The sequence below is a fragment of the Nerophis lumbriciformis genome, linkage group LG17, assembly GCF_033978685.3.
Source record: "Nerophis lumbriciformis linkage group LG17, RoL_Nlum_v2.1, whole genome shotgun sequence".
NCBI lineage: Eukaryota > Metazoa > Chordata > Actinopteri > Syngnathiformes > Syngnathidae > Nerophis > Nerophis lumbriciformis.
This window is the reverse complement of record NC_084564.2, coordinates 5,457,501-5,560,000: the sequence shown is the minus strand read 5'-3', so window position 1 is coordinate 5,560,000 and position 102,500 is coordinate 5,457,501. Positions and strand designations below refer to the sequence as shown.

Below are 102,500 nucleotides of genomic sequence, written 5' to 3'. Positions count from 1 at the left end.
TATGTCCAGCTTCCATATTCGTTTTTATACACTTTACAAGAAATACATTGGCGGCAAACTCGGTAGCTTGCTAGCTTGTTTGCGCAGGCTTTCGGAGACTCTTATTTTGAAAGCGCAGGCGCGATGGAGCGGCACTTTTATTGTGAAGACAGGAACTGTGCAGTCAGTCTTTAGGCTTTTGACGGGGTGTACGGTTGAAATAAAAAAATGTCTTTTTTCCTTCACACTTTTGATTGATTGATTGGAACTTGTATTAGTAGATTGCACAGTACAGTACATATTCCGTACAATTGACCACTAAATAGTAACACCCCAATAAGTTGTTCAACTTGTTTAAGTCAGGTCATGTGACCCCTGGCTCTGTTTGATTGGTCCAACGTCACCAGTGACTGCATCTGATTGGTGGAACGGAGTGAACGTCACCAGTGACTGTATTTGTTGAAACGCAGGCACTATGAAGGTCTGTCTGACAGACCAAAACAAACAAAGCGTGCATTAACAGATCGATAAAAGTTAGTAGCGAGTAGCGAGCTGAATGTAGATAAAAGTAGCGGAGTAAAAGTAACGTTTCTTCTCTATAAATATACTCAAGTAAAAGTAAAAGTATGTTGCATTAAAACTACTCTTAGAAGTACAATTTATCCCAAACGTTACTCAAGTAGATGTAACGGAGTAAATGTAGCGCGTTACTACCCACCTCTGAACGTGACTCATTTGTTTGTGCTACAATTTTTGGGAAAATGGTATCACTCTTATTACTAATAAGGAAAGCATCTTTTAATTTAGAGATCATTTTACAGAACCCGTCATCGTTCAACAGTGTGCAATCCAGCCTCCATGTCAGAGTGAAAACGAACAGTGGAGCGACAATGGAGCATGGTCAGATATCACTATAGCTGAATATTCTATGTAATCGACAGCAGGAAGGAAGTCATTATCAATATAGAAATAATCAAGTCTTGAGAATGTTTTATGAGCCTGAGAATAAAAAGACAATTTTTTTTTTTCTGATGGCATACCTGCCAACTACTCCGGTTTTCCCGTAATTAGTACGGTTTTCATCAACCTATTCCGGGTTACGGTTGCAGTGATATAAAATACGTTTTTTCATTAATTAAAAAAAATAATATTTTTTTAAAGTTTTATTCACGAAATCGCGTAACAACAATGACAATCGACACTGCTTCCCGTAACTTCCTATCGAGCCATTCCGAATGCCATGCGCGAGGTTATTTATAGCACCGCTGCCAAGCACGAGGCACCAGTTGCCATTGTTTCCAAACGAGCGAACGATCATGGAATCAGCCGGAGAAAAATCGCAAACGAGTCTTAAACCGAAAAGAGAACTGCAGTCATTCCGTGAAGAATATTCAAAAGCCTATCTGGGAATAATTATCCGTTCCAAAAAGGGTGAAAACTACGCGAATTGCACCTTGTGCAGACAAAATTTTTCGATCGGACACGGAGGAATTAGCGATGTAAAAGATCACGTTGGGACAAAAAAACACAAGTCTAATGCCGTTGCTAGCGATACAAGTGGAAAACTTCCAACGTTTTTCGTCGCCCAAACAGATTCTTTGGATGTGATAAATGCCGAAGTTTTATTTACGGAGGCAATAATTGAGCATGGACTTCCAATCGCACTGGCTGATCACATGGGACCATATCATTTTTGTAGTATGATCAATCTGATAGAAAAAATTTTGATTTTAGCCACAAAAAGGTAATGACACCAACGTTATCTATTGGAATTGTTTAGTACTGTTAAAAGTGTTTATACTATTTATGCTTTCAAGTCCAAGTTGAAGAAATCTTGTTAAATGTTGACAGCATAACTACCAAAATACAGAAGTATGTCCTTAATATTTTTGCAGTGCTATTTCTGTTGAAAAGTTAAAATGATTACATTAGAGATGTGATGTGCCACTTTTCAAGTGTCTGATGGCTTAAATTAATTTGCATGAATTTTTCATATTTTGAATTCTTTTGAAAGGCTTACAAAAAAACTACATTTGAATTGTAATTCCATGCTATTGACAGGACTATTAATTTTAATGAAGTTAGCTTACCATGTTTACAGTATGATAATTGTGATAGAAATGTGAATTTTAGGCACAGAATATTTTTTACAATTGAACAAGGCAGTAGATTATACAAGCTTGGACAGAAACTTAATAATGACACCAATTTTTTTTTTAATGGAATTGTTTAGTACTGTTTTACCATTTGTTTACTGTAAAAAGTGTTTATACTGTTTATACTTTCAATTAACAAATTGAAGTCTTGTGAAAGGTTGACAGGATAACTGGCATTAACTGTCAAAATAATTTCAAACTATTGAACTTAGCTTACAGAATAAACATGTCAATCAACCCATATGATTTTTGCTGTAATATTTTTGTTTTGAAAAGTCACTGTGACTGATAGAAAAGTGATGGTTTTAGCAACATTTTAACCTGTCTGAATGCTAATAATCATTTTGCGTCGGGGGGCGAACCCACCTGAACCCCCCACCAGGACTTTGTCCTGGACCAACCGGGGCCTGCGGCCCCTGGACCCTGGCTACTAGGTTTTTCTGATTTCAAAAGTTGGCAGGTATGTGATGGAGAAAGCGCCATGGGCCCACGCGTCCTATTTGATCCATATATAATGAAATTGATTTAGCCATTTTAGAAGGAGAAGTTTGCCTTGGACAAGATGTATCTAACAAAGGATCTATTGCGCAGTTTAGTGTGTATGTATTGTGCTTTTATTATTTTTCTCTCTCTTCCTTTTCTTTTTCTTTTAAAATTGCAATTTTAATGCCTTTTTTACATCATGGCCAGGGCAATACAGATGATAACGAGCCTTCTGGCTGATTCTGGCTTTTTTAACCATGTGTAGTCATGTGTTTTATGAAATTGCATTGTCCCCTTTGAAAAAAACTAATCTAATCCATACTTGCCAACCCTCCCGAAAATCTCCCGATTTTCAGCCGGAGCTGGAGGCCACGCCCCCTCCAGCTCCATGCGGACCTGAGTGAGGACAGCCTTTTTTCACTACGGGAGGACAACAGGGTGACAAGAACTAAATCATCCAGACTAGAGATAAATTGTATTATTATGTTTATCTTACCTAAAAATATATATATTTATTAATTAAAATTAAAAAAAAAAAATACATTTTTACTATATTTTGCTAAAAACATCAAAATTAATTGTATTTGATTTGTATTTTTTCTGACTCCTTATTACATCCAGCCATAGAATTATACATTAAAATAAACATATTTGAAATAATTAATTTTAAATGATCATAATAATTCATTTAAAATGACCATATTTATTAAAATAATTGCTTGTTTATCAACAACTTTAGCATTTTATTCATTACATTTTGAAGCTCTCAGAAGCCAAGTTATGTTATATTCCTTAAGATTTATTTATGCAAGTTTGAAGTATCAATTATCCAAACACAGTTTTGTTTGCATATTTTCAGGATGTATATATATATATATATATATATATATATGTATATATATATATATATATATATACATACATATATATATACACATATATATATATATATATATATATATATATATATATATATATATATATACATACATATATATATACACACATATATATATATATATATATATATATATATATATATATATATATATATATATATATATATATATATATATATATATACCGTATTTTCCGCACTATAAGGCGCACCTAAAAACCTCTTAATTTTCTCAAAAGATGACAGTGCGCCTTATAATCCGGTGCACCTTATATATGGACCAATATTGAGCCGCAACAGGTCTCGCAACTACGGGATGCATAACGTAACCCCAGCCTCTACTGTAGCTTCTATTCTATGCGCCTTATAATGCGGTGCGCCTTATATATGAACACAGTTTTAAAATAGGCCATTCATTGAAGGTGCGCCTTATAATCCGGTGCGCCTTATAGTGCGGAAAATACGGTATGTATGAAATACTTGACTTGGTGAATTTTAGCTGTCAATATACTCCTCCCCTCTTAACCACGCCCCCAACCTCCCGAAATCGGAGGTCCCAAGGTTGGCAAGTATGATCTAATCTAATTGTCTAATTGGCTTAATGGGTTACAATTATCAACCAAATCTTGGAAAATGATTAAGAGTACAAAAGCCCTAAATTGATATCTTTGTTAAAAACATTCAAAGTCTGCGGGCTATAGAGCGTTTTCTATTCGGGCTCCAGTACTCTGGAATGCCCTCCCGGTAACAGTTAAGTTAAAGTGCCAATGATTGTCACACACACACTAGGTGTGGCGAAATTATTCTCTGCATTTGACCCATCACCCTTGATCACCCCCTGGGAGGTGAGGGGAGCAGTGAGCAGCAGGGGAGGCCGCGCCCAGGAATCATTTTGGTGATTTAACCCCCAATTCCAACCCTTGATGCTGAGTGCCAAGCAGGGAGGTAATTGGTCCCTTTTTTATAGTCTACCTCAGTAGAAGCATTTAAGTCCCATCTTAAAACTCATTTGTATACTCTAGCCTTTAAATAGACCCCCTTTTTAGACCAGTTGATCTGCCGTTTCTTTTCTTTTCTCCTCTGCTCCCTTCTCCCTTGTATAGGGGGGCGGCACAAAACTAACACCCTCCCCCTTCCACATACCACCTCCCCGGATTGTAAATAATCAAATGTAAATAATCAAATGTATATACTTCTTCTTATGCTTTCTGATCTTTCTATGTCCACTACTTGCTGTACATATCCTACCAAGTCAGACCTACACTGTTTCAATGTCCATTTCTCTGATGATGCAATTGTTGATGACCGAAGTGTTGATATCAACCAAACCTAAACCCCCTCCACATCCCACACCCCGAATTGTAAATAATGTAAATAATTCAATGTATTTACTATGATGATTAACAAATTAACAAAAATTGAGTTGTCCCCCACTGGACTTGGAGATGTGTAAAAAAACAACACAAATTGTGTTATTTCCAACACATTCGTTTTTAAGAGTGCAGTTTAAATAATGATTTTTTTTTCTTATTTCAGGCAAATTGATGCATTTAAAATCAGAGGTCTAGATAACACACATACAAAAGGCCACTAGATGACAGTATCACTCTGCAAACACCTTCCTGTGTTCAAAGGACAGCCTGGTGGTTATTTGTGGCCTGTGGCTTGTTTTTTGTTTTGTTTTGTTTTGTTTTTATTGATCCGTGGTACATTGTAGAAATAAAATTAAACAAAATACAGCAACAATTGAAAAAATAGAGCAAAAGGGCACAGTTTAAAGAGAAAAAGCTGCACTATCGATACCAATAACTAACAATAATAATAGCTTTTTTACAACAGTAAAAGCAACAAGAAAGTTCCCAAGGACATTTTGATGGGCCTGCAATAGGTTGGTTGAAGCTAAACAGGTAGCAAAAAAACATTTGCGTGCTAAAGCTAACTTGGTATAATAGGAACATTTAGCAAACTTGCAAGAGGGAGACACGTCTCAAAAATGAATTTTAGGTTTACACGGATAACGAAATGATAACATGCCAATATTGGCAAAATAACTTAGGAGCTGTCAACATACTTCTGAGTAACAAAAGCCATGATTTTTAGGTTTAAACAAATAAAATGAGTTAAAATGCTAGTGTAAAACTTGATCGTGCTAACGTTGACATATACCAGGGGTCGGCAACCCGCGGCTCTAGAGCCGCATGCGGCTCTTTAGCGCCGCCCTAGTGGCTCTCTGGAGCTTTTTCAAAAAATGTATGAAAAATGGAAAAAGATGAGGGGAAAAAAATATATTTTTGTTTTAATATGGTTTCTGTAGGAGGACAAACATGACACAAACCTCCCTAATTGTTACAAAGCACACTGTTTATATTAAACATGCTTCACTGATTCGAGTATTTGGCGAGCGCCGTTTTGTCCTACTAATTTTGCCGGTCCTTGAACTCACCTTAGTTTGTTTACATGTATAACTTTCTCCGACTTTCTAGGACGTGTTTTATGCCACTTCTTTTTCTGTCTCATTTTGTCCACCAAACTTTTAACGTTGTGCATGAAAGGTGAGTTTTGTTGATGTTATTGACTTGTGTGAAAGGCTAATCAGACATATTTGGTCACTGCGTGACTGCAAGCTAATCGATGCTAACAGGCTATTTAGGCTAGCTATATGTACATATTGCATCATTATGCCTCATTTGTAGCTATATTTGAGCTCATTTAGTTTCCTTTAAGTCCTCTTAATTCCATGACACACTATCTGTATGTAATATGGCTTTTAATTTTTTTGCGGCTCCAGACAGATTTGTTTTTGTATTTTTGGTCCAATATGGCTCTTTCAACATTTTGGGTTGCCGACCCCTGACATATACGCATACTTTTAAGAATGTGCTAAAAATCGTAAACCATTATTTTTTTAGCTTTATACAAATAAAATGAGCAAAAAAATGTTAGCATGCTAACATACGTTTTGTAAACCATTTTCCATTGACCTACGGCCAAGGTGTCAAAGTCAAGGCCGGCGGGTCGGATTTGCCCCGCCGGATAATGTCACACCGCGGTGAAGAAAGTCTTGTCTTGGTTTCTTCTGTCTTGTGAATTGCATGTTTTATTTTGAAAAGTAACTCCTCTCGTGTCAGCTCACTTGCCCTTCCTTTTGTGTCATCAGTCTGACGTCATCCGTGACCCCTGATTGTTTCCACCTGTTTCCAATTACCTTTGTGTGTTTTATAAGCCCACGCCTCCCCTTGTTCTGTGCCAGATTGTCTTGAGTATCCGTGCCTCTCTAGCATCCATGTCCATGCCTTGCCCCGTCTCACATTTGTATACCTTGATCCTGAATTCCTTCGTTGCTATTTTGAGTTTTCTTTTTCTCCTCCTCAGCAGAGTGATTTTGTGTTATTTAGTTTTACAGCCGAAGTGGTTAGATTTCAGTTTTTCTTATAGTTCTTTCTTTCCTCAAATTTTTGAGTGACATTTTTTGTTAACATTTATTAGATTAGAGAAAGTGTAGAATTTTCAAAGCCATTGTTTCTTCCTCCTGTTGGAGCGTTTTGTGTTCATATACGTTTTCAATATACGTCGCCAATTGTAGTTCGTCATTGTTTTTGTGTTTTCCTCCTGTCGGAGTGATTTACGGTTGTTCCTTTTTTTTGGAACCTTTTTCGCCGACGAGTTAAGTTATTGTAGATTTTGAATTGCCTGATTCTGGAGGTGAAAGGAAGCTTTCAAAATAAAAGCCTGCCGATACATTCCCGACTCTGCATCTGAGTCCTATCCTTTTGTCATGTCTGTGTAATCATGTTTTGTTTTAGTCATGTTTTGTTTAGTTATTGGACTCTTTAGTTTCTGGCTTTTCACTCCCTTGTCTTGTTTCCATGATTACCCATTAGTTTCACCTGTTCCACGTTTGGACTCATTGTGCACTCTTGTTTGTCACCATAGCAACCCATTAGTTTTCACCTGTCACGTCACGCACCTGTTTCACGTTTTGAGTCACGCACCTGTTTTCGTTAATCATGTCTGTAGTATTTAAGTTAATTGTTTTCAGTTTGTCTTTCTGGTGACATCCCACAATTACTCTACACACTCTTCATCGTCTTAGATCCTGCTTCATGTCCCATGCCAAAGTAAGTTTTTGTTCCATGTTTATAGTCTTTTTGGTTTCATAGTTTGTTCTCCGCCATTTTGCGCACCTTTTGTTTACTTCCTTTTTTTGTAGTTATAGTGTTTAAATAAAAATGTACTTACATTCCCGTCTCGCCCGAGCCAACTTTCCGTTGCATCCCGGAAAAGCAAACACCCAGGACCAAGTCTTGACACCTTTTGACCAAGCCTGACAGATAAATGTATGCATTATCCTGTTATCTCCCATTTTATATTGTGTTTTGGTAAAAGGTCGTCATAAACGTTACTTAATTCATTAAAAAAGAAAAAAAATTATGTAAATGTATTCAGTTATAAACATTCATTCTTTCCTTCATGGATCGAAACTTTACCGCTGCCGGTATTTTTTTCTATATTTTTATTGTTGTAATATTTTCAGAATGTGTTTGTTCTATTTTTGGCCAAAGTAAGACAAAGAAAACAATCTGAAGTTGTCTTCATTTTTTAGTTTTAATGCACAGATTTTCCTCCATGCCAGCTAAAATGAGTTCGACAAAATTAAACAAAAAAAACAGCAAAAGGACACAATGTAAAGAGAAAATTCGTTAAACGTTGTTGATACAAATACATAATAACAATAGTAAAATTCAGTGACGTGCGGTGAGGTTGATGGCTGGTGAGGCACTGACTTCATCACAGTCAGATTTACAAACATATGAACCCTAAAGAGTATCTTATTCACCATTTGATTTGCAGCAGTTAACGGGTTATGTTTAAAAGCTCATACCAGCATTCTTCCCTGCTTGGCACTCAGCATCAAGGGTTGGAATTGGGGGTTAAATCACCAAAAATGATTCCCGGGCGCGGCGCCGGTGCTGCCCACTGCTTCCCTCACCTCCCAGGGGGTGAACAAGGGGATGGGTCAAATGCAGAGGACACATTTCATTACACCTAGTGTGTGTGTGACAATCATTGGTACTTTAACTTAACTTTAACTTTACACATACAAACTGTAGCACACAAAAAAGCACATTTGATTAAAAAAACGTTGTTATGGTCTTACCTTTACTTATAAATGAAGTCCACAACTAAAGCCCTCACTTCAACTTTCCACGTGCAAGATTGAATCTATTTAAAAAAGTGTAACCGAGGGTTTATAAATGTCGCCTATACTGTATGAAACTACAAAATAACAAACACGGAGGCTCCAGTTTACACGAGGACCACTTTATTTACCTTCTTTCAAAAACCTCCGCTCCACTACAACATGTCATCACTTCCGCTCTTGGCGCCTTCAAAATAAGAGCTCAAGGCATATACTGTATAACAGCGCATAACAGGAACTTAACATCACAAATAGGAAAGCCCATGAAAATAGGTTACAAAAGTTATTTAATAAGAAGCCAAAAAGTGCAAAAACAATAATGTTCATGTTGGAGGAGTTGTGAATTAGATACACCTGCAGTCTGCAGGTGTACCTAATGTTGTGGCCCTGCAGTCATTCACAACTCCTCCAACACGAACATTACTGTTTTTGCACTTTTTGGCTTCTTGTTAAATAACTTTTTTAAATAGATTCAATCTTGCACGTGGAAAGTTTATGTGTGGGCTTTAGTTGATATAACAATTCTACGGCGGGGGTGCAGGAGGTGAGGCTACTGGAGCCTCAGCCAGTGCGTCTTTTGCAGCCGTTTTATGATCGCTCAGCACAAGAAATACGTTACACACATACAGTTGTTGACAAAATACACTGTACATTATATACCTCAGCTAACTAAACTATGGAAATGTATAATATAGTTCATATAGCAATACAGTCTCACTGCACAGCAGGCCAGCAGTTAGCCGAGTCCGTCCATGTTGAGGCACTGAGTGACGTGCCTCAACTGGCTGCTGATCACCGCACCGTCTCTTCTCAGTATTTGAACGGCAAATGTGAAAATTCAGCGATTTTGAATAAAAATAATCTAAAACTAGTGAAGTTAAATGGAAAATAACTTTATAGTATAATCACTGCATACATATAACAATTTAATTTTTTTTTCTTTCTTTTCACATTTTTTTTCTTTCCATGATGGCAGGTGAGGCCCTGCCTCACCTGCCTCTAGTGACTGCACGTCACTGATATATATATATATATGAAATACTTGACTTGGTGAATTCTAGCTGTAAATATACTCCTCCCCTCTTAACCACACCCTGCCTCCCGAAATCGGAGATCTCAAAGTTGGCAAGTATGCTTTAACTCATACTTGCCAACCCTCCCGGATTTTCCGGGAGACTCCCGAAATTCAGCGCCTCTCCCGAAAACCTCCTGGGACAAATTTTCTCCCGAAAATCTCCCGAAATTCAGGCGGACTCAGGTCCTCCACAATATAAAAAAGCGTACCTGCCCAATCACGTTATAACTATAGAATGATGGAGGGCGAGTTCTTGGTTTCTTATGTGGGTTTGTTGTTAGGCAGTTTCATTAACGTCCTCCCAGCGTGGCAACAACACACAACAACAGCAGTCACTTTTTTGTATACCGTAAAGCAGTTCGTCTGCCGTAAACAGCAATGTTGTGACACTCTTAAACAGGACAATACTGCCATCTAGTGCATTTGATGAAAGCACTTTTGTGCGTGCCACACAGCAATGCACCATCAGAGAGGGTGTTCAGCATGGTTCGAAAAATAGTGACAGAGAATAGAACAAGGATGGACAATTCAACCCTTAACTCAACAATGAGTAGATGAGTGTTATGTGTGTGTATATGTGTAAATAAATGAATATATATATATATATATATATATTAGAGATGCGCGGATAGGCAATTATTTCATCCGCAACCGCATCAGAAAGTCGTCAACCATCCGCCATCCACCCGATGTAACATTTGATCAGAACCGCACCCGCCCGCCATCCGCCCGCATCCGCCCGTTGTTATATATCTAATATAGACGATGCAAGGCATTAGTGAGGTTATAAAGCTTTTGCCTGTTAAAGAAAGGAGACTGATCCAATGCAGCACAGACATTCGCGTGCCACGCTGTCACGACCCAGACGCACACCAGTGCGCAATCATATGGGAGCCGCGCTGAGCGCACCTCCAAGCGCGTCTCGCTGCCGGCGACGGCCGGGTATGGGCCCAACGCTCCAGCGCCATCCATTTTCAGGGCTAGTTGATTCGGCAGGTGGGTTGTTACACACTCCTTAGCGGGTTCCGACGTCCATGGCCACCGTCCTGCTGTCTATATCAACCAGGGTGAGCCCCACCTCTTTCGTGAGCGCACTGCGCGCGGAGTGACCCCTGTTACGCGCCCCCGGCAATAGGGGTGGCGGGCAGGTAAGCTGCGCGGGCGGAGCGCGCGGAGCGCGCGGAGTGACCCCTGTTACGAGCCCCCGGCCACGGGGGTGGCGGGCAGGTAAGCTGCTTACCTGCTGCGCGTGACGCCGGCCGCGGCGAAGGCGGACGAGGCGGGGTGTCGGTGCGGTGGGCGCGGTGGTGACCCTGGACGTGCGTCGGGCCCTTCTCGCGGATCGCCTCAGCTACGGCTCCCGGTGGGGCCCTCTCGGGGGAAGGGGCCTCGGTCCCGGACCCCGGCGAGGCGTCCCTTCTCCGCTCCGTAAAAGTGTCCATCTGTTTTTTTTTTTTCTTCTGTTGTGGCATATGCTGCAGGTGCCTGCTCGTTTTTCGTATGTGGGTAACAACATTTAACTATGTATATATATTTCCGAATTGGTTTAACTGCCACCCGCCTGAATCTATTTAAAATCAAAATTTTTTTTATTTCAACTGCCCGACCCAACCCGACCCGACCCGCGGATAAAATCTAATTTTTTTTAATTTCATCCGCCCGATCCGCGGATAATCCGCGGACTCCGCGGTTGTGCCCGCAAACCGCGCATCTCTAGCGGTCACCCATTGCAATATGTTGATTACCCAGAATCCCCACGTAACGTCTGCTGTTACCGTAATGACCAGAATTATTGCACCTTTGCTTTTCCTTTTATCTTATAAATTGGCTTTAATGAAGTCAATATGATTTTAATCTAAATTATGCAAATAACAGCCCATGGGCGGCTATTTGGACATAGGCGTTTATTAGGAAGAGGCGTTTATTTCACAAAATGGGGTCAGACCCCGGGCGGCTATTAGGACATGGGCGGTTATTTGCACAAGGGCGTTTATTTGGTAATATACGGTATGTAATTAAAAAAAAAATATATATATATAGCTAGCATTCACTGAAAGTCAAGTATTTCTTATATATATATATATATATATATATATATATATATATATATATATATATATATATATCTTAACCACGCCCCCCGCCCCACCCCCCGACCACGCCCCCACCCCCACCTCCCGAAATCGGAGGTCTCAAGGTTGGCAAGTATGCTTTAACTTCAACTTCAAAGGGCGAGCAATTTTACTTTATGAAGTGGTGAGCTCCCTGGTAAAGTGTGACTCAAAAAGCGTTTTATGACGGCCATTACCGATAATGAAAGTATCTATCCAGTCACGATCACCCTGGTGTCACCTTAAAAACCCCTTCCGGCGCTGACGTCACTCCCCTGGCACGAGCTGCAGCAGCGGCAGGGAGCGCGCATTGAGTGAAGAGCGCGCGCGCGGACACGGCGCAGGTGAAGGCAAGAACCCTCGGCGTCCGCAGGCGGGGAAAAGACGAAGAAGATTGCCTCCATTAGTTGTTCTTTTTTTTTTAATTCTAGCTTGCTCGAGTTTAGCTTACCGTCTCGCCTTCTGTCGCGTTTATCGGCTCTTCTCGCTATCGACCCACGTTGACTCCGCTGAGTCAGGAAAGGGAGAAGACGAGCGGAGAGCCAAAACACCTCAACGGACTGAGCCGAATCGAGAGGTCGATGGAGGGCAAAGAGAAGACACCGGCAGGTGAGCAGGATGCCTTCAAGTTTGTCTCACTGCGGGATGGAGGGTGTGACCGCCATGGAGCGATGCATGTTGGGTAGAAGTCTGCTGCAGTATCCTGAATGCAGCGGCTGTGGAGAGCCGAGGTGTGGTTATTATGGGATGGGGTGCAGTGTGCGTGTGTGCTGGGTCCGTTATGGGCCCAGCAGGGGGAAAAAGCCTGATGCAGCAAAACAGACAGACAGGCAGAATTAGACGAACGACAGACAGGAGGACTGAAGAGACATTGAGGGGACTTATTTTAATTTCTTTAATTCTATAAACCTTTATTTATAATATGCAACATTTATCAAGAAAAAATAATCAACAAAACAAGTACAGAAACAGCACAAAACAGCGCCAGGGGGTTGTAAACTCAATAAAGTACCGTATTTTTCGGAGTATAAGTCGCTCCGGAGTATACGTCGCACCGGCCGAAAATGCACAATAAAGAAGGAAAAAAAACATATATACGTCGCACTGGAGTATAAGTCGCATTTTTGGGGGAAATGTATTTGATAAAATCCAACACCAAGAATAGACATTTGAAAGGCAATTTAAAATAAATAAAGAATAGTGAATAAGTGTACGTTATACAGTGTTTCCCACAGGACAGGCATCTATTTGTGGTGGTGTGGTCGGGGGGCGGGGGGTGGCGGCGGCAGCGGCGATGACCAAGAAGAACGCGGAGTTGGAATATAATTACAACATTTTATGTACATATTTATATACAGATTTGAACAATTAGTGATTCACTGAAATATATTTATTAATTGTGGTTCTTACAAAAAATATATCTTATAAAATATAAAAGCTAAAATGTCTCTTAAAGCTCTGCCCCTTTAATTAGTGAATACTAAATAATTTAACTTTAGCCTAATACTACAACCATATTATTTACCAGCAACATAAAGTGAAACAGAGGCAGAGGTGTCCTGCCACAGTCAGTCAACCTCCTCCTCCTGCTGCTGAACAGGTCGCACCTGTGGTCCGGACTGTAGGCCTACCTCCTCTCCAAGTCGAGCCCTTTTCGGCCGTTGAAAATATTTTTCTATACTCATCTGTGTGAAGGAGTGAACATCCAACATTAGAATTTATTACTAACGAGCAGAACCGCTCTATGTACAGTGCCGTCTAACCTTAAGCGGCAGCAGCTCAACACATGCAGGGTTCAACGTTAAGGTTTTTTTCTACTTGCCCGACTTCTCAAATCTACTTGCCCCAATATTTTTACTTGTCCTGCCTAGGTTTTTTTCTGGCTGTGTAGTGCTCATGGCTTATATCTTACTAAAATTCTTCCCGTTGACTATTTACAACACTACACAGTAGTTATTATTATTATTATTATCTATAATTACATTTAAATGGCATTGCATACATGTAAAATTAAATGCTATTTCACATTATTTGACCAGTAGCAGTTACACTCATCTGAACAGGTCAGCCACCTGTTTAAAGCCCGATCACAGTTGAAATCTTGAAATAAAGGGCTTTTAATGGCCAAAACATTAACCTGGACAACATTTTAACAGCTGGTTGGATCAGATTTTATTCTTTTCATTGCATTCACATGCTGCAGTGGACAGTGGACAATTTAGCTTCAGTCCATGTGTGTTTATTGACAACATGGTTATAACCTGGACACGTTAGCTTGTCGGTAGGGTAACACGTGACTTTTACTACGTTCGTCTGCTCCGGCCCACGAGTCAAACAGCGGCGGATTAACGTTAAATATATGACGAGCCGCGAGCGATGCAGCTATAACATATCTACCTATAACCTATATTACCCTCGTATTTTGATCCCGTTTCGTCCGTCCGTCCGTCCCTCTTTTTCTTCTTCTTCTGGCCCACCAGGTGAATTAAGTGCTATTGGCGGAGTTACCGCCACCTACTGCACCGGAGTTGTAACTACAAGCAACATTCACAGACAGTCCCATTGCTTTTATGAGCGGTCGAGCGAGTCAAAAGCCGAAAAATCCATTTGTGGCGGACGTAATTCTTTCGTGGCGGGCCGCCACAAATAAATGAATGTGTGGGAAACACTGTTATATGAGGCATAAATAACCAACTGAGAACGTGCCTGGTATGTTAACGCTAGGGCTCAATCAATCAATCAATGTTTATTTATATAGCCCTAAATCACAAGTGTCTCAAAGGGCTGCACAAGCCACAACGACATCCTCGGTACAAAGCCCACATAAGGGCAAGAAAAAACCAATGGGTTACAATGAGAAACCTTGGCGGGGACCGCAGATGTGGGGACCCTCCCTCCCGCACCCCGGGCGACCGGTGCAATGGACATGGAGTGGATCTAGTTAATAGTGTGAGAGTCCAGTCCATAGTGGGGCCAGCAGGGCCATATTAAAGAAAGGAATGATGATGTAAGACCATCATCATTCCTTAATTGGGATTATTTGAGACTATCTTTGGCAGAAAAATATCAAACTTAAAAAAAAAAAGAAAAAAGTAATGACCCTGGGAAAAAAATTAGTGAAGGCACGCCCTTTATGATCTACTTAGCGAGCTCGAGGGTGTTTTTCTCAAATTAAGCTAGCGGCTGACATTATAAGCCTCGCCATCAAGAAATGGATTACCGGTATATTTTGTCCAGGGTGTGCTCCGCCTTCCGCCCATGTGCAGCTGGGATAGGCTCCAGCACCACCCGCGACCCCATAAGGGACAAGTGGTAGAAAATGGATGGATGGATGGATGGACTAAAGGTGACAGACATCACCCGACCCGTTTTGGAGCCAATTATTGGGAAAAATGATCTCTTAAAGGGGAACTGCACTTTTGTAGGAATTTCGTTCACAGTCATTATGAAAGACAAGACGACGGATCTATTTTTAGGGACCGAATGTCCCTTTGGGACAGAGGACCTTATTGTAATTGTAAGGTTTTATTATTATTATACCGCCGTCTCTTTGAGCTGTACTTTGACCCCCTTAACATGCTTCTACTACTCAGTGGCCTAGTGGTTAGAGTGTCCGCCCTGAGATCGGTAGGTTGTGGGTTCAAACCCCGGCCGAGTCATACCAAAGACTATAAAAATGGGACCCATTACCTCCCTGCTTGGCACTCAGTATCAAGGGTTGGAATTGGGGGTTAAATCACAAAAAATGATTCCCGGGCGCGGCCACTGCTGCTGCCCACTGCTCCCCTCACCTCCCAGGGGGTGATCAAGGGTGATGGGTCAAATGCAGAGAATAATTTCGCCACACCTAGTGTGTGTGTGACAATCATTGGTACTTTAACTTTAACTTTTAAAACTCACCAAATTTGACACACACATCAGGACTGGTGAAAATTGTGATTTAATCAAAAAACCAAACCCCAAAACTCAAAATTGCGCTCTAGTGTCCCCTAGGAAGAAAACACAGCCAAAACTGCCTGTAACTTCCAGTAGGAATGTCGTAGAAACATGAAACAAAAACCTCTATGTAGGTCTCACTTAGACCTAGATTTCATAAACTGACATCCTTCCGCAAAAATCAACAGGAAGTTTGCAATTCCCCCTTCAAAACAAAAGTTTTGTAAAAACAGTCACCTTTGCCTCTTTGAGCTGTAATTTGACCCCCTTAACATGCTTCAAAACTCACCAAACTGGATACACACATCAGGACTGGCGAAAATTGCGATCTAATCAAAAAACCCAACCCCAAAACTCAAAATTGCGCTCTAGCGCCCCATAGGAAGAAAACACACACACAACTGCTCCTAGGAAGAAAACTCAGACAAAACTGCCCGTAACTTCCAGTAGAAATGTCTTAGAGACATGAAACAAAAACTTCTATGTAGGTCTCACTTAAACCTACATTTCATATATTGACAACCCCCAGCAAAAATCAACATGAAGTTTGCAATCCCCCCTTCAAAACAAAAATGTTGTAAAAACTGGTCACCTTTTTTCAAACATTATCTCCTCTGAGCGCGTTTGTCGTGTCGGCTTCAAACTAGCACAGGAGAGAGATTGAACCCTTCTGATTAAAAGTTGACCAAAGAGTATTAATTACTGCTCCGGTTTGGATTTTATGTGCCGTCAAAGTCGGTCCCGTCCATCGCTGCTTGCAGCTTTAATTTTGAATGCATTCTAAATATTAAATAATTGTGATCAAAAGTCTGCTTACAATGGAGCCTTTGGGGGCCGCGCTATTCCGCCTATAAGGCCCTTAAAAAACATCCAAACACCTCCATTAAGGTTTTATATACATGATGTAAGTATATATGTAATGTAGTAATAGTCACATTTATAATAACATTTTAATATTTACGTATTTTGCTCATTTTAAGCATATCGCTTTGTTTTTCAACATCAATGGTTACTACTCACTGCAGACTTTATAAGAGCCAACAGACATAATAAAACATCACTTACTGTACAAGGTAGTGTTGTCAAGATACCAATATTTTGGTACCGGTACCAAAATGTATTTTGATACTTTTCGATACTTTTCAAAACAAAGGGGACCACAAAAAATTGCATTATTGGCTTTATTTTAACAAAAAATCTTACGGTACATTAAACATATGTTTGTTATTTCAAGTTTGTACTTAAATAAAATAGTGAACATACAAGACAACTTGTCTTTTATTAGTAAGTAAGGAAACAAAGGCTCCTAATTTAGAATTTAGCTGCTGACATATGCAGTAACATATTGTGTCATTTTCCATTCTATTATTTTGTCAAAATTATTAAGGACAAGTGGTGGTGGGGGGGGGGGGGGGGGGGGGGGGGTGACCGGTACTTTTTAGAGGCAGTATAGTACCGAATATGATTCATTAGTATCACGGTGCTATACTTCTACCGGTATACAGTACAACCCTAGTACAAGGTCTGCTGTCATTTGGATGCCAACTGCTAGGATGTTCATATATTCCCATTTAGGTGAAGAATGACTCATAATCCCCACGAAGAAAGGGGGGGTGTAACCAAGCGTTTTTTCTTGTCGTTCTCGCCATTCCCGGGTCTAAATTGGCTGTCAAAATGTACCAACTTGTCCGAATACCTCCTCATACTTCTACTATCCCGGTTAGAGTCATGATTTATGATCTACAATAAAGTTTGACGAGCAAAGAAACGATGAAGCGGCTCACCAGTCGATCGTGTCAACATATCACGCAAGCTTGTGATCACGGCGCCGCTATAAATAGTTTGTCTGCGTTAGCGCTAGGGATGTCCCGATCCAGGTTTTTGCACTTCCGATCCGATACCGATATTGTTTTTGCACTTCCGATCCGATACCGATACTGACCGATACCGATACTGGCCTATCCGAGCATGTATTACAGTTTAAAGTTATTTAGCCTACTTAGTTGTCAGAATCATGTTGAAAAGGGTTTTAGTACTCTTGATAACAACTAGCCAGCTGAATTAGGGGAGTTTGAATAATACACAATGGTTGGTAACAAGAAACTGACCTGTTTATTCAAGGATAAACACAAAATAGACAAAATTATACATGACAAACAGAAATGGCATCATTGAAACTAGTGCTGGGCGATATGGCCTTTTTTTTTTTAAATTGCGATATTTTAAGGCCATATTGCGATACACGATACATATCTCGATATTTTGCCTCAGCCTTGAATGAACACTTGATGCATATAATCACAGCAGTATGATGATTCTATGTGTTTGGATTGATTGATTGAGACTTTTATTAGTAGGTTGCACAGTGAAGTACATATTCCGTACAATTGACCACTAAATGGTAACACCCCAATAAGTTTTTCAACTTGTTTAAGTCGAAGCCACTTAAATTGATTCATGATACAGATATATACTATCAGATATATACTATCATCATAATACAGTCATCACACAAGCTAATCACATTGAATTATTTACATTATTTATAATCCGGGGTGTGGATGGGGGCGCCGGATGTAAGTGTCAAAAAGACAGCCAAAAGAGTTTGATATGAGAATAAATCTAAAGTTAAAATATAGGGTAGAAATGCACCCATTTGCAGGAAATGTAGTCTTGATTTTCAAAATTTTCTTTCAAGGCTTGCATGTCTACATTAAAACATTCTTCTTCATACTGCATTAATATATGCTACTTTTAAACTTTCATGCAGAGAAGGAAATCACAACTAAAAAAATCACCAATTTTTTCATACGGTGTTGATGTGGAAAAGTTTGCCTCGGCATTTTGATGGTGTGGGCGTGTGGCACCGAATGGAGATAAGCGTCTCGACAGACGTTACAATATTTGAACAATGATGACGAAAACTGTTTTCTCTGTCGTGGTTGTCCGTGTGTCGAAAATTGTTATGCGCTTATTTTTTTTATTTGATTTTGTGCGTGGCATATAAGTGCTATGCGCAGAGGACGTTTGAGCAGTGCGCAATTGCACAAGCGCGCACCTTAGAGAGAACGTTGGTCACACGGCTGCGCTAGCATCACAGCTAACGTTAGCCATGCTGCTACCTCTCTGCTCGGGGAGGACGTATACGTATGTGACGTATGACGTGACAGTATGTGACGTGTGTAAGAAGGTGCACTTGCTGTCTGTGAGAGGGAGACACAGGAAAGAGTGAGAAGAGCCTGTCGTGTAATGCCAGCAGCTAAAAGCAGCTAAAAGCGTGAGAATTCACAGACCTGTGGATGTGTTGAAGGTGTGCTGGAAAATGCGGAACGGAAATTAGGGAGCAGGAGAAAAGTGGAATGTATTATTTAAATAGGTGTGTTGGAAAACACAGAGCGGAGTTGTTTTTTTTTAACTGCATCTGGATCGGCATTTTCCCATGCCTTGCCGATACGCATTTTTTGGCAAATATCGGCGGCCAACCCGATCCAAATATCGGATCGGGACATCCCTAATTAGCGCTTATAATAACAATATCACTAATACTTGGTTGATATTCAAGTCACAAAATGTAAAAGGAGTATTTTTGCATGTTTTTTTATTGGGTTTTATGGGGACTTCCCATTGGCTCCTCTGTAAGCAAACTTTTATTTACGGGTTAAAATGCATTTAAAAAAAATACATCCGTTCTCATGTCTTTCATAATGATTGTGAATGATAGGCAAAATATCCCAAAAAGTACCAAAAAGTTCCCCTTTAATACACCTCAGATCATAGAACAATCTTATGAGATATAAAATAATCACACTTTTGCTGTCTTTAGTCAGAGGGTGGAAAATTGGGACAAAAACCGCCTAATTGTCTTTATGTGTGTACTGTGCTTAAAGCTGTTTGGAGACAGCCGAGGACCAGGGACTTTTAAGGGGGTTGCCGTGGAGACAGGAAAGCCTGTGAGACTCAAAAAAGGCAACAATACAGAATCAGAATCAGAATCAGAATCAGCTTTATTGTCATTACGCAAAGTAACGAGATTGAGGCCATTCCATACAGTGCGATGTGTGCATGCTAGAAAAACAATGTGCAAATATATAAAAATATAAAAAATGTAGAAGTGCAATGAATATGGTGTGAAATGAATATAAACATGAAAAAAACAAAAAAAAACAAAAACAGGGTGGTTGGTGGAATTGGTTATTGCACCGAAGAGAAGGCAGTTATGAGGGACAATGGGGCAGTCCGTTCAGGATGGTTATGGCCCTGGGGAAGAAGCTGTTCTTTAGCCTGTTTGTTTTGGTTTTGGTTTTGTTTACAGAGAGGACATACAAATTGGGACAGGCATGTTGTTTGTAGTGAGACGTCAAGGCAGAGAGACAGACAAGAGTTATGTGAGACTGTAACAAGACAGCAATGCGGACATGAGGACTTGGAAACACAGGTGAGTCGACAAGGCAGGCAGACCGACAGGAGGACCTGGGAAAAGGGGACAGCGAGGCAATATGACGTACCGTACTGTTGCAGTGGAATTATTAAGAATTAGTCCAAAGTATATTAAGACATACATCCATATGTTGTACATTTGTCTGGTTATTGTTTGTTATTCCCACTTTGGAATGTACATCAATTTTGATCTCAGCTACTTGATGTCCTCCCATTATGGTCCAGGTGGTCTAAGCAGACAAATATGATAATAATCGATCGTATCCTGAGAGAGATAGAGATCGAATCAACACTCTCAGCACTTATTAAACATGAGATGGTCAAGTCAGGGCTTGGATCGATTTGTCCAAGGAACCTGTGCTTAACTAGTTAAGTCGTTAGCTGGCATACTGAAGTTTGTAACTGGGCAGTGAACTTGCCTTCACGGAAGAGATAATGGACGCCGCTACACTTTATAACTTTACCGGAATTACTTTGCTATGAGAGGGAATAAGAAGCCACTTTGTAGTCTGAATTACATCCTGAAGAGCAGACAGCTGAGTCATTCCTACTACCCAGCTTTACACCTCCTTATCGTAAACAAGTGTTTCGCTGGCATCGACACCGCGTCTACTGCACTTCTTGTCCAGCAGACCTAACATGTCTGTCCATCCTCCACGTGGACATGTATGAAAACAAACTAAACATGTGCGACTACGGAGTGGATGCAAAATGAGCCGTCATCTTCAGTGTCTGTGGGTTTGTTTACAGTATACATCATTGTGTGTGTGTGTGTGTACGTGTATTGATTGTGGTATCAGATCAATAGTATTCTGGAATGTTGTTAGCCACTGCCAGTAACCTGAGGAACTCCATCCCTGAGGACGAATGCGGGCCTCTACTTTGCTGTCTTATCTTTCTGCTGAGACACACCCAAACACTGTTTGTGTTGTGATTGTCACCACTTAAACGTAGTGCTTTGTAGATGTCTGTCAAAGTGCAGTTTTTCCAATATCCGTGACTATTTAAATATTTCAAGTCTATCAGCACTAACAATCTGTCAGAATTAATATGCCTCAGTCTTGGATTCAGCATAGTCAAGAGAGCGGCAAAAGGGCACGTCTTGTCTTGAAGACTTTCTGGTTGAGGTGGGAATCTTTGGTCACCTCACGAGCTATGATTCAATAAAAAATGTTTTATTGATGCATCTTTAAAGGGGAACATTATCACAATTTCAGAATTGTTAAAACAATTAAAAATCAGTTCCCAGTGGCTTATTATATTTTTCGAAGTTTTTTTCAAAATTTTACCCATCACGCAATATCCCTAAAAAAAGCTTCAAAGTGCCTGATTTTAACCACCCGTCCATTTTCCTGTGACGTCACATAGTGAAGCCAACACAAACAAACATGGCGGACAGAACAGCAAGCTATAGCGACATTAGCTCGGATTCAGACTCGGATTTCAGCGGCTTAAGCGATTCAACAGATTACGAATGTATTGAAACGGATGGTTGTAGTGTGGAGGCAGGTAGCGAAAACGAAATTGAAGAAGAAACTGAAGCTATTGAGCCATATCAGTTTGAACCGTATGCAAGCGAAACCGACGAAAACGACACGACAGCCAGCGACACGGGAGAAAGCGAGGACGAATTCGGCGATCGCCTTCTAACCAACGATTGGTATGTGTTTGTTTGGCATTAAAGGAAACTAACAACTATGAACTAGGTTTACAGCATATGAAATACATTTGGCAACAACATGCACTTTGAGAGTGCAGGCAGCCCAGTTTTCATCAATTAATATATTCTGCAGACATACCCTCATGTCAGCAGGCCAGGGAAGCTAGGGTCGATATTCTTCTCTTGGTCATCTTGGGACGGTGTGAGCCAAGACATCCAGGTGGTTTAGCTCGCTCGTCTGCGGGAACAAACTGCTGCCATTGCTTGCCGTGCTACCGAGGTCCTTTGTCCCTGAATTGCTCACACACTCCGGCAGATTCAATGGGGGTCTGGCGGCAGATTTCTTTGACTCTATCGTTGGAAATGCATCTGCTTTGAGTGTCGCAGGATATCCACACATTCTTGCCATCTCTGTCGTAGCATAGCTTTCGTCGGTAAAGTGTGCGGAACAAACGTACAATTTCTTGCCACTTTCGCATCTTTGGGCCACTGGTGCAACTTGAATCCGTCCCTGTTCGTGTTGTTACACCCTCCGACAACACACCGACGAGGCATGATGTCTCCAAGGTACGGAAAACTAATAATAACAGAGCTGTTTTGACCCGGTGTTTGAGAAAATGGCGGATTGCTTCCCGATGCGACGTCACGTTGTGACATCATCGCTCCGAGAGCGAATATTTAATTCGCCAAAATTCACCCATTTAGAGTTCGGAAATCGGTTAAAAAATATATGGTCTTTTTTCTGCAACATCAAGGTATATATTGACGCTTACATAGGTCTGGTGATCATGTTCCCCTTTAATTTATCGATATCAATGCAGTTTTACATTTATTTTCGTTTCACTAAATACGAGTTTATTACTTGCAATTTTTAAAAACAGTGCATTTGTAATACAAAAAATTAAATGTTTCTCATCACATTTATTGAATTCAAGGAAATGTGTGCAAAACTGGAACATAAATGCCCTGTAATAAAGGAGCTGGTGGGATCTCTCGGTGAGGGGGCTCACTGCAGCCAGCCAAACTTTAGAAATGTCTGCATTATTGTATTTTAAATAAATAAATTGATTATTGACATTTACTAATCGATTTTATAATTGACCATGTCTGAATTGCAATGCATCTAAAAATCGCTAATTTCCCCACTAAACTGCATTACTTTAGTGTATTATCTGAAATACACAAGCGCAAAATTGTTATCTTTCTGTCATCTAATGACAATAAACTCAAAGTCTGCATCTTATATCATACCTGCCAACTACTCCGGTTTTCCCGTAATTAGTACGGTTTTCATCAACCTATTCCGGGTTACGGTTGCAGTGATTAAAAAATACGGTTTTTTAAGTTTTATTCACGAAATTGCGTAACAACAATGACAATCGACACTGCTTCCCGTAACTTCCTATCGAGCCATTCCGAATGCCATGCGCGAGGCTATTTATAGCACCGCTGCCAAGCACGAGGCCATTGTTTCCAAACGAGCGAACGATCATGGAATCAGCCGGAGAAAAATCGCATACGAGTCTTAAACCGAAAAGAAAACTGCAGTCATTCCGTGAAGAATATTCAAAAGCTTTAGAAGAATTATCCGTTCCAAAAAGGGTGAAAACTACGCGAATTGCACCTTGTGCAGACAAGATTTTTCGATCGGACACGGAGGAATTAGCGATGTAATAGACCACGTTGGGACAAAAAAACACAAGTCTAATGCCGTTGCTAGCGATACAAGTGGAAAACTTACAACGTTTTTCGTCGCCCAAACAGATTCTTTGGATGTGATAAATGCCGAAGTTTTATTTACGGAGGCAATAATTGAGCAAACAAAAAGGTAATGACACCAATGTTATCTATTGGAATTGTTTAGTACTGTTATACTGTTAAAAGTGTTCATACTATTTATGCTTTCAAGTCCAAGTTGAAGAAATCTTGTTAAATGTTGACAGCATAACTACCAAAATACAGAAGTATGTCCTTAATATTTTTGCAGTGCTATTTCTGTTGAAAAGTTAAAATGATTACATTAGAGATGTGATGTGCCACTTTTCAAGTGTCTGATGGCTTAAATTAATTTTCATTAATTTTTCATATTATGAATTCTTTTGAAAGACTTACAAAAAAACTACATTTGAATTGTAATTCCATGCTATTGACAGGACTATTAATTTTAATGAAGTTAGCTTACCATGTTTACAGTATGATAATTGTGATAGAAATGTGAATTTTAGGCACAGAATATTTTTTACAATTGAACAAGGCAGTAGATTATACAAGCTTGGACAGAAAGTTAATAATGACACCAATTTTTTTTTAAATGGAATTGTTTAGTACTGTTTTACCATTTGTTTACTGTAAAAAGTGTTTATACTGTTTATACTTTCAATTAACAAAATGAAGTCTTGTGAAAGGTTGACAGGATAACTGGCATTAACTGTCAAAATAATTTCAAACTATTGAAGTTAGCTTACAGAATAAACATGTCAATCAACCCATATGATTTTTGCTGTAATATTTTTGTTTTGAAAAGTCACTGTGACTGATAGAAAAATGATGGTTTTAGCAACATTTTAACCTGTCTGAATGCTAATAATCATTTTGCGTCGGGGGGGCGAAGGAACCCCCCACCAGGACTTTGTCCTGGACCTACCGGGGCCTGCGGCCCTTGGACCCTGGCTACTAGGTTTTTCTGATTTCAAAAGTTGGCAGGTATGTTATATCTATAAAAACTGATCAATATATACAATGACAGCATATACATGTGTCAATTAAATTGTAGTCTTAAATCAGTGTATGCCAGTTAGACATAACAGCTAATTCGTACATCAGTCAAAGACTATTGACTAAATGAACACAGCTGTCTCATTTAGACTACGATATCAGAAAATCAATAAAATATCACACAAACTCAGGAGAATCCATTCACACTTTAAATATATCTCCTGAACTTTTGTACCGATATAAACCTACTGATCGTAACTTAAGTAAAAGTGGAGCGGCACTTTTTGGGGAATTATTTTTTATTTTTTATTTTGCAGTCTAACATGTAAAAAAACATCTCTTTCTAGGTGGCTAGCAATGCAGCTAATGGGAGCAATCATTTCTACCTCTGAATCACTTTAAAAATGCATTCAAAAACCGTCAACAATACTTAATTTACGTTCCGTAACCCGTAAGCTGTAGCGACATTGTTATTGTAAGAGCGAACACTGAGGAACTATTTTTTTCTAGTGTACTAACACATCGTCATGCTTCGATATTAGCCGTAAAAGATAACTAGGGCAAGAGATAAGCTAGCTTCTACGTCAGCACAAAACGCGTTTGAGTTTGTAATGCACAACACTGCGATAGGACACCAATCTGTACTGACTGACAAACATGAACAATCATATTACAGTATCTGTAAAGTATTAGCCCACATTTCATGTTTTGTTTGTACACAGCTAGCCAGACAACGTATGTACTGTAGTTGTAATAACACGTATGACGTGCTGCGTGTATCATGGTCGATATATAGTGACTCACTCAATGGACAGTTGTTCGTCTGATCCAGCTGGCCGGGGACGTTTCTTGTTGATTTTGGGTAAGCACTTCATTTATGTCGAACTAGCTTGTCTCCAAGTTCCACATTTGCAGCTTTGAGTCGCTTTTACTTCACTCTCTCGGCTTCCGTATGCTCCAAAGTTTCACCTTCTTCTTTGTGCTCACTTCTAGAAGCAGTAGTTCATTCTCAGTAGATTTAGATTAAAAAATATAAGGTTGTGAATCCTCATGTGTCCAAAAATAGTCATCTTTGTTGTTTGTTACCAAGTCTGCCATCATCAGAAAACACTTGCAGAAGTGAGACGTGCACTGCTATGAAAACAGAAATCAATGCGCAGAAGAAATCTGCGACGGAAACAATTAAAATGACCAAAATACGGTAAATATTGTACATGTTACATATTGTTATAAAGGTGTCTGGAACTACATTATACAGTATATACTGTATATATACTTGCAGTGTGTATACAAAACATATTACAAATTGTTATGAAGGTGTCTGTTACTACATTATATATATACTTGCAGTGTGTATACAAAACATATTACAAATTGTTATGAACGTGTCTGTTACTACATTATATATATACTTGCAGTGTGTATACAACACCTATTACAAATTGTTATGAAGGTGTCTGTTACTACATTATATATATACTTGCAATGTATATATAAAACGTTGATGGAGGGTTTTGAAGGCTACAACAGTGACTCCCATTAGCCGTATCTTTCAAGCATTTTTAAATCATATTTAAAATCTTTAAAAAAAAGACATGTTTGTTCTTGTCTCTCATAAGGATTGTGAAAAATAGGCAAAATTCCCCAAAAAGTGCAGTTCCTTTTTACGTAAAAAAATAGGTTGACCGTGGAAGTTTCAAAGTAAAATGTTTGTATAGGCCTGGGCTGATAACAATTTTTGCTGAACGATAAATTGTCCCACTAAATTATAATAGACAATACTATTGTTGGCATTATTGTGAGATTAAATTACTTAATCTGGTCACAAAATAATGGTGACAATAATATTGTTTATCGGCAATAATTTGTGGGATAATACAGTATATCGCCCAGCAAAATTTTTATTGCCCCAGGCCTACAAGATATATAATAATAATAATAATGCAAGTAACCTTTTCAAATACAATACACTTTTATTTCTCATTACTGCAGACGATTGAGAAAAACCTAGTTGCTATCTGTGTTGGCCCTGCGATGAGGTGGCGACTTGTCCAGGGTGTACCCCGCCTTCCGCCCGATTGTAGCTGAGATAGGCTCCAGCGCCCCCCGCGACCCCAAAGGGAATAAGCGGTAGAAAATGGATGGATGGATAGTTGCGGGTTTTCTCTCCAAAATTTAGATTCGATTTGCGATTATTATATTTTAATACATAAAAATGCATAAAACTATGAAAATAAAGAGTGAAGGAAGAGTTGTTTTAGACTGTCAATTAGGGATGTCCCGATCCGATATTTGGATCGGATCGGCCGCCAATATTTGCCAAAAAATGCGTATCGGCAAGGCATGGGAAAATGCCGATCCAGATCCAGTTTAAAAAAAACCTCCGGTCCTTGTTTTCCAACGCCCCGATTTAAATAATACATTCCACTTTTCTGCTGCTCCCTAATTTCCGTTCCGCATTTTCCAGCACACCTTCAACACATCCACAGGTCTGCAGTTGCTTTTAGCTGCTGGCATTACACGACAGGCTCTTCTCACTCTTTTCTGTGTCTCCCTCTCACAGACAGCAAGCGCACCTTCTTACACACGTCACATACTGTCACGTCATACGTCACATACTGTCACGTCATACGTCACATACGTATACGCCCTTTCCCAGCAGAGAGGTAGCAGCATGGCTAACGTTAGCTGTGATGCTAGCGCAGCCGTGTGACCAACGTTCTCTCTAAGGTGCGCGCCTGTGCAATTGCGCACTGCTCATGGGTCCTCTGCGCATAGCAATTATATGCCACGCACAAAATCAAATAAAAAAATAAGCGCATAACAATTTGACACACGGACACGACAGAGAAAACAGTTTTCGTCATCATTGTTCAAATATTGTAACGTCTGTCGAGATGTTTATCTCCATTCGGTGCCACACGTCCACACCATCAAAATGCCGAGGCAAAAATTTCCACATCAACACCATATGAAAAAATTAGTGATTTTTTTAGTTGTGATTTCCTTCTCTGCATGAAAGTTTAAAAGTAGCATATATTAATGCAGTATGAAGAAGAATGTTTTAATGTAGACATGCAAGCCTTGAAAGAACATTTTGAAAATCAAGACTACATTTCCTGCAAATGTGTGCATTTCTACCCTATAGTTTAACTTTAGATTTATTCTCATATCAAACTCTTTTGGCTGTCTTTTTGGCACTTACATCTGGCGCCCCCCTCCACACCCTGGATTATAAATAATGTAAATAATTCAATGTGATTATCTTGTGTGATGACTGTATTATGATGATAGTATATATCTGATAGTATATATCTGTATCATGAATCAATTTAAGTGGACCCCGACTTAAACAAGTTGAAAAACTTATTGGGGTGTTACCATTTAGTGGTCAATTGTACGGAATATGTACTTCACTGTGCAACCTACTAATAAAAGTCTCAATCAATCAATCAAAACACATAGAATCATCATACTGCTGTGATTATATGCATCAAGTGTTCATTCAAGGCTAAGGCAAAATATCGAGATATATATCGTGTATCGCAATATGGCCTTAAAATATTGCAATATTAAAAAAAGGCCATATCGCCCAGCCCTAGTTCAATGATGCCATTTCTGTTTGTCATGTATAATTTTGTCTATTTTGTGTTTATCCTTGAATAAACAGGTCAGTTTCTTGTTACCAACCATTGTGTATTATTCAAACTCCCCTAATTCAGCTGGCTAGTTGTTATCAAGAGTACTAAAACCCTTTTCAACATGATTCTGACAACTAAGTAGGCTAAATAACTTTAAACTTTAATACTTGCTCGGATAGGCCAGTATCGGTCAGTATCGGTATCGGTCAGTATCGGTATTGGATCGGAAGTGCAAAAACAATATCGGTATCGGATCGGAAGTGCAAAAACCTGGATCGGGACATCCCTACTGTCAATGAACATATTCTTATCTTAAAGTGTCACACATTAGTACAGTATGCAATAATTTACTTTAGAAAATATTTGGCTTTATGCAAGCTTTATCATGCTCTTAATGTAATGTAATCATAATATATAATATTAATGCAAGTAATCATTCCCCTAGAGGGGGGGTTACCCACATATGCGGTCCTCTCCAAGGTTTCTCATAGTCATTCACACTGACGTCCCACTGGGGTGAGTTTTTCCTTGCCCTTATGTGGGCTCTGTACCGAGGATGTCGTTGTGGCTTGTGCAGCCCTTTGAGACACTTGTGATTTAGGGCTATATAAATAAACATTGATTGATTGATTGATTGATTTAAAATGATATAAACTTTTAATTCTCATTACTGGTGAATTGTTTACCATTGTACTGTAATTGAAAGGTTAATAACTTTTAGTTATCCTAAATCAGGGGTGCTCATTACGTCGATCGCGAGCTACCGGTCGATCTCGGAGGGTGTGTCAGTCGATCACCAGCCAGGCATTAAAAAAATAGTCCTAAAAATGAGCGATCATAAATCTTCACTATGACGTCACTTTCGTCACTTGATTGACATTCACGGCACCCGAGGGTCTTCTGAGATAACGCTGGCTGCTGCCAGCTCATTAAAATTACCGACTGGAAGGCGAGAAACACTTTATTTCAACAGACTCTGGCGCCGTACCTGTCGTCAAAACTCCAAAGACCGACTGCACAGTTGCACAATAAAAGCTCTGCTTCATCCTGCCTGCGCTACCAAAATAAGAGTCTCAGAAAGCTGGCGTGCACAAGCTAGCAAGCTACGGAGTTTGCCGACAATGTATTTCTTGTAAAGTGTATACGAAGGAGTACGGAGGCTGGACAAATAAGATGCCAAAAACCAACCACTTTCATGTGGTATTGGACAGAAAGGAGGACTTTTTTTCTCCTCCATTCGAAAATGCAGACCTTATCAGCACCACTGCATAATCAATGCAAGTCATCAGAATCAGGTAATACACCAACTTATATTCTTGTCTTCATGAAAGAAAGGAATCTATATGTGTTAAACATGTTTGTATTATCTTTAACCACCTTTAACTTGTTAACAATATTAACTATATGTGTTAAACATGCTTGTATTATCTTTAACCACCTTTAAGTTGTTAACAATATTAACTATATGTATTAAACATTCTTGTATTATCATTAAACACCTTTAATTTTTTAACAATATTTACTATGTGTTAAACATGCTTGTATTATCATTAAACACCTTTAACTTGTTAACAATATTAACTATATGTATTAAAAATAAGGCTGAAACGACGCGTCGACGTAGTCGACGTCATCGGTTACGTAAATACGTCGACGCCGTTTTTGTGCGTCGGCGCGTCGCATATTTACGTCACACTACTGTCATGGCGGAGCGCAAAGCAGACGATGCGAGCGAGGGGAAAAAAGCACGCCAAAAGTCGTCAAAAGTGTGGGAGTATTTCAATAAACGGCCTAATAATGTTGTTGTATGCACACTGTGTCGAGCGGAAATGGCCTATCATAGCAGCACAACGGCTATGAACGAACATTTGAAAAGAAAACCCCCGACAGCGTTCTTGCCATCACCATCAACAAGTCAATCGTCCGCGTGCGTATACGTTGTCATTATTACACAAAAACATGAATGTGTCATTTGTATCTGCGTTGTAAATTCATAAACTAAAGCACCGTTTCGCTCTGAGAGGCGCGTTTGGCGTGCCTGTTCAGTGTTTACAAAGACGCGCTCCTCTTTAACGCTGTGGAGAGGCGGCGGCGGCGAGCGAGCGGCGAGGCGGGGCGCGCCGGGAGCGACGCCGCAATCGTGCCCAGGTGCGCGATCCGCGCAGTTGGAAGAGAAAAGACTTTGTGTAAAATTAAAAGATTGTAAACCTGGCAAAGCCGTCTGGCGTTCAGTCTGTCGGTCCTGAAAGAACCCCACGGCACAAGACGTGTCACAAACGCTAACGTTAATTAGTTGTGCAAATACCTTTTACAACATTAACAGTTACATATACTATGTACAAACGAACAATTAACTTTCACTTTAATCATACTATCATTGTTGTGTTATTAAGCAAAATAAGCAATACTTTTACTTTTGTTGAAATGTTTACACTGTACACTTTTTTGTATTGGATGTTTAGCTTTATTTTTTGCACATTTTAGCAAATAAGCAATACTTTTACTTTTGTGGAAATGTTTACACTTGTTACAGAATATTTCCGTTTTGCACTTTTTTGTATTGGATGTTTATCTTTATTTTTGCACATTTTAAAGCAAAATAAGCAATACTTTTACTTTTGAAATGCTTATACTATTCCAGAATATTAAGATTTGCACTGGATGTTTACTTTTATATTTGCACATTAAAAAGCAAATAAGCTACTTTTAATTTTGTTAAATGTTAAAAGTTTTAAATGTTTACATTGTTACAGAATATTTTGTCATGTTGTCAATGTTGACTGAGTGGCCATACTTTTTTTTTTGTAAATAAAAGCCATGCCTTTTGAAAAAACTGGCCTACATTTATTTTTTCCTCTTCATTTTAAATAAAAAAAAAATCGGTAAAAGGAAAAATAATCTATAGATTAATCGAAAAAAATAATCTATAGATTAACCGATTAATCGAAAAAAATAATCTATAGATTAATCGATAGAAAAATAATCGTTAGCTGCAGCCCTAATTAAAAATGCTTGTATTATCATTAAACACCTTTAATTTTTTAACAATATTAACTATGTGTTAAACATGCTTGCATTATCTTTAAACACCTTTTACTTGTTAACAATATTAACTACCGTATATGTATTAAACATACTTGTATTATCATTAAACACCTTTAATTTTTTAACAATATTAACTATATGTGTTAAACATGCTTGCATTATCATTAAACACCTTTAACTTGTTAACAAAAACATATATTTCATAAATAAGTAAATGTAAATTATATATATGAATGAGGTAGATCCCCACGACTTGATCAATTGAAAAGTAGCTCGCCTGCAGAAAAAGTGTGAGCACCCCTGTGCTAAATAAATAAGCAAAAAATAAAATTGACTCTCATCTCTGTGAGCAAATATTCAACTTAAATATTGAAATCTTAAAGTGCATTTTTTTCCCATTTGTAAAAACTGCGTCAGGTTGTCTGTTTGTTTTGTTCACGGCACTCTCGCTCATTCGTCCGGGTTGATGGGCTCATATTGCCCATTTGGGTTGAAGCTGAAATAATCCCACGACGGGACATTTGGCTTTGTAATCATATTTTTTTCCTCTAACTTTGGTTACTTTGCGGCACTTCTCACTAGTGAGTCACGAGGAACGAGGCTCTTTGTCCACGGTTCCTGTGTGTGTGTATAAGCGAGCGGTCTTGCTTGCCGCCCACCGAGACAAAGATTGTGGATGACTGAAAAGAGGGCTCACTGCGTCCAGTTAATTCTACTGTTAAAAAAACGCCATCAGGTGCAAAGAGTGGGACCTTTTTTCTCCCTGAAAGAAGCAGGAGGCTAAAAAAACAAAACGCACACGGACAGCAATTTATCAACGTCGGCCAAGTATTTCGACTTCCTTTTCATTCAGTGTCGATTAATTGACTTATTGACTATCGGCCCAGGAGGCAAAGGACGCCAGGCTCAACAGTTCTGATTGCTGTCACTCAAATGTCTGTGACGACAGAGAAAAAAAAAAAACCCTCTGTCGTTTCGATGTTGATTAATCGTGCATTACGTCGATCGCGATCTACCGGTCGATCTCGGAGGGTGTGTCAGTCGATCACCAGCCAGGCATTAAAAAAATAGTCCTAAAAATGAGCGATCATAAATCTTCACGATGACGTCACTTTCGTCACTTGATTGACATTCACGGCACCCGAGGGTCTTCTGAGATAACGCTGGCTGCTGCCAGCTCATTAAAATTACCGACTGGAAGGCGAGAAACACTTTATTTCAACAGACTCTGGCACCGTACCTGTCGTCAAAACTCCAAAGACCGACTGCACAGTTGCACAATAAAAGCTCTGCTTCATCCTGCCTGCGCTACCAAAATAAGAGTCTCAGAAAGCTGGCGTGCACAAGCTAGCAAGCTACGGAGTTTGCCGACAATGTATTTCTTGTAAAGTGTATACAAAGGAGTACGGAAGCTGGACAAATAAGATGCCAAAAACCAACCACTTTCATGTGGTATTGGACAGAAAGGAGGACTTTTTTTCTCCTCCATTCGAAAATGCGGACCTTATCAGCACCACTGCATAATCAATGCAAGTCATCAGAATCAGGTAATACACCAACTTATATTCTTGTCTTCATGAAAGAAAGGAATCTATATGTGTTAAACATGCTTGTATTATCTTTAACCACCTTTAAGTTGTTAACAATATTAACTATATGTGTTAAACATGCTTGTATTATCTTTAACCACCTTTAAGTTGTTAACAATATTAACTATATGTGTTAAACATGCTTGTTTTATCTTTAACCATCTTTAAGTTGTTAACAATATTAACTATTTGTGTTAAACATGCTTGTATTATTTTTAACCACCTTTAACTTGTTAACAATATTAACTATATGTGTTAAACATACTTGCATTATCTTTAAACACCTTTAACTTGTTAACAATATTAACTATATGTGTTAAACATGCTTGCATTATCATTAAACACCTTTAACTTGTTAACAAAAACATATATTTCATAAATAAGTAAATATAAATGATATATATGAATGAGGTAGATCCCCACGACTTGATCAATTGAAAAGTAGCTCGCCTGCAGAAAAAGTGTGAGCACCCCTGCTCTACTATCTCCAATTACTTGCAGGACCTTTCCTTGCAGCGACATAAAATCAATGAAAAGTAGAACTGTCCCACCTCTATGGGTACAGTACAGCGACAGGAGCGATGTACACTTGCAACGCAGTACTTTTAAACATTGTTTGCCACGTGTGGTTGGTCAGATTCTGCACGGTAGGGGTGACATGATGTGTAAAGGAGACTCTCATAGAGCAGATGACTTTGGAAAGTGTCTTCCAGGATCGATTAAAAGTCCCATTCAGTTTGAAATACGCTTCCTAGCTGGCATGAATCGTCAGAACTGACATGGAAGGACGTTTGATGCAGGCGGATATGACCATCATGTACAAATGCTTTTAGTCATATTGGACTTCTAAATGGGCCAATGGGACCATGTAGGTTGATGTGCTCCTTTTTAAAAGGGTCACCATGGAGACGGTGTGATGAGTGAGAGACAGCGAATGAGAGTGACTAAACCTTAAAGTATGTGTCGTCATGTAGCGAGAGTGCATGGACCTTTCAATTATAAATGATGTTTTTTTTTCTGCTGCTCACACACACACGCACGCGACTATACATCTGGCTTGATGGAGGCTTTCATTTCATGTAATGCAGCAGATGGAGACTAGATGTGCATTAACACTCCCATCAGCCAACTGACGCTGCAAAACAGTCGCATCACTTCCAGCACGAGGAAGCATTTGCCATACTGCATTGCCGACACATCAACCAAAGTCAGCTGCGCATTTCGAGTAAAGCCGCAACCATTGTTTGTTACTCGTAGTCATCATCGTGACTCGATGACTCATTGAGACCTCCTCGGCGTGCGGCTGCGAAAGGCAGCCTGCAAGTCAAGCTGCAGGGATGACGGCGTCCTCTGGCAGTGTTTGTTGAACGCTTCTGATAAAAATAGTCTGCTTCACCTTCCAGCCTAAGAATAACTGCTCTCCTCTTACTGCGAGATCGCGTTCTCGAGACAGAACATGGATCAGAACCACAGACGGTTATTATTATTGTTGTTATTACACGAACACTGAAATCTTTGGACCAAACTCGTAATATGCATTCTTTGACAGAAGAAAAATATAATATTGTTTTGGCTTCTTAAAAGCCATGTTATTGCTATTTGAGTGTTTATATTTTTAATTTGGAAAGGTTTAGAACAGGTGTGCCTCCCGAGGGCCAGTGTTGAGAAGTCTGGCCCCGATGGTAGAGCGGCCGTCCAGAAACTTGAGGGTTCCTTGTTCGATTCCAGCCTCTGCCGTTGTGTCCTTGGGCAAGATACTTCACCCACCTTTCTCCCAGTGTCACCCACTTTGGTGTTTGAGGCTCTGCTCTTGTGGCGACCAATCATTCTTACTGTTGGTCCTGGGTGTTTGCTTTTCCGGGATGCAACGGAAAGTTGGCACGGGCGAGACGGGAATGAAGGTACATGATTTATTTATATTTATCAAAAAAAAAGGAATAAACAAAAAGCGCGCACAGAGGCGGAGAATAAACTATGAAACCAAAAAGACTATATATGGAACAAAAACTTACTTGGCTTGGACAGAAATAGTTGCTTGAGGAATTGACATGGAAAGAAGTAACAGGCACGGACAGAGCATAAATGTGGTGAGGTCGTCAGAAAGACAAACTGAAAAACACTGAACTTAAATACTGCAGACATGATTAACGAAAACAGGTGCGTGACTCAAGACGTGAAACAGGTGCGTGACGTGACAGGTGAAAACTAATGGTTGCTATGGTGACAAACAAGAGTGCACAATGAGTCCAAACGTGGAACAGGTGAAACTAATGGGTAATCATGCAAACAAGACAAGGGAGTGAAAAGCCAGAAACTAAACAAAACATGACTTAAAACAAAACATGATTACACAGACATGACAGGGTTGGGCTGAAAAAACAAATTGCCCTCCGGAAATAAATAGTTTCTAAAAAAAAAAAAAAAATTATAAAAATTACTCTGGCCTCCGAAATGTAATAAGAAAACAAGATATAACAACTGGACAGCACAGTTATCATTATCAGCTCATTTTACATCATTTATTATAAATGAGATTTTATCATTAAACAATTAACATTTCCAAACACAAAAAATGTATGGAAATCTTGTACAGTTGACTACGGGTGTCGGATCCTAGGTAGCATATTGATTGAATTTCCTGTTGTAGACATGTTCGCGTATGGATCTTCATATTCCTGTCCTGGGAGAGCACAGCCTGTAGGTTCAATGTGCACAGCTTAGTTGCTCAGAAATGTATGTAGTTATATAAGTTTAGATTGGGGTATGACCAGGGCCGACTTAACCTAAGGGGGAACGCAGTTTGAAAAACAACAACATGATTTTACTCAACAGAACAGCAACAATGCAAAAATATCCCCTTTTTTAAAAAATAATTTTGTTCATAGATACATCACCTTCGCAACGGTGCCCACGATCCGTGAGACTGTCTTTGTTTTAGCTCAATAGTAGTGCGCTGGTCTCTCACACAGGCGATGTCGGTTCGAGCCCCACTCGAAGCAGAAGAAAAAACAATGCAGCCGAGATAGAGAAAGTACACAATTACAAGACAAAGGTAAACTGTTTGTGATTGACAGCTATGAACACCAATCATTGGATTCTGCAATCAAAATTTGGGGGCCCCTAATCTGGTTGGGCCCCTGGGCTTTAGCCTAGGTAAGCCTGTGCATTAATGCGGCCTTGGTTATGATGTTTGTAATAGGAAAATATGTGTTTTGTATTCATGTTAGTATTTGCTAGATGCTAGCTAACAAGTAGCCCAATAGCTGCAAGCTAACAATTAGCACGCTAGCTGCTTCTCCAGTAAATGAGCAGCATCACCATGCTATGAGTTTATCGAGTTTAGGGGCAATAATCACTTATGGTTTTAAGAAATTGATTTTTAACATTTAAGTACGGTTCTACTAACTGTTGGGAAGTTTTACTGCGGATTATCATCAATACCGGTCATTGTTACATCCCTAAAAAATGCCTCATGCTAACAGCCACAAGCTAACACACAAATCTTTACACAATGTCGTCATGTCATCTTCTGAAAAGTCGACGGACATGGTCCTGTTCATTCTCAGAAAGGTTAGTCTGTTGCTTCCCATCAGGCCTCAGTGTGTTTACATTATTGATGTCAGAGTGGCTGAAAGTGTTGGTAGCCTAACAGCTGAGAGGTGTGTCATCACGTGAAATTGTGAGCTCGCCCAGCTTTTACCAGAAGTATCCACTTATTGATTTACTTCCGGATTGGCCAATTGATCGACAAAGAGACTGCAGAGATACTTGGAGCGCCTGCTGTCCGGCGATAAGACCGGCATTGAGGTAGACGAGGGTGAAGGCAGACCTGTCAAAGACAGCTGCCAGCAGGGTGAGTCCTCAGTCTAACCTCGCGACCGTGTCTCTTTGATGGAAACGCCGCTCGGCTCGACCTCAGCACGACTTCAACAGCCACCTCAGCTAGAATAGATAGGCGGCAGTCTAATGGTGCGTCCTATTTACTTCGGAAGTTGGAAGTCGACGCTGGGCATGACGTCACAGCCGAGTTATGAGCGTTCCAGTTACGAGGTTGGAAATCAAGATGGCCACATCCACAAAAGCTATTCTTGCCTTGTCTGAATATAACAACGTATAGGAAAGTATGCACTCTTTCTGCAACCTTCAAACACGGTGGATGAAGAGGAAACAGACGCTAGCGATGTAGAACGTATGTACCACATGAAAAAAGATCATTGACCAGGGTTTCCCCTAGATTGCCAAGATACCTGTGATGGTGGTGGCGTGGTTAATAATGGTAGAAATTGGTAGAAGGTGGGGATCGAACCCGGACGCCACGCCGTCCTTGTTATGGGCGTAGGGTTAGGGTTAGGATTAGGGTTAGGGTTAAGATTAGGGTTAGGGTTAAAGTTAGGGTTAGGGTAAAAAAAATATTTAAAAGTTAAAAAAAAAAGTTAAACATTTTTAAAAATATTTAAAAATATTTTTAAATATTTTAAAATATTTTGAAATATTTTGAAATATTTTTAAATATTTTTAAATATTTTTAAAAAAAATTAAAAAATTAAACAAATGTAAAAAAATTAAAAAAAATTAAAAAAAATTAAAAAAAATTAAAAAAAAATTTTAAAATTAAAAAAAAATTAAAAAAAAAAAAAAAAAAAATTAATTTTTTTTTTTTAATTTTAAAAATTTTAATTTTTTTTACAAAAATTAAATAATAAAAAAAATTAAAAAAAAAAAAAATGTTTTAAGTTAAAACATGATTTTCAAGGTAAAAAATGATTTTCAAGGTAAACATTTTTTTTCAAGGTTAAAAATGATTTTCAAGGTAAACAAATGATTTTCAAGGTTAAAAATGATTTTCAAGGTAAACAAATGATTTTCAAGGTAAAAAAAATGTTCAAGGTAAAAAAATTTTTTCAAGGTAAAACATTTTTTTCAAGGTAAAAAATGATTTTCAAGGTAAAAAAATTTTTTCAAGGTAACTTTTTTTTTTTAAGGTTAAAATGATTTTCAAGGTAAACAAATGATTTTCAAGGTAAAAAAAATTTTCAAGGTAAAATTTTTTTTTCAAGGTAAAAAATTATTTTCAAGGTAAAAAAACATTTTCAAGGTAACATTTTTTTTTCAAGGTTAAAAATGATTTTCAAGGTAAACAAATGATTTTCAAGGTAAAAAAAAATTTTTCAAGGTAAACATTTTTTTTCAAGGTAAAAAATTTTTTTCAAGGTAAAAAATGATTTTCAAATTTTTTTAATTTTTAAAAAATGTTTTTAAATTTTTTATTTTGTTTAAATTTTTTAAAAATGTTTTAATTTGTAAATTTTTTTTAAACATTTTTAAAAAAAAAATTTTTTAAACATTTTTTTTAAACATTTTTTTTAAACATTTTTTTTAAAACATTTTTTTAAAACAATTTAAACATTTTTAAAACAATTTTAATTTTTTTAAAACAATTTTAAATGTTTTAATTTTTTTAAACAATTTTAACAATTAACATTTTTTTTAGGGATAGGGTTAGGGTTAGGGTTAAGATTAGGGTTAGGGTTAGGGTAAAAAAATTTTTTTAAAAAGGTAAAAAAAGTAAAAAAAAAAGTTAAAAAAAAGTTTTAAAAAAGTTAAAGAAAATTAAAAAAAAGTTTTTTTTTTTTTTAAATATTAATTTTTTTTTTTTAAATATTTAAAAAAAAAAAAAAAAAAAAAAAAATTTTTTTTAAAATTAAAAAAATGTAAATGCCGTTGTGTCCTTGGGCAAGACACTTTACCCACCTGCTCCCAGTGCCACCCACACTGCTTTAAATGTAACTTAGATATTGGGTTTCACAATGTAAAGCGCTTTGAGTCACTTGACAAAAAGCGCTATATAAATGTAATTCACTTCACTTCACATCTGGTTTTTAGGTAATCAAAGTATTTTTCCCGGTGGTCGGGTTTTCGGTGAATCACTTGTCAATAGTGCGCAAATAATAATATCAGAATCACAAATACTTTATTATATGTGTGTGTGTGTGTGTTTGTATGTACATGTACATGTAAAAATAGATACTGTAATGACCGGCTGGCGTTAATGTTTTATGTTCGTGTGGTTTGGATTTGATATCAGTTTTTCCCATGTTTGCAAACACACAGTCCGTGCCTCAAAGGTGACGGAGGAGAATGAGGAAGTGTTGTTGCGTGTCTGGGAAGTGCGGACTCACGAAAACAAAAGTGTTGGCACGGGATTTAAAACCTGTTGCAATTGTGCCGTTTATTATCATAGGATTGGTAGTAAAAGTAAAAAATAGCGTCACATTTTGTGTGATTTCTTCTGGGGGCTACAATATCCATCCATTTTCTGTCGCTTATTCCCTTCGGGGTCGCGGGGGGCGCCGGAGCCTATCTCAGCTACAATCGGACGGGAGGCGGGGTACACCCTGGACAAGTCGCCACCTCATCACAGGGCCAACACAGATAGACAGACAACATTCACACACTAGGGCCCATTTAGTGTTGCCAATCAACCTATCCCCAGGTGCATGTCTTTGGAGGTGGGAGGAAGCCGGAGTACCCGGAGGGAACCCACGCAGTCACGGGGAGAACATGCAAACTCCACACAGAAAGATCCCGAGCCCGGGATTGAACCCAGGACTACTCAGGACCTTCGTATTGTGAGGCAGACGCACTAACCCCTCTTCCACCGTGCTGCCCGGGGGTACAATATATTATATTAATTTAATTTGTTTTCAAGTTGAAAAAAAAATCCCTTATTTTCAAGGTGTGGCTGTAATGAAAATGCCGCATCGAATCGTGTTGTGCCCAAAGATTCACAGCCCTAGACAATATAGAAGCTTATATAATTGTTTACATTCAGAGCAGCCATATTTGAAGCCAAATTGGGGGTGGTGAAAATGTGCCGCATTTCCGACGAGGCATTTCGACCTCAAGGGGCGTTACAGTTCAAATTCCTACTAGCAGCTTGGAAATTCCAACTTCCCAGTACAAATGGAACGCACCAAAAAGCTTTAAACGCCTTCACACTAAATTCCAGGTGACAAATCGGAACGCGTCAACACAGAAAATAAAAACAAAGTTGTCAATATGCCATACTTGCCAACCCTCCCGAATTTTCCGGGAGACTCCCGAAATTCATCGCCTCTCCCGAAAACCTCCTGGGACAAATATTCTCCCGAAAATCTCCCGATTTTCAGCCGGAGCTGGAGGCCACGCCCCCTCCAGCTCCATGCGGACCTGAGTGAGGACAGCCTTTTTTCACGACGGGAGGACAACATTCTGTTCATAACTTTTATGGACAGAATTTCTAGGCGCAGTCAAGGCGTTGAGGGGATCTGGTTTGGTGGCTACAGGATTAAGTCTCTGCTTTTTGCAGATGATGTGGTCCTGATGGCTTCATCTGGCCAGGATCTCCAGCTCTCGCTGGATCGGTTCGCAGCCGAGTGTGAAGCGACTGGGATGAGAATCAGCACCTCCAAGTCCGAGTCCATGGTTCTCGCCCGGAAAAGGGTGGAATGCCATCTTCGGGTTGGGGAGGAGACCCTGCCCCAAGTGGAGGAGTTCAAGTACCTCGGAGTCTTGTTCACGAGTGGGGGAAGAGTGGATCGTGAGATCGACAGGCGGATCGGTGCGGCGTCTTCAGTAATGCGGACGCTGTATCGATCCGTTGTGGTGAAGAAGGAGCTGAGCCGGAAGGCAAAGCTCTCAATTTACCGGTCGATCTACGTTCCCATCCTCACCTATGGTCATGAGCTTTGGGTTATGACCGAAAGGACAAGATCACGGGTACAAGCGGCCGAAGTGAGTTTCCTCCGCCGGGTGGCAGGGCTCTCCCTTAGAGATAGGGTGAGAAGCTCTGTCATCCGGGGGGAGCTCAAAGTAAAGCCGCTGCTCCTCCACATCGAGAGGAGCCAGATGAGGTGGTTCGGGCATCTGGTCAGGATGCCACCCGATCGCCTCCCTCGGGAGGTGTTTAGGGCACGTCCGACCGGTAGGAGGCCACGGGGAAGACCCAGGACACGTTGGGAAGACTATGTCTCCCGGCTGGCCTGGGAACGCCTCGGGATCCCCCGGGAGGAGCTGGACGAAGTGGCTGGGGAGAGGGAAGTTTGGGCTTCCCTGCTTAGGCTGCTGCCCCCGCGACCCGACCTCGGATAAGCGGAAGAAGATGGATGGATGGATGGATGGGAGGACAACAGGATGACAAGAACTAAATCATCCAGACTAGAGATAAATTGTATTATTATGTTTATCTTACCTAAAAACACATATATTTATTAATTAAAATGAAAAAAAATAAATACATTTTTACTATATTTTGCTAAAAACATCAAAATTAATTGTATTTGATTTGTATTTTTTCTGACTCCTTATTACATCCAGCCATAGAATTACACATTAAAATAAACATATTTGAAATAATTAATTTTAAATGATCATAATAATTCATTTAAAATGACCATATTTAATTATTAAAATAATTGCTCGTTTATCAACAACTTTAGCATTTTATTTATTACATTTTGAAGCTCTTAGAAGCCAAGTTATGTTATATTCCTTAAGATTTATTTATGCAAGTTTGAAGTATCAATTATCCAAACACAGTTTTGTTTGCATATTTTCAGGATGTAGATATATATATATATATATATATATATATATATATATATATATATATATATATATATATATATATATATATATATATATATAAATCTCCTGATGATTGAGGGAACCCCTCATGAAACAGGCCTGTAGAGATGAAGTAGTGTTGTGATTTTTTTCCCCACACATACATATATATATATATATATATATATATATATATATATATATATATATATATATATATATGTATATACCGTATTTTCCGCACTATAAGGCGCACCTAAAAACCTCTTAATTTTCTCAAAAGCTGACAGTGCGCCTTATAATCCGGTGCACTTTATATATGGACCAATATTGAGCCACAACAGGTCTCGCAACTACCGGATGCATAACGTAACCCCAGCCTCTCCTGTAGCTTCTATTCTATACGCCTTATAATGCGGTGCGCCTTATATATGAACAAAGTTTTAAAATAGGCCATTCATTGAAGGTGCGCCTTATAATCCGGTGCGCCTTATAGTGCGAAAAATACGGTATGTATGAAATACTTGACTTGGTGAATTCTAGCTGTCAATATACTCCTCTCCTGTAAACATGTGAAGTCACCACTACTTTTAAGTCTTCACTCCCAGACCACCTTCTTGACGTGGTCTATGCAAGTCATCCTGCTACACCACTCATGCCGCAGCCACATAGCCACTCCCTCTCAACTGCATAAGAGTCTTTAAAATGCTGTCAAACAGTCAAATCAAACCAGGTTTGTCATCGATGACGTTCACCATGATTTTGTCTGTGTTACGTCTATTGGTCGTTTGTACGCACTCTTGGTGCAGAGAGGCATGGCCTTGAATGCAAAAGCAAAGTCAGCAATGAAACATAACACCACCTTCATATTGGGGAAAAAAAGCTGCCATCAATCAAAGCAATAAAGGTTTGCAAAGAGGAGGGGGGAAATGTAAGCCAACAGCGCTTTCTAGTGGCCAACTGACTCCAAGACGCACATCATGGCTTTAAAACAGGGGTGCTCACACTTTTTCTGCGGGCGAGCTACTTTTCAATTGATCAAGTCGTGGGGATCTACCTCATTCATATATATAATTTATATTTACTTATTTATGAAATATATGTTTTTGTTAACAAGTTAAAGGTGTTTAATGATAATGCAAGCATGTTTAACACATATAGTTAATATTGTTAATACATTAAAGGTGTTTAATGATAATACAAGTATGTTTAATACATATAGTTAATATTGTTAACAAGTTAAAGGTGTTTAATGATAATACAAGCATGTTTAATACATATAGTTAATATTGTTAATAAGTTAAAGGTGTTTAAAGATAATGCAAGCATGTTTAACACATATAGTTAATATTGTTAACAAGTTAAAGGTGTTTAAAGATAATGCAAGCATGTTTAACACATAGTTAATATTGTTAATAAATTAAAGGTGTTTAATGATAATACAAGAATGTGTAATACATATAGTTAATATTGTTAATAAATTAAAGGTGTTTAATGATAATACAAGTATGTTTAACACATATAGTTAATATTGTTAATAAATTAAAGGTGTTTAATGATAATACAAGTATGTTTAACACATAGTTAATATTGTTAACAAGTTAAAGGTGTTTAAAGATAGTGCAAGCATGTTTAACACATATAGTTAATATTGTTAACAAGTTAAAGGTGGTTAAAGATAAAACAAGCATGTTTAACACATATAGTTAATATTGTTAACAACTTAAAGGTGTTTAATGATAATACAAGTATGTTTAACACATATAGTTAATATTGTTAACAAGTTAAAGGTGTTTAATGATAATACAAGCATGTTTAATACATATAGTTAATATTGTTAATAAGTTAAAGGTGTTTAAAGATAATGCAAGCATGTTTAACACATATAGTTAATATTGTTAACAAGTTAAAGGTGTTTAAAGATAATGCAAGCATGTTTAACACATAGTTAATATTGTTAATAAATTAAAGGTGTTTAATGATAATACAAGAATGTGTAATACATATAGTTAATATTGTTAATAAATTAAAGGTGTTTAATGATAATACAAGTATGTTTAACACATATAGTTAATATTGTTAATAAATTAAAGGTGTTTAATGATAATACAAGTATGTTTAACACATAGTTAATATTGTTAACAAGTTAAAGGTGTTTAAAGATAGTGCAAGCATGTTTAACACATATAGTTAATATTGTTAACAAGTTAAAGGTGGTTAAAGATAAAACAAGCATGTTTAACACATATAGTTAATATTGTTAACAACTTAAAGGTGGTTAAAGATAATACAAGCATGTTTAACACATATAGTTAATATTGTTAACAACTTAAAGGTGTTTAATGATAATACAAGTATGTTTAACACATATAGTTAATATTGTTAACAAGTTAAAGGTGTTTAATGATAATACAAGCATGTTTAATACATATAGTTAATATTGTTAATAAGTTAAAGGTGTTTAAAGATAATGCAAGCATGTTTAACACATATAGTTAATATTGTTAACAAGTTAAAGGTGTTTAAAGATAATGCAAGCATGTTTAACACATAGTTAATATTGTTAATAAATTAAAGGTGTTTAATGATAATACAAGAATGTGTAATACATATAGTTAATATTGTTAATAAATTAAAGGTGTTTAATGATAATACAAGTATGTTTAACACATATAGTTAATATTGTTAATAAATTAAAGGTGTTTAATGATAATACAAGTATGTTTAACACATAGTTAATATTGTTAACAAGTTAAAGGTGTTTAAAGATAGTGCAAGCATGTTTAACACATATAGTTAATATTGTTAACAAGTTAAAGGTGGTTAAAGATAAAACAAGCATGTTTAACACATATAGTTAATATTGTTAACAACTTAAAGGTGGTTAAAGATAATACAAGCATGTTTAACACATATAGTTAATATTGTTAACAACTTAAAGGTGTTTAATGATAATACAAGTATGTTTAACACATATAGTTAATATTGTTAACAAGTTAAAGGTGTTTAATGATAATACAAGCATGTTTAATACATATAGTTAATATTGTTAATAAGTTAAAGGTGTTTAAAGATAATGCAAGCATGTTTAACACATATAGTTAATATTGTTAACAAGTTAAAGGTGTTTAAAGATAATGCAAGCATGTTTAACACATAGTTAATATTGTTAATAAATTAAAGGTGTTTAATGATAATACAAGAATGTGTAATACATATAGTTAATATTGTTAATAAATTAAAGGTGTTTAATGATAATACAAGTATGTTTAACACATATAGTTAATATTGTTAATAAATTAAAGGTGTTTAATGATAATACAAGTATGTTTAACACATAGTTAATATTGTTAACAAGTTAAAGGTGTTTAAAGATAGTGCAAGCATGTTTAACACATATAGTTAATATTGTTAACAAGTTAAAGGTGTTTAATGATAATACAAGCATGTTTAATACATATAGTTAATATTGTTAATAAGTTAAAGGTGTTTAAAGATAATGCAAGCATGTTTAACACATATAGTTAATATTGTTAACAAGTTAAAGGTGTTTAAAGATAATGCAAGCATGTTTAACACATATAGTTAATATTGTTAATAAATTAAAGGTGGTTAAAGATAAAACAAGCATGTTTAACACATATAGTTAATATTGTTAACAACTTAAAGGTGGTTAAAGATAATACAAGCATGTTTAACACATATAGTTAATATTGTTAACAACTTAAAGGTGGTTAAAGATAATACAAGCATGTTTAACACATATAGTTAATATTGTTAACAAGTTAAAGGTGGTTAAAGACAATACAAGCATGTTTAACACATATAGATTCCTTTCTTTCATGAAGACAAGAATATAAGTTGGTGTATTACCTGATTCTGATGACTTGCATTGATTGGAATCAGACAGTGGTGATGATAAGGTCCGCATTTTCGAATGGAGGAGAAAAAAAGTCCTCCTTTCTGTCCAATACCACATGAAAGTGGTTGGTTTTTGGCATCTTATTTGTCCAGCTTCCGTACTCCTTTGTATACACTTTACAAGAAATACATTGTCGGCAAACTCCGTAGCTTGCTAGCTTGTGCACGCCAGCTTTCTGAGACTCTTATTTTGGCAGCGCAGGCAGGATGAAGCAGAGCTTTTATTGTGCAACTGTGCAGTCGGTCTTTGGAGTTTTGACGACAGGTACGGCGCCAGAGTCTGTTGAAATAAAGTGTTTCTCGCCTACCAGTCGGTAATTTTAATGAGCTGGCAGCAGCCAGCGTCATCTCAGAAGACCCTCGGGTGCCGTGAATGTCAATCAAGTGACGAAAGTGACGTCATAGTGAAGATTTATGATCGCTCATTTTTAGGACTATTTTTTTAATGCCTGGCTGGTGATCGACTGACACACCCTCCGAGATCGACCGGTAGATCGCGATCGACGTAGTGAGCACCCCTGCTTTAAAATGTCCTGCACCGGCCTGATTTTCCCAGCTTTCCTGGTGTGAACAAAAACATTTTATTCATTACATTGTTAGTAAATACTAACTGCTATAGGCCTCACCTGGCTTTGAGGGTAAATCACTCTTATAAGAATTTTACTCCAGTTATCTATGTTGTTTACTTTTTATACTTGCTCTCTAAGTTACATGCATGTTAGACAGGTTTGTGGTGAAAACAATAACAACAAAATATCCCTATTTCATACATGTTAGGTTGTACTGAGAAAAAAGGAAAACAAGTTTTTATGGTGAATAAAAAAGCTAAACATAAAAGTGCGTAAAACCGGTAAATCATACCCTGGACTTGTTATAAAGCTGCTTTGGATCTTCTTGAAAGTTTGTTTAAATGCATGAATAAAGTTGTAATTCTATCAGATTAATCACATTTTTAAATTTGGATTAGTCATGGTTAAGGACAGGTTGTTATGATTAAAAAATAATTTCAGAAAAGATCCCAATATTTGAACACAAATGCAAAATCTATTGTCAGAATGTCATGCAGGATTTTAAATTTTTTTTAAATTTTCAGATACATACTGTCATGATCCGTTGCCCGGGTCATGTTTTGTTTAGTTTGATATTTCCCTTGTTTGTGTTCTTTGTTGACATAGGTGCTGATTTTTGTCACCTGCCTCTGATTAGTGGTCGGGATGCTCACTTCCCGCATACTAATCAGAGAGCTATTTATTCTTGCCTCGCGCCACACTCTGCTTGGTAGTCTTGTTTGCAACACGCGAGCGACATTTGGTTGGTATTACTTGCTTCTTGCTCCCTTTGTTTGGCTAGTCCAGGGGTCGGCAATCCGCGGCTCCGGAGCCGCATGCGGCTCTTTGATCACTCTAATGCGGCTCAGCAGCTTACTTGCTGACCCCCCCAATTTTCCTGTGAGACTTCCGGATTTCAGTACCTCTCGCAGAAAACTCCCGGGATTATTATTCACCGATTTTCACCCTTACAGCTATAATAAGGGCGTGCCATGATGGTACAACATTTGGTGCCCTCTACAATCTGTATTAACAGCGTGCCAGCCCAACACTTCATTTACGATATACATCATCTGCTTGCACACATACGTGACAGCAAGGCATACTTGGTCAACAGCCACACAGGTTACACTGACGGTGACCATATAAAACAACTTTAACACTCTTACTAATAATGCGCCACACTGTGAACCCACACCAAACAAGAATGACAAACACATTTCGGGAGAACATCTGCACCGTAACACAACATAAACACAACAGAACAAACACCCAGAATCCCATGCAGCCCTGACTCTTCCGGGCTACATTATACACCCCTGCTACCACCAAACCCCTCTCTGTGCGTCGGTTGAGGTGGGCGGGGTTTGGTAGCGGGGGTGTATAATGTAGCCCGGAAGAGTTAGGGCTGCATGGGATTCTGGGTATTTGTCCTGTTGTGTTTATGTTGTGTTACGGTGCAGATGTTCTCCCGAAATGTGTTTGTCATTCTTGTTTGGTGTGGGTTCACAGTGTGGCGCATTATTAGTAAGAGTGTTAAAGTTTTTTTTTATAACGCCACCGTCAGTGTAACCTGTGTGGTTGTTGAGTAAGTATGCCTTGCTGTCACCCATGTGAGCAAGCGGAAGCCCCATTCAACATATGGCTGATCAGGCACGCTGGCTGTAGTGGGCGCTATATTCTGTATCATCACGACACGCATGACGCTGACAAGCGCTATTCATAAAACCCGCGTGCCGCACCAGCTTAAAAATTCCATAAAAGGTGTGGGCTGCGTGTCTGAGACCCCTAGTTTAAACATAGCACAAAGCAATAAAAAAACTTTGTATGCAGTGTTATTTCATTTAAAATTTAAAAATTTTTTGCGGCTCCCATTGTTGTCTATAATTTGTGAAACTGGTCAAAATGGCTCTTTGACTGGTAAAGGTTGCCGACCCCTGCCATAGAGTCTCGTGCCATCCGCACGTTTTCCTTTTTCTCGTATCTTTTGCCTTGTAATTTGAATAAATCATCCTTCTTACCTGCACGCTGCTTACAGACGTTCTTCTGAATCTTGGGGAAACGACTACCGCAAAATCATGCGACCAAGACGTGACAACATGCGATTGACACAAGTTGTTAAACATACATGAGGGACAAGCGGTAGAAAAATGGATGGATGGTTGGATCTTTGTACTGGCGTATAAATTGACCGGATCACTGACTGTATAACAACAGGTAACCATCCACGGTTAAGGTAAAGGAGCATGGGTTTTACAAAAGGTAAACATGGTAGGATATAGGCTACTAGGAGCTAGCAGCTACAAGCTAGACTTGTGTAATAACTGTCCTTAATTGTACAATATTGCAGTCTGAAACACGACATTTGTCAAAACAATCAAGTATCAAATAATTATACTTGTACACACTTACACATACAAAGTCTGAAAAAAGACTGATCACTGAAAACCGCACTGCCGAAACCGGATTCAATAAAACGCACACCATTGTCTGGAGCGTTGTCAGCATGTCTGTGATGTGGACCTGATTTTTATATATATTGCAGATATGCCCGCGGACAGCCTACAAAATGTGCAAATATTAAAAAGACAGTGGCGGCTTTTAAAAAGAGAAAGTTCAACTGGAGCAACAGCTCCAGCAGCTCGCTTCAGCCTCTCTTCACGGACATCGAGGGACAGAAGTAGTCTCTAAACACGAGTACATTTTATAATAACACCAGCAGAAAATGCAAGATTTGTTGCCAGTTGTTTTTGATTTTAAAAAAGTCATTAAAACTGTGTAAACACTTGAAAACATCTCAACAAAGTACCTTGTACAAAAAGCAACAACAATTGAAAATATGGCAAAATGATTAAAAAAAAAATATATATATATATATATATATATGTGTTAATACTAATTAATTAATTAACCGATTGGTTTTGAATGTATGTATACATTTTTCCAGCATTTTTAAAATAAACTCATATTATCATAGCAGATTATGCAAATTACTTGATGATGTCATTGTGCCCACGCCCCAAACGCCACCGGTGTCTTGGCAGTGTAGGGCAGGGTTTTTCAACCTTTTTTGAGGCAAGGCACATTTTTCTCATTTAAAAAAATCCAGAGGCACACCACCAGCAGAAAACGTTAAAAAGAAATGAAACTCCACCAGGTCGTCATGTCTTATTTTGAGTTTGTTAGTGTTTTCCTGTGTGTAGTGCTTACGCTGTTATTTTGGTGGCCCTTCCTGTTTTGTTGGTGTTTTCCTGTAGCAGTTTCATGTCTTCCTTTGAGTGCAAGCAAGGCTATTTACATTGTTGCTATCCTTATTTGTGTGGACATTGTTGATTGTCATGTCAAGAACGGATGTACTTTGTGGACGCAGTAAGTTTTTGCTGTCGTCCAGCGTTCTGTTTCTGTTTACTTTGTAGCCAGTTCAGTTTTACTTTCGTTTTGCATAGCCATTGCCTTTCCCTTTTGTTAATTTTTGGTTTAAGCATTACATACCTTTTTACCTGCACACTGCCTCCCGATGTGGTCTGCATATTGGGATCACAACAAACCATCCTCGTCTCACCCGACACTTTACGACTTTTACAAAGCAATTAACTACACGCTGCCACCTACTGACATGGAGTATTACGTGGTTACCCTGCCGAGTTTTACACAGCACAGACACTAAGCAACGGCAGATTATTTGCAGATTATAATTATTGATTTGCAAAAAATATTTTTTGGACCAATTAGGTGAAGTTGCATAATTTCCCACGGCACACCAGACAATAGCTCACGCGGCACAGTGGTTGAAAAACTCTGGTGCAGGGGAAATCCTGCAAGGGTTCTACCAAGTCAAGGAGTGGAAGTTGCAGCGTCAGCAGCAGTTGTGCTTGTGGCCAGCAGAGGGCAATGTTGCACCACACTTTCATGAGGCTGAGTCAGTCTTCAAGACTGCCTGTGATCAACTTTTTTTCAGACACACACACACACACACACACACACACACACACACACACACACACACACACACACACACACACACACACACACCACCAGGGGAAAACATTTAGGTGACACAGGACTTAACAGCATCACTATCTGATTTATTACTGTCCAAAACAGTATATGTTGTGTTCTTGTTAGGAACATTTGTAAATAAATACAAAAACATTAACATTCTCGAAAAAGTTTTAGTGGCACCGAAACAAGTTTTGGCAGCAAATAAATACAAACTTTGAAAAACTACACAAATATGAACAAAAACATTTATCATGATTCAAAAAAATATCCACCAAATATATTGAACTATTTTATTGTTTTTGTGTGTTTCTAAGGTTTTTATGATCAACTTTTTTTTCCACATTCACTTTGTTTCTTTTTTTCGGTTTCGCTTCTTTTTTTACGGTTGCAAACTAAAGGCAGTGTTTTAGCGTGAGGGGCGGGTGCCTGTGGGCGGGGCTTATAACAACTTTTTCTTTGCGTTGAGCATGTTTTTAGTACAACAGTAACATCTTTGTTCAGCAGGAGTCCTATTGTCGTTTTAAAAAAGTGTCATTAAAATTAGTTGTCCAACTTTTGTTTCAGAAATGCAAATAGAAAAAATGGCCCGAAATTTGTTTTTTTTCATTTGCATTTAAGAATTGGAAATAGAATAAACGGAAGGTACACGGACCGGATGGCTGACTTGGCTGTTAAAGGGGAACATTATCACCAGACCTATGTAAGCGTCAATATATACCTTGATGTTGCAGAAAAAAAGACCATATATTTTTTTAACCGATTTCCGAACTCTAAATGGGTGAATTTTGGCGAATTAAACACCTTTCTAGTATTCGCTCTCGGACGTGACGTCACAAGGGGAAGCAATCCGCCATTTTCTCAAACACTGAGTCAAATCAGCTCTGTTATTTTCCGTTTTTTCGACTGTTTTCCGTACCTTGGAGACATCATGCCTCGTCGGTGTGTTGTCGGAGGGTGTAACAACACCAACAGGGACGGATTCAAGTTGCACCAGTGGCCCAAAGATGCGAAAGTGGCAAGAAATTGGACGTTTGTTCCGCACACTTTACCGACGAAAGCTATGCTACGACAGAGATGGCAAGAATGTGTGGATATCCTGCGACACTCAAAGCAGATGCATTTCCAACGATAAAGTCAAAGAAATCTGCCGCCAGACCCCCATTGAATCTGCCGGAGTGTGTGAGCAATTCAGGGACAAAGGACCTCGGTAGCACGGCAAGCAATGGTGGCAGTTTGTTCCCGCAGACGAGCGAGCTAAACCCCCTGGATGTCTTGGCTCACACCGTCCCTTATGCCACTGAAGATGATCAAGAGAAGAATATCGACCCTAGCTTCCCTGGCCTGCTGACATCAACTCCAAAACTGGACAGATCAGCTTTCAGGAAAAGAGAGCGGATGAGGGTATGTCTACAGAATATATTAATTGATGAAAATTGGGCTGTCTGCACTCTCAAAGTGCATGTTGTTGCCAAATGTATTTCATATGCTGTAAACCTAGTTCATAGTTGTTAGTTTCCTTTAATGCCAAACAAACACATACCAATCGTTGGTTAGAAGGCGATCGCCGAATTCGTCCTCGCTTTCTCCCGTGTCGCTGGCTGTCGTGTCGTTTTCGTCGGTTTCGCTTGCATACGGTTCAAACCGATATGGCTCAATAGCTTCAGTTTCTTCTTCAATTTCGTTTTCGCTACCTGCCTCCACACTACAACCATCCGTTTCAATACATGCGTAATCTGTTGAATCGCTTAAGACGCTGAAATCCGAGTCTGAATCCGAGCTAATGTCGCTATAGCTTGCTGTTCTTTCCTCCATGTTTGTTTGTGTTGGCTTCACTATGTGACGTCACAGGAAAATGGACGGGTGGTTAAAATCAGGCACTTTGAAGCTTTTTTTAGGGATATTGCGTGATGGGTAAAATTTTGAAAAAAACTTTGAAAATATAATAAGCCACTGGGAACTGATTTTTAATGGTTTTAACCATTCTGAAATTGTGATAATGTTCCCCTTTAATCAAACAATAATAAAATCATTTTGGGACATTCCCTTTCCGGTTTATGAAAAAGTATTTTGTTTTTGTGTTTTCTGAAATTGTAAAGTGTTATGTCTTTTATTTTAGTATTTCTTGAAATTGTAAAGTGTTTATTTATTTTTTTTGTTAATTTGTTTTCTGAAATTGTGATCTGTTTTGTATTTTGTTAATTTTTCTGAAATTGTAAGTTGCTTTGGCTTTTTGTTTTTGTTTTCTGTAATTGTAGTTTGTTTCATGAAATGTTAAAAGTGTTTTGTCCATCCAGGCCACCGTAATATATGAAGCAAAACCGTAAAAAAAAGAAGCGAAATTGAGAAAAAGGGAAAAAAAATCGTAAAAAAGAGAAGTGAATGTGAGGGAGAAGTTGATCATAAAAAAACCTTTGAAACACACAAATCCAAAAAAAAGTGGACAACAAATTAATATTGGCATTGAAAACGTGAAAACATCCAAAATAATTTTCACCATAAATATTGTATTTTTTTCAATTTTTGTATTTTTTTCTTGACAAAACTTGTTTCGGTGCCAATTTTCTTTTCGATCTCTCTTGCAATTTTTAGCTTCAAATAGTTAAAGAACGTGTTGTACCACGAGTGTGTGTGTGTGTGTGTGTGTGTGTGTGTGTGTGAGCTGTGCTGAGGGTTTATCTTTACCTGATGACTTTCTTCTGTCCCCTGATGAGGCACTTTGTGTATTGATCAGGAAACGTACCTGCACCACACACACACACACACACACACACACACACACACACACACACACACACACACACACACACACACACACACACACACACACACACACAAGTAGTGTTGATGTGTGAAGGTCAGAAAGTCCATTGTAGTACACTGGAATGTATTGAATTGCACATCTGAAGTAATAAGTTTTAAATTGGCATGAAGAATTAGTGTTTAAATATAAGTGATGAGATAATGCAGGTGTCAAAAGCACAGGTGTGAAATATCTCTCTCGTCCCAGTGCGCAGGTACACAAATACACGACAGTAATTGAAGGTGCTGACCTGTTTCTTCCTCCCCTACTGATGGAGTTCTACTTTATCGCCGCGTTGTCTGCGTGCGGCCGCCTCGGGCCCGCCAGCAAACTGATTCGATGTGGTGGATTAGTTTTTAATAGCATCAAAGTGTTTGCTGCTGAAATATTCAGTGAAACCGTTCAGACGCGCTCGTTGATGCAGCGTGCGCTAGCTTTTGGAGCTTAAAAGCTGCGTTGAGTTGTGTAATGCTGGTGAACACACCCGTGTCCTTGGCTAAGCGTTAGTGTAGTGTGTGTGTGTGTGTTCTTGTGTTTCTACCCTTCTTGAGACATCAACAGGGAAAAGTAGCTTCCATATGAGGAGGTGTGAACAAGTGATGACATAAATCATGGTCCCAATAACATTGCATCTAATAGAGAATGTCTCATTTGCACCCCTGGTGGTGACATCTATCAAAATTCGGTTGGTCCCAAAAAGGAGGGATTTTTCAAATTGACTGTGTGTCGGTTTTAAAAGTGCTCCCCCTCTGGTCAACATATGAAATAACAAGTGTGTGTGTAAACATTTGAAGTGCTCCCCCTATGGCCAACATATGAAATAACAAGTGTGTGTGTAAACATTTGAAGTGCTCCCCCTATGGCCAACATATGAAATAACAAGTGTGTGTAAGAAATTGAAATGTGCCCCCTTTGGCCAAAATTAATTAAAAAAAATTGATATGTATATAGAGACATACTGTAATAACTTGAAGTAAATAAGATTAAAAACCAACTACAAACACAAAAAATTATTAACTAAAAGCTTACCTTTTTTATATTTGCATAGTTTGTAGATATTATTAATGTTGTAAATGCACATCTTTATATATCTAGAAAGGGTAGTCCTAAGGAGGTAGGCATTTTTCAGAGGTCTGAAGAAGGTATCAAATGCAAGTGTGTGTGTGTGTGTGTGTGTGTGTGTGTGTGTGTGTGTGTGTGTGTGTGTGTGTGTGTGTGTGTGTGTGTGTGTGTGTGTGTGTGTGTGTGTGTGTTAGAGATGCGCGGATAGGCAATTATTTCATCCGCAACCGCATCAGAAAGTCGTCAACCATCCGCCATCCACCTGATGTAACATTTGATCAGAACCGCATCCGCCCGCACCCGCCCGTTGTTATATATCTAATATAGACGATGCAAGGCATTAGTGAGGTTATAAAGCTTTTGCCTGTTAAAGAAAGGAGACTGATCCAATGCAGTGCAGACATTCGCGTGCCACGCTGTCACGACCCAGACGCACACCAGTGCGCAATCATATGGGAGCCGCGCTGAGCGCACCTCCAAGCGCGTCTCGCTGCCGGCGACGGCCGCGTATGAGCCCGACGCTCCAGCGCCATCCATTTTCAGGGCTAGTTGATTCGGCAGGTGGGTTGTTACACACTCCTTAGCGGGTTCCGACTTCCATGGCCACCGTCCAGCTGCTGTCTATATCAACCAGGGTGAGCTCCACCCCTTTCGTGAGCGCACTGCGCGCGGAGTGACCCCTGTTACGCGCCCCCGGCAATGGGGATGGCGGGCAGGTAAGCTGCGCGGGCGGAGCGCGCGGAGTGACCCCTGTTACGAGCTCCCGGCCACGGGGGTGGCGGGCAGGTAAGCTGCTTACCTGCTGCGCGTGACGCCGGCCGCGGCGAAGGCGGACGAGGCGGGGTGTCGGTGCGGTGGGCGCGGTGGTGACCCTGGACGTGCGTCGGGCCCTTCTCGCGGATCGCCTCAGCTACGGCTCCCGGTGGGGCCCTCTCGGGGGAAGGGGCCTCGGTCCCGGACCCCGGCGAGGCGTCCCTTCTCCGCTCCGTAAAAGTGTCCATCTCTTTTTTTTTTTTCTTCTGTTGTGGCATATGCTGCAGGTGCCTGCTCGTTTTTCGTATGTGGGTAACAACATTTAACTATGTATATATATTTCCGAATTGGTTTAACTGCCACCCGCCTGAATCTATTTAAAATCTAATTTTTTTTTATTTCAACCACCCGACCCGACCCGAACCGCGGATAAAATCAAATTTTTTTTAATTTCATCCGCCCGATCCGCGGATAATCCGCGGACTCCGCGGTTGTGCCCGCAAACCGCGCATCTCTAGTGTGTGTGCGTGTGCGTGCGTGCGTGTGAGTTTCAGCTGCAGCGCACATGCCTAAATATGTATGCCATTTACCTGTCAACACACAAACACAATCAGTGTGTTTGTGTGTTGACAGGTAAAACATTTTTTTCCCCATTTTGTTTCCTATTTAAAAAAATATATATATATATTTTAGTCATACTTGCCAACCTTGAGACCTCCGATTTCGGGAGGTGGGGGGCGGGGGGCGTGGTTAAGAGGGGAAGAGTATATTTACAGCTAGGATTCACCAAGTCAAGTATTTTTTATATATATATTTATATATATATATAAATAAATAAAATAAATACTTGAATTTCAGTGTTCATTTATTTACACATATACACACACACATAACACTCATCTACTCATTGTTGAGTTAAGGGTTGAATTGTCCATCCTTGTTCTATTTGTCACTATTTTTCTAACCATGCTGAACACCCTCACTGATGATGCATTGCTGTGTGGCACGCACAAAAGTGCTTTCATCAAATGCACTAGATGGCAGTATTGTCCTGTTTAAGAGTGTCACAACATTGCTGTTTACGGCAGACGAACTGCTTTATGGTAGACGAAATGCTGTTGTTGTGTGTTGTTGCCGCGCTGGGAGGACGTTAATGAAACTGCCTAACAATAAACCCACATAAGAAACCAAGAACTCGCCCTCCATCATTCTACAGTTATAACGTCATTGGGCAGGTATGCTTGTTTATATTGTGTGCCTGAATTTCGGCAGATTTTCGGGAGAAAATTTGTCCCGGGAGGTTTTCGGGAGAGGCGCTGAATTTCGGGAGTCTCCCGGAAAATCCGGGAGGGTTGGCAAGTATGATTTTAGCATGTCCTATCCAGCCACTCAGACAAAACATATAGTTGATGTGTATGCTCATATCTGCTGCACTGATTTACTTTACAAAAGAGAAGTGTGGGATACTTCCCTTGTCTTCTTTCTGTTTGACTTTATTAAATGGATTTATTTAATGTTCGGCGCAGGAGGGGATAGAAAGAAGAAAAAAAGGAAGACCGAGGAGGAAATAGCAGGGATAAGACAGAGAGACAACAGAACAACATGAGCAAATGCGACATTTACAAATATGATCCTAAAAATGATAGCAAATTTGTTTCCATATAAGTGCGCGAATTTTAAAAGTATTTCCTCATTCTACATAATACCTCATTATACTGTAGTGTCCAGGGGCCTCATCTATTAAGCATGGGTAGGCACAAAAACTTGCCGTACACACTTTTTCATGGCAAAGATAAGCTGTACCGAACTTTGTGCCTATAACAATCTGGGTGGTTCTTTTCCTCTTTGGTCCGGAGGACACGACGTCCACAGTTTCCAAAAACAATTTGAAATGTGGACTCGTCAGACCACAGAACACTTTTCCACTTTGTATCAGTCCATCTTAGATGAGCTCAGGCCCAGCGAAGCCGACGGCGTTTCTGGGTGTTGTTGATAAACGGTTTTTGCCTTGCATAGGAGAGTTTTAACTTGCACTTACAGATGTAGTGACCAACTGTAGTTACTGACAGTGGGTTTCTGAAGTGTTCCTGAGCCCATGTGGTGATATCCTTTACACACTGATGTCGCTTGTTGATGCAGTACAGCCTGAGGTATCGAAGGTCACGGGCTTAGCTGCTTACGTGCAGTGATTTCTCCAGATTCTCTGAACCCTTTGATGATATTACGGACCGTAGATGGTGAAATCCCTAAATTCCTTGCAATAGCTGGTTGAGAAAGGGTTTTTTTTCTTAAACTGTTCAACAATTTGCTCACGCATTTGTTGACAAAGTGGTGACCCTCGCCCCATCCTTGTTTGTGAATGACTGAGCATTTCATGGAATCTACTTTTATACCCAATCATGGCACCCACCTGTTCCCAATTAGCCTGTTCACCTGTGGGATGTTCCAAATAAGTGTTTGATGAGCATTCCTCAACTTTATCAGAATGATGTCAGCTGCTGGTGTTGGTCCACTGTGTTTCATCAAGTCCAGAGTCAATGCAGCTGTGTACCAAGAGACTTTAGAGCACTACATGCAAAACTTAAACGAGTTAAGCTTTTGCAAAGGCAACAATCGTAAATGAATCTTTCAGCACATACACAATGTTGACATCTTTAGTTCTATTTTGATAAAGACGGGAAAAGCACGCCACTCAACAAACATGGCAGTAGACGCATAGTTAAATCATGAAATGCAACCTTACACGAGCAAAAACGATGCATGATTTATCCGGGAGAGTCTTGATGCCAATTTCCTTGACCCAGACACACACAAATAAGTTGTAGAACTCTATGCTTTTCCAAGTTTTCACCTGTTTTGTCATGTAGAATTATGTCTGGAGCACAACAGTTGGACATAATCCTTGATATCTTAGACTTAGATAAACTTTAATGATCCACAAGGGAAATTGTTCCACACAGTAGCTCAGTTACAATGATGGAAAGTGTAAGGATGGAAAGGACAATGCAGGCATAAATAGACTAAATATAGCGATATAACATATATACGTAAAATTTACATAATATATGTACAGTATATTATATATACTGTTATATTATATTATGTCTATATCATATATACAATATATAACAATTACCATGTACAAACCCCATTTCCATATGAGTTGGGAAATTATGTTAGATGTAAATATAAACGGAATACAATGATTTGCAAATCCTTTTCAACTCATATTCAGTTGAATATGCTACAAAGACAACATATTTGATGTTTAAACTGATAAACTTTTTTTTTTTTTGCAAAGAATCATTAACTTTAGAATTTGATGGCAGCAACACGTGACAAAGAAGTTGGGAAAGGTGGCAATAAATACTGATAAAGTTGAGGAATGCTCATCAAACACTTATTTGGAACATCCCACAGGTGAACAGGCAAATTGGGAACAGGTGGGTGCCATGATTGGGTATAAAAGTAGATTCCATGAAATGCTCAGTCATTCACAAACAAGGACGGGGCGAGGGTCACCACTTTGTCAACCAATGCGTGAGCAAATTGTTGAACAGTTTAAGAAAAACCTTTCTCAACCAGCTATTGCAAGGAATTTAGGGATTTCACCATCTACGGTCCGTAATATCATCAAAGGGTTCAGAGAATCTGGAGAAATCACTGCACGTAAGCAGCTAAGCCCGTGACCTTCCATCCCTCAGGCTGTACTGCATCAACAAGCGACATCAGTGTGTAAAGGATATCACCACATGGGCTCAGGAACACTTCAGAAACCCACTGTCAGTAACTATAGTTGGTCGCTACATCTGTAAGTGCAAGTTAAAACTCTCCTATGCAAGGCGAAAACCGTTTATCAACAACACCCAGAAACGCCGTCGGCTTCGCTGGGCCTGAGCTCATCTAAGATGGACTGATACAAAGTGGAAAAGTGTTCTGTGGTCTGACGAGTCCACATTTCAAATTGTTTTTGGAAACTGTGGACGTCGTGTCCTCCGGACCAACGAGGAAAAGAACCACCCGGATTGTTATAGGCGCAAAGTTGAAAAGCCAGCATGTGTGATGGTATGGGGGTGTATTAGTGCCCAAGACATGGGTAACTTACACATCTGTGAAGGCGCCATTAATACTGAAAGGTACATACAGGTTTTGGAGCAACATATGTTGCCATCCAAGCAACGTTACCATGGACGCCCCTGCTTATTTCAGCAAGACAATGCCAAGCCAAGTGTTACATCAACGTGGCTTCACAGTAAAAGAGTGCGGGTACTAGACTGGCCTGCCTGTAGTCCAGACCTGTCTCCCATTGAAAATGTGTGGCGCATTATGAAGCCTAAAATAGCACAACGGAGACCCCCGGACTGTTGAACAACTTAAGCTGTACATCAAGCAAGAATGGGAAAGAATTCCACCTGAGAAGCTTAAAAAATGTGTCTCCTCAGTTCCCAAACGTTTACTGAGTGTTGTTAAAAGGAAAGGCCATGTAACACAGTGGTGAACATGTCCTTTCCCAACTACTTTGTCACGTGTTGCAGCCATGAAATTCTAAGTTAATTATTATTTGCAACAAAAAAATAATAAGTTTATGAGTTTGAACATCAAATATCTTGTCTTTGAAGTGCATTCAACTGAATATGGGTTGAAAATGATTTGCAAATCATTGTATTCCGTTTATATTTACATCTAACACAATTTCCCAACTCATATGGAAACGGGGTTTGTACAATATTACAGTATATGTGACAGCTGCAGCATAAAATAGAGAGTAAATCCAGCAGAAAATGGAAAATAGGCATTAAAAACAAAGAAGTAGCTAACATGTCACGTGTCAGGTGTCAGGTAATAGACATATATCATCTATTGCTGTATGGCGAGTGATTATACAGCTGGATGGAGCGTGGAATGAAGGAGTTCTTCAATCGACAAATCTTTTTTTGATAAAGTATAAGGATAGATTCTACTGAATAGTTTACATTTTTGCTCATATCTGCTTTTTGCAGCAGGAAGATTTAAGCCTCTTTTGTACTAATTTACGCGCTGCTTGCTGGCTTGGTTGACCACCACTGGTTTTCACTTCCGGGAAAAAGTCACGTGTCGGATTACAAGCCATTTATATTCATATTTGTGAGGACTAAGGCTGCAGCTAACGATTATTTTTCTATCGATTAATCTATAGATTATTTTTTCGATTAATTTGTTAATCTATAGATTATTTTTTTCGATTAATCTACAGATTATTTTTCCTTTTACCGATTATTTTTTTTATTTAAAATTAAGATGAAAAAATAAAATGTAGGCCAGTTTTATCAAAAGGCATGGCTTTTATTTACAAAAAAAAAAAAAGTATGGCCACTCAGTCAACATTGACAACAACATGACAAAATATTCTGTAACAATGTAAACATTTAAACCTTTTAACATTTAACAAAATTAAAAGTAGCTTATTTGCTTTTTAATGTGCAAATATAAAATAAACATACAGTGCAAATGTTAATATTCTGCAATAGTATAAGCATTTCAAAAGTAAAAGTATTGCTTATTTTGCTTTAAAATGTGCAAAAATAAAGATAAATATCCAATACAAAAAAGTGCATATTTCCTTGAATTCGCATGCCTCGAATTACTGCCGGGTCAAACTCATTTCGCAAAATAATTAGCGCATGCTTGGCTTCACCGCCAGCTCAGGATTAACACCATTAACTCGTTTTGCAAAATATTAATTTTATTAGCGCATGTCTGGAATTTTCGCAGGGTCAATTTCGTCACGTCATGAGTGACACTTCACCTGTCATCATTTTCAAAATGAAGGAGGCTGATTTCAATAATTTGAAATCGCATAAAGGGAAGAAGATTAAGAGCTATTCAGTAGGATTTAAGGTCCAAGCTATTGAATATGCTAAAAAGAACAGTAAGCAGCTATGTTTTATTAATATACCGTAGCTGCGTGTGTCAAATATGAGTCATTAAATGACTCCCGCCTCCTGCTGGTAGAGGGCGCTAGTGATCCTTCTTGCAACTACCGGTACTGCAGAAGACCGGTGCTGCAGAAGAAGACAACAAGCCACAAGAGTGAGCAGTGATCGTTTGCTTGCACTTTTAACATGGAGGATTACATATCTAAAATAAAACAGTTTTCTAAACTGGACTTTCAATGGAAGCAGGAGGTAATACTTAAAGGAATATCTCCATCGAGACAGAGAGACTTTTAAAACTGAAGAAAGATAAGGAAGACTTCTATAAACAAGTTATCGATGCTTTTGATCAGAAGGAGCGGTGCATGGACTTCATTTATAAGTAAAGGTAAGACCATAATAACGTTTTTTTTTTAAATTAAATGTGCTTTTCATGATGGTATCCTTACATCACTCAAATTTATAAGCGCAGGCCTAAATTTACCCCACGCCTTTTGGTAAGCGCAGGAGTGAGAAGAGGTTGTAAATTAATTAGCGCCCTGGCGGCTATTCAAGGAAATACGGTATGCGACACGTCGACGCACAAAAACGGCGTCGACGTATTTACGTAATCGATGACGTCGACTACGTCGACGCGTCGTTTCAGCCTTAGTCGACGTCATCGGTTACGTAAATACGTCGACGCCGTTTTTGTGCGTCGGCGCGTCGCATATTTACGTCACACTACTGTCATGGCGGAGCGCAAAGCAGACGATGCGAGCGAGGGGAAAAAAGCACGCCAAAAGTCGTCAAAAGTGTCGGAGTATTTCAATAAACGGCCTAATAATGTTGTTGTATGCACACTGTGTCGAGCGGAAATGGCCTATCATAGCAGCACAACGGCTATGAACGAACATTTGAAAAGAAAACCCCCGACAGCGTTCTTGCCATCACCATCAACAAGTCAATCGTCCGCGTGCGTATACGTTGTCATTATTACACAAAAACATGAATGTGTCATTTGTATCTGCGTTGTAAATTCATAAACTAAAGCACCGTTTGCTCTGAGAGGCGCGTTTGGCGTGCCTGTTCAGTGTTTACAAAGACGCGCTCTTTAACGCTGTGGAGAGGCGGCGGCGGCGAGCGAGCGGCGAGGCGGGGCGCGCCGGGAGCGACGCCGCAAGAGACAGGGGACGACGAGCGAGCGAGGAAGAGGAGCTGAAAAGCGAGGAAAGAAAGAGAAAAGAGTTGGAAAAGAAAAGACTTTGTGTAAAATTAAAAGATTGTAAACCTGGCAAAGCCGTCTGGCGTTCAGTCTGTCGGTCCTGAAAGAACCCCACGGCACAAGACGTGTCACAAACGCTAATGTTAATTAGTTGTGCAAATACCTTTTACAACATTAACAGTTACATATACTATGTACAAACCAAAAAATTAACTTTCACTTTAATCATACTATCATTGTTGTGTTATTAAGCAAAATAAGCAATACTTTTACTTTTGTTGAAATGTGTACACTGTACACTTTTTTGTATTGGATGTTTAGCTTTATTTTTGCACATTTTAGCAAATAAGCAATACTTTTACTTTTGTTGAAATGTTTACACTTGTTACAGTATATTTCCGTTTTGCACTTTTTTGTATTGGATGTTTGTCTTTATTTTTGCACATTTTAAAGCAAAATAAGCAATACTTTTACTTTTTAAATGCTTATACTATTGCAGAATATTAAGATTGGCACTGGATGTTTACTTTTATATTTGCACATTAAAAAGCAAATAAGCTACGTTTAATTTTGTTAAATGTTAAAAGTTTTAAATGTTTACATTGTTACAGAATATTTTGTCATGTTGTTGTCAATGTTGACTGAGTGGCCATACTTTTTTTTTTGTAAATAAAAGCCATGCCTTTTGAAAAAAACTGGCCTACTTTTTTTTTTTCCTCTTCATTTTAAATAAAAAAAATAATCGGTAAAAGGAAAAATAATCTATAGATTAATCGAAAAAAAAATAATCTATAGATTAATCGATTAATCGGAAAAAAATAATCTATAGATTAATCGATAGAAAAATAATCGTTAGCTGCAGCCCTAGTGAGGACGTCTATTAATTTATCCAGGGGAAGTACTTTTTTTTTTCCTCCTTCTTTGGACCCGATGGTTATTCATCCTTGACGAGATGTTCACGAGTCTTCGCTGCAGCGGCCGTGAAGACGTCTTATGTAAGCGTGCAGGCTCTTCAAACATCTCAAAGCTGCAGATGTTCAATGAAGGCGGCAAAGACCGCCTGGAGGTGCGTTCAAGGTGCTCCTCCGACGTCCTTTTTGAGGAGACCGCATTGAATTTGATCCTTTTTTTGATTTCCTCATCCGTCCAACGCACTTATTGGAGTGGAAGGACAATTCTTTTTCAACAAAGTGAAGAAGATGCTTCCCAGGAGGCGGGGAACGATGTGATGTGGGAGCAACATGAAACATCAGGCTGACTATTTTTAGGAGCTTCTTCCACACCTCCACCTCCCGCCCCTCTCTCTCTCTCTCTTTCTCTCTCTTCGTCCCCGTCTCTCGGCACCCCTCCACACTCAGCAGCTCGCAGCCCGCGACGAGGACCACCACCACCACCACCACCACCACCTGAGCAGAGTGGAGCACCGTGGCCGTGTCAAAGCTGCCGCATGGTGGAGCGACGCCATCGTCCGGTCAACTTGGCTGCATCGTGCTCGCTGAAGTTGAAGCGGCGAGGCGTGTAGATTGCTCGCTGCTGTCCTCATGAATATTGATGGTTAAAGCACGGCTTCTTTTTTGTGCCGCATCTTCTTTTGTGCCTACCCAGCATGCACCGGACGGCTTGCTCGCGTCTAACTTCATAAGCGTCTCTTCAACGTCGGCAACCACAGCAAAGGATCGATCAAGGAGCAAGAAACTGTTCTTACGCTTATGACTGATATTTTTATCGCCCTCCAGCGGCGGGACAAAGAAGCGTCAAGATGTCCACTTTTCTCCCAACGAGCTGAATCATGGATTTTGTCACGGAAAGGAAAGGATGAAGCGCACCAAGTAAAGCCACCGCCAAGCAGGAGCGGCGTCCTCCCTCCGAGCGCTCCGCAGACGCCATGCGCGCGCTGCTGTGAGACCGAGCGCCGCCTCGCAGGGAGATGGCGGCGGCCATCGCCAGCTCCCTGATCCGACAGAAGCGGCAAGCCCGCGAGTCCAAAGACGAAAAGGTCGCCACCAACAAGAGGCGCTCCAGTCCCAGCAAGGACCCGAGGTCTTTGTGCGAGCGACACATCTTCAGCGTCTTCAGCAAAGTTCGCTTCTGCAGCGGGAAGAAGAAACCGGTGAGACGGAAACCAGGTGGGTCGTCGGACGTCAGACGTAAACTTCTAAAATACATAGTGGCTTTTCCATCATAGTGTACTTGGTTTTACAGGCCAACTTTAAGATGTGTAATGTCCCTTAGAGGTGTCACGACCCAACATTCATATCGGATATCGGTCCGATACTATCAGTCCTGCAGCCTGTTTACTACACAATGTTCTCATATAAGCCCTTTTTTTCTGTTTTACTCAAGTCATTTACAAACCCCGTTTCCATATGAGTTGGGAAATTGTGTTAGATGTAAATCATACTTGCCAACCTTGAGACCTCCGATTTCGGGGGGTGAGGGGCGTGGTCAGGGGTGGGGCGGGGCGTGGTTAAGAGGGGAGGAGTATATTGACAGCTAGAATTCACCAAGTATTTCATATATATATATATATATATATATATTATATTATATATATATATATTATATATATATATATATATTATATTATATATATATATATATATTATATATATGTATATATACCGGTACATATATATACATATATATAATATATATATGTATATATATCTACATCCTGAAAATATGCAAACAAAACTGTGTTTAGATAATTGATACTTCAAACTTGCATAAATAAATCTTGAGGAATATAACATAACTTGGCTTCTGAGAGCTTCAAAATGTAATGAATAAAATGCTAAAGTTGTTGATAAACAAGCAATTATTTTAATAATTAAATATGGTCATTTTAAATGAATTATGATAATTTAAAATTAATTATTTCAAATATGTTTACTTTAATGTATAATTCTATGGCTGGATGTAGTAAGGAGTCAGAAAAAATACAAATAAAAATACAATTAATTTTGATGTTTTTAGCAAAATATAGTAAAAATGTATTTCGTTTTAGTTTTTTTTAATTAGTAAATATATTTATTTTTAGGTAAGATAAACATAATAATACAATTTATCTCTAGTATGGATGATTTAGTTCTTGTCACCCTGTTGTCTTCCCGTCTGAAAAAAGGCTGTCCTCACTCAGGTTGCATGGAGCTGGAGGGGGCGCGGCTTCCAGCTCCGGCTGAAAATCGGGAGATTTTCGGGAGAATATTTGTTTTCGGGAGAAGCGCTGAATTTCGGGAGTCTCCTGGAAAATTCGGGAGGGTTGGCAAGTATGATGTAAATATAAACGGAATACAATGATTTGCAAATCATTTTCAACCCATATTCAGTTGAATATGCTACAAAGACAACATATTTGATGTTCAAACTGATAAACATTTTTTTTTTTTTTGCAAATAATCATTAACTTTAGAATTTGATGCCAGCAACACGTGACAAAGAAGTTGGGAAAGGTGGCAATAAATACTGATAAAGTTGAGGAATGCTCATCAAAACACTTATTTGGAACATCCCACAGGTGAACAGGCAAATTGGGAACAGGTGGGTGCCATGATTGGGTATAAAAGTAGATTCCATGAAATGCTCAGTCATTCACAAACAAGGATGGGGCGAGGGTCACCACTTTGTCAACAAATGCCTGAGCAAATTGTTGAACAGTTTAAGAAAAAACCTTTCTCAACCAGCTATTGCATACCTGCCAACTACTCCGGTTTTCCCGTAATTAGTACGGTTTTCATCAACCTATTCCGGGTTACGGTTGCAGTGATAAAAAATACGTTTTTTCATTAATTAATTTTTTTTTTTTTTTTTCAAGTTTTATTCACGAAATCGCGTAACAACAATGACAATTGACACTGCTTCCCGTAACTTCCTATCGAGCCATTCCGAATGCCATGCGGGAGGCTATTTATAGCACCGCTGCCAAGCACGAGGCACCTGTTGCCCATTGTTTCCAAACGAGCGAACGATCATGGAATCAGCCGGAGAAAAATCGCAAACGGGTCTTAAACCGAAAAGAAAACTGCAGTCATTCCGTGAAGAATATTCAAAAGCCTATCCGGGAATAATTATCCGTTCCAAAAAGGGTGAAAACTACGCGAATTGCACCTTGTGCAGACAAGATTTTTCGATCGGACACGGAGGAATTAGCGATGTAAAAGACCACGATGGGACAAAAAAACACAAGTCTAATGCCGTTGCTAAATTTGGATTTTAGCCACAAAAAGGTAATGACACCAATGTTATCTATTGGAATTGTTTAGTACTGTTATACTGTTAAAAGTGTTTGTACTATTTATGCTTTCAAGTCCAAGTTGAAGAAATCTTGTTAAATGTTGACAGCATAACTACCAAAATACAGAAGTATGTCCTTAATATTTTTGCAGTGCTATTTCTGTTGAAAAGTTAAAATGATTACATTAGAGATGTGATGTGCCACTTTTCAAGTGTCTGATGGCTTCAATTAATTTTCATTAATTTTTCATATTTTGAATTCTTTTGAAAGGCTTACAAAAAAACTACATTTGAATTGTAATTCCATGCTATTGACAGGACTATTCATTTTAATGAAGTTAGCATACCATGTTTACAGTATGATAATTGTGATAGAAATGTGAATTTTAGGCACAGAATATTTTTTACAATTGAACAAGGCAGTAGATTATACAAGCTTGGACAGAAAGTTAATAATGACACCAATTTTTTTTTTTAATGGAATTGTTTAGTACTGTTTTACCATTTGTTTACTGTAAAAAGTGTTTATACTTTCAATGAACAAATTGAAGTCTTGTGAAAGGTTGACAGGATAACTGGCATTAACTGTCAAAATAATTTCAAACTATTGAAGTTAGCTTACAGAATAAACATGTCAATCAACCCATATGATTTTTGCTGTAATATTTTTGTTTTGAAAAGTCACTGTGACTGATAGTAAAGTGATGGTTTTAGCAACATTTTAACCTGTCTGAATGCAATCAATCATTTTGCGACCCTGGCTACTAGGTTTTTCTGATTTCAAAAGTTGGCAGGTATGAATGTCCCTTAGAGGTGTCACGACCCAACATTCATATCGGATATCGGTCCGATACTATCAGTCCTGCAGCCTGTTTACTACACAATGTTCTCATATAAGCCCTTTTTTTCTGTTTTACTCAAGTCATTTACAAACCCTGTTTCCATATGAGTTGGGAAATTGTGTTAGATGTAAATATAAACGGAATACAATGATTTGCAAATCATTTTCAACCCATATTCAGTTGAATATGCTACAAAGACAACATATTTGATGTTCAAACTGATAAACATTTTTTTTTTTTTTTTTGCAAATAATCATTAACTTTAGAATTTGATGCCAGCAACACGTGACAAAGAAGTTGGGAAAGGTGGCAATAAATACTGATAAAGTTGAGGAATGCTCATCAAACACTTATTTGGAACATCCCACAGGTGAACAGGCAAATTGGGAACAGGTGGGTGCCATGATTGGGTATAAAAGTAGATTCCACGAAATGCTCAGTCATTCACAAACAAGGATGGGGCGAGGGTCACCACTTTGTCAACAAATGCGTGAGCAAATTGTTGAACAGTTTAAGAAAAAACCTTTCTCAACCAGCTATTGCAAGGAATTTAGGGATTTCACCATCTACGGTCCGTAATATCATCAAAGGGTTCAGAGAATCTGGAGAAATCGCTGCACGTAAGCAGCTAAGCCCGTGACCTTCGATCACTCAGGCTGTACTGCATCAACAAGCGACATCAGTGTGTAAAGGATATCACCACATGAGCTCAGGAACACTTCAGAAACCCACTGTCAGTAACTACAGTTGGTCGCTACATCTGTAAGTGCAAGTTAAAACTCTCCTATGCAAGGCGAAAACCGTTTATCAACAACACCCAGAAACGCCGTCGGCTTCACTGGGCCTGAGCTCATCTAAGATGGACTGATACAAAGTGGAAAAGTGTTCTGTGGTCTGACGAGTCCACATTTCAAATTGTTTTTGGAAACTGTGGACGTCGTGTCCTCCGGACCAAAGAGGAAAAGAACCATCCGGATTGTTATAGGCGCAAAGTTGAAAAGCCAGCATGTGTGATGGTATGGGGGTGTATTAGTGCCCAAGACATGGGTAACTTACACATCTGTGAAGGAGCCATTAATGCTGAAAGGTACATACAGGTTTTGGAGCAACATATGCTGCCATCCAAGCAACGTTACCACGGACGCCCCTGCTTATTTCAGCAAGACAATGCCAAGCCACGTGTTACATCAACGTAGCTTCATAGTAAAAGGGTGCGGGTACTAGACTGGCCTGCCTGTAGTCCAGACCTGTCTCCCATTGAAAATGTGTGGCGCATTATGAAGCCTAAAATAGCACAACGGAGACCCCCGGACTGTTGAACAACTTAAGCTGTACATCAAGCAAGAATGGGAAAGAATTCCACCTGAGAAGCTTCAAAAATGTGTCTCCTCAGTTCCCAAATGTTTACTGAGTGTTGTTAAAAGGAAAGGCCATGTAACACAGTGGTGAACATGCCCTTTCCCAACTACTTCGGCACGTGTTGCAGCCATGAAATTCTAAGTTAATTATTATTTGCAAAAAAAAAATAAAGTTTATGAGTTTGAACATCAAATATCTTGTCTTTGTAGCATATTCAACTGAATATGGGTTGAAAAGGATTTGCAAATCATTGTATTCCGTTTATATTTACATCTAACACAATTTCCCAACTCATACGGAAACGGGGTTTGTACAAAAAGCTAAACATGAAAGGCTATAGGCTACTAGGAGCTAGCAGCTACGCCATAGCTAAGCACAAAATAGCACACAAGCTAGACATACGTAATACGTGTCCTTAGTTAAACAATATTGCAGTCTAAAATACCACATTTGTTAATATAAACGAATGTTAAATATTTATAGTTGCATATTACTTACACATCAAAGTCTCCAAGGCAGAAGCTCATTGGAAAGTATACAGTAAGAAACGTGTCTGCATCATGAACTTAACTTAATACATTATTCTGGCCACCAGATGTCACCAAAACACAAATTAAACCTATCATATTGTGGGAAAACTGATATCGTGGAATTTTTAGTCCGAATGGCGGTATACGGTATGTAGCAGTATTTAAAAAAAAAAAAAAAACAACTAGTTCTCAACGTTGTTTTAATGTCTTGTGCCTGCTGGGTTATAAATATCTGCGCCAGGCCTCCGTGGTTTTATTTCACATTTTCAGGGTTCTTTGCAGATCCCAAATACACAAAAACTGTCATGATCCGTGATCCGGATCATGTTTTGTTGTGTTCTGTTAGTTTTGGACTCTCTTAGTTCCTGTTTTTGTGCACCCTTGTTTGTTTTAGTTACCATGGTTACTTATTATTTCCACCTGTCTCTGATTAGTGTTCGCCCGCTCACCTGCTTCCCGAGCACTAATCAGAGGCATTATTTAAGCTTGCCTTTGCCAGTCAGTCGGCCTGGCATCATTCTTTGCTTCATGCAACCTGCTACGTAAGTTTTATTTGTTCATGCCACAGTTAGTGAGCATTCCTTGTCCATAGTCCATGCTAAATAGTAGCATTAGCTTCGAGTGCGACTTGTTTTCCGTTTTTTTGTACTACTTTGATATTGTGAGGAATAAATCATGTTCCTACCTGCACGCTTTGTCCGGAGTGGTCCGTCTGCATCCCGGGAGAACGAACCCCGCAGTAAGCTGCGAAAACCCCGTCGTGACTAAAACCGGTACCAATAGGTAAGAAAAGTTGATTTTGCTTAGTAGGTCACCTTTAACACTTGACTTCAAAAGCGTTACTACGTTATAAGGTTAGGGTTTTCATACCTACCATTGTTCTTTGAGTATTTTTACTTGATCAAACTTTTTCTAACATTCCACACTACAAAATAATACAAGTATGTATCGGATTAATATCGGTACGGGTCAACACTCAGTTACAATATCGGTAAGGTTGTATTAGGACATCGTTAGCCCCTACTAGAGATGCGCGGTTTGCGGACACAACCGCGGAGTCCGCGGATTATCCGCGGGTCGGGCGGTTGAAATAAAAAAAAAAAAGATTTTATCCGCGGGTCGGGTCGGGCGGTTGAAATTTTAAAAAATTTGATTTTAAATAGATTCAGGCGGGTGGCAGTTAAACCAATTCGGAAATATATATACATAGTTAAATGTTGTTACCCACATACGAAAAACGAGCAGGCTCCTGCAGCATGCCACAACAGAAGAAGAAAAAAAAAAGAGATGGCAACGCCGGCAGCAAACGTGGTACGCGACAAACTAAAAAAGGGAATACTAAAGACCAGGGGAAAAAAAGGCCAGAAAAGTTCAGCGTGGACTCGTTTTTATGAGGTTGTAAATCAGGATGATAGTAATGCTGGCTACGTGATTTGCAAGAGCTGCGACGCTGTTTATGTCTACGACAGTCACAAAACCGGGACATCTAACATGGTGCATCACATTTGTGCAAAACCCCGAACCTCCACAAACACCCTGAGCATGAGCAGTTTCGTCCGCCGTGGTCCCAGAAGAGTGCCACAGGATGTTAAAACGAGGCTTACAGATGCATGTGTGAACGCAGCTGTCTGCAGCAGTTTGAGTGGCGCGAGCGCGCTTGGAGGTGCGCTCAGCGCGGCTCCCAGATGATTGCGCACTGGTGTGCGTCTGGGCCGTGACAGCGTGGCACGCATTGAATGTCTCTGCTGCATTGGATCAGTCTCCTTTCTTTAACAGGCAAAAGCTTTATAACCTCACTAATGCCTTGCATCGTCTATATTAGATATATAGCAACGGGCGGGTGGCGGATGGCGGGCGGGTGCGGTTTTGATTATACAGGTAAAAGCCAGTAAATTAGAATATTTTGAAAAACTTGATTTATTTCAGTAATTGCATTCAAAAGGTGTAACTTGTACATTATATTTATTCATTGCACACAGACTGATGCATTCAAATGTTTATTTCATTTAATTTTGATGATTTGAAGTGGCAACAAATGAAAATCCAAAATTCCGTGTGTCACAAAATTAGAATATTACTTAAGGCTAATACAAAAAAGGGATTTTTAGAAATGTTGGCCAACTGAAAAGTATGAAAATGAAAAATATGAGCATGTACAATACTCAATACTTGGTTGGAGCTCCTTTTGCCTCAATTACTGCGTTAATGCGGCGTGGCATGGAGTCGATGAGTTTCTGGCACTGCTCAGGTGTTATGAGAGCCCAGGTTGCTCTGATAGTGGCCTTCAACTCATCTGCGTTTTTGGGTCTGGCATTCTGCATCTTCCTTTTCACAATACCCCACAGATTTTCTATGGGGCTAAGGTCAGGGGAGTTGGCGGGCCAATTTAGAACAGAAATACCATGGTCCGTAAACCAGGCACGGGTAGATTTTGCGCTGTGTGCAGGCGCCAAGTCCTGTTGGAACTTGAAATCTCCATCTCCATAGAGCAGGTCAGCAGCAGGAAGCATGAAGTGCTCTAAAACTTGCTGGTAGACGGCTGCGTTGACCCTGGATCTCAGGAAACAGAGTGGACCGACACCAGCAGATGACATGGCACCCCAAACCATCACTGATGGTGGAAACTTTACACTAGACTTCAGGCAACGTGGATCCTGTGCCTCTCCTGTCTTCCTCCAGACTCTGGGACCTCGATTTCCAAAGGAAATGCAAAATTTGCATGGTTGGGTGATGGTTTGGGGTGCCATGTCATCTGCTGGTGTCGGTCCACTCTGTTTCCTGAGATCCAGGGTCAACGCAGCCGTCTACCAGCAAGTTTTAGAGCACTTCATGCTTCCTGCTGCTGACCTGCTCTATGGAGATGGAGATTTCAAGTTCCAACAGGACTTGGCGCCTGCACACAGCGCAAAATCTATCCGTGCCTGGTTTACGGACCATGGTATTTCTGTTCTAAATTGGCCCGCCAACTCCCCTGACCTTAGCCCCATAGAAAATCTGTGGGGTATTGTGAAAAGGAAGATGCAGAATGCCAGACCCAAAAACGCAGAAGAGTTGAAGGCCACTATCAGAGCAACCTGGGCTCTCATAACACCTGAGCAGTGCCAGAAACTCATCGACTCCATGCCACGCCGCATTAACGCAGTAATTGAGGCAAAAGGAGCTCCAACCAAGTATTGAGTATTGTACATGCTCATATTTTTCATTTTCATACTTTTCAGTTGGCCAACATTTCTAAAAATCCCTTTTTTGTATTAGCCTTAAGTAATATTCTAATTTTGTGACACACGGAATTTTGGATTTTCATTTGTTGCCACTTCAAATCATCAAAATTAAATGAAATAAACATTTGAATGCATCAGTCTGTGTGCAATGAATAAATATAATGTACAAGTTACACCTTTTGAATGCAATTACTGAAATAAATCAAGTTTTTCAAAATATTCTAATTTACTGGCTTTTACCTGTATGTTAGTTCGGGTGGCTGGCGGATGGTTGACGACTTTTGTGATGCGGTTGCAGATGAAATAATTGTCTATCCGCGCATCTCTAGCCCCTACCATAGTTTCATGCTTAATTTTTAAGAATACTTTCTGTTTTGGGTTCACTTGAAAGGAAAAAAAACAGAAGGCTCTCATTGTGAGATCACATGTTTTTTCTCCGGAGGAATAATGTCAGCACATCTGACAGATTTCACGTTACACATTTATGAGCTGCAGCGTTTCCGTGGCGACAGCTTCTTAAAGGGACGTGACACAGTTCGCTTCAAAACGACACAAAGTACAACAACTCCACACTTTGCCCTGGGATTCTCACATTTGTGTTGCACCCTCCTGGAGAAGCAGAAGGCAACTTTAAGAAGAGAAGAGCACGCATGCAAACAAACGTGAGGTGCGGTGGGCCGAGACCTCTGTTAGGGTGCGTTCACACATGGAGGTTGTAGAGACAGTTTGCTCTGCTAGTATTAACTTCCTTTGGTCAGGTGTGAACTCAGTCCAGGACCAACCAGGCAGACCTGAGGATTTTGTGTGTGTGTGTGCTCCACATTGGCCTCAGTGTGTTTTGGTCTATTTCTGCCAGTGTTAAGTACTCCTGGCCCACATTGTCATGTGGAGCATCATCTAATCAGCTGGTTGCTGAGTTCTGAGTTTTTGCTCAATGGCACTGAGGCGGAACGCCACAGAATGTTTCTATGTTGGACGCAAAAAAAAAAACCTGGCTTACGCCCTTTTTCACTTCGAAGATGAGTAGGCCTGGGCCGATATTTGATAAGCCAATGAATAAAGTCTGTATAATTTGAAGCGTCACCGATTCTGTTCATAACTTTTATGGACAGAATTTCTAGGCGCAGTCAAGGCGTTGAGGGGATCCGGTTTGGTGGCTGCAGGATTAGGTCTCTGCTTTTTGCAGATGATGTGGTCCTGATGGCTTCATCTGGCCAGGATCGTCAGCTCTCACTGGATCGGTTCGCAGCCGAGTGTACAGCGACGGGGATGGGAATCAGCACCTCCAAGTCAGAGTCCATGGTTCTCGCCCGGAAAAGGGTGGAATGCCATCTCCAGGCCCTGCCCCAAGTGGAGGAGTTCAAGTACCTCGGAGTCTTGTTCACGAGTGGGGGAAGAGTGGATTGTGAGATCGACAGGCGGATCGGTGCGGCGTCTTCAGTAATGCGGACGCTGTATCGTCCGTTGTAGTGAAGAAGGAGCTGAGCCGGAAGGCAAAGCTCTCAATTTACCGGTCGATCTACGTTCCCATCCTCACCTATGCTCATGAGCTTTGGGTTATAACCGAAATGACAAGATCACGGGTACAAGCGGCCGAAATGGGTTTCCCTCCGCCGGGTGGCGGCGCTCTCCCTTAGAGGAGCCAGATGAGGTGGTTCGGACATCTGGTCAGGATGCCACCCGAACACCTCCCTAGGGAGGTGTTTAGGGCACGTCCGATCGGTAGGAGGCCACAGGGAAGACCCAGGACACGTTGGGAAGACTATGTCTCCCGGCTGGCCTAGGAACGCCTCGGGATCCCCCCTAGAAGAGCAGTAATTATAATCACAAAAGCTTTAGTAAATCTAGATTTAAAACAGTTACAATGGAAAGAAAGTATTTCAATCAAAGGTGTTAGTTTATGGAACAAACTTGAATAAAACAATGTACGGTACATTTTTCTCTGTATTAAATCATGATGATGACTGAGTAAAATTATGTCTTCATTATTGGTTTAAAAGGGAACATTATCACAATTTCAGAATTGTTAAAACCATTAAAAATCAGTTCCCAGTGGCTTATTATATTTTTCGAAGTTTTTTTTCAAAATTTTACCCATCACGCAATAGCCCTAAAAAAAGCTTCAAAGGGCCTGATTTTAACCACCCGTCCATTTTCCTGTGACGTCACATAGTGAAGCCAACACAAACAAACATGGCGGAAAGAACAGCAAGCTATAGCGACATTAGCTCGGATTCAGACTCAAATTTCAGCGGTTTAAGCGATTCAACAGATTACGCATGTATTGAAACGGATGGTTGTAGTGTGGAGGCAGCTAGCGAAAACGAAATTGAAGAAGAAACTGAAGCTATTGAGCCATATCGGTTTGAACCGTATGCAAGCGAAACCGACGAAAACGACACGACAGCCAGCGACACGGGAGAAAGCGAGGACGAATTTGGCGATCGCCATCCAACCAACGATTGGTATGTGTTTGTTTGGCATTAAAGGAAACTAACAACTATGAACTAGGTTTACAGCATATGAAATACATTTGGCAACAACATGCACTTTGAGAGTGCAGACAGCCCAATTTTCATCAATTAATATATTCTGTAGACATACCCTCATCTGCGTTCTTTTCCTGAAAGCTGATCTGTCCAGTTTTGGAGTTGATGTCAGCAGGCCAGGGAAGCTAGGGTCGATATTCTTCTCTTGATCATCTTGGGACGGTGTGAGCCAAGACATCCAGGGGGTTTAGCTCGCTCGTCTGCGGGAACAAACTGCCGCCATTGCTTGCCGTGCTAGCGAGGTCCTTTGTCCCTGAATTGCTCACACACTCCGGCAGATTCAATGGGGGTCTGGCGGCAGATTTCTTTGACTTTATGGTTGGAAATGCATCTGCTTTGAGTGTCGCAGGATATCCACACATTCTTACCATCTCTGTCGTAGCATAGCTTTCGTCGGTAAAGTGTGCGGAACAAACGTCCAATTTCTTGCCACTTTGGCATCTTTGGGCCACTGGTGCAACTTGAATCCGTCCCTGTTCGTGTTGTTACACCCTCCGACAACACACCGACGAGGCAGGATGTCTCCAAGGTACGGAAAACAGTCGAAAAAACGGAAAATAACAGAGCTGATTTGACTCGGTGTTTGAGAAAATGGCGGATTGCTTCCCGATGCGACGTCACATTGTGACGTCATCGCTCTGAGAGCGAATATTAGAAAGGCGTTTATTTCGCCAAAATTCACCCATTTAGAGTTTGGAAATCGGTTAAAAAAAGATATGGTCTTTTTTCTGCAACATCAAGGTATATATTGACGCTTACATAGGTCTGGTGATAATGTTCCCCTTTAATGGTTTTAAAATGAAAATATGGCTTTGTAGTCGCCGACATTGAAAGTCAATTGTTGTATTTGTGAAAACGGGGCAGATATTATATACTTCTTCAGGAAATGAGCAGCTTATCAATTCTAAAAATGTTAAACGGTAATACATACCGTCTGGAATGTTACTGCAGTTTACCGTTAGGGCTGGTACATCTCTAGACGCAACAAACTTAAAGGATGTCAGAGTGAAGCGAGCCTGTGTCAGAACACAGAAAAGCACTGACGTGACGACACATGTAGCTACTGCGCTAACGTCAAATATAATCCTGCGCCTGAATAATAAATGTGCTGAGAGTGTTCAAAGTGGACAAAAAAGGGTGCTGATGCCTTTGGAGCACTCAAACGTTGATCCCAAACTGCATTTTGAGAGTGTGTACGTTGTGTTTCAGAGCCGCAGCTGAAGGGTATCGTGACGCGACTCTTCAGCGAGCAGGGCTTCTTCCTGCAGATGCAGCCTGATGGAACCATCAACGGAAACAAGGACGAGAACAGCGACAACAGTGAGTTTTCTCTTTTACTCCACCCGGCTCGCGTGTTCCCACCTTTTATCCCAAACGCACCAGCTATTTGGAATTATGGAGTGAAATCTGGAGACTTTAGCTGGCTTTCACATACATATACATATATATATATATACAGGTAAAAGCCAGTAAATTAGAATATTTTGAAAAACTTGATTTATTTCAGTAATTGCATTCAAAAGGTGTAACTTGTACATTATATTTATTCATTGCACACAGACTGATGCATTCAAATGTTTATTTCATTTAATTTTGATGATTTGAAGTGGCAACAAATGAAAATCCAAAATTCCGTGTGTCACAAAATTAGAATATTACTTAAGGCTAATACAAAAAAGGGATTTTTAGAAATGTTGGCCAACTGAAAAGTATGAAAATGAAAAATATGAGCATGTACAATACTCAATACTTGGTTGGAGCTCCTTTTGCCTCAATTACTGCGTTAATGCGGCGTGGCATGGAGTCGATGAGTTTCTGGCACTGCTCAGGTGTTATGAGAGCCCAGGTTGCTCTGATAGTGGCCTTCAACTCTTCTGCGTTTTTGGGTCTGGCATTCTGCATCTTCCTTTTCACAATACCCCACAGATTTTCTATGGGGCTAAGGTCAGGGGAGTTGGCGGGCCAATTTAGAACAGAAATACCATGGTCCGTAAACCAGGCACGGGTAGATTTTGCGCTGTGTGCAGGCGCCAAGTCCTGTTGGAACTTGAAATCTCCATCTCCATAGAGCAGGTCAGCAGCAGGAAGCATGAAGTGCTCTAAAACTTGCTGGTAGACGGCTGCGTTGACCCTGGATCTCAGGAAACAGAGTGGACCGACACCAGCAGATGACATGGCACCCCAAACCATCACTGATGGTGGAAACTTTACACTAGACTTCAGGCAACGTGGATCCTGTGCCTCTCCTGTCTTCCTCCAGACTCTGGGACCTCGATTTCCAAAGGAAATGCAAAATTTGCATGGTTGGGTGATGGTTTGGGGTGCCATGTCATCTGCTGGTGTCGGTCCACTCTGTTTCCTGAGATCCAGGGTCAACGCAGCCGTCTACCAGCAAGTTTTAGAGCACTTCATGCTTCCTGCTGCTGACCTGCTCTATGGAGATGGAGATTTCAAGTTCCAACAGGACTTGGCGCCTGCACACAGCGCAAAATCTACCCGTGCCTGGTTTACGGACCATGGTATTTCTGTTCTAAATTGGCCCGCCAACTCCCCTGACCTTAGCCCCATAGAAAATCTGTGGGGTATTGTGAAAAGGAAGATGCAGAATGCCAGACCCAAAAACGCAGAAGAGTTGAAGGCCACTATCAGAGCAACCTGGGCTCTCATAACACCTGAGCAGTGCCAGAAACTCATCGACTCCATGCCACGCCGCATTAACGCAGTAATTGAGGCAAAAGGAGCTCCAACCAAGTATTGAGTATTGTACATGCTCATATTTTTCATTTTCATACTTTTCAGTTGGCCAACATTTTTAAAAATCCCTTTTTTGTATTAGCCTTAAGTAATATTCTAATTTTGTGACACACGGAATTTTGGATTTTCATTTGTTGCCACTTCAAATCATCAAAATTAAATGAAATAAACATTTGAATGCATCAGTCTGTGTGCAATGAATAAATATAATGTACAAGTTACACCTTTTGAATGCAATTACTGAAATAAATCAAGTTTTTCAAAATATTCCAATTTACTGGCTTTTACCTGTATGTGTGTGTGTGTGTGTGTATATATATATATATATATATATATATATATATATATATATATATATATATATATATATATACAAACCCCGTTTCCATATGTGTTGGGAAATTGTGTTAGATGTAAATATAAACGGAATACAATGATTTGCAAATCCTTTTCAACCCATATTCAGTTGAATGCACTACAAAGACAACATATTTGATGTTCAAACTCATAAATTGTATTTATTTTTTGCAAATAATAATTAACTTAGAATTTCATGGCTGCAACACGTGCCAAAGTAGTTGGGAAAGGGCATGTTCACCACTGTGTTACATGGCCTTTCCTTTTAACAACACTCCGTAATCGTTTGGGAACTGAGGAGACACATTTTTGAAGCTTCTCAGGTGGAATTCTTTCCCATTCTTGCTTGATGTACAGCTTAAGTTGTTCAACAGTCCGGGGGTCTCCGTTGTGCTATTTTAGGCTTCATAATGCGCCACACATTTTCAATGGGAGACAGGTCTGGACTACAGGCAGGCCAGTCTAGTACCCGCACTCTTTTACTATGAAGCCACGTTGTTGTAACACATGGCTTGACATTGTCTTGCTGAAATAAGCAGGGGCGTCCATGGTAACGTTGCTTGGATGGCAACATATGTTGCTCCAAAACCTGTATGTACCTTTCAGCATTAATGGCGCCTTCACAGATGTGTAAGTTACCCATGTCTTGGGCACTAATGCACCCCCATACCATCACAGATGCTGGCTTTTCAACTTTGCACCTAGAACAATCCGGATGGTTCTTTTCCTCTTTGGTCCGGAGGACACGACGTCCACAGTTTACAAAAATAATTTGAAATGTGGACTCGTCAGACCACAGAACACTTTTCCACTTTGCATCAGTCCATCTTAGATGAGCTCAGGCCCAGTGAAGCCGACGGCGTTTCTGGGTGTTGTTGATAAACTGTTTTCGCCTTGCATAGGAGAATTTTAACTTGCACTTACAGATGTAGCGACCAACTGTAGTTACTGACAGTGGGTTTCTGAAGTGTTCCTGAGCCCATGTGGTGATATCCTTTACACACTGATGTCACTTGTTGATGCAGTACAGCCTGAGGGATCGAAGGTCACGGGCTTAGCTGCTTACGTGCAGTGATTTCTCCAGATTCTCTGAACCCTTTGATGATATTACGGACCGTAGATGGTGAAATCCCTAAATTCCTTGCAATAGCTGGTTGAGAAAGGTTTTTTCTTAAACTGTTCAACAATTTGCTCACACATTTGTTGACAAAGTGGTGACCCTCGCCCCATCCTTGTTTGTGAATGACTGAGCATTTCATGGAATCTACTTTTATACCCAATCATGGCACCCACCTGTTCCCAATTTTCCTGTTCACCTGTGGGATGTTCCAAATAAGTGTTTGATGAGCATTCCTCAACTTTATCAGTATTTATTGCCACCTTTCCCAACTTCTTTGTCACGTGTTGCTGGCATCAAATTCTAAAGTTAATGATTATTTGCAAAAAAAACATTTTTTTTATCAGTTTGAACATCAAATATGTTGTCTTTGTAGCATATTCAACTGAATATGGGTTGAAAAGGATTTGCAAATCATTGTATTCCGTTTATATTTACATCTAACACAATTTCCCAACTCATATGGAAACGGGGTTTGTACATTCCTCAACCGTTCCAAACCGTTCCAACATGAAAACATTCACCACATTCCCCTTAACACAAATTCCATTTTAAACATGAATATGTTTAATACGGCCACATTTCTCAAACTATTCCAAACATTTAAGCTATCTACAGTCGTCCCTTGCCACATTGCGGCTTCACCGCATTGCGTATTTTTGGGGGGATATTTTTTCAAAGCATACTCCACAATTTTTGGTGTTAAATTTTCAAGCATAGAGATGACTTAATAAACTAAAAATATCAATATTACAGTAGTATTGGCCACTAGAGGAGACCAAACCAACCAGCATGGTGGCCACTGATTGGCTGAGCCTCAGGCATCATTATTATACTGGATTTAAATAGCGTAAAGATGACTACATGGTGTTATTTCATGTCTACAGGCAGAGGTGGGTAGTAACGCGCTACATTTACTCCGTTACATCTACTTGAGTAACTTTTGGGATAAATTGTACTTCTAAGAGTAGTTTTAATGCAACATACTTTTACTTTTACTTGAGTATATTTATAGAGAAGAAACGCTACTTTTACTCCGCTACTTTTATCTACATTCAGCTCGCTACTCGCTACTAATTTTTATCGATCTGTTAATGCACGCTTTGTTTGTTTTGGTCTGTCAGACAGACCTTCATAGTGCCTGCGTTTCAACAAATACAGTCACTGGTGACGTTCACTACGTTCCACCAATCAGATGCAGTCACTGGTGACGTTGGACCAATCAAACAGAGCCAGGGGTCACATGACCTGACTTAAACAAGTTGAAAAACGTATTCGGGTGTTACCATTTAGTGGTCAATCGTACGGAATATGTACTGTACTGTGCAATCTACTAATAAAAGTTCCAATCAATCAATCAAAAGTGTGAAGGAAAAAAGATCCTTTTTTTATTTCAACCGTACATCCCGTCAAAAGCCTAAAGACTGACTGCACAGTTTCTGTCTTCACAATAAAAGTGCCGCTCCATCGCGCCTGCGCTTTCAAAATAAGAGTCTCCGAAAGCCAGTGCAAACAAGCTAGCAAGCTACGGAGTTTGCCGCCAATGTATTTCTTGTAAAGTGTATAAAAACGAATATGGAAGCTGGACAAATAAGATACCAAAAACCAACCACTTGCATGTGGTATTAGACAGAAAGGAGGAACTTTTTTTCTCCTCCATTTGAAAACGAGGACGTTATCAGCACTCCTGTCTGATTACAATCAATGCAAGTCATCAGAATCAGGTAATACACCAACTTATATTCTTGTCTTCATGAAAGAAAGGAATCTATATGTGTTAAACATGCATGTATATTCATTAAAACACCTTTAACATGTAAACAAAAACGGCAAAATAAATAAATATAAATTATATACTGTATATATCAATGTATGTATATATATATATATATATATGTGTGTGTATATATTTATATATATATATATATATATATATATATATATATATATATATATATATATATATATATATATATATATATATATATATGTGTGTGTGTGTGTGTGTGTGTGTGTGTATATATATATATATATATATATATATATATATGATATGTGTGTGTATGTTACTCATCAGTTACTCAGTACTTGAGTAGTTTTTTCACAACATACTTTTTACTTTTACTCAAGTAAATATTTGGGTGACTACTCCTTACTTTTACTTGAGTAATAAATCTCTAAAGTAACAGTACTCTTACTTGAGTACAATTTCTGGCTACTCTACCCACCTCTGTCTACAGGGCTCTTTTAATGTTGGAAAAACATATTTAGAAGGTTTTTAAACGTTTTTATGCTTTGCTATGAAAATATTAGATGGATAATTGATTCCTACTTGTCAAAAGTGTATTTATCGCGGTCATGTTCGTAACCAACTAACAGCAATAAATGAGGAACAACTATGTTTCTGACAGTCCAAAAACTCCCAGCTTCCACCAAAGTCCACAATAGTCATCCCAAAAATGGTATTTGACATAAACCGCTTTTTTTTTTCATACTTCTGGAACAATATAAACCCTTCTGGCATTGAAAGATTCTGGCTGACAATTTTCTACATCCACAAAATTCCTACTTTTCCCGTTATTCCACATTTTATTTCAGATTCAGCTCTGCAGCGATGACACACAATTTCTACGTTCTCTGGTTGTTTGTCGTAAACGATGTAGGTTGTTTCAGGTGTTGAGTAAATGCGACCATGAATCACATGGACTTACATGTCAATAGTAAATAAATCCGATCCGGGCACTGAACGGGGATTGGACTGTAAAACCTGCAGATTAAATTCATGTCGATGCTTCCGAAAAAGAACTGGTCTTTGTCTCCCAGTTCTCCCTGAGAGGATTAACATCAGCCATCGCCACAGGCCGCCTCCTCTTCTTCTTCCTCCTCCTCATCCTCACCCACAATGCTCTTTTATCATTCGGCAGCACAGCAGCTTGTACACCAGCCAGTCCACAATCCACACAGATGTTTATGATCCCACTGCATTCTGCTTGGCTCAAAGGCTGACATCCTGTTTGCAGCGACATCTTAAAGCGGCGTTACGCAACAGCCCTCGCCGACACGGACGCTCCCCAACATGCTCAAATGGCTTCTTGCGTTACAATTGAAAAGTGAGGAACGGCGTTCGTTCTTTGAGTCCAGTGGAACCTCGATTTACGAACCCTTCTATTTGCAAACTTTTCGATGGGGACAAATATGCCTCTGTCTGCAAACCATGTCTTTGTGTATGAACTAGAGATGCGCGGATAGGCAATTATTTCATCCGCAACCGCATCAGAAAGTCGTCAACCATCCGCAATCCACCCGATCTAACATTTGATCAGAACCGCATCCGCCCGCACCCGCCCGTTGTTATATATCTAATATAGACGATGCAAGGCATTAGTGAGGTTATAAAGCTTTTGCCTGTTAAAGAAAGGAGACTGATCCAATGCAGCACAGACATTCGCGTGCCACGCTGTCACGACCCAGACGCACACCAGTGCGCAATCATATGGGAGCCGCGCTGAGCGCACCTCCAAGCGCGTCTCGCTGCCGGCGACGGCCGGGTATATGGGCCCGACGCTCCAGCGCCATCCATTTTCAGGGCTAGTTGATTCGGCAGGTGGGTTGTTACACACTCCTTAGCGGGTTCCAACTTCCATGGCCACCGTCCAGCTGCTGTCTATATCAACCAGGGTGAGCCCCACCCCTTTTGTGAGCGCACTGCGCGCGGAGTGACCCCTGTTACGCGCCCCCGGCAACAGGGGTGGCGGGCAGGTAAGCTGCGCGCGCGGAGTGACCCCTGTTACGAGCCCCCGGCCACGGGGGTGGCGGGCAGGTAAGCTGCTTACCTGCTGCGCGTTACGCCGGCCGCGACGAGGCGGACGAGGCGGGGTGTCGGTGCAGTGGGCGCGGTGGTGACCCTGGACGTGCGTCGGGCCCTTCTCGCGGATCGCCTCACCTACAGCTCCCGGTGGGGCCCTCTCGGGGGAAGGGGCCTTGGTCCCGGACCCCGGCGAGGCGTCCCTTCTCCGCTCCGTAAAAGTGTCCATCTCTTTTTTTTTTTTTTTTCTGTTGTGGCATATGCTGCAGGTGCCTGCTCGTTTTTCGTATGTGGGTAACAACATTTAACTATGTATATATATTTCCCAATTGGTTTAACTGCCACCCGCCTGAATCTATTTAAAATCTTTTTTTTTTTTTATTTCAACCACCCGACCCGACCCGACCCGACCCGCGGATAAAATCAAATTTTTTTTAATTTCATCCGCCCGATCCGCGGATAATCCGCGTACTCCGCGGTTGTGCCCGCAAACCGTGCATGTCTAGTATGAACGCTTCAGTCATGTTGTGTCCCGCTGGCAGACATTTTGTGCTTGCTCCTCATATTGAAGAGATTGAGGAGCAAAAGCAAGTTTTTAATTGCGATGAGAGCAGACTTTTCTGGAAAAAGATGCCAAAGCGGACTTATTTCACAGCAGAGGAGAAACGGCCTCTCGTTCAGCCATACTTGCCAACCCTCCCGAATTTTCCGGGAGACTCCCGAAATTCAGCGCCTCTCCCGAAAACCTCCCGGGACAAATATTCTCCCGAAAATCTCCCGATTTTCAGCCGGAGCTGGAGGCCACGCCCCCGCCAGCTCCATGCGGACCCGAGTGAGGACAGCCTTTTTTTCACGACGGGAGGACAACAGGGTGACAAGAACTAAATCATCCAGACTAGAGATACATTGTATTATTATGTTTATCTTACCTAAAAATAAATAGATATTTATTAATTAAAAAAAAAAAAAAAACTAAATACATTTTTACTATATTTTGCTAAAAACCTCAAAATTAATTATATTTTTATTTTTTCTGACTCCTTATTACATCCAGCCATAGAATTTTACATTAAAATAAACATATTTTAAATGATAAATTATAAATTATCATAATAACTCATTTAAAATGACCATATTTAATTATTAAGATAATTGCTTGTTTATCAACAACTTTAGCATTTTATTCACTACATTTTGAAGCTCTCAGAAGCCAAGTTATGTTATATTCCTTAATATTTATTTATGCAAGTTTGAAGTATCAATTATCCAAACACAGTTTTGTTTGCATATTTTCAGGATGTAGATATATATATATATATATATATATATATATATATATATATATATATATATATATATATATATACATATATATATATATATATATATGTATGTATGTATGTATGTATGTATGTATGTATGTATGTATGTATGTATGTATATATATATATATATATATATATATATATATATATATATATATATATATATATATATATATATATATATATATATATATATATATATATATGTATGAAATACTTGACTTGGTGAAATCTAGCTGTCAATATACTCCTCCCCTCTTAACCACGCCCCGCCCCTTGTTTCATCATTCCATGTATATACTATACTCTGGACCCCCTGTCAAAAGCTTCTTCTAGCTTATTTGGGGGACCCTTTCACGTACCAACATCTTTAAATGATGATATTTCACCACTATTGTATTTGTTATATGGTATTGTGAATAAACTTGAAACTTAGTGTTTTCACTCTTGGAATGTGAAATACAACACCCACTCTTTCCTTATCAGTGTTGCGAGGGGGAGAGATGAGGGTTTTCTTTGTGTGCAAAGGAGTTGGCTTTTCCGTTTGAATGGCAGATCAACTCGAGTAACCGACATTAATGTATTGGTTAAACTGATCTCCTAAAGCTTTAGTAAAACTTAAAACTTGGGAAAAAAAGAGGATTGGACGCTTTTTGAGCATACACACTTTCTCTCTCCGTGGTCTTTGTGTTACTGCAGCGCTCTTCAACCTGATCCCAGTGGGTCTGCGGGTGGTGGCCATGCAGGGCGTGAAGGCTGGACTCTATATGGCCATGAACGCTGAGGGCTTCCTCTACACGTCTGTAAGATTCCCATCCATCCACGCATGTGCTCATTCGTCTGCTGGCAGCTGACTTTTCAATGTTTCCTCTCGTCCTCCTCCATCTTCATACTTGCATCGCCTCCTTGTCACTGATGCCGTTCCATACATTATTCAGCCTAAAGTGTCATTCCTCGTCTGCCCATTGTCTCCGCTCATCTTCTTCATTGAGATTGCGTGCGAAGGGAAATATTAACGGCAGCGTGTGTTCACCAGGACATCTTCACGGCCGAGTGTAAGTTCAAGGAGTCGGTGTTTGAGAACTACTACGTCATCTACTCGTCCACGCTGTACCGGCAGCACGAGTCGGGCCGAGCCTGGTTCCTGGGCCTCAACAAGGACGGCGTCCTCATGAAGGGAAACCGCGTGAAGAAAACCAAACCCTGCTCGCACTTCGTCCCCAGACCCATTGAAGGTAAGACCGTCGTAAAAGGCCCTCATTAACGTCTCTCGTGTTTGTTTCAAAGTACGATTTTTATTTTTACATATAGTTGATCAAATGTTTTATTCTATATATATTAGGGATGTCCCGATCCAGGTTTTTGCACTTCCGATCCGATACCGATATTGTTTTTGCATTTCCGATCCGATACCGATACTGACCGATACTGGCCTATCCCAGCATGTATTAAAGTTTAAAGTTATTTAGCCTACTTAGTTGTCAGAATCATGTTGAAAAGGGTTTTAGTACTCTTGATAACAACTAGCCAGCTGAATTAGGGGAGTTTGAATAATACACAATGGTTGGTAACAAGAAACGGACCTGTTTATTCAAGGATAAACACAAAATAGACAAAATTATACATGACAAACAGAAATGGCATCATTGAAACTAGTGCTGGGCGATATGGCCTTTTTTTAATATTGCGATATTTTAAGGCCATATTGCGATACACGATATATATCTCGATATTTTGCCTTAGCCTTGAATGAACACTTGATGCATATAATCACAGCAGTATGATGATTCTATGTGTTTTGATTGATTGATTGAGACTTTTATTAGTAGGTTGCACAGTGAAGTACATATTCCGTACAATTGACCACTAAATGGTAACACCCCAATAAGTTTTTCAACTTGTTTAAGTCGGGGTCCACTTATTGATTCATGATACAGATATATACTATCAGATATATACTATCATCATAATACAGTCATCACACAAGATAATCACATTGAATTATTTACATTATTTATAATCCAGGGTGTGGAGGGGGGCGCCGGATGTAAGTGTCAAAAAGACAGCCAAAAGAGTTTGATATGAGAATAAATCTAAAGTTAAAATATAGGGTAGAAATGCACCCATTTGCAGGAAATGTAGTCTTGATTTTCAAAATTTTCTTTCAAGGCTTGCATGTCTACATTAAAACATTTTTCTTCATACTGCATTAATATATGCTACTTTTAAACTTTCATGCAGAGAAGGAAATCCCACAACTAAAAAAATCACTAATTTTTTCATACGGTGTTTATGTGGACATTTTTGCCTCTGCATTTTGATGGTGTGGACATGTGGCACCGAATGGAGATAAGCGTCTCGACAGACGTCACAATATTTGAACAATGATGACGAAAACTGTTGTCTCTGTCGTGTCCGTGTGTCGAAAATTGTTATGCGCTTATTTTTTTATTTGATTTTGTGCGTGGCATAGATTTGCCGTGCGCAGAGGACGCTTGAGCAGGCGCGCACCTTGGCGGCTGCGCTAGCATCACAGCTAACGTTAGCCATGCTGCTACCTCTCTGCTGGGAGAGGACGTATACGTATGTGACGTATGACGTGACAGTATGTGACGTGTGTAAGAAGGTGCGCTTGCTGTCTGTGAGAGGGAGACACAGGAAAGAGTGAGAAGAGCCTGTCGTGTAATGCCAGCAGCTAAAAGCAACTGCGTGAGAATCCACAGACCTGTGGACGTGTTGAAGGTGTGCTGGAAAATGCGGAACGGAAATTACGGAGCAGCAGAAAAGTGGAATGTATTATTTAAATCGGTGCGTTGGAAAACACGGACCGGAGATTTTTTTTAAACTGGATCTGGATCGGCATTTTCCCATGCCTTGCCGATACGCAATTTTTGGCAAATATCGGCAGCCGATCCGATCCAAATATCGGATCGGGACATCCCTAATTCCGATATAGTTTTTTTTGCCGATATTGGACCGATATCTGATATCACTATTGGCTAAGGACACACATAGTATCAAACTAGTCTGTTTGCTGATTCTGCGGCATCGTGTGCCCAAACAAATAATCCCACACTGTGGGGACTCGGTCTCTGGTTTTCTATTTTTCTCTTAGAGTTTGACCGCAGAATAATCCACCAAAGAAAGTTGTGAGTGACAGCAATTTGATTAAAAAAAATGTGAGAAAGACTATTGAATTCAATAAAGGTGGTGTACAGGACAGCGAGTGAAATTGAATAACTTCATGACTTGGTTCTGTTGTTAAATAAGATTTCAACCACATGACATTATCTCTGATGGCACAAACCAAAAAGCAAGGAGTTTTTGAGAATCCGGATAAGGTTTTTCATATTTCCTGTTTTGGCGTGCACCTTGATACATTTTGTACATTCATATATGTTAAGCTGTCTGAACAAAACTTCTTAGCTCTGTGTTACAGCTGACAAAGCTAATCAGTGTTATTTTTACAAGACAAAATGACCCCCGGCCAGGACTTTGGATACTTGGAGGTTCCAATGTATCTTCAAAGTCTGCTTGAAATCAGTTGTTGATTTAAACAAAGGCTTAGCGTGACAACGTGCACGTGACCAATGCTCACGGCAGAGGTCATGGACAAAAGGACGAAGTGAAGCTCTCGTGTCGCACTCGGAAGTTTCAGCGGGAACACAAATCTTCCAGCTCTGCTTTCAGCGCTCCGCTCTCCCTCCTCCGTCCTCCCTCGGCGTCATTTAAAAATATCCGTCCACTTTCTTCTCCTCTTCGTCGTCCTCTCCTCACCTTGTGACAGTGTGACACACATCTTTGTGGAGAAGTGCATGTTTGTTCAGCTGTGTTTGAAGGACACGCTAATCAAAAACTTCAACCAGGGAATTATCTGGTGACAATCAAGTATGTCCAAATATTACTGACAATTCATTAGGAGTGCTCCAAAAAAACATTCACATCCAAATCGCGATTCCGATTTCAAATCACTCAAAACTTTTAAGAATCAATGATATATATATATATATATATATATATATATATATATATATATATATATATATATATATATATATATATATATATGTATATATATATATATATATATATATATATGTATATATATGTATATATATATATATATATATATATATATATATATGTATATATATATATATATATATATATATATATATATATATATATATATATATATATATATATATATATGTATGCGTGTATGTGTGTATGCATATATGTATATGCTGTATATATGTGTATATGTATGTAATATATACATATGTATGTATGTATGTATACAGGTAAAAGCCAGTAAATTAGAATATTTTGAAAAACTTGATTTATTTCAGTAATTGCATTCAAAAGGTGTAACTTGTACATTATATTTATTCATTGCACACAGACTGATGCATTCAAATGTTTATTTCATTTAATTTTGATGATTTGAAGTGGCAACAAATGAAAATCCAAAATTCCGTGTGTCACAAAATTAGAATATTACTTAAGGCTAATACAAAAAAGGGATTTTTAGAAATGTTGGCCAACTGAAAAGTATGAAAATGAAAAATATGAGCATGTACAATACTCAATACTTGGCTGGAGCTCCTTTTGCCTCAATTACTGCGTTAATGCGGCGTGGCATGGAGTCGATGAGTTTCTGGCACTGCTCAGGTGTTATGAGAGCCCAGGTTGCTCTGATAGTGGCCTTCAACTCTTCTGCGTTTTTGAGTCTGGCATTCTGCATCTTCCTTTTCACAATACCCCACAGATTTTCTATGGGGCTAAGGTCAGGGGAGTTGGCGGGCCAATTTAGAACAGAAATACCATGGTCCGTAAACCAGGCACGGGTAGATTTTGCACTGTGTGCAGGCGCCAAGTCCTGTTGGAACTTGAAATCTCCATCTCCATAGAGCAGGTCAGCAGCAGGAAGCATGAAGTGCTCTAAAACTTGCTGGTAGACGGCTGCGTTGACCCAGGAGATGACATGGCACCCCAAACCATCACTGATGGTGGAAACTTTACACTAGACTTCAGGCAACGTGGATCCTGTGCCTCTCCTGTCTTCCTCCAGACTCTGGGACCTCGATTTCCAAAGGAAATGCAAAATTTGCATGGTTGGGTGATGGTTTGGGGTGCCATGTCATCTGCTGGTGTCGGTCCACTCTGTTTCCTGAGATCCAGGGTCAACGCAGCCGTCTACCAGCAAGTTTTAGAGCACTTCATGCTTCCTGCTGCTGACCTGCTCTATGGAGATGGAGATTTCAAGTTCCAACAGGACTTGGCGCCTGCACACAGCGCAAAATCTACCCGTGCCTGGTTTACGGACCATGGTATTTCTGTTCTAAATTGGCCCGCCAACTCCCCTGACCTTAGCCCCATAGAAAATCTGTGGGGTATTGTGAAAAGGAAGATGCAGAATGCCAGACCCAAAAACGCAGAAGAGTTGAAGGCCACTATCAGAGCAACCTGGGCTCTCATAACACCTGAGCAGTGCCAGAAACTCATCGACTCCATGCCACGCCGCATTAACGCAGTAATTGAGGCAAAAGGAGCTCCAACCAAGTATTGAGTATTGTACATGCTCATATTTTTCATTTTCATACTTTTCAGTTGGCCAACATTTCTAAAAATCCCTTTTTTGTATTAGCCTTAAGTAATATTCTAATTTTGTGACACACGGAATTTTGGATTTTCATTTGTTGCCACTTCAAATCATCAAAATTAAATGAAATAAACATTTAAATGCATCAGTCTGTGTGCAATGAATAAATATAATGTACAAGTTACACCTTTTGAATGCAATTACTGAAATAAATCAAGTTTTTCAAAATATTCTAATTTACTGGCTTTTACCTGTATATATGTAAACATACATATGTAAATGTATGAGTCATGGTCAAAGGTTGACATACACTTGTAAAGAACATAATGTCATGGCTGTCTTGAGTTTCCAATCATTTCTACAACTCTTATTTTTTTGTGATGTAGTGATTGGAGCACATACTTGTTGGTCACAAAAAACATTCATGAAGTTTGCTTCTTTTATGAATTTATTATGGGTCTACTGAAAATGTGAGCAAATGTGCTGGGTCAAAAGTATACATACAGCAATGTTAATATTTGACATTATCATTAGACATTTATAAAAAAATAAATAAAAAAAGAACAATAGTGTCACAGTGGCTTACACTTGCATCGCATCTCATAAGCTTGACAACACACTGTGTCCAATATTTTCACAAAGATAAAATAAGTCATATTTTTGGTTCATTTAATACTTAAAACAAATTTACATTATTGCAATCAGTTGATAAAACATTGTCCTTTACAATTATAAAAGCTTTTTACTCTGCTTGCATGTCAGCAGACTGGGGTAGATCCTGCTGAAATCCTATGTATTGAATGAATAGACAATCCTTTTGAATCGGGAAAATATCGTTTTTGAATCGAGAATCGCGTTGAATAGAAAAAAAATCGATTTTGAACCGAATCTTGACCCCAAAAATCGATATTGAATCGAATCGTGGGACACCCAAAGATTCACAGCCCTAATAGATACTGTATATGTACATACATTTATATTTGTGTGTCTATATACAGTATATATATATGTCAGGACTTGGTCTTGGGTGTTTGCTTTTCCGGGTTGCAACGGAAAGTTGGCTCGGGCGAGACGGGAATGTAAGTACATTTTTTATTTAAAGACTATAAATACAAAAAAAAAGGATCAAACAAAAAGCGCGCACAGAGGCGGAGAATAAACTATGAAACCAAAAGACTATAGCAAAAAAAGTACAAATGAAAAGCACGCACAGTGGCGGAGAACAAACTATGAAAAACAAAAAGACTATAAACATGGAACAAAAACTTACTATGACAAGGGACATGAAGCAGGATCTTAGAGGATGAAGAGTGTACAGAAGCATAAATGTGGAGAGGTCGTCAGAACGACAAACTGAAAAGAATGAACTTAAATACTATGGACATGATTAGTGAAAGCAGGTGCGTGACTCAAAACGTGAAACAGGTGCGTGACGTGACAGGTGAAAACTAATGGTTGCTATGGTGACAAAACAAAAGTGCACAAAAAGTCCAAAACCCAAAACGAACATGACCAAAACAAAAACATGATCACACAGACATGACAATATATATATATATATATATATATATATATATATATATATATATATATATATATATATATATATATATATATATATATGTCTTAATAAGGTTATCCAAAAAAATAGTGCTCGATACCGTAGTAGAGCGCAATATATGTATGTGTGGGGAAAAAATCACAAGACTATTTCATCTCTACAGGCCTGTTTCATGAGGGGGGGTTCCCTCAATCATCAGGAGATTTTAATGGGAGCATTCACATACCATGGTTTATATAGGGCACAGAGTGGGTGGGTACAGGCTGGCGTAGGGGCGTGGTGATTGGCTCATGTGTTACCTAGGAGGTGTTTCCGTCTGTGGCGGCATGCTGTTACAATTTCGCTGCGCTTGTTGAGGGATGACAGGTCTGGACGGTAAATAATAAACAGTTTCTCTTTCAAGCATAGGTTGCATCTTTTATTACCACTATTGTAAGGTGTGCTGGATGCAAGAATTTGCCATGTTATTGAATATTCAACATTATTGTCTTTGAGGTCCCAAATGTGTTTGCTGAGTTCTGTGGTATTCTGCAGGTTTTGGTTCCTGAAAGAAGCCTTGTGATTGTTCCATCTGGTTTTGAATTCTCCCTCGGTTAATCCTACATATGTGTCGGATGTGTTAATGTCCTTGCGTGTTACCTTAGATTGGTAGACAACTGATGTTTGTAAGCACCCCCCGTTGAGAGGGCAATCAGGTTTCTTTCGACAGTTACAGCCTTTGTTGGTTTTGGAGTCGCTCTGTCCGGGGGCCGACGGCTCATTTGCAATTGTTTTGTTGTGGTTTGAGATGATTTGTCGTATATTGTTCATACAGCTGTAGCTCAATTTAATGTTGTTCTTGTTGAATACTTTTCTTAGGGTGTTGTCTTTGGGAAAGTGTTTGTCAATCAGATTGAGGAATTTGTGTCCAATGTTAGTTGAGACGTTTTTGCTGTATGGGGGGTTGTACCAGATGATGTCGTTTCGTTTTCTGTTCTTTTTTGGCTGGTTTCCTGGCGTGGGTTCATAGGTGATATATATATATATATATATATATATATATATATATATATATATATATATATATATATATATATATAATTTAGCAAATGTTTTGGTTTTATAATAATGAAACAACTATTATTTATACTTTTGCTTTTATTAATTTTCGATTGTCCTTTTTTTTAGTATTTATTTTATTTAATTAGTTTTATTAATTTTTATTTTATTTAATAATTAATAAGTATTGTATTTGCATATCTCCTCAATTTACTTTGTAAATGTCCACTCTAAGTATCATAAAGCTGGGTTGGAGTTAGGGTTGCTTTATTTTCTATTTCTTTGTAAATAAAATTTGGAAAAAATTACGTTTTTCAGTTTACTGCACACATACAGTAAGCCGTACTCAGGAGCCATAAGGCGCTTTTTTTTGTTTGTAACTTGTTTTAAAAAGGTTTTATTTTAATTTATATACCAAAAAAACATATTGCGAGAATCGTGTTAGATTGTGGATCGATTAAATCATCACCTGAAGGATCGGAATCAAATCGAACCGTGAGGTGCCCAAAGATTCCCGCCTCTAGAGGAGAGCATGGTTAAGATGTCAGTCAAGAATTGTCATAAAGCGGATAAAAGTGGTCTCCTACAGAGATCACACATGGGACGGTTTAGTAAGTAAGAATTGTTTTAGTTATATTGAAAAACTTACAAATGAAGAATCCACATGAGTAGAAACGCTATGGACGACAAAAAGACAGGTAGGGCTAAACAGAAGAAAAAACTGTAGCCATTCACCCAGTTTTACCTGCAGTGAGCAAACGTGTCCAAAAGATGGCGCCAGAGCACAAGCAATGACACCATTCCAGTGTCTTTGCTTGTGTTTTATGAAAACTATTTACATTGCGGTTGTCAGCGAAGAAAAATACATACCGTATTTTCCGCACCATAAGGCGCCCTGGGTTATAAGCCGCGCCTTCAATGAACGGCATATTTCAAAACTTTGTCCACCTATAAGCCGCCCCGTGTTGTAAGCCGCATCTAACTGCGCTAAAGGAATGTCAAAAAAACAGTCAAATAGGTCAGTCAAACTTTAATAATATATTAAAACCAGCGTGATGTGGGCGCGCATGGAATCGTATATCAACATGGACGGAGCTGCGTGAAGAAAGCCACCCGGCCTCTTCGCGTAAACTTAAACTTACCTTAACCACTCGCTCATCTTTTCTTCATCCATCCCTTCGAGTTAGCTTTTATGATGACGCCGGTTGGAAAGGTCTCTTTTGGCAAGGTCTTCCTTTTGAATATCACCATGGGTGGAAGTTTCTGGCCATTAGCATGGCAAGCTAGAACCACAGTGAAGGATGACTTCTCATTCCCTGTGGTGCGAATATTCACCGTACGTGCTCCCGTTGTATCCACGGTGCGGTTCACAGGAATATCAGTTGCTGTGAAATAGTAATCCGTGTGCGGATGGAGAGATTGCGTCTTTTCATGAACCGGATCCTTGTCGCTTAGTAGGAGCCATTTTGTGGTCTTTACAGATGTAAACACACAAAGGAAATGAAACGTAACATCCGCGCGCTTTTTCTTCTTCTACGCGGGCGGGTGGTTGCTTACAGTAGAAGAAGAAGCGCTTCCTGTTCTATGGGGGCGGGTGCTTACCTTGGCGGTTGCTTGCGTAGAAGAAGAAGCGCTTCCTGTTCTACCGGGAAAAAAGATGGCGGCTGTTTACCGTAGTTGCGAGATCGAAACTTTATGAAAATGAATCGTAATATTAATCCATATATAAAGCGCACCGGGTTATAAGGCGCACTGTCAGCTTTTGAGAAAATTTGTGGTTTTTAGGTGCGCCTTATAGTGCGGAAAATACGGTAAATTAGTCGCGCCATTTTATTAGCTACAGGGTTCAAAGCGTAAGAAAAAAGTGGTCTCATTACCGACCATATGTTTAAAATCTTCATTTCCACGCCAAAAAAATCTCAATTTGAACACTCTCGCCATGCAACAATCTTTGTCATTGTGTGCCTGTCCTTCCTCTAATGTGCGTTTTTGTGGCGCAGTGTGCATGTACAAGGAGCCGTCACTGCACGAGCTGGAGGAGAAGCTGCTCAAGTCGTCGCGCAGCCCGACCATTAACGGCGAGGAGCGGGCGAGGAGCACCGAGCGAGCGCAGGACCAGCTGGGGCAGGAGGACGAGGAGGAGGAGGAGGAGGACTGCTGCACAGAGCGGGAGGGCTCATAGCCTGCAGCGCCCCCTGCAGGAAGAACTCCCATGCAACACGCCCACTGTTCAGCACCACGCCGATGACAACAAAAACGCCATGACGACGGAAACTCCAAACGAAAACAAAGAAAAAAAAGAAGCAAAAAAAAAAAAAAAAAGGCCAAAATCTTCTTGTGATGAGGTATGAGAAGCAGGGGGGAGGGGCTTATTTAAAAGAGGACTTTGATGATGACGATCTACATTTTATGCAAAAAGCCCTGCTGTGTCGGCGCCAGGGGGTTAGCACATCTCTCCATCGCCACATTGTCATCATCACCGTCACCGTGACGACAAAACGAGCGCTGAGAACTGCCAAGCTTTAAGCCATGTAGGAACATTACGTCCTTTCTAGAACCTACGCACTTTCTTTCAACTCACCACGCTGCTTCTTCTTCTTCTTCTTCTTCCAATCTTCCTCGGGCTTCCATCCAGTCAGATTTTAGAGATTCGTGCCGCCACCTCACACCCTGTTTATTTTATTTGAGTCATTAGCAATGACCAGGCGTGTGCCCCGCTCCGTGATCATTTTGACCACGTCACATCTCTGCTGGTCCTTGCCTGTATTCCGTTCAGAGTCCAGTGTGCGGGGACTAGAGATGCGCGGTTTGCGGACACAACCGCGGAGTCGGGCGGTTGAAATAAAAAAAAAATTAGATTTTATCCGCGGGTCGGGTCGGGCGGTTGAAATAAAAAAAAAATTAGATTTTAAATACCGTATTTTCCGCACCATAAGCCGCCCTGGGTTATAAGCCGCGCCTTCAATGAACGGCATATTTCAAAACTTTGTCCACCTATAAGCCGCCCCGTGTTATAAGCCGCATCTAACTGCGCTAAAGGAATGTCAAAAAAACAGTCAGATAGGTCAGTCAAACTTTAATAATATATTAAAAACCAGCGTGATGTGGGCGCGCATGGAGTCGTATATCAACATGGACGGAGCTGCGTGAAAAAAGCCACCCGGCCTCTTCGCGTAAACTTACCTTAACCACTCGCTCATCTTTTCTTCATCCATCCATCCCTTCGAGTTAGCTTTTATGATGACGCCGGCTGGAAAGGTCTCTTTTGGCAAGGTCTTCCTTTTGAATATCACCATGGGTGGAAGTTTCTGGCCATTAGCATGGCAAGCTAGAACCACAGTGAAGGATGACTTCTCATTCCCTGTGGTGCGAATATTCACCGTACGTGCTCCCGTTGTATCCACAGTGCGGTTCACAGGAATATCAAAAGTCAGTGGAACCTCGTCCATGTTGATAATGTTCTCTGGCCGGATCTTTTTTTCAGCTATCTTGTTTTTACAATATGCACGGAAAGTAGCCAGCTTTTCTTGAAAGTCTTTAGGCAGTTGCTGTGAAATAGTAGTCCGTGTGCGGATGGAGAGATTGCGTCTTTCATGAACCGGAAACCTGTCGCTTAGTAGGAGCCATTTTCTGGTCTTTACAGATGTAAACACACAAAGGAAATGAAACGTAATATCCGCGCGCTTCTTCTTCTTCTACGGGGGCGGGTGGTTGCTTACAGTAGAAGAAGAAGCGCTTCCTGTTCTATGGGGGCGGGTGCTTACCTTGGCGGTTGCTTGCGTAGAAGAAGAAGCGCTTCCTCTTCTACGGGGAAAAAAGATGGCGGCTGTTTACCGTAGTTGCGAGACCGAAACTTTATGAAAATGAATCTTAATATTAATCCATATATAAAGCGCACCGGGTTATAAGCCGCACTGTCAGCTTTTGAGTAAATTTGTGGTTTTTAGGTGCGGCTAATAGTGCGGAAAATACGGTAGATTCAGGCGGGTGGCAGTTAAACCAATTCGGAAATATATATACATAGTTAAATGTTACCCACGTACGAAAAACGAGCAGCACTCTTTGAAACAGGCAATTATTTATCATCGGGCACCTGCAGCACGCCACAATAGAAGAAGAAAAAAAAAAGAGATGGCAACGCCGGCAGCAAACGTGGTACGCGACAAACTAAAAAAGGGAATACTAAAGACCAGGGGGAAAAAAAGGCCAGAAAAGTTCAGCGTGGACTCGTTTTTATGAGGTTGTAAATCAGGATGATAGTATTGCTGGCTACGTGATTTGCAAGAGCTGCGACGTTGTTTATGTCTACGACAGTCACAAAACCGGGACATCTAACATGGTGCATCACATTTGTGCAAAACCCCCGAACCTCCACAAACACCCTGAGCATGAGCAGTTTCGTCCGCCGTGATCCCAGAAGAGTGCCACAGGATGTTAAAACAAGATAGAACGCAGCTGCCTGCAGCAGTTTGAGTGCTCCCAGATGATTGCGCACTGGTGTGCGTCTGGGCCGTGACCGCGTGGCACGCATTGAATGTCTCTGCTGCATTGGATCAGTCTCCTTTCTTTAACAGGCAAAAGCTTTATAACCTCACTAATGCCTTGCATCGTCTATATTAGATATATAACAACGGGCGGGTGGCGGATGGCGGGCGGGTGCGGTTTTGATTAAATGTTAGTTCGGGTGGATGGCGGATGGTTGATGACTTTTGTGATGCGGTTGCGGATGAAATAGTTGCCTATCCGCGCATCTCTAGCGGGGACTGAAAGTTACTCCGAAGTACGTTGTAGAGCTCCCGTCGTCGTCATCTCGCCAATGTTCGCACGCCTTCGTCTTCTCGGGCCTAGCTACCAAGTTACGCCATGTTTCCACGACAACGGCCTTGCTAGAATTGTTTAGATAAAAGAAAAGACCCCCTCGAATTGGCGGATGACATTGCAGTGCGCACGCCAGGCCACTAGTGGGCGCTGTGACCCGTGAAAGCTTGTGAGTGTGCATGTGAAGAAATGCTTAATATTATTAACGTTAGGTTTGGGTATCGGGTATAACTTTTTCCCACCAAATACCACCTCAGAAAACACTTGGCTCTCCAAGTACCACCACAATATGAAGACAGTAGCGTAATAGGCCTATGTAGTCATTAAAAAAAGGCTTTTTTTTTTTTTTTAAACAAGTATATTAAATATTTGTGGCCACTGTAACATCACACACAGTTTGAACAGTAACACTGTTTGAATATAGGAAAATAAAACACTGTACTTATTATTTGGCGTACCACTTGTCTTAAAACAGGAAAATATTCTTGATATAAACTATAACTCGGTAATTAATTCACCAAAGTAAAACACTCGCGGTACAACCGTGTTTGCTAGTTAATTCTACATGCAAGCCTGATGTATCAATTAAGGAACGTTATGTTACTTGCAAAATATCAGCATCTTTGGAGATGAAGTACAGCAACAAAACTTTTCAGGCCGTCTGTGCAGGTCAAAAACTTACATCAAGCGTAACGTCATTTGTTACTCTTTTGGTGCCACTAAATTAATAGTAAATATTGATTAATAATGAATATTTGAGTATTAACTTAATATAGACATACATATATAATTTATTAATAGGCAATATTAATATATCACCTTAATACATTAACTAATGTATTAATATTAATTCATATTAATTATTAATTATTATTAATTATAATTATGAATTAACTTAGTAAATTAAATCATACATTATTTTTTATTTTTCAATTTAAATTAAATCATACATTATTTTTCAAATACTAGCTACTGTATTCATTACAGGTAAAACCAAAATGAGAGACCAATGTCGACTTAATTTTTCAATCTGGTCACTATAGTTACTATTACGAGTATTAATTGACAATAGTGATGGATAAATGACGCCTCAGTGAGTGCCTGGCACACTCGCTACCAGTATTGACACTGCACTGATACTATGTTGGTGTTTCATAATTGTCAAATTAAAAAAAGTGTTAACATTTTTATTTTTTTATTTTTTTATTATTTAGAATACAGTATTTTCCGGACTATAGAACTATATAAGCCGCATCCACTAAATTTCAGAAGAAATTATTATATATATTATTATATTATAATAATATATTATTATTATTATTATTATTATATTTTTCCATGTATTACAAGCCCCGGATTATAAGCCGCAGATATATGCGTTGTGAAATGAGATATTTACACAGAAAGGTTGTGTAAATGTTTATTTACATACCTTAATTGTTTCCAAATGGTGCCTGTAGCATGGCAGTAAAACGGCTGATCAAACAAAACAGAAGTCACTGTCATGGACCCACTAGCTGCGGAAGCTAGCTCTCCAATCAGCTAAACAGACTCAATAACTCCACGGTGACATTTTGGTGAATTTACTGAGGAATTTGTGAAACAAACAATACAAAAAGATTGTTGTTGTAAGTGTCGGAGGCAGATATTTACATATATCCGAATTTAAGTGTTACTTCTTTTTATTTCATTGTCATATTACAAAACAGCTAGTGTTTTTCTTCCAAATGTGGTCTTTTGGTTGTCTGCAAAACTGTGTGCTTAACCTTGAAGTGAGGAATGTTAGAGAGAGCGATAATAAGCATTTGTTTTGACTAGAGAGACATGACTGCCAGGGGGGGAGGAAGAGAGACTTAAGAGGAGAGGGGGTTTTGGCCATCTTGGCGGCGCGATAGAATGTTCTATATACTGGACTGGTCTAAATATATATATATATGCAAAGCTTTGCAAATATATTACAAAATACCTATTCTGTCTCTGGGGGTTTTTCAACTCAGCTTTAAGTGTCGTAAAGAGCTTGGGAGCGACTTGTGACTTGAATTCCCTGGGAGGAACAACTGGTCCAAAACGCAACAATTCCCCCCCTTCTTCACTGATAGAGCAGTAGTTAAATTTACAAACTTACAACAATAGAACATTCAATTGCGCCCCTAAGATCGTCTGTGTCCCCCCGACCAATACTAACACAGACACTCGTAAACGTGTTAGCATATTAGCTAATGCTAACAACGCTAGCTTCATTACATTACGATAGCATGTACAAATATGCATGAAAACACTCCTACAGAGATCACACATGGGACGGTTTAGTAAGTAAGAATTGTTTTAGTTATATTGAAAAACTTACAAGTGAAGAATCCACATGAGTAGAAACGCTATGGACGACAAAAAGACAGGTAGGGCTAAACAGAAGAAAAAACTGTAGCCATTCACCCAGTTTTACCTGCAGTGAGCAAACTTGCCCAAAAGATGGCGCCAGAGCACAAGCAATGACACCATTCCAGTGTCTTTGCGTGTGTTTTATGAAAACTATTCACATTGCGGTTGTCAGCGAAGAAAAATACATAAATTAGTCGCGCCATTTTATTAGCTGCAGGGTTCAAAGCGTAAGAAAAAAGTAGCGGCTTATAGTCCGGAATTTACAATGACTTGCCTTCTCTATGTCCGTGCTGGTTCCTCTCAAATTCAATTTAATTATCCTTCTCAGCAAGCTTCTCCATGATGAGATCCATTTTGCGATTCGGATCAGAAATCGCCACAGTCTGTGAATCCCACAGCCCGGCCCAATCCTTCCATTGCGACGAACAGCCGTTGGGCTCCTTGAGTGGCTGCCATCGTCTTCCGAATTTGACGACACACCAGAGCAATGCCCAGCCCAATCAGCAGGTGCCCCGCGATCACGGTTCCGAATAGGTAGATGTCTTCCACGTCCTCGATGGAAAGGACTGAGAGGCACATGATTCTCCATTCATCCCAGGAGTCTCTCACGTACCCCGCAGCAATGGTTCCATCAGGGCAGCCAGGCTCCCTCGAACCTCTTTTGCTTGTCGAAAAGACTTTGTGAATTGCGTCGAGAGTCCAGCTGATCATATCCATGTTTGATGTTTAGATTTGAGGACAGCGCAAAGAAAGAGGCTTCAAAAAAGTTCAGATATCATCATCAGGCAAAGCCACTGAGGACAAAAGGATTTGATGGAATGTTCACCATATTTTGTACACTTGGTATGTTAACGTAACATATTATGGTCAAATAACTATAACATATAGAACATGCTATACGTTTACCAAACAATCTGTCTCTCTCGATCGCTAAATCGCTTGAAATCTTCCTCCTCGGTGTCGCCTCTGGTATGTCCTTTCTTTCTGCTGCTCGATTGCCGTTCTCTGCTGCATACTTCACCACGCTTGGGAGATCATCAGCAGAGATGTGAGGCGTTCAAAGACACTGGCGTGGAGCACTTTCTGGCACAAATATTGCATGATGCGTTTGAGAAAAGCGGGTGCTTTTAAACAACACAGTGTTGTGTAACGCTGACGTCGAGAATAACGAGTGGGCAAGTGTAGCATGTGTTCCCCCGCCAGGTGACGCGACACGACTCTTTGTTTTGTTCGTCAATTACTTGGCGTTGTCAGCTTGAAGTCATGTGACAGGGGTGATGATGTCATCAGGTTATTTTGTAGGGGTGTGGGAAAAAATCAATTCGAATCGCGATTCTCACGTTGTGCGATTCAGAATCGATTCTCATTTTTAAAAAATCTATTTTTTTATTTTTATTTTTTAATTAATCAATCCAACAAAACAATACACAGCAATACCATAACAATGCAATCCAATTCCAAAAGCAAAGCCGACCCAGCAACACTCAGAACTGCAATAAACAGAGCAATTGAGAGGAGACACAAACACATACTTGCCAACCCTCCCGGATTTTCCGAGAGACTCCCGAAATTCAGCGCCTCGCCCGAAAACCTCCCGGAACAAATTTTCTCCCGAAATTCAGGCGGAGCTGGAGGCCACGCCCCCTCCAGCTCCATGCGGACCTGAGTCCGCTTTCCAACAATATAAAGAACGTCTACAGTAAAGCAGTCCGTCTGCCGTAAACAGCAATGTTGTGACACTCTTAAACAGGACAATACTGCCATCTAGTGCATTTGATGAAAGCACTTTTGTGCGTGCCACACAGCAATGCATCATCAGAGAGGGTGTTCAGCATGGTTAGAAAATAGTGACAGAGAATAGAACAAGGATGGACAATTCAACCCTTTACTAAACAATGAGTAGATGAGTGTTATGTGTGTGTATATGTGTAAATAAATAAACACTGAAATTCAAGTATTTGAAATACTTGAATTTCAGTGTTCATTTATATATAAATAAAAGAAATAATTTATTTTATTTATATATATATATATATGTATATATATATATATATTAGAGATGCGCGGTTTGCGGGCACAACCGCGGAGTCCGCGGATAATCGGGCGGATGAAATTAAAAAAAATTTGATTTTATCCGCGGGTCGGGTCGGGTCGGGTGGTTGAAATAAAAAAAAATTCGATTTTAAATATATTCAGGCGGGTGGCAGTTAAACCAATTCGGAAATATATATACATAGTTAAATGTTGTTACCCACATACGAAAAACGAGCAGGCACCTGCAGCATATGCCACAACAGAAGAAAAAAAAAAAAGAGATGGACACTTTTACGGAGCGGAGAAGGGACGCCTCGCCGGGGTCCGGGACCGAGGCCCCTTCCCCCGAGAGGGCCCCACCGGGAGCCGTAGCTGAGGCGATCCGCGAGAAGGGCCCGACGCACGTCCAGGGTCACTACCGCGCCCACCGCACCGACACCCCGCCTCGTCCGCGTCACGCGCAGCAGGTAAGCAGCTTACCTGCCCGCCACCCCCGTGGCCGGGGGCTCGTAACAGGGGTCACTCCGCGCGCTCCGCCCGCGCAGCTTACCTGCCCGCGACCCCTGTTGCCGGGGGCGCGTAACAGGGGTCACTCCACGCGCAGTGCGCTCACGAAAGGGGTGGGGCTCACCCTGGTTGATATAGACAGCAGCTAGGACGGTGGCCATGGAAGTTGGAACCCGCTAAGGAGTGTGTAACAACCCACCTGCCGAATCAACTAGCCCTGAAAATGGATGGCGCTGGAGCGTCGGGCCCATATACCCGGCCGTCGCCGGCAGCGAGACGCGCTTGGAGGTGCGCTCAGCGCGGCTCCCATATGATTGCGCACTGGTGTGCGTCTGGGTTGTGAAAGCGTGGCACGCGAATGTCTGTGCTGCATTGGATCAGTCTCCTTTCTTTAACAGGCAAAAGCTTTATAACCTCACTAATGCCTTGCATCGTCTATATTAGATATATAACAACGGGCGGGTGCGGGCGGATGCGGTTCTGATCAAATGTTAGATCGGGTGGATTGCGGATGGTTGATGACTTTCTGATGCGGTTGCGGATGAAATAATTGCCTATCCGCGCATCTCTAATATATATATATATCCATCCATCCATTTACTACCGCTTATTCCCTTCGGGGTCGCGGGGATATATTTACATATATATATATATATATATATATATATATATGAAATACTTGACTTGGTGAATTCTAGCTGTAAATATACTCCTCCCCTCTTAACCACGCCCCCG

General features: G+C 39.9%; 1 protein-coding gene across 2 annotated transcripts; it reads left to right on the top strand.

Annotated features, from left to right (window-relative positions):
- Window positions 1-12,216: 12,216 nt before the first annotated feature.
- LOC133614384 (fibroblast growth factor 12-like) lies at window positions 12,217-94,851 on the top strand. 2 transcript variants are annotated; one of them, XM_061972286.1, is made up of 5 exons: window positions 12,217-12,511; window positions 75,675-75,785; window positions 84,523-84,626; window positions 84,860-85,058; window positions 94,028-94,851. In XM_061972286.1, the coding sequence occupies exons 1-5, from the start codon at window positions 12,484-12,486 to the stop codon at window positions 94,207-94,209; spliced, it is 624 nt and encodes a 207-aa protein (XP_061828270.1). In that variant the 5' UTR covers window positions 12,217-12,483; the 3' UTR covers window positions 94,210-94,851. The 2 variants fall into 2 exon arrangements, with proteins under 2 accessions (XP_061828270.1, XP_061828268.1); XM_061972284.1 differs by lacking the exon at window positions 12,217-12,511 and adding an exon at window positions 63,145-63,857.
- Window positions 94,852-102,500: the final 7,649 nt, after the last annotated feature.

Excerpts from the sequence above, each read along its gene's own strand:
- LOC133614384 (XM_061972284.1), top strand. The coding sequence starts at position 63,659 with ATGGCGGCGGCCATCGCCAGCTCCCTGATCCGACAGAAGCGGCAAGCC. Across the intron at positions 75,786-84,522 it reads GGACGAGAACAGCGACAACA|CGCTCTTCAACCTGATCCCA; the intron begins GTGAGTTTTCTC and ends GTGTTACTGCAG. Across the intron at positions 85,059-94,027 it reads CGTCCCCAGACCCATTGAAG|TGTGCATGTACAAGGAGCCG; the intron begins GTAAGACCGTCG and ends TTTGTGGCGCAG.